General features: G+C 43.5%; 4 protein-coding genes and 3 long non-coding RNA genes across 7 annotated transcripts in view; 1 reads left to right on the top strand and 6 right to left on the bottom strand.

Annotated features, from left to right (window-relative positions):
* Positions 1-9,842: 9,842 nt before the first annotated feature.
* On the bottom strand, positions 9,843-13,099 carry LOC128821907 (uncharacterized). Its single transcript, XM_054003308.1, has 5 exons — positions 12,213-13,099; positions 11,770-11,957; positions 11,503-11,623; positions 10,303-10,900; positions 9,843-9,954 (listed from the first exon to the last, which is right to left on the bottom strand). The coding sequence occupies exons 1-4, from the start codon at positions 13,054-13,056 to the stop codon at positions 10,890-10,892; spliced, it is 1,164 nt and encodes a 387-aa protein (XP_053859283.1). The 5' UTR covers positions 13,057-13,099; the 3' UTR covers positions 9,843-9,954; positions 10,303-10,889.
* Positions 13,100-25,158: 12,059 nt separating this feature from the next.
* On the bottom strand, positions 25,159-26,258 carry LOC128822167 (uncharacterized). Its single transcript, XR_008441376.1, has 3 exons — positions 26,089-26,258; positions 25,624-25,741; positions 25,159-25,248 (listed from the first exon to the last, which is right to left on the bottom strand). It is a non-coding gene; the product is annotated as an uncharacterized LOC128822167 (long non-coding RNA).
* Positions 26,259-44,052: 17,794 nt separating this feature from the next.
* On the bottom strand, positions 44,053-50,073 carry LOC128821904 (serine/threonine-protein kinase PAK 1-like). The gene is made up of 6 exons (XM_054003305.1): positions 50,005-50,073; positions 49,211-49,328; positions 48,285-48,384; positions 47,647-47,843; positions 45,659-45,796; positions 44,053-44,274 (listed from the first exon to the last, which is right to left on the bottom strand). Exons 1-6 carry the CDS (start codon positions 50,046-50,048, stop codon positions 44,188-44,190), a joined length of 684 nt encoding a protein of 227 aa, XP_053859280.1. The 5' UTR covers positions 50,049-50,073; the 3' UTR covers positions 44,053-44,187.
* Positions 48,391-49,464, top strand: LOC128821905 (uncharacterized). The gene is made up of 2 exons (XR_008441268.1): positions 48,391-49,018; positions 49,243-49,464. It is a non-coding gene; the product is annotated as an uncharacterized LOC128821905 (long non-coding RNA).
* Positions 50,074-61,424: 11,351 nt separating the features above from the next.
* LOC128822324 (coiled-coil domain-containing protein 171-like) lies at positions 61,425-120,771 on the bottom strand. The gene is made up of 27 exons (XM_054004019.1): positions 120,328-120,771; positions 119,460-119,906; positions 103,957-104,131; positions 101,689-101,870; positions 98,810-98,956; positions 97,626-97,718; positions 96,197-96,321; positions 94,616-94,745; positions 91,859-92,026; positions 89,989-90,177; positions 88,293-88,794; positions 87,448-87,564; positions 86,373-86,599; positions 85,485-85,664; positions 84,055-84,228; positions 83,438-83,583; positions 81,873-81,927; positions 80,551-80,667; positions 77,418-77,550; positions 76,685-76,756; positions 76,099-76,179; positions 74,145-74,219; positions 73,510-73,578; positions 64,101-64,163; positions 63,513-63,603; positions 62,672-62,740; positions 61,425-62,138 (listed from the first exon to the last, which is right to left on the bottom strand). Exons 1-25 carry the CDS (start codon positions 120,769-120,771, stop codon positions 63,554-63,556), a joined length of 4,161 nt encoding a protein of 1,386 aa, XP_053859994.1. The 3' UTR covers positions 61,425-62,138; positions 62,672-62,740; positions 63,513-63,553.
* Positions 120,772-126,354: 5,583 nt separating this feature from the next.
* LOC128822212 (uncharacterized) lies at positions 126,355-127,971 on the bottom strand. The gene is made up of 3 exons (XR_008441399.1): positions 127,344-127,971; positions 126,889-127,026; positions 126,355-126,623 (listed from the first exon to the last, which is right to left on the bottom strand). It is a non-coding gene; the product is annotated as an uncharacterized LOC128822212 (long non-coding RNA).
* A 14,130-nt stretch (positions 127,972-142,101) lies between these two features.
* LOC128822606 (heat shock factor protein 5-like) overlaps positions 142,102-143,474 on the bottom strand; it is a 7,157-nt gene continuing 5,784 nt past the window's right edge. Inside the window, exons 6-7 of the mRNA XM_054004370.1 lie at positions 143,420-143,474; positions 142,102-143,087 (exon numbers count right to left, since the gene is read on the bottom strand). The exon at positions 143,420-143,474 is cut by the window's right edge and continues 63 nt beyond it. The gene's annotated coding sequence lies outside the window, so the exon portion shown is untranslated. The remainder of the gene's footprint in view (positions 143,088-143,419) is intronic.

Raw genomic sequence — 143,474 nt, 5'->3', positions numbered from 1 at the left:
AAGAATTGTGCAGATGCAACTAGCATAGAAGACTGTGTAACTAATTATATACAAGTTAACTTTTAGGCCAAGGACAATCTGCAAGGAAGATGAGGAGCCTTCATCCCTACGACCACCAAAGGCAGAAAAAAAAGACCCCCTAGCAACCAATTGCGCAGGTGTAGAGTGCATTGAGAGAAAATACGTCAACTGGAAAGAAGGAAAAAAAAAAAAAGAAAGGACTATAAAACAAAAAGGGCAAAGGGGGAGAGCACGCCGTGGTAGAGCAGAGACTCTCCGGCCGCCCAGCGCTGTCTTTTGCTCACTACCGCTTGCTTAATAAATTCTTGTTAATTGATTTATCTATAATTGAATTTTTCCATAACACCATCCATTAAACAATCCACTTTCCTTCATTGTGTGAAAAATGCATATTTTACGATTGGCTTTTCACAATAGTTACAATGAATATTATATGTGTAATGTTGGAAAGTTATGCTGTATTAATTCTCTCAAGTAGTGTGTTGAATGTATTTTTAGGTTATAACACAACGTTAAAATAGAAACTATACTATGTATGATACTTTTTAACTAGCTCAAGAAAGAGATGAGATAATCAAGGAATTCTTCGCACAAGGATAACAATTACAGAAACCCCTAAATTTTCCAAAGGAGAGGAATTTATGTCTTTCCTTATCAACAGAAACGAACTTCTTCAAGCCTGACTTAGACTCAAAGGCGCCTGGGAATTAACAGAAACTTTTTGACAAGTACCAGACAAAGTTCTTGTTTTAAATAAAATATATGCATAATCATAAAGTGTTTTGTATATGCAACAGGCTGTTGCTTTTAAGGTTATTCCTTTGTTCACAAGGCATGCTTGTCGTGGCTTAAGTGCCCGAGAGCATCCAGACATCCGTAACTCTTTGCTTTTTATTATCTTGTAATTGTCCTAACTCTAAATTTTTATTACTCTAATTGTATTACTATTTTTATAACCATTTTATTATTATTAAACTTTAAAAATTTTAAAAACCAAGTGATTGGCGTTTTTCACATGACAAAAACAAACTTTTCTAAAAAAATAAAATACATGATTTGGTGGCACATTACAGAGGCCTTAAAATATGTAAGTCTAGTTTAAGTAATAGGGTTTTTTAAAAAAACTATCCATAAGCAAAAAAAAAACCACTTCAAAAAGTTTTTATCAGCGCTGAGTGCATTGCAATGCTGAAGCTGTATGCACCTTAACTTTAGAGGCTAAAGTGAATATCTGAGACCTCTCTGATTTTGGATTTGAAGCCAAATTTCAAGAAAACGCCACAAACCACAAATCCTACAAATCTTATTTTCATAAATTCTCACTTCACCACTGATGAGCATTTAAAGAAACGGATGACACCACATAATCAGAAAAACAGACAGATTGCTTAGACAAGTCAAAGCCACATAAAGCCTATAAATTAAGGCACCTAACTGATTCACCATCTTTGTCATTCTTCTGTTTTGATTTGTATTAGGAATGAAGGAAAGAAGGACTCAAAATACAAGGTTTGTAGGCTGACATCAAGAATGTATAGATCATTCTCATGCCTTTTTAACTTTGATAAACAGGCAGGCACCTAAACTTACCTTTTAATCTTCAGGACTTCAATCTTGCCATAAACATTCTAGTTCCCCTTCCTTATTAAATTCCACAATAGGAATATTAGCATACTCATAAATGAACACATCTGAATAATTTGTTAGCCATTAGACTCCACATTATCTAGAAAACTCTGGGCAAACAAATGGACTGAAAACCTGGTATTGCTAAAACAAATGATAACAGAAATTCTGAGACAAGCACATTGAACCACATCCATGTAAGCCTCCCTAAGGATTTGCTGCTGACAGGGGAAGTTCCGAAAAATTTACACTTCTGTCTTTCTCCACTCCTCCTGATTCCACAATTAATCATTAGCATGAAAATAAAATAAGATGTTTTTACAGGAAAAAACACAAACACACAGAAAAACACCAAACTCCACAAAACATGCATGCTACTGTAAGGACTCAGAAAGTCGCTAAAGCTGATTCAGCTTCTACCAAACAAAAACACCTAAAGTGCTCAGCAAATCTAAGTAAAACAAATGAGGACCTCATTTTCCAAGGCAATACATATTGCTCCACCCCACGTGAAAGACCACAGGATGCTCACCACAATAACACGGGTCATGGTGGAGAGGTTGCTGTCTCCTGCCATCAGCGTGCCAAGGAGCATGTCATTAGTGCAGAATGTTACCAGTGTCTTTGGAGAAACCCTATGGAACACATCACAGAGACAGCTCAGGGGGTTTGCACCATTTAAAGGCAGGATCAAAAATTTCCAGGTATCAAAAATTAAAGCAGCTGCTGACCAGAAGAGGAATTACAGTTCTCTCCCCAAAAGACTCCTGCACACCACTTGTTTTTAACCTGTGCCTTTTTCCAGACATTTGCTAAAAATTTGTAGTGCTTGTGCCCCAAAACTTTGGACAACGGATTACTTGAAAAAATAAGATTCAAATTTTAATAAATAAGGAAGTAAAAGAGAAGCGTGAAGAAATTCTGCATGCTCTCACTGCTCTGCTTGAACTGCTGCCTCTGTTGTGCAGGTTTTCCTCCCCCGTTCCCCACTGTCCCAGAGGCACTACCACCATCACAGATGGGCTCAGCCTCAGCCAGAGGCAGGTCTGTCTTGGCTGGCACCGGCTCTGTCACACACGGGAGAGGCTTCTGGCACCTCCTCACAGAAGCCTCCCCACAGCTCCCAAAGCCTTGCCTTGAGGACACAATACATTACAGCTGACCAAATCACAAAGTCATCTGCTTCATCCTCTGCTCCTTCAGAAGATCAAAATACTGAAATGTTACAATTCTATACCTGGGGCAGAGCGAGCTGTCCCAGTAAAAACAGCAATTGTCACTACTCCTCTGGTACTGCCACCCTAAAGGAGCTGAAAAGTTCCTTTGTACTGTACTCTACAGCTCTTCTCTGGAAGACAGTTGAGAAATCCTTAAAAATTATACTTCTGCGTTATTATAAACACCTCTAAACATCTCCACTCCAGATTTTTTTTTTTTTTTCCCACAGCTCAAAATATTGTTATCTCTCCCTTTTGGTGTTTCTCTGGAGTAAATGTATAGACTCTTCTCAAGCTGGATTTTCTGCACTGCCTCCAGAAATTCTTCCATTTTCAACTGACTTTGCACTTCTTCTGCCAGCATAGTACCTCCATATATTAATCATCCAGCTTATTTGTGATACATCTTCACTAGCTCTTCTAATCTCTTAATATCCTTGTGAGCTTTCGTACACACATTTGAATTCTTACTGCGGCTTTGTTGTTCAAGCACATTCATTTTCATCAGCTGTGTGTTATCTTTGTTCACTCAAGCAAAACAACCTTTTGCCATCTTCTGGTCACTCATATCCCAACTGCTGGCCCTTCCCTGAAATGTCATTTGGCTACACGGTGCAAAGATGTAAAAAAACCACACAATCCATTCATGCTCTGCTTTACAGACAAATTCATCAAGTGATACTGAAATCTCTACTTTTACTTCACTTCATGTTTTAAACACAGAAGCTGAGAAGAGTAAATTTAGCCCAAACTAGACTGATAAATAATGCTCAGCTTCATCAGTCGCTTTCCAATTTTGTTGTTTCCCTTTTTATGACTCACATCAACTCACACTACATAACATTTGTTACAGCATGCTGGTCTTCACACCTACCTTCAAAGCTTGCAGAACTTTTGGATCCACACTTGTTAAAAGTAGAGGGGGGGGAAAGAAGAAAGTGTAGACTTGATCTGAAAATCAGACAAGGATTTCCATGCATACACTCCGCAGAAGAAGTCAACAGAAAATACCTGAGATTCAGTTCTACAAGACAACCTACTACATGAAACTGCAAAACACAGCAAGAAAGCCATCCTTTTCCCTCTTACGTATTGCTTACCCGCAGTAACATATCCCACCTGGGAGGCTGCAACCCAAACACACTGCAGTTTACATGTACACAAGATTCACAAGACCAACACAAGATCAACTGGCACTCAGAAATACCATTAGTACCTGCTTTCTAACTGGATCTGGTAACCAATTGTCTGGCCAGTCTTCTCTCTTCTTTCTGCTGCCACTCTTTCAGCCACAGCAACAGCTGCTAAACGTCTGGGCTGAGTACAGAACACACAACAGGGAGTTCCATTCTTGTAGCAGTCATCAAGGATGAATTGAGGGATCTGTAAAGAAGTGGTTCAAATTTACTTTTTGAGAAAGTCACAGCTTTGTTAACACAGGGAAACAATTTAACTGCATCTCAGTATTACACATTGCAAAAGACTTTTCATTAGGATTATCACGGCAAGCATATCTGAATCAGCAGAAAATAAATTTCTAAATATAACCTATTTAGATTTTTTTAAAAGAAAAAACTTGCAGTGCGTCCCTCCTGCTTCAGAAATCTCAAAAAAAAAAAAAAAAAAAAAAAAAAAAAAGCTAATCTCTAATCTGTTAATCTCAATTTAACACAAAAAATATATTACTCTGGGTACTAAGAACAGAACAACCTTAGAGGAAAAAGGGCTATACAAACATCACAGCTCCTTTCCCTTTAATATTTTGCATTATTTTAATGAAAAAATAGTATCTACCAGAAAATTGTGAGGAATCATTTATGCTTTTAGTACCTACCTACTGGCTTAGTGTTCCAAAAGCAAAAAAGTGAATAGGAACAAGATTTGCAATCATACAGGAAAAGAAAAGCCTTAAAATAACATAAAAATATCCCATATCACAAATGTTCCACAATTGGCATTAGTTTAGAACAAATACTGTTATCTTTTTATTTCATTGAAGAAGCATACTTGCATAGTTTTTCCTGATCCAGTCTCTCCTATGATCAAAACAATTTTATTGTCCTTTATTATTTGGACAATTTCTTCCTGTATTTCAAGAACTGGTAGTGACTGCCTGAAGGAATCAAACTCTGATTCCCCTCTTTTCACTGGGACCTGGGGGATACCATCATTAAGTCGAAAAGTTATCTTGTTTACTTCTTTGTTTTCTGTGAAGACAAGGTAAAATTTTATTTATGCAGATACAGAGGAACGTCACAGAAAAACACTGCTCAAAAATTGTACTGAAAAATTAACATTGCTGACTTTTAATACATCCCTGTGGGTAAAGTGACAAACCCATCACACATTTAGAAGTCATATTTATAGCAATATGTCCTCCTGCAGTGCTTGAAATAAATATTTTTCAAAACAGTTATTACTTTCATAGGTATTTTGAACAAAACCAGACTCTTCCAGAGTGTTGCTCCAAGTCAAAAAAGCCTACAAAGAGCAAAAGGAGAAACAGAAACTAAACCAGAGAACACAGCCCGGTGTATTTTGGTGGCCTTTGTATCTGTGCCCACATTTCATACCTGCAGTTCTCCCTAGAAATACACACTTACAGAGGTAAACCTTGAAGCTATTCCACGCCTTTGCCTGAAATCATACTAATGCAAGCATGCTGTATCAAGAGTCCTGGCCCCCACACAGCAGTGTGATGTGTTACAAAGCAGTGCATAAGTAGCCAAAAAACGGGCACATCTTCTGAGGCAGCTACTTCACATCCATCATTGCAAGTGCTACTCTCTAATTCCTTGAGAATTATTTTCCAAATGAAGAAAGAAAGAAAGAATGAATGAAAAGCTTTCTGTAAACTCGGTTATACATATTTAATGTCATTAACAGAGTCATATACTAAATTTCAAGCTCTGTTGTACCAAGACAAACACAGACTAAGAGAGCGGGAGAACTAAAAATACATTCTTGAGATGCAGAGAAAGGCAAATATTAGACTGCTCATTAACTTATCCCTTACATTCCTAAGACATTGCATTTCAGTACTTTCATTATAGCTTTCCTCTGTTCATTAAACAATCCTATTAAACAACTGAAACAATTGGAAAGAACAGCAAAGGAAGCACTTCAAGAACAGACACCATGTATCAGAACCATGCCATTAAACAAGGCATATTGGTACAAGTGTTTTCTGTTCACTACACCCATCTCTGCACACAGAAACACAGTGTAACTCTTCCATTTGTAGCTGCTAAAGCAACAATCTAGATTAAAGCCTTGCTTTAAAAAAAAAAAAAAACAACCCAACATTTTATCAGACGTTTGTCTTTCAGAAAACTCTTCCATATTTGATAAATCAAGAAGTCTGGACAGTAGTCGCTTAAGGAACAAATCTATTTTGTAGAGATGAAGAAATAAAAATTAAAATTCTTGATTTATCAAGGACATTAATTTCTACAAGCAAAACAGACAACTTCATTTTCTCATATGGGTGTTCTTACAGTATCAGGGGAACACTGACTCTTCAATCCCACCTCACAGAACTTTTATGAAGCCACATTTCAAAATGTGCTTCCAAAAAGATTTGGCTGGAACTGGCTCAAAGATTCTAAATTAACACAACACAAGGTGGACATCACCATGTGCATGATATGACCTCCTGTGGAGTTGTGTTTTTTGGTTCCACTGTATATATGTTCAAGATGGTTTATCCCTCTGTACCACCCTTGTGCCTTTTTGGTTCATCCTGGGTTTTCCCATCAGCACCTGTGTGTCCATCAATCCCAAAAACCCTGACTCAGGCCCCTGACCCCTCCCAGGTGACTTGTCCATCCTTCCCCTCTGTCTGGAGGCTCTGCCGGGGTCGCTGGGTGACTGGACAATGGCCTGGGGTCCCTCCCCTCCTCCCTACTAAGTGGATACCCCAGGTGTCCTTCCCTTGGAGGGCCACACCCATGTCTTCTCCCATTGCCTGATCGGGTTTCCGCCCACCCTATATCAGGGCCTGCTCGAGGCCCAGAGCTCACTCTCTTCTGGGACCTCTTTGAGTGCTGTTGGGCTCTGGGGCTGTCCTCGGAGTCACAATAAATCTTGGACCTACCCCCAGAAGAGTGTCGCCTCCTTCCTTGCCGGTGGGATCAGCAGTGTCCTCGGACTCACGAAGGCACTCTCTAAAGCCCAGCTGGGTTCAGCAGGGAGTGCCTCTCGCTGCCTTATCGCCCCAAAAAGAGCTAGCCGGGGCTAGCAAGGGATCTGCTCTTGCGAAGCTGGGACGGGACGCAGCACTGCAGGACAGGTGATTGCACTGTGACTGCAGCACCAGGAGGAGTCACACTGGAGGCTCAGGAGTGGCTCCGCTGTCCATCCGCGATGTGACTGCTCCTCCTGCGTCCTGTGAGTCCTTCCCTCGCAGTGACAGCAGGAGCTGCTCCCTGCTGTTGGCCAGCTCCTCTGCCTGAAGTCCCTTCCCATGCTGGCAGTACAAGCTCCCTCTTGCCTTGAGCCAAATGTGTGCCTGCGCCTTGGGCTGGCTTTGCCAGGTCTGGTTTTCCAGGAGTTTGACTCCCAGGCTTCTGCCTCAGCCCAGGGACATTTATTGTTTCCATCCACAGACAGTTTTACATGGTGAACCATTGTGGTTTTGTCTAAGAGGTGAATCATTAAGATTGTGGTGCTTACCTGTACACCATGTCCTGTTAAGACCAAGAACAAGCTGCTCCTGCAGCTTGGTTTGTGGCAATTCCTACACCTTTTATCCCACACTGCACCGCTAAGGAAAATACATCCCTTTCCTTACTGAGTTCAGACTATAGCTTAGTGCAAATATGTGTTAAAAGAGAATAAATACCATAATCCCCTTACCTTTTTCCCCTCCCTCCCCAGCCAGCATGCGGCCTGAGGGGGTTCGAGAGATGGACCACAACTCTCAGACAAATAACCTCAGACGGATGTTTCACAGACAAGACAGGTTCCATTACCCACAGCTGGACAGACCTCTGAGGAATTGGGTGCCACAGCCTGTCATACACTCGTCAAAGCTTCAGGATCAGTGAAGAAATAGGAACAAATATTGATTTGGTCACTGATCATGGAAATGAGAAGTGCCCCAAAGCCAACATCAGTTTAAAAGGGAAACTTATTACAGATTGCTACAACTATGCTGCTTAGACACAGTGACCAATATCACCTACAGAATGGCACTACTCTGCTGATCCTTGTAAGTGGAGAAATATCCCTTTCAGTTCCCACAATCGAGTATGCTACAGGTTACTAAGTGCTGCCTACATATATCTGTGTGTGTATGTATGTAAAGAACCAAACATGGACTGAATTATCTGCATATCCACAGAGCAGGAGTTTTGCACTCAGTGGAGTCCCGGCGTTTCCTCAGCAGGCCTTTGCAGCGAGTTCTGAGCCAACGTGGGGCTCTGCTGCCATCCCAAATCTGCGCTTCCCTTCCCCAGCCCGAGTGCAAGTCCTGGGCACGGCCGGAGATTTTCATGGCCAAAATCCTCCAGCATTTACATCTGCTCATGGCTTTGGGTAGCACAAATCACAAAACACCCATTGCAGTTGACAAACATAATTGATTAGAAATTGCTACACCTGCACTGGCAATACAGACCTATACAAATCTCAATTAAGGTTAAAACCAGGAATTTATTAGATTATTACAACCAGTCTAGGTAAAAATATACAAATACCAACTTGAGTTAACAAAACTTAATTTATTGCCAACCTCTACAACAGCTCACTATACACAAAGATCAAGTAAGTGTTTAACAACTTAATTTATTACATATTACTACAAGTGTACAGCCCATATAGAAATACAAAAATATGCATTCCTCTCTAAATAGCCCTACACTAAAAATTCAATAGATAGAATTATACAACTACACCCTCCATACATGTTTAAATATAAATACCTACATAACTGTAACAAACTATAGATGTAAATATAGATTAAACATTACATATTACATACAATATATAAGTAGATATATTAACCAAACCTATCTACAAATATACAAAAATCACCAATCTAAATATCCACCCAACTGCATCAATACAAATATACAGCTGTACACCTCGATACATATGTAAATGTCATTAAACAGACAAAAATAGATCAATATACATATAAAAATAGAAATATCTGTCAATACAAATATCAATATACATATTTAAAGAGCCATATACCGACACTGTATAAATACAAATACATACCCACACAACTGTAAACCTAGGAAATAGAACTAAACATAGTTATTATATCTTAGATACATATACACACATATATGTAATTACAAACATATATCTATATATATGCATACATATATACATAGCATACATCCATAAATATAACAACATACATACAGAAATATTCCTAATTTGCAAATACAGAAATATTTGATTTGCAAATCAAAGCCTACATATGTACATGTCCATATAATAATCCCTGTCTACATGCAAGTCCATACATCTTTAAACAGAACTGCAAGCAGAGGGATCTCAGCTGCCCCATCTTCAAAGCCTCTCCCTCGGTCTCTTCCTCCCGTGCAGAGCAGCTCTCCTGGACAGGGACAGCAGATGGCACAGCTGGGAAGCAAAGGGAACACTGAGTCAGTACGGGGACGTTTCCCTTGGCAGCAGCTGCACTTGCATCAGGGAAGAGAAGATCTCGGAGCCTCCCCAGAGGGTTAGAAAGAAAAAGCAGCCGAGCGGGCCAGGCTGCGGGAGCGCGGCCGCGGCGGGACTGTCCCGCAGCCCCGGCAGCCCGGCACAGCCGGCACAGCTGCCGGGCCCTGCCGGCACAGCTGCCTTGCCCAAGGACAGCCCCTGTGCCGGCCGGGGCAGCTGCGCTGAGCAGCCCCAGCACGGGCAGGGCCCGCTCCTGCCCCGCCGGGCAGCGCCCACGGCCACAGCCCACGCCACCCTCAGCCCCACCCTGCCTCCCCGGCCCTGTGGCCTCACCCGGGCTCTGTCCAGCGTGGCAGCGGCAGGTCCCCGTTCCCTGCTCTTGCTGCTGGCCTTCAGCTTCTCCCTGCTGGTTCCCGTCAGTCTCCGGCTGTCCTCTAGGTCTTCACTGCAGCTGTGGCAAAAGCGGAGGCCCTGGAATTGGTTCCAAGGCCTGGCAGAGCTGCAGCCCCGGAGCCCTCTGTGCTCCCTGCTGGCCCCCTCCATCCCCTCAGCCCCGCCATGCTCTCGGCAAACCCCCAGCCCCCTTCAGTTTCTTCAGCCCCTCACAGTCCTCTCACCCCCTCAGTCCTTTCTGAGCCATCCCGTTCCCCTAGACCCGCCACCCCCCTCGGCCTGTGCCACTTCCCTGTCACCTCAGCGCCACCATCGCCCTGGGCTGTCCCACACCCCTCAGCCCCAGCAGCACCTCAGGGTCACCGTCCCTTCAGCGTCACCGCCCCCTCAGCCCCCTCAGTCTCACCGTCCTGCAGCAGCTCCTCAGGGGACAGTGCCTGGGGCCACCGGCAGCTCCCACCGCTCCAGGGACACCCGGGGCTGGAACTGCTGCTCCGCCCGGCCCGGCTGCCAGCTCGGACCCAGCACAGGGAGAGGGGACAGAGGGGGCACAGGGGGAAAAGCAAGAGGTGAGGGAGGAAGCAGAGCAGGGGAAGAGGTTAAAAACAGCCCTATACCTATACAGATATCAATCTATGTAACTAAACCCCCATATATCAATATAAATATGCCTGTCTATAAATGTAACTATATATATATGTAAATGTAACTATACACATGTATAAATGCAACTATGGACATCTATAACTATAACTGCACATCTAAAAATATAAATATATACACCTAAAACTACAAATAAATTAACTGTACAAATCTCTGTCTATATAGATAGATAAATATAACTACATAAATCTATAAACACAACTACATAGATCAATAAATATAACTATACACATCTATAACTAGAGATAGAGGAATTCCACCTGCCCAATGGTCACAGGCTCTCCCTCTGTCTCTTCCTGCCACACAGGGCAGCCCTCCTGGAGAAGCTGATCACACGGGATCTGGGAAGCAAAGGGAATGAACACTGAGTCAATACTGGCCCTTGTGCAAGTGTCCCTTGAGCGCCAATTGTCCTTCTATCAGGGACTTTAAAAGACGGCCTGAAAGGCAGACTCTCACTTGGCAATTTGAAGCCTGCTCTTTAAAGAACAGGGATCCTTCCAAGTGTTCAAAACTGAGCTGTGTAAAGTATTTAAGTATCCTGATAAAGTCTCAGCACCCACAGTGCAAATGGCACCCACGAGAGCTTGAAACACAGACAGTCCCAGTGACAGAGAGACCACAGTCCTCACTGAAATGGCTGAAGGCTGCTGGGGGCTGAGTTATGAACCAAACTGGGACACCCAGCTTGGTGGCACAACCCCCACAAGGTCAGGTTTATTCCCTGCTCTCTTGCCACAGCAGAGGACTCCGTGTCAGAGCCTCTGGAGAAGCATGGAGGGCAGAGCTCAGGGAGGTTGTTCATGTGCCTTTGAACTAAAGGCACCAGGAAGCACCAACCCTGCAGACAAGAACTCAACTCTTCTCATCTCCCTTCCTGCCAGAGGCAGGCTCAGAGCAGCCGTCTCACACCTCTCTAAACCAATGGGGGCTTTGTCCTTACCAAGCTCCTCGGGCTCTGGGGAACTGTTCCCGCAGCTCTCCGTGACAGATGACGTTTCCTCTGCTGCAGCCCGGTTCACACGCTCCCCTCCTGAAGACTCAGGGGCAACATTAATATTGCCCTTAAAGAACAAGAGAAAAAAAGAAAACTAAAGATCATTCAGTATTTTGTTGGAATCACATCAAGGATACAGTTACTCTCCTTCTCCATGTAACAACGTTCAAAAGCTCTCAGCCCAGCCTCTTCCATTCCCCTCCAATAGGTTACCTGAGCAGAGGGAGACCTTTCAGGCAGGGATCTCCTGATCTCCTGGATCATTTGCTCTACAGCAAAGCCAAGATCCACTGGTGGCCATTCCTTTTCCTCAGGTGCATTCCAGGCTGAGCTGGAGGCCATCGATGCTGCACAGCCGGCACTGCCAGATGGAGCGCTGGGGGCTGAAGTGCCTGAGGTGGCTGCAAGAATCCAAACACATTGGTCACGCTCCACAACGTGGCTCTGGGACACAGATCTCTCTTGCTGCCTTGGATCAAACATCACAGGAAGCATGCAGGAAAAGCAGGCAGAGAATCTTTTGGCTTTCTAGGTGCCCCTTCTTAATAGGCTTGACAATTTGGAGCCGAGAATGACAGAGCCTTGTGGAAAAATACTTCAAACGGTCACTTCTCATGACCTTTTGGATTTTCCAAAGGCTACAACTCTTTTCCTACCTCGTGGGTCGTAGGCTGGGGGCTGCTGCTCCCTGTGGAGATGCTGGAAGCTGCAGGGCGGGATCCTGAGCACCTCCCGGTCAATCGGAGGCAGCTGCCCCCCGCAGAGCTCCTGGAAGCGGCTGCGGGGCCCCTCCCGCCCGAGCGGCAGCAGCGGCTCCCCGTGGAAAGCGAGGAACTCGCAGGGCGGGATCCGTAGCACCTCCCGCTCGGCGGGCAGCGGCTGCTCCCCATAGAGCTCCCGGAAGCCGCTCGGCCCCTCCCGCCGGGCCGGCACCGGCCGGTCCCTGTGCAGCAGGTGGAAGCTGCAGGGCGGGCGCCGGGCGAGCAGCGGCCGCTCCCCGGGGGGCTGCTGGAAGCGACTGCGCCCGTCCCGCCCGTCCGGCAGCGGCCGCGCCCCGGGGAGCTGCTGGGAGCCGCAGGGCCGGCGCCTGCGGCCCTCCTGCCCCGCCGCCCGCCGCTGCCTGTTGGCCGCGCTCCGGCGCCTGATGCGGAGCAGGAGGTCGGGGCGGTCGCGGCGAAAGCAGGGGTTGCTGTAGTGGAGCCAGGCCCCGGCATCGCCCGGCGCAGCCGAGCCAACCCAGCCCGGCACCTTGTGGAAGCCGTAGCGGTAGAGCTGGCGCACAAAGCTGCGGAACTGCGTGGCCCTGAAGGTGTGCGGGGCCGGCCCCTGGGCGTCGCCCGGGCTGAGCAGCTCCCGCTCGAAAAGGGAGCGGTCGATGAGCAGTCCTCGGGACTGGCTGTCCCAGCGCACGGAGTGGACGCGGGGGCTGTTCACCAGGCGCCACAGCTTGGCGGGGAAGGTGCTGGCGCTGAGCCCGGCGGGCAGCGGCAGCTCTGCCATGGCGCTGATCGCCGACTGTTGCCACAACGGCCGCAGCTCAACTGCCGGAGCGCAACGGCCGGAGCGCAACGGCCGCGGCTGCGCCGGCGGCGCGCGGCCTGAGGGGGGCGCTGCGCCGGACTTGGCAGGGACGAGCGTGGCAGAGCCGGGGCTGCGGGCACGGCGTGGGCCGGGCGGCTGCCGAGGCTGGCCGGGGTCGGCACGGCAGGGCCAGGTGCAAACCCTCTCTTTCCCTGGCTGCAGTCATCCTACCGCCTTTGCTTTGCAGTACAGCCCCAAACCGCCAAGGCAAGCGCAGGAGCTTTCAGAAAGGTCCAAATTGAGAAATCCCATTGGAAGCTCTTGCTCTTTGTCCAGTGAAAACAAAATCACTCTCATTTCTGCATAGCCGAAGTCAGGAAAAAGGTCTTAGTCTAAATAGCTTCCCTATTTGGTAGGGGTTTCAGAGTTCCTCACTTCCAAGCAGACAGGTCAAATGGGCGAAGGGGAAGTGATGAAGAGACTTGAAGACATTCTTTTGGACACACTCCAGCTCCTCAGTGGAGGAACTGAGGGGCCCAGAACTGAACACAGCACTAGAGGTGTGGCCTCTCCAGTGCCTAATGCAGGGGGACCATCACTGCCCGACCCTGCTGCCACACCACGTCTGGCACAGAACTTTTTGCCCACATTCAGCATCTCCGACACCCTTCCTGCCCCGTCTGGCTGAGACACGGCTCCAGCGGCGGGCAGGGAGGCGGCTGCTCCGCCGGGGCTGTGTGTGGGTGAGGGCAGCTCTGCCCACGCCGCCATCTTTGGTGGGAGTGCTGGTGCCGGCTTTGCCCCCACTGATGGGTGAGGGCGAAAGGGCGGCCGGACGGGGCGGTGGTGGGTCTGTGGGGAAGGCCAGGGCCAGGGAGAGCCGGGAGGTGGCTGTGTGGAGGATGGAGGCAGGTGGGGGCTGGAGGCAGCGCACACCCGCAGAGGGAGGGATGGGCCCGCAGCATGTCCGGCTGGGGCTGTGGGAAGATGCCGGGTTTAGCGGCAGGACCCCTGTGGGATGTGGGAGAGTGGAGGAGGTGTGGGAGCAGCTGGTGTGTGTGGCAAGCTGAATCACAGGATCGGTCAGGTTGAGATTGTAATAAATGGGCCAGGATACCAGCTCCTTTTTAATGCCCTTATTGAGCGATCAGCTCTGGGTGGGGGCCCGAGGGGTTGCACACTCCGCCGCTGCTCCCTTTGGCGACACAAAGGAGGAGGTGATCAGTTCTGCTTCACAGCGGAACTGGGGCTTCCATCCTCATGGGCATACCTAAGAAAATGTCTTCTGGCTCATTGGCTAGGGTCCTCATTCTAGTCCAGTTCTACAGGTGATGGTGACCTTTAAAACCATGTTGGTGGAGTAGAGGGACTTCCTGCCAGTAGGTCCAGTCACTTAGTTCTTCAAATTTTGGGCTGGCTCGTCGTTTCTAGGGTCTTTCATTGGATTTTCTTGAGCTTTTCTTAATTTGCATATTCCCGGGAATGTTTCCAGCTGCCATTTTGGGGCGCAGCAGAGGCAATACCCGAGGGATTCAGTAAGGGTACAGGTAAGGGGGGGGTACAATCAGGGTGCATGTAAGGGAGTTAACAGTGGGGGTACAACAAGGGTTTAACAGTTATCAACACAGTTAGCTTATTACAACTTTAAGTGCCTTAACAGCTCTAACCACATTAACTTATGAACTTGTTCATAACAAGATCACCCTCAGGCAAGGCAGAGACCCTTGGAGCAAGTGACAGAGGAACACAGCCAGGTGAGTTTGGGATGTCTCCAGAGGGGGAAACTCCATGCTTTCCTGGTGTCAGGAAAATCCACAAACGCTAGGGTTTATGTCTGAAAAGGCGACAGATGAGTCCCTTCAACTTTATTCGAATAAAGGGAGAAAAGTCAACTGGGGCACACAACTGTGGGGTTTTCTCTCTCGGGGTTTTGGAGGGTGCAGCCTCCTTTTATCCTAAACTCCAGGCTGCATGTTTTCCTCTGCCTTTCCTCTTTGCCTGAGGTACAGCCATCCCGAACCGCCTACCGCATATCCACCCTCGAACCTCCTGTTCTACCCCAAAGTTCCAAAGTTCAGGCATGTGCAGACCCACTTGTCTATCTCAGGAGCCAAACTGTCTGAGCTCTGCAACAAACCTGCTGCCCAAAGTCAGTAGAGACATTAAGACCCTATTAATGTCTCTACCATTCAATTATTTGTAATCAATATCAACCATTCAATTAGTAAAGATGATAGCACACATCTTTCCTCTTAATCCCTCCTTATCGCGGTTTGGAGTCCCGGGGGTGTGTCTGGCCCCCGGGGCAACAGCCGCTGTAGGTGTCCTGGATAGCACTGTGCTGATGAGGCACAGCCTGTCTGGGCCCCTGGCTAGCTCCGAGCCGCTGGCTACTTTAGCGAGCACTTGTGGAGTGATTTCAGCTCTTAGTGATTTCAGCTCTGTGCTCGCAAAGTGCCTCAGCAGACGTAGGGATGGAGAGAGGTGAAGGCTGTGTGGAGTTCTGCGGAGATGTCTTTATTGGCAGCTTCTGCAAAGGGTTCCAGTGACAGCTCTTCTGCTGAACAGGGCAAAGGTATGGGTTTAAATGGGCTATTGGGAGATCGGGATTTGTTCAGTGGCTGGGGTCAAGGAGAATACGACCTATAGCCTTACAGAGAGATAACAGGGGTCTGATGTGCAGAAGAGGGGCAGCTCTGGTCCACTCATCATGACTGCATTTCTTATCTTAGGCTAGTAACCGCCATGGAGGCCTTGCAGGGCCTCTGACTGCTACACCTCCTCTTTTTACTTCTCAATTTGTCTTCACAAACCCTAGCTATTATTAACCCTTTTTCACAACATGGACCATTTGAAACACCCTCTGCCAACTTCTCCATGTCTCGTCCCTGCATCAGATATGGCAAGTAAATACAGATAATAAAGTAGATAATTACAGTTCATATTAACCCATTAGTCACTAGAAGTCCTTGTCCATGGCTACTGATAGTCGAGGTCTCCCTTGCTTTCATTCCAGCTGAGATGCCCAAATCTTTGGGCCTTTCAAGACCTTGACTCGAGTGTGATGGGTCCATCTGTGTTCAGGTCTCCTGGCTTCTCTCCCTGAAATCCCAGTTGGATGTTATGAACAGCAAAGTCCAAAGGCAGCGACTGTGCTAACTGGGCTTCCTGTCAAAGAGATTTCACAAGACATGGCATACTGGCCACATACTGGTTTAAATATAGATCTTCTCCTCTCTGCCACCTTGAAAATGAACAAGGTAAGAACCTTAAACAATTCAAAGGGAAATAACTGAATATTCTCATGGCTTTGGCTCTCATTCTTGCCAAAGCTAAAGCAAAAGCTGTACCCATGGCATCTTCGTTTCTGTCACCAGCTTCAAAGGGTGTTTATTCCTCCATTCATCCTTTCTGCTTGACCTGAATTCTCAGGGTGCCAGGGGGTATGGAGGTCCCACTGAAACCTCAAAGCAGCCATAATCCCTTGAAGGATCCCCCTGTAAAACGAGTTCCCCCATCCAAGTCCACTGCCTTCACAATCCCATATTCAGAAACCATTTGTTAACTGATTGTTATCAATAATTTATGTAATTATTTGCTTTCGCTATTATTTGCTTTAGTAAATTATTTTGATATAGTACAATTTGTAATCTCTTTTTAACTGCTTTTGATACAGTGTAATTTGTCAGCCTTTCATGGTTAATACCCTAATCCCTGTGTAGATTGTATATTTTATATTATATATAAACTATATATTATAGTTTATGCTTTCACAAAATATTAAAAGAGAGGCTATGTAATGTGTATTATAACTTTTGCAGAAGTAATTGTAGCTGTGAAATAAGAACTAATGCCTTTATTGTTGTAACTAACTGACAAGTAGTGAAATAGCTAATGTTGATTGGAAGTACTTCTAAAAATGGCTAGAACGTCTTGTATGATAAGATAATTTTGAAAAGAACCAAGCAAGTAACACCAAAAGAGCAAGGAGGAATCTACCACTGACCCTTTGGCTATCAGTAATTCTAACCACAGACCAGGGGGCCTCATGAGGAAATAAAATACAAGACTTTCTGTGGGATGTGCCCATGGGGAAGACAGTGTGGGAATGCCATGGGAACCTACAGTCGTTTAGCAGAAGGCATTTCCCCAGAGTCCTCTGCACCCCAGTGCAAATGAGCACATGCCCATCACCTGTCAGTTTGTGGTTGTCATCTCCCCAAGTTCTGGAAAGTTCCCTGTTCTCGTTGTTCCTAATGGTTCCCTCTGTAAACCACTCCTTCCCTTTTCCCTCATTGGCCCAGTTTATGTTACCCCATCCCTGTTCCTCCCTTACACCCTCTTCCGAGGAGGAGGATTCTCGTCGCCCTGTCTGTCCTCTCCCTTGCGCTCTGCCCCCGCGTCCTCCCGCTCCTCAGAGACCCAGGGTAGGGGGAGAGGGGGGGAGGGGGGTGCAACGGAGTCCGGTCCATGAGATCGAGCAGATGATCCACACTCCAGTCCCTTCACCAGGGGAGGGGAAAACCCTACGTGGACAACCCTCTCCTATGATTCAGTCAAAGAGGTCTGCAAAACATTGCAAAAATATGGCAGAAAGAGTCCCTTTTTAAAAGGGATTCTAAAAGCCACTTTAACATCTAGAACTATAGTGCCGGCTGACCTTAAGCTTCTATTTAACTGCCTGCTTCTCCCATCTGAATATGACCTGTGGGAGAGGAGGTGGAAAAGGCTAGCAGCAGACCAGCTTCCTGAAATCCACGAGGGGCCTTATGGCCTGGATTTCGCGGAAGAACAAATCACCCTAGACCATCTTGTGGGCAACGGAGAATGGAGTGAGGGGCAACTGCAAGCTTGGGGAATTCCCACAGCTGTGTTGGACATGTCCAGGAGTGCAGCAGAGCGTGCGTTCCTGGGCATGCCCGCCAGGGATCCGGGGATACCCTACACAGCAGTCAAGCAAGCCGTGGGGGAGCCTATGTTAGATTTTGTAGATTGGATCTGGGCAGCTGTGGAGAGATGCATAGAGGTACCTGAACGCCGGGAAGGAATGGTCCTAGAAGTGGTGCACATGAATGCCAACACCATGTGCAAAAGAGTCATCATGTCAATGCTGGCCTCACCAGCGCCAACCCTCAGCCAGATCAGCGAGGAATGCACGCTGAAGGCGCGCCTAATGGATGAGGAGGAGCCCCAAAGAAGAAAGACAAGCAAGTCGCCTCGGCTGCTGCTCCTTCGAGGAACCCAGCACTGAAGCGACTTCCATCCACATGCCAGTGTTACCATTGCTATCAGGAGGGACACTTCCAGGCTCAATGCCCACTTCTAGGGACTGTACCGCCCAGGGCTGCGGGAGGGGGGAGGGGGGATGGGAACCCCACGGTCCAAAAAAACTGACCCATGAACGCGCACTTGTTGCGAGTTCAGACAAAAATGAGGCAAGTGGTGGTGCTGCAAGAAGAGCCACAATGCACCATCTAGTACCATCAGTAAGCGGCTGCCTCTCAACTATGGACAACCGGGAGCCTTATCGACTCCGACTCACTAACTCTGTTCATTTCCGTTCCCAGGACTGGCAGTTTTTCATGGCAGATGCAGAGCTTCTATTGCACATATGCTGCTGTGAGACCAGGAAAAAGGAAGATCTCTTAAACTGCAGGTACCTCGTTGTCGGGGACACAAAGAGCACTCCGCTAGAGATAGAGGTTCCTCCGGTAATATCCACCCTCAATCCGAGGCTCTTCTATCTCGCGGCACGCTGTGTCCACCCCCCCCTCTTCCTGCCTAAGGGCCAGGTAATTGCACAGGCAATTCCCATTCCTCGTGCTCCGTGCAATGACCTGGAACTCTCAGTGTTTTATGCTGGGAAGTTGGGAGAGGAAAAACCCCTCGTATGGTGCAAACTCAAATGCAAGGGGCGATCTGTACATCTACAGGGGATGTTGGACACAGAGGCAGATGTGACGGTCATCCCACCACACAAGTGGCCGTCACACTGGGAGCTGCAAAGCGTGGCCACACCAGTCTTAGGACTAGGTGGGCCACAGCTGGCAAGACAATCTAAAAACATTGTCCAAATTAAGGGTCCGAATGGGCTGCTGGCCTCAGTGCATCCGTTCGTGATCAACTGCAAATTTACATTATGGAGGAGGGATGCCATGTCGCAGTGGGGAGCCAAATTGGAATTTCCAGTCCCCCAGCATTTTTAGGTGCAGCCACTGAAGAGCGCCCCACACAGAAAGTAACATGGCTCACAGATAAGCCCATCTGGGTGAAGCAGTGGCCGCTGAGTAAGCAAAAGCTGCAGGCGCTCACAAAATTGGTTAACGAGGAGTTAGCCAAAGGACACCTTGTAGAAACAAACAGCCCCTGGAACTCTCCTGTGTTTGTAATTAAAAAACCGGGGAGAGACAGGTGGTGGCTCCTCCATGATTTGAGAAAAATTAATGAGGCAGTGCAAGATATGGGCTCTCTCCAACTGGGTATGCCATCTCCATCAATGCTGCCCCAGAATTACAATTTGGCTGTGATTGACATTAAAGACTGTTTCTTTCAAATCCCACTCCATCCGGATGATGCTCCCCATTTCGCATTCTCTGTGCCTTCCATCAACAGAGAAGCCCCAGTGAAGTGCTACCACTGGACGGTACTACCACAGGGTTTCAAATGTTCCCCTACTATATGCCATTGGTACGTCACCAGGGTTCTATCCCCAATGCGTGCCAAGTGGACATCCTGTATTGTCTATCATTACATGGATGATGTGCTGATTTGTGCCCCTGACAGTGAGATCCTGCAAGTAGCGCTGGAGGACACTGTTAGGGCCTTGTTGGTGGCTGGATTTGAGTTACAGAATGAAAAGGTACAGTTGCTGCCATCCTGAAAGTATCTGGGCCTGGAAATTAACAACCGGATGATCAGGCCCCAACAGATACAGATAAATGATAACCCCAAGACGCTGAATGATCTCCAGCGCCTTTGCGGGTCATTAAATTGGATCAGGCCATGGCTGGGACTCACTACAGGGGAACTATCCCCCCTCTTTGATTTGTTAGCAGAAAGGGAGGGGGATGAGGGTTTAGGTTCCCTGAGAGTCCTGACCCGAGAGGCCAGAGCAACGCTCGAGAAGGTCCAGAAAGCCATCACGAGCAGGCAGGCCCACCGCTGCCAACCAGGGCTGCCTTTCCGATTCATCGTCTTGGGTGAGTTGCCCCATTTGTATGGTGTGATATTTCAGTGGGACAAGGGTCAGCGGGACCCCCTCTTAATAACAGAATGGGTGTTCCTTGGCCACAGGCAGTCCAAGAGTATCACCAGACCACAAGAGCTGATGGCGCAGCGCATAATATGGGCCAGGGCTCGTCTGCAAGTACTAGCTGGCTGTGGCTTTACATGCATCCATCTCCCCATCAAAACATCCATGGGGAGGATGACCAAGGAGGCTTTTGAACACCTGCTAAGGCAGAACGAGAATTTACAGTTCGCTCTAGACAGCTTCTCAGGCCAAATTAAGATCGGACATCCTGGCCACTATTTGTTCAATACCGAATTCAAATTGTTGCCTAAAGAATTACAGAGCAAAAAACCCCTCCGAGCACTAACAGTATTCACGGATGGGTCAGGGAAGTCCCACAAGTCGGTGGTGACTTGGAGGGACCCAGAGACTCAGGTGTGGGAATCAGATATTAAGGTAGTAGAAGGTTCCCCACAGGTGGCTGAGTTGGATGCTGAAGTGACAGCTTTTGAGAGGTTTGAACAATGGTTTAATTTGGTAACAGATTCGGCATATGTAGCTGGAGCAGTGTCTAGAGCTGAACATGCAGTTGTAAAAGAGGTGCCAAATCAGGTCATCTTCGGGTTGCTCTCAAAATTAGTACACCTGGTTTCTAACCGTGAGCATCCCTTTTATGTGGTACATGTGAGATCACACACGGATCTCCCAGGCTTTATTGCCGAGGGAAACCGCAGACCAGACGCCCTGGCAGCCCCTGTACAACTAGGAGGCCAGCCGAGCATAGTCGAGCAGGCCAGGCTGAGCCATCAGCAGTTCCATCAGAATGCCCTGGGGCTGGTACGCCAGTTTAATCTGCGGTGTGACCAAGCCAGGGAAATTGTGGCCTCATGCCCCAACTGTCAGGAGGCAGCCTTACCAACACTGGGAGCAGGTGTAAATCTCAGGGGTCTCTGCAGTTGTGAGGTGTGGCAAATGGATGTCACCAAGGTCCCTGAGTTCGGTAAGCTCAAGAATGTCCATGTAACTGTGGACACCTTCTCGGGGGCAGTTTTTGCTTCAGCACACATAGGGGAAAGGGCCACAGCCGTCAGGAAACATCTTGTCCAGGCCTTTGCCACCTTAGGGGTCCCAGCCACGATTAAAACAGACAATGGTCCAGCCTATACTTCCAAGGTGTTCTGCAGCTTCCTGCAAGATTGGGGGGTTCAACATAAGACCGGGATTCCCCACTCCCCCACCGGCCAGGCCATAATAGAGAGAATCCACCAGACTCTAAAGCAAGTCCTTCAAAAACAGCGAAAGGATGTGTGAGTGCTGTCACCGCACGAGAGGATCTGTAAAGCATTGTTTACCATCAATTTCCTGAACTGTTCTTTTGACAGACCAGAACCGCCAGCCCTGAGACATTTCAAACAACATCAGGAGCTCCAGCCAGAGGAGCGGCCTCCAGTGTTAGTAAGGGATCCAGACTCTAAAGAAATCCAGGGTCCATTTCCACTTTTGACTTGGGGACGGGGATACGCCTGTGTGTCCACGCCTTCAGGAGTCAGGTGGATCCCCAGGAGGCATGTTAAACCCTACAGAGCAGAGCAGTCAGTGAGTCAGAGTGATATGGTGCCAGTGGATGCAACCTGTGATCCCACCAACCTAGGGGTTGCATCCAATCGCAGACGCTGCAAGGAAGGAAAAGATTCTACCTCTCCCTAACCAATACTTCCCTTACAGCTACCTCAGCCCAGTTATACCCACAGTTCCTGTGTATATAATAAAGTTGTTTCCCTGGTTTCCCTATCCCCGAACACCCTGAAAAGAACCAGCCTCAGCACCATCTCCAGGCCCTGTCCACCTGCGTAGCAGTCACCGCAGTTGCAGCAGCAGAAGAAGCTGGGAGAAGAGGCCACCGCGCGAGAGACTGAATCAACACCACTGCTTTCTTTTTATATTTTATTAAGCGGGGAGATGTTGCATCCTGGGGTTCAGGTTTAGATTAGTGTTTATTATTTATGTTAGATAGGTCAGGTTCTGTAATCCCGCACACCCCCCGGGTTTCCCCTCCCTGCGGTTGTTTGCTCCTAGCTGCGTGCTATTGGAGCTTACCCCAATCACTCAGGTGGACACTCCCCATCCTTCCCAGAGAGTTCCCTGCCAATCTCCCTGATCCTGCATCCCTACTAGCCCTGGGACCCAGGAACCGCCCCAGCCCCGTCTTGATTGGTCGCTGTTGCTGGCGTCACCGCCACGGCAGCCGCTCCTATTGGCCGGCAGGCCGTGGATCCTCTCGCCCCGCCCCTCCATAAAACCCTATCCCGCCGGCACCCAGGCGCCATTTTCTCCCATGCGAGTGCTGGGAACGGTTGCGTCTTTCCATCGAACCGTGCCACGTGACCAATTAACCGTTCCTGCCAAGCACAGAGTAAATGGACAAAGTCCTTACTTCTTTACCGGATCCCTAGCGCACGGTAACAGCAGCTGGCCAGCCCACGCGCCCGAGACACAGAGCTGTGTCCAGGAACCCGTGGCAGAAAACCCTGGCAGCACATGGAAGCTACGCCACAGCCAGGCTCCCCGGAGCTGCGTGCAGCTGGGGAGAATGAAAGCTAATGCCGTGCTTACCTGTACACCATGTCCTGTTAAGACCAATAACAAACTGCTCCTGCAGCTTGGTTTGTGGCAATTCCTACACCTTTTATCCCACACTGCACCGCTAAGGAAAATAATCCTTTTCCTTACTGAGTTTAGACTACAGCTTAGTGCAAATATGTGTTAAAAGAGAATAAATACCATAATCCCCTTACATTTTTCCCCTCCTTCCCCAGCCAGCATGCGGCCTGAGGGGGTTCGAGAGATGGACCACAACTCTCAGACAAATAACCTCAGACGGATGTTTCACAGACAAGACAGGTTCCATTACCCACAGCTGGACAGACCTCTGAGGAATTGGGTGCCACAGCCTGTCATACACTCGTCAAAGCTTCAGGATCAGTGAAGAAATAGGAACAAATATTGATTTGGTCACTGATCATGTGTTGTAGATGTCGGCGAACCCAATGGGAAGAATGATGATGTCTAACTCCATTTCAGAAGGCTGAATGATTTCTTTATTATAATTATGTTATAATACATTAATATGCTATATAAAAGAGGATACTAAATACTACATGCTACTTTCTCTAACTATCATATCTAACTAACTCACAACTCGTGACCCTGTTCTCCAGAGCCCAGACACAGGTGGATCCGATTGGCCATCAGGCCCAAACAATCCACCATGATCCAACCAAGCGCTCACTCTGGGTAAACAATTCTCCAAACACATTCCACAAGAGAAAAACAAGGAGCAGAAATAGAAACTGTTTTCTCTTTCATTTCTCTCTGTGCACCTCAATAAAAAATCCTGAGAGAGAGAGAAATGTGCTTGCCACAATCATGGAAATGAGAAGTGCCCCAAAGCCAACATCAGTTTAAAAGGGAAACTTATTACAGATTGCTACAACTATGCTGCTTAGACACAGTGACCAATATCACCTACAGAATGGCACTACTCTGCTGATCCTTGTAAGTGGAGAAATATCCCTTTCAGTTCCCACAATCGAGTATGCTACAGGTTACTAAGTGCTGCCTACATATATCTGTGTGTGTGTGTATGTAAAGAACCAAACATGGACTGAATTATCTGCATATCCACAGAGCAGGAGTTTTGCACTCAGTGGAGTCCCGGCGTTTCCTCAGCAGGCCTTTGCAGCGAGTTCTGAGCCAACGTGGGGCTCTGCTGCCATCCCAAATCTGCGCTTCCCTTCCCCAGCCCGAGTGCAAGTCCTGGGCACGGCCGGAGATTTTCATGGCCAAAATCCTCCAGCATTTACATCTGCTCATGGCTTTGGGTAGCACAAATCACAAAACACCCATTGCAGTTGACAAACATAATTGATTAGAAATTGCTACACCTGCACTGGCAATACAGACCTATACAAATCTCAATTAAGGTTAAAACCAGGAATTTATTAGATTATTACAACCAGTCTAGGTAAAAATATACAAATACCAACTTGAGTTAACAAAACTTAATTTATTGCCAACCTCTACAACAGCTCACTATACACAAAGATCAAGTAAGTGTTTAACAACTTAATTTATTACATATTACTACAAGTGTACAGCCCATATAGAAATACAAAAATATGCATTCCTCTCTAAATAGCCCTACACTAAAAATTCAATAGATAGAATTATACAACTACACCCTCCATACATGTTTAAATATAAATACCTACATAACTGTAACAAACTATAGATGTAAATATAGATTAAACATTACATATTACATACAATATATAAGTAGATATATTAACCAAACCTATCTACAAATATACAAAAATCACCAATCTAAATATCCACCCAACTGCATCAATACAAATATACAGCTGTACACCTCGATACATATGTAAATGTCATTAAACAGACAAAAATAGATCAATATACATATAAAAATAGAAATATCTGTCAATACAAATATCAATATACATATTTAAAGAGCCATATACCGACACTGTATAAATACAAATACATACCCACACAACTGTAAACCTAGGAAATAGAACTAAACATAGTTATTACATCTTAGATACATATACACACATATATGTAATTACAAACATATATCTATATATATGCATACATATATACATAGCATACATCCATAAATATAACAACATACATACAGAAATATTCCTAATTTGCAAATACAGAAATATTTGATTTGCAAATCAAAGCCTACATATGTACATGTCCATATAATAATCCCTGTCTACATGCAAGTCCATACATCTTTAAACAGAACTGCAAGCAGAGGGATCTCAGCTGCCCCATCTTCAAAGCCTCTCCCTCGGTCTCTTCCTCCCGTGCAGAGCAGCTCTCCTGGACAGGGACAGCAGATGGCACAGCTGGGAAGCAAAGGGAACACTGAGTCAGTACGGGGACGTTTCCCTTGGCAGCAGCTGCACTTGCATCAGGGAAGAGAAGATCTCGGAGCCTCCGCAGAGGGTTAGAAAGAAAAAGCAGCCGAGCGGGCCAGGCTGCGGGAGCGCGGCCGCGGCGGGACTGTCCCGCAGCCCCGGCAGCCCGGCACAGCCGGCACAGCTGCCGGGCCCTGCCGGCACAGCTGCCTTGCCCAAGGACAGCCCCTGTGCCGGCCGGGGCAGCTGCGCTGAGCAGCCCCAGCACGGGCAGGGCCCGCTCCTGCCCCGCCGGGCAGCGCCCACGGCCACAGCCCACGCCACCCTCAGCCCCACCCTGCCTCCCCGGCCCTGTGGCCTCACCCGGGCTCTCTCCAGCGTGGCAGCGGCAGGTCCCCGTTCCCTGCTCTTGCTGCTGGCCTTCAGCTTCTCCCTGCTGGTTCCCGTCAGTCTCCAGCTGTCCTCAAGATCTTCACTGCAGCTGTGGCAAAAGCGGAGGCCCTGGAATTGGTTCCAAGGCCTGGCAGAGCTGCAGTCCCGGAGCCCTCTGTGCTCCCTGCTGGCCCCCTCCATCCCCTCAGCCCCGCCATGCTCTCGGCAAACCCCCAGCCCCCTTCAGTTTCTTCAGCCCCTCACAGTCCTCTCACCCCCTCAGTCCCTTCTGAGCCATCCCGTTCCCCTAGACCCGCCACCCCCTCGGCCTGTGCCACTTCCCTGTCACCTCAGCGCCACCATCGCCCTGGGCTGTCCCACACCCCTCAGCCCCAGCAGCACCTCAGGGTCACCGTCCCTTCAGCGTCACCGCCCCCTCAGCCCCCTCAGTCTCACCGTCCTGCAGCAGCTCCTCAGGGGACAGTGCCTGGGGCCACCGGCAGCTCCCACCGCTCCAGGGACACCCGGGGCTGGAACTGCTGCTCCGCCCGGCCCGGCTGCCAGCTCGGACCCAGCACAGGGAGAGGGGACAGAGGGGGCACAGGGGGAAAAGCAAGAGGTGAAAAAGGCAGCCAAAGGGGGAAAGAGATCAAAATGCAGCCTAGACCTACACAGCTCAATCTATGTATCTAAGCATTCATATAACTCTGACGACATAACTGTGCAGATTTGTAAATATTATTCTATATACAAATGTATATAAAATATGTACAAATATTACTCTACATATATAGAAATGTACTCTGCAAATCTATAAATGTAACTAAATATATTTAAATATAGTTCTATCACATCTATATCTATATATTTATATCTATAATTATATACAGATTTAGAAATATAAATATATAGATTGCAGCCTTCTGGTGTTTCTTCCGGATCCGGAGCAGTCCCCGTGCCCAGCAGGGCACCACAGCTCCTCCAGTCCCAGTCCCGCTGCAGCTCCCGGACTCCGTGGCTCCGGGAAGGTGGGTCCACCACTTCTACCACTGTGCACGAGGGACCTCAATAAAGGGGGTGAAGGAAGGACCAAATTCCCCGTGGCAGGAGCTGAGAGCATTTTATTGATGCACTCCCAACCCCTGAGTTGGACAATATGGCTACCCAGCCTCGGCTGCGTGGGGCTTTTATAGGGGGTGGAGCAGGGGTGTCACGTGGTCTGGGGAAGCCAATAGGGACACAGTAGGGGTCGGCACCGGGGCCTGGGGTGGCCACGGCCATGGGGGAGGGGTAACGGCGGGGAAGGACCCACAGGAAGAGACAGGGGGGATGGGAGCTGGGCTGCATGGTCAGGCAGCTCAGGAACCGCGTACTGCAGGGGGGGAAACCGCGGGATACATGGGGGTACACAGAACTTCCTAAGATACATCAGAACCCCGATCTAAACCCAAAGTCTGAGATGCAACAATAGATGTATAAACAGAACTCTATAATCCTATAAATGTAAATATATATATATATATATATATATATATATATATATATATATAAAAAACTATAGACATCTATAAATCTATGTATAAACAGAGGTTTCCACCTGCCCAATGGTCACAGGGTCTCCCTCAGTCTCTTCTTCCCATGCAGGGCAGGCCTCCTGGCAAGGTAGATGAGGTGGATATATGGATAGCAAAGAGAATGCTGAATCAATATTGGCCTCTGTGCATCTTTCCCTTTGGAAGTAACTGTCCTTCTACCAGGGACTGTCACAGATGGCCTGAAAGGCAATTTGAAGCCTCCTCTTTAAAGAACAGGGATCCTTCCAGGAGTTCAAAACTGAGCTGTGTAAAGTATTTAAGTATCCTGATAAAGTCTCAGCACCCACAGTGCAAATGGCACCCACGAGAGCTTGAAACACAGACAGTCCCAGTGACAGAGAGACCACAGTCCTCACTGAAATGGCTGAAGGCTGCTGGGGGCTGAGTTATGAACCAAACTGGGACACCCAGCTTGGTGGCACAACCCCCACAAGGTCAGGTTTATTCCCTGCTCTCTTGCCACAGCAGAGGACTCCGTGTCAGAGCCTCTGGAGAAGCATGGAGGGCAGAGCTCAGGGAGGTTGTTCATGTGCCTTTGAACTAAAGGCACCAGGAAGCACCAACCCTGCAGACAAGAACTCAACTCTTCTCATCTCCCTTCCTGCCAGAGGCAGGCTCAGAGCAGCCGTCTCACACCTCTCTAAACCAATGGGGGCTTTGTCCTTACCAAGCTCTTCGGGCTCTGGGGAACTGTTCCCACAGCTCTCTGTGCCAGATGAAATTTCCTTTGCTGCAGCTCTGTCCACAGGCTCCCCTCCTGAAGACTCAGGGGCAACATTAATATTCCCCTTGAAAGAGAAACAGAAAGAAAGAAACCCTTCTCACCAATTACACAAAACACCTGGTCCAAAAACTCCACGGCTCACACTCTTAATCCCTTCTTCCTAATAAGAAATCTGGGCTCCAAAGCCTTCAAAAGTAAAAAAGATTTCACTTCTCAAACACCATCCAAAAGCTGTCAAAGCTGACAATGTTGAAAGTGGCGGTGACACGGAACACGTGGAGTGGCTGCTAAGGAAGGAGTCCTGCCAGCTCCTGGCACAAGCATGTGCTCCTCCCTGCACAGCCCTGAGCACAGCAGTCTCATCTAGGCTGGAATGGGAACTGCATGGGAACACACACCTCTTCCCACAGAGCTGCCCAAGAGCAAGGTGACTGAGCTCTGCAACATGCACAGCAAGACTGGCCAGTTTGCCCAGCTGAGGATTTCCCAGATGGAAACTGGACTGCAGGCGCCAGGTTGCTGAGAGGGCGAGAAAGCTGCAGCTGCAGCCCAGCCCTGCCCACGGCTCTGGGAGCGCCTACATGCACGGCAGGGCTCTCACAGCAGCAGCAGCTGCAGCCCAGCCCTGCTTTGCCTTGGCCTTCCCACCCAAAAGAGGCACAGTCCGCAGCTGCTGCTGGAACAGAGGCACCTCTCGCATGCCCCTCCCTGCACGGGACACTTGGCCTTCAGTGGCAATTCTCCAAACACTCTTCTTTCCCATCAAACAAAGCCTCTCAGAACCTACAAAACTTCCACTTCCTCACCACAAATGGCCCTGCACGAGGGATCCTTCCCTGGAAAATGAGCACCCAAACTTGGCCAACACAAGGCTCATACCTTTTCATCCTTACTCAGGGGGTAGACTTTTTCATTCCCTCTTCTTTAGGAACTTGCTTTACCAAGCAAATCCTTCCCTGTCTGTTCACAGCTAAACTCAAGAAGCCTTTGCTTCTCAGCCATGCAACAACATTCAAAAGCTCCCAGTCCAGCCTCTTTCATCCCTGTCCATTGCAGTTACCTGAGCAGAGGGAGAAAACATCTCCTCCAGTGTCTCAAGCACCATGTCCAGATCCACTGGTGGCAATTCCTCTTCCCCAGGAGTATTCCACAGCCACTGGGGGCTGTCCATGCTGCATAACCAGCACTGCCAGCTGGACCACTGGGAGCTGAAGTGTCTGGGGTGGCTGCAAGAATCCAAACACATTGGTCAGGCTCCACAATGTGGCTTTGGGACACACAGCTCTAGTGCTGCCTTGGATTGAACATCACAGGAAGCACACAGCAACCTCAGTTCCAGAAATGTATTCAGACTTCCCAGGGAACTAGAATTAAAATGCATATATTCTAATTTATATGTATGTATGTGAAAGGATGGATTTTAAAATTGATCTAAACATACACAAAAACACTTTATAATCACAGCCTTTTCTATCTCCCCAGCAGCTTTTGCATTTGGCAGCTTCTGAGTTTCTCATCACAGGAGACCACAGAAAGTGGATTCACCCAATAAGAGCCCAGATCTGCAGACACACATGCTAAACTTGAACTGTGAGTTTATTCTAAAAGGCAGCCTTGTGGGTGAGGCCATTCTGCAGCTGCAACTGTTCTGGGGCACACAGAGCTCAGTGAATTTTAATAGCACTTTTGGAAGGAGACACAATCTGTAAACTCTGCAATATCCTATCAGGGTCCTGGTCTGGCTTCATTCAAAGAAAAGTGGGCGCTCTCCTGACACTGACCACATGTGGACAAATGGTTTTCAACTTGCCCCTTCACCCCTACAGAGAGGCTGCCTGGAAAATGCCCAGAAAACTCTCCAAATCTGCAGCAAGGACAGGAAAAGCAGCCAGAGATTGTTTTTGTTTTCACAAAAGAATCCTAGTACACTTGACATTCTCTACCTGATTCTCACTTGAGATGTACACATGACAGAGCACCACAGGAAGATACTTCCAACACTCACTTTCCATGATTTTTCTGAAGTGCAAGGGGAGAAATTCTTCCCCTACCTGATGGGCTGTAGGCTGGCGAGTGCTGCTCAGGACATGTGCAGCTGCTGATCTCTGGAGAGGTCACAGAAGGGCTTTGGTGGTCCGCAGGAATGGGTGGAACGATGAACTCAGGCTGGAGATGAAATCTGTGTGCCTGGCTCCTCTGATGAAACCCCAAGAAGTCTGGAGGTGACAAACACTTGCTTGGGAGGTGCTGGGGAAGTGTCACGCTCTTAAGCACCTGGACTTGTCCTGGAAAAGCCTGCAGGCAGCTCTGAATCCTCAGGTGAGGAAGCAGCGAGGTCCTGGTACAAGAGCACTGTGTAGGAGTGAGAGAAGAAGAAAGTAAAGGGAAGGCTGAGACACTATTGGTCTTTAACCCAAGTGCCAGGTCTTTCCCCCTCTGCTCCAAAGGAATACAAAAACATCAAAATCACAGCCTTTCTTATCTCCCAACTACTTTTGGATTTGGCTACTTTGGGTTTCTCATCACAAAAGACCACAGAAGGTGGACTCATCCAGGAAGAGCCCAGATCTCCAGACACACACACTGAAGTTATACACTGAGTTTATTCTGAAAACAACCTTGTGGGTGAGTTCATATTCTGCAGCTCCAATTATTTTGGGGCACACAGAGCTCATTTCAATGGCACAGCTTGATTTGCAGGCCAGACAGTCTTAAACATCTGCAATATCCTATCACCGAAGTTTGGCTTCATTCAGAGGAAGAGAGGAGTTCACCTAACACTTGTTAGGCAGTATTTTTTGCCTTGCCCTTGCACCTCAGTATAGCAGTCAGAGGCCCTGCAAGGCCTCCCTGGTGGTTACTCGCCTAAGATAAGAAATGCCTAGTCATGATGACTGGACCAAAATAGCCCCTCTTCTGCCCTCTGACTCCTCTTATCTCTGTGTAAGGCTATAGGTCGTATTCTCCTCAACCCTGGCCACTGGATGATTTCCAACAGCCCGGTACCCTATATCAACCCCCATCTCTGCCCAGTTAGCCAGAAGACCTGTCCCTGCACCCCTTCACAGGAGCTGAAATTAAAGGACACTGCTGTGGTACCGCATACAGCCTTCTCGTCTCTCTCTATCCCTGCATCTGCCTGGGGCACTTAGCGAGCTCAGAGCTGAAATCACTTGTGAGCTGAATTTACAAGAGCTGAAATCACTCCAGTGTTGCTCGCTAAGTTTGCCTGCGGCTGGAAGCCAAACCTGAGGGACCCAGGCAGGCTGAGCCTATCAGCCCAGCACTATCCGGGTCACCTACGGCAGCGGCAGCTGGGGGTCGGTTGGACCCCTGAGCCCCTGGCCGCATTACCTCAGGAGAGGGGCTGTCTGGAAAATGCCCAGAACATCTTCCAAATCTGACAGAGATTAGACAGAGAATTTTTTTGCATTTAAGGTCCCTCTTCCTAGGCAACTTGACACTTTCTACTTGATTCTCACTTGAAATCCACCCATGACAGAGCACTGCAGGAAAACATTTCAAAGGGTCAGTTTCTAGGACCTGTTTGAAAAGGAAGGGTATAAACTCTTTTCCTACTTGACGGGTTGTTGGCTGGGGTGTGCTGCTCTGAAGCTGCGCAGCTGCTGCTCTCTCGAAGGGCCCTGCAGGCAGCTGCAGGGTCAATTCAAGGTGGTGTTTAAGGTCGATGGGAACCAGTGGGATGGTGAGCTTGTAGAGATGAAATTTCCGCATGATCTCCCTTGATGGCTCGTCTAGTGAAACCCCAACAAGTCTGGAGGTGATAAAGATTTTCTTGGAAGGTGCTGGGAAAGCCTCGGAGTACTGAGCCTGCACTTCCCCTGGAGGGGCCTGGAGGCAGCTCTAAACTCTCAGGTGAGGCATTGTGGACGTGACAGCCTGGTCACAGAGCGAGAAAACCTGAGAAGTTTTCTCACGGCAGACTTGTGAGACTTTTAGAGAGTTGTAGGAAGTGATGATAACTTGTTATTATAAACAACCCGCAGGTGGTGTTTTCCTACTTTCTGTTTTCCTGTTCTTCTCAAGGATTGTTAATAAGAAAGGTGTTTTTGTTAATTGGCCAATCAGGTGAAATGTATTAGAACAGTCTATAAAAGAAAGAGCTTTTTGTATTAAAACTGCTGTTGTGCAAACCAGCCATCTTGCGGGTCTGTGCCACTTTCTTACTCAATAGCAACATCTGGTGACCAATGGCATGTTTTGCATTGGCCAGCCCCTCGTGAGTTGCAGGGTGGACAAACGGATGCTCTGCCGGACCTCTGCTGGGACCTCATGGGGCCCACACGGTCCGCCCGCGTGCAGACACCCTCTGTTCCCCTGGAGAGATAACGACCTTTCCCCGTGTCCTCCTGGAAGGGACTGGGGTCCTGGTTTTGCCCTGATAACTTAGAACAGTGGGTGAGGACGGAGTTTCCCAGTGCAGTGGACAGTCCATGCTTTGATGAGATTGGGTGACGGTGTTTCCACAATGGGAAGCTGCTGTGGTGGCGGGGTGGTGGTAAGGGTGCCGCAGTCTTCCTGAAGAAACATCCTAGGAAGGACACCTCAGGGGCACAGGCACATCCTTCTCCCAGCCCGGAGAGTGATGTTCAGCTTGGCTTCAGCTCTCAGGCAATGTGGAGAAAGAGACTGGAGCTCTGTATGGCGTTCCACAGAGTAACAGCCTTTATTAAGAACAGGGCCCTCTGTGAAGGAAGCCAGGAACAGAAGCTCCCCGAACTGGGGAAAACCAGGGGTTTATATAGGGAAAGCAAGGGGCAGGGTCAAACCTGTGACCCATGGGATACAGTCTCAGGGGCGGAGCATGAGGGGAGGAACCAATGGACAACAATGAATCAACGTAGAACTGCAAAGGCCTCTAGGGCTGAAAGTTGCTCACCTTAACCAAAGAGTCTGTGGCTCAGGGGTTAGCCCTCCAGGGGAGTGATGCAAGCCCTTTGTTGGCTGGCTCTTCAACCCCCACAGGAAGCCACACTTCTAAAGAAGAAGACATGGTTCTTTCTGTGTGGAGGGACATGATTTCCTTTAGGGGACTCTCTCTGTCAGATGATTTGCTCTGTGCTTTGTTAATATAGGGCAAGTCTCATGACTTCCTGGTGGGTATGGACACTGCTTTTAGTCTGATCCCGTGGGAGGCATTGGGCCACCAGCTCACGGAGGAGTGTTCTGGCGGGGATTTCGCCACGCCTTGGCTTATGGCTGTATGGAGATGTCTGTTCCATGCCATCCCGGCCCTGGACAGTGGGTCAGAGGTGGGGAGTTTGGAGGGCGGAGGTGGCAGCAGCACCCTGGGGAGAAGATTGCCAGATCGGGCGGCTGCTAGCTTTTCTCCAGCTCCCTGCAGGCTGGCAAGAGGCATAGGAACTCTCCATGAAACCTATCTCTCATTTGGAGATTATGTTCCACTGACAAGTCCTCGTCCCCATGTCTTTGGAAGGTCGCCGTCTCCTCCTTCCTTAACATCAATGGCACTGAGAGCGATAGCCGCATCTCAGCTGCGTGCCCAGAGACAGTGCTTCTCTGCTCACGCTGCTTTCTGCCCTTCTGTTACTGCTGGCAGCGCCAGAACTATTGTTGCTGCGACCGGCAGATTGCCTCTCCCCTTTCCTGCAAAGAGCGGCCAGCAGGTTGCTGCAGCGACCGGTCCCGCCTTCCCCCCACTGCACGCTGGGGACCGACTCTTTCATGGCCAGCAGGAGCTGCAGTTCCCGGCTCAAGATCCGCCCCTACATCGTAGGTGAGGGCGGAGTCAGCTCCACCATCAGCAGTTGCCACAATGATGCTGGTCACTCCATCAGCTACCCTGTTGTCAGCCACGGAGCCTGCACAGCTGTACCGGCTGCGCCCATTGTCAACACCTGCTGGTGGGTGTCCGTTCAGCCAGCGTCATGCCCCCAGCCGGCTTCCCCCTCCTTTTCCATGGCGCCTGCACAAACAACAGTGACTGCGACCGCCTCTTCAGTGCCATCTCTCCAAACGGTAAATCACACAGTAGGGGCTGTGTTCTCTTTTGCTCGCCCGTCTTTGATTGAGGAAAAACTGCCTTCTTCTCCTCCCGGCACGGTGCCTGGTTTGGTTGACTTAATGTTGTGATAAAAATGACACAACTTTGGGGATTTGAACAAAAATAGAGTGTTTGTTAAAAGGGGAAAAATAATGGGGAGGAAAGGATAAAAGGAAAAGATTGAAAAGGGAAAAAGAAAAAGTAAAAATTCCAGGTCTGAGGATTAAGGAATCCCCTTGCTTAACTGGTGTTTGGCCCCAAGGCAAGAACCTGATGGCATTGCAGTGAATCTGCCTTCAAATCTGTGGAAGATGTCTCTAAAAAGAGAAGTCGACTGAAGCCCGCAGTGTCAGGTCCCTTGCTGTAGGCAGTTCACAGTCTAAAAGCCACAGACAAAAAGGCAGTTCTTCAAGTCGGGCTATTCTTTTTATACTCTTGGTCCCTTCAGACCATGCTTGCAGTTCTGCCCCCATAGTCTCTGGTGATTGGTGCTAGTATACGGTGAGGTAAGATCTCTCCAATAATTCACTCTCACTGGGGTGCAACGATATCCTTAAGGTTTCTGGCGGGAAATCTCTCATTACTATGTGCGTTTGCCATGAAGCCAAGTTACAAGTCTCCTGGAGTAGGTTAGAAATCATCTGTAAAATGCTGCATGCTGTTGGTGAGGGGAAACTGCACTGGGACCTTTGAAAATGAGATACCCAAAGAAGATCATTAAACTTACAAATAATGTATTAACAGTAATTCATCCAAGAACAATGGATCACAAAAACAGTGATCATGCCCATTAAAATTGTTAACTACTTTAACAAGATTATTAAACATTTAATTGGAACACACAGGCCAACTGGTACAACTCTATAATGACCCCCCCCAATATTCATTAACCTGAACACTTCCAATTAATTAAATTTTTAACTTCAAAATACCTACAAATGCAAAAGCCAAACAAGGAGGTTTTATAAATGACAATGTCTTTTACACCTTTGTCATTGCAGCCCATGGCAGTGGCAGTACTGCCGCTGGCCACGGCCGTGCCGCCTACCGCCATGCCTCCCGCCACGCCATCCATGGCTGGGCCCCCAGCGGCAGCCGGCGGCTGGCCTCTGTGCATCTGAGCTTGCAACCCACCCTTCGGCTCCGTGGTCTGCAGTCGGTCATTCAACTTCAGAGCCTTCGGCCAACCCACCCTCCTGCTGCCCACAGGCTGTCCTCCCTATCCCTGGATGGGGACAGCAACAGCAATAAATGCCAGTGGCCAGCCCCCCGACGGGGGCGTGCCCTGATGGTGGAACATCAGCACTGACGGGTGGAATCATTGTCTGTGCAAAATCTCTGGACTTTGCCTCCCTGTCAGGTGACCATGTGCCCCAAGAACCCTCACAGCTTTTGGGACACAGTTAGGATGCGAGCTTCAGAAGCTGGGGATGGGGACCTGTTGGACAGAGCGGGATGGCCATGGTGTAGAGCTGATACTGCACTTGATCCAGGGAAGGGGCCACGGATGTCGGTCAGATAGCTTATCCAGCATCGGCTGGGGGAACAGAGGTGGTTCAGGAGGACCACGTTCTGCCACAGGCGAGGTGCAAGCTCTTCCTGTGTATATAACTATCCCAAATTCAGGACATGCCAACAGCCATGATGTCATTGCCTGGTGAGTGATCCAGGATTTGCAAGAGAAGGTTGCAAAATATGGCCTTGGCTCCATGCAAGTTATGCATGCTCTCAGAGTGATAAACTTTGACCTGCTTGCTCCATTTGATATTAAACATATTGCTCAGGCACTTTCCAGCCTGTGCATTACGAGGTTTTTTTGGATAGCTGGAGGCAGCTGCTGGAAAGGTTGCAGCGAACAACAGGCTTCTGCCTCAGGAAGACCCTAGGTATTGCGTGGGGGTGGACACTCTCCTCAGAGAGCAGGCTTTTTCCAATCCTGATTTTCAGGCTACCTGGGACTCTGCCATTTTTGAGCAGTGCCAAAGGGTAGGATTTAATGCATTGTTGGAAACTATTGAGACGGCCTCCCCCACACCACAGTTTACAACGATAATTCAAGGAGCAGGTGAGCCTTTTTTGCCATTTTCTGAGAAGCTTGCAGCTGCCCTGGAGAAACAGGTTGAGGATGATGCCTTAAGGCAGATTTTATGCAAGCAGTTGGCTCAGCTCAACTCAAACAGTGAGTGCCTAAAGATCATAGATGCTCTTCTAGGCAACCTGATGATAGCAGACATGGTCAATGCATGTGCCAAGACAGGTTCTGTAGACCACAGGGTGTCTGCTCTGGCGGTTGCTTCACAACCAGGCCAGGTACCCTTATGGGACGGACAACAGAAGAAGAGCAAAAAGAAGGGCAAGAGAAAGCAAGGGACACACAAACCAAGAGGGCCGGGTGCCACTTTCTTGTGCTGTAGATGCCTAAGGGCAGGACATTATTCAAACCAATGCAAGTCTAAATTTCATGCCAATGGCCAGCCTTTGGTACGCCTGGGAAACGGGACGATGAGCACACAGGGGAACTGCACCCTGACACAAGTGATTCCTCAGAGTATGGTGCTGGCTCAGGTCTGTCCTGCCGGCTTGGAGGCATCACGCACAGCTCCGCTGGTGCGGATGCATGTACTGCCGGTGCAGACATCTTAGAATCGTGTGATGAACATAAGGTTCCTTTGGACATGTTTGGACCTCTGGGGACAAGGACTGGGTGTGCTGCCTGTGGGGAAATCTAGTGTCACCCACCAAGGAATATTTATTCACCCGGAAATCTTTGACTCTGACTTTTCAGGTCAGATTTGTGCCACAGTTTTCACACCCTCCCCCCGTCACTATTCTGGCAGGGACTCAGATTGCCCAACTTTTGCCTTTTCAGTCATATCTCACCAGGACTGAGCAGCAGACTCATGGGAGTGATGGCATCAAATATGCAGTACTGCCACAAGCCCTCTGGTCTGTGGACATTTCTGCTCAGCAACCCCAGATGATGTGTACCCTGACCCTACCGGATGCCTGCCCACCAATGATCAAGCTTCAAGGTTTGATTGACACAGAGGTGGATGTGACAATCATCTCCCTCTCTGCATGGCCTCCTCCATGGCCTTTGGCTCCCATGGGGTCAGCCATCATAGAGGTGGGGGTGCAGTACAGACCTTGTGCTGATCAGTGACGTGAATGGGCAAACGGCTGCAGTTTGGCCCTATGTCATCCCATCTCTGGTCAGTCTGTGGGGGTGGGATGTATTGGCTGCCTGGGGAGTGCAAATTGGGACAGACTTTTAACTGAGGCTACTGCATTGAAGGACGAAAGATATCCTACACTGCCTTTATGGTGGCTGGTGGACAAACCCATTTGGATTCATCAGTGGCTCCTGACAGAAGAAATTGGTCGCCCTTTGTCAACAGGGACACATTGAGCCTTCTGCTAGTCCCTGGAATACTCCCATATCTGTGATGAAATCTGGGAAATGGAGACTCTCACAGAACCTCCGGAATATCAATGTGGTGATGGAAAACATGGGGGCGTTGCAGCCTGGTATGCCCTTACCCACCATGATCCGTGTGAGATGGGAGATTTTGATCATTGACTTGAAGGATTGTTTTTTCACAATTTCTTTGCATCCTGATGACGAGCCAAAGTTTGCCTTCACAGTGCCTTAAATGTGCAAACCAAAAAAAAAACAAAACCCCCCCCCCCAAAAAAACAAAAAAAAAAAAAAAAACACCAAAAAAAAACCAAAAAAAAAAACCAACATAAAAATAGACCCAACCTCACAGTGCCACAGAATTCAGAGAATCTTATCATTTTAAATCATTCTTTCCCATTGCATTCTTCAGATGAGACGCACCTGCCTCAAGAAAAAGTCTGGAGACAGGACCTAGTGGCTAATAAGTGGGAGGGCCTGTGCGACCTTATCACTTGAGGCCACGGGTATGCATCCGTTTCCACAGATTTTGGAGTACAGTGGGTACCTGCGAGGTGTGTCTGCCCTGACTTGCAACACCAAAACTGGAATTTGACCAACAGGAAACCTTTGAATGATGATCATGATGATGACCATCAATCAGATGGCCCCTCCATGAGTGAGAAGTGAACATTCTATCCTTTCTTTGCTTCTGAAAAAGGACAGTTGACAGGCTAAGATTGTCAGTTCTTTGGACAAATTAATGGTAAGTTGTTATTATATTATTAGACTTAGTATTGAGATTGTATTAGAATAAGTAAATGATTTTAGGATTGATGGTACATTTCTTGTAAGAGGGATCACAAGATCCAATCTCTCTGACCATTTTAAATCAGCGTCCGATTGAGGAACGTCTGGAGCTGTGTTTGTTCTCCTTCCTGCAAGGGGCCCTGCAGAGGATTACAAACACGGCCTCCTTCTTTAAACAAAAAAGGGGACCTGTGGATGTGACAGCCTGGTCAAAGAGCAAGAAAACCTGAGAAGTTTTCTCATGGCAGACTTGTGAGACTTTAGAGAGTTGTAGAGAAGCAATGAAAACTTATTATTATAAACAACCTGCAGGTGGTGTTTTCCTACTTTCTGTTTTTCTGTTCTTCTCAAGGATTGTTAATAAGAAAGGTGTTTTTGTTAATTGGCCAATCAGGTGAAATGTATTAGAACAGTCTATAAAAGAAAGCTTTTCGTATTAAAACTGCTGTTGTGCAAACCAGCCATCTTGCGGGTCTGTGCCGCTTTCTTACTCAACCGTGACAAGGCATCAGCAAGGTTCTGTCTCAAGGGAGCTGTGCAGCAGAGAGGGAAGAAGAAAGGAAGCAAAGGGAAGGATGGGTCACTGTTGGTCTTCAGGTGTGTTTCCTTTGGAATCAACTGTACTTCTGTCAGAGAACACAAAAGCTCCCATCCTCCCAAGCAGGGTGAGAAGGAAGAAAAAAAACCCAACATGTTCTGGGGCTATTTAACTAGCAGTTCCTTGTCTACTGAGCTCTCCCCTATTCGTTCAGCTGTCCTGCTGCTCTTCCCTAGCAGGGGGCAACTGCCAGAAATCCAAGAGTAAGAGTAGCCCAGCTTTGATAGCGCTGGACGATCAATGTGACAGAGCTTCTGCTCTGGGGACATCTGATTTCATTCTCCTCTTGGTTTTCGCCCCAAGCCTGCCCAGGGCTCAAGGAGGAACCAAGGCCAGAGGTGGTCTTATCCGGTTTCCTAATGCCAGAAGGTGAAGACATGTTTCACCAATGAATGGATGCATCGATCCTTCTGATAGCAACACTTGGTTAAGGAGCAGATACATAGAACATTTGGCTGGAAAGGTCATCTAGAGGGCAGCTTTGGCTCAGGTCCTGTTGTTGAGGCTTCAGTCAGGGCCTGTTGTTCAGGCCTTAGTCCTTCAGTATTTGGTGGTGCAAATCAATGCTGTGCAGAGCTGGAAACAAGCAAGTCTGTCTTTAGCACATTTGAGACAGGGAACAGGATTAGCCCTGCAAGGCCGGGCTAGGGCCAAGAGCAGAAGGCCAGCACCCTGCATTTGCCCACAGGCAGCTGTCCAGACCAAGCAGTCACTCCTGCCCAGGGGCTGAGGTGCCCGAAGCTGCCTCCCTGCAGTGCAGCTCTGCAGAGCCCGTGGAGCGCAGAGGGCCCTGGGCAGCCAGGGCAGCCCGGCTGCCCTGGAGCAAAGGAGTGTCCCGGAGAGAACCTGCTGTCCTTTGCTTTGGAACTGTTGTTCAGAGTCTTGTCATTAACCCACAGGGTCTGACAGGTTTTCCTTTCCACTCACAAATTTAACACAGCTTTTTGAGAAAATTGACTGATGTAGCTTGTGCTGGTGGTGGTGCTTTTGTCTGCAGGTCAGGGCTGGTGATTTGAACCAAGGACGGAATCCACTGTTAACCCAATTTTGCCAAGTCAAGAAAACCACTCACAATTGGGCTACTGGGGCTGAGCAGTTTTCCTAGTTTTTGGAAAGCTACAACCTTAAGAAACCCAATAGATTTTCCTCCATGAGGATACCAGCACTAGCATGGTGCCAATTTTTTCCACCTCTTTTCTGTGTCTTTGGTGCTTTTAGGAGTTCCTCAGTGCCCAGCAGGAATGAAAGGACCTGTGATAATGTGATTTGAGAGCTCTGTGTTGTGCCTTGCCACATGAGTGTTCATGACAAGCTGGACACCCCACTCGTGGGTCTGTCGAGTTAAATTCATCCCAATTCTGTGCAAACAGCAGCCCTGAGATGCTGAGAAGAGCACGGACAGTGGGTGGGTGTGCATGCACACACCCGGGGCTGACTGCTGTGTGGGCAGAAGGTTTTGGACTGCTGTACATCTTCACTCTCCCAAGTTGGAGGAATATATCAAATCTATATGAAATGAAAATATATAAATCTAGATGAAATCAAAATGTATGAAATAATACATATTAATTTATCATATATGTAATTGAACATCTATATACTATTGCCATCTGGGGCTCTATGTACAAATCACGAACGGGACGGGACTGCTGAGGAACGCGTCTCGAGCTGTTTATTTTCTAGCATCGGTCTCATTACATGGTTACATGGACAATGGGAGACACCAGCAGCTCGCATCCCTGGCAGCAGACAAAGAACTTAATGTTACAACTTACTTTAAAAGTTTTTTGACCAATCACACAAAGCAAAAGCATTGACATATTGACAGTAGTTCCACCCAACCACTGTAAACTCACGTATCTTTTGTTAGAACAATGCTTGTTTATTTTTAATACTGTACCTGCTTGTAAGCCTTAAAACACAATGCACAGAGCTCCATTATTAAGCTTAGAACTTCCTAATATCTTGCTAGATATTTTTCTGTAGCTTAGGGAGTTAATTCTAGCCAAGTGTTAATACACAGACCATTGTTTGATTTGCCCTTACTTTTCTACTTCTTATATGACTTTTCTGCCGACAAATCTTATGGCTACTGCTCAGCTCTAACCACAGTTCTGCTGTCTCTGAGGCCTGCCTTTTGCAGCTTTCCTAAAACCCTCTGATTTTTCGAATTCCCACAGACGCTGCGGGGGTGAGGGCAATAGGTACACTTGTCCATTCTTTGCACAGTACAAGCTTTTAAACTTTTTTAACTTAATGTGAACATGATACTTTTCTAATCTTCATATTGCAACATATTTCTAATTACATGATTATGTAAGCCCTTGTAGCACATGTGCAGTTCCTACAGGAGGTGGTTGTCAGCCTCTGGTGGTCGTTTCGGATAAAGGCTCAGAAGGCTTCCTCGGGCTTCAACTTTTTTACCTCTGTTTTTGCACATGCTCTACAAGACTGTCTGCTCAAATAGCCAGTGGTTAATTAGCCTTTTGCAGTTAGCTTGTTCTGCTAAATTTGCTGACTTCTAGAAAGTGCTTCATTCCCATCCCCTGGTACAAAGTAACTACTTCTTTCCACATAGCTACAGCTTTTAGCATAGCTCAAGCATAATCTCATTGCCTCGGCATCAAAAAGAAGGAAGGGAGGAGGGGGCAAACCAGTGAGGGTGATGGGTCATTATCTTGTTGCCCAGGTATCAATTATTAAGTTAACTAAGGGGTATTCTTGTCCATCAAGTACGTGTGGGGATACCATAGGGACAGAGCCAACGCGTGGATTTGGAGCCTTGGGTGTTGGCACCAAAGTCCTGCTCTTGAGAGGGCTGCAGGGACACAGGTGCTGTCAGAGGACAATGAGAGACAGAGGACATGAGGCCATAATGAGCCAAGCAAGATCCTGCACAGCATGGCAGCAAAGGCATTTCCTCACCGTGGCCTTGGCACTCCAGGGCAGCCCAAAAAGGGCCGAGGAGTCCTGTGTGTAACCAGGAGGGATGACTGACATCACTGTGGGTCCCAGCATTCCCCAGTCCCTTGCTGGCCATTCAGTGCACACTGGGGATGTTGGGCATGTGTGGAACATGGGGATGGGGTGCACAAAATTCAAGGGGGCCCCAAAGTGGAAGGAGTGGAAGCCAAAATCGCTGGGTAGAGACCCCCAAAATGGAGGTGCAATATCCCAAAATGGAGGGAGGAACCCACAAAACTGGGGTAATGCCCCAAAAAACCACATGAAGCTGTTCTCTCCCTCCATTGTTTACCAACAAGAACTATCTACCAACTCTAATTTCAGCAAATAATTTCAAGTGTTCTAGCTGAAACTTATTCTGAGCAAACTTTGTAGAAGTGATCACAGAATCACAGAGTGTTCTGTGTTGGAAGGGATCCACCGAGTCCAATTCTGAAGGGAATGGCTTGCTGGCAGGGTCAGCACCAAAGACACCCACACCAACTTAAGGAAGAAGTGTCATTTCCTGTAGGGCAAAGCAGCAGAGAAGTACAGAAGGATAAGCTAAGCAATGCACTTGATTATTGCTACAAAAGATTGCCTGTAGGGATTAAGAAAGATACATCACCAGTTACCCTAATACTTGACCATTGTCCTGACACACACGTCAGCTGGGGATGCCCTGTCACCAAAGGATTGGAGAAGCACTCCCAGTAACGGGGAATTCCTATGTGGTTCGCCCACCCTCAGGCCAGGCTGCCAACTTTGCTGTGAGAGGGCCCAGATTTTATACTGTTGAATAAACAAGCTACCATAACTTCTAGTGTGGGAACACCTGGTTTCATCCTCCTCTTGGGCAGGGCTCAGGGAGGAACCAAGGGAGTTTGCTTTGACCCTATACCTTCAAACACAGCCAGATAGAGATGTGATAAATTAAGATGATTTGTGCTAATAACTGTAACTATATTGATATTTTAGAAAATATTTGTTAAAAAGTAACAGAGGAAAGTGATATATAATTAGCATCACAAAACAGATGTTCGCAGATGTTCATAAGATCCAGGATGGAGTATTGAGCTATTTTAGCACAAACAGCCTTGGGAAGGACAAAGTTGGGAAAACCTCCAAGAGTGGAATCGACATTGAGACAAATAAATGTCCAGGCAACTTCTTCTTAGGCAAGAACAGCCTTGAAGACAAATAAATTGATATAATTCCAGACAGAGAACCCAAAACAGGAACATAATGCCTACTTATATAACACCAAGCTCCATGTGCATGCGCAACCTGCCAGGTTATTCAGAGGACAGCCAGGAAGACCATCGGCCTTCATCCAAGAAGACCCCTGAAGAGTCCAGAAGACCCCCCAGCAACAACGGGAACATGCGCTGTGTAATATAGTGACGTAGACTTCAAGAATCAAAACTGGGAGGAGATTTACAGGAACTATTGATGAATATGTATTAGCACACAGTATAGAAGTTGTGCTTGGATTCTTTTGCCTTTTGTACGTGCGGCAGGCTGAGGGGTCCTCCCCGTACCCCGCTTGGTTTTGCTTATGCTTTATCAGAACCACTGCCAAATTTCTATTTCTAACTACTTCATTATATTTGATTTTATTATTATTATTTAATTTTTTTATACCTCAATTAAAACTGCTGCTAAATTTTAAATCTTGCAGTTTATTAAACTTGACATATGGCGCCTCATTCATGACACCAGGAAGAGGCACGCAGGGCGGGGCTGCTGCCTCCTGCAGCTACAAGGGCCTCCTGGCAGCCTGCCTCTGCCGAGGCTCAGGCTGCTCCGGGCTCTGCCGGGGCTCTGCTGCGGCTCCAGCCCGAGCAGGGCTGGGCCCGCTCTCACCTCACAGTCGCTGACAGCTCTGCACTGCAGGAGACCTTTCAGAGCACCCTCTCTGATCTTTCTGCTTTCTCAGCTGAGCAAGGCTCTCCTCCAGCCAAAGACATTGCACTTACAGATACAAATCCAAGTGCAGGCACCCAAGTGCTCTGGAGTCACAGCTGAAGGCCTGCATCAGCACAGGATGGTTTGGCTTCCCCACTCCCACTTTATTTTTTCCTGTTAATGCCATTGCCATTTCTGCCTCAACTAGAAGTGCCCCAGATGTGCCAAAAGGGACCAGTGGGCTGTATTCCAAAGGCAGTGTGGTCTGGAGAGGATGAATGAAGAAGAGCCTTCTCCACTTACAAACCATACTAAAGAAGCCATAAGCGTTTCTTAGCACCAATAAAAAGCAACTGGCAATTCAGAAGGAAATGTTGAGTTTTCTGAAGGGGTCAGAACGAGGGGAATTTTCCAAATGAGTTGATGCTTCAGAAACTTTATTTAATTCCAATCCTACTCTATAAACCTATACTACAAAACTACTCAACAATCCTACTCTAGAGTCCTACTCTACAACCCTACTCTAACTTGGTTATGGAGATAATATCTTGATTGTTACATTCTTGTCTTCTTCTCCTTCTTCACCGAGTTGATGAGTGGTACCAGGGTGGACGCTGGCTTGGCTGATGTTACAAATGGATGCTGTCCACAGGAAAAAAAAAAAAAAAACAAACAACAAAGAACAGTGAATCATGACTTTCCAAGCTCAGTGCTTCACAGACTCAATCAGGATTCCTCTGGTACTTAGAAAGACCCAGAAAGAGGAGTGACGGGGACATCTGCTCCCCTGTCATCCTGTGCAGGACCTTGCCATCACAGGCAAACCTGGCCCAGAATCCCACTTATCCCTTTACTCTGGTTTCTCCATCTAGCTGGGATTTTTGCCCTGCCAGTGCTCTAGAAATGGTGCTTTCTGTCCCTGGGGTTTCTTCCTTTCAGGAAACTCCAATGACCCACATAGGTCCCTGTCTTTGAGAGACAGCTACCGTGCTAATTTCCACAGGGAGACAGAGCAGTGTCTACCTTTGCATGCCCTGCCCCTCCTGTGCTGGATGGCACCTTCCTTCCCAGCAGGGCCAGCCGAGTGGCGCTGGCTGCTGCAGTTCCCTCTCTGCCACACAACCTGGCAGTAAGCCTGGGCCAGTTCCCCTCTGCCTGAACGTGCCAGGCAGCAGATGGGGCTGGGACAAGTGCCTCTCAGCTGCCACTGTCTGCGTGCCAGAAACCTCTAAGGGTGTGGTGGGGGGCACAAACCAGGGCCCCTCAGAGGCTCACAGTGAGTCCCCCACAGCCCCTCCTGCCCACAGCCAAATCTCTCCAGACTGCTCTGCCAGGACTGGCTTCCTTGGGTTCCTCCACCACCATTTCATGGCTCTGTACCCTGCATTGCTGTACTTCAGTTCTTTTGCCATTAGATAAAACAGAACACCCCACCAAATTACAAAACAGGGTGACAGAAACAGAGGACAGAGCACCTCTCCTCTGAGGACAGGCTGAGAGACCTGGAGCTATTCCGCCTGGAGGAGAACTGGCCCCAGGGAGACTTCATTGCTGAGTTCCAGTACTTCAAAGGGGATTCTCAGGAAGTAGGAAATACCTTTTTTAACAGGCTCTGTTGCAATAGGACGTGGGATAATATTTATAATATAAAATGGGGATTGAGTCAGATTAGATCTAAGGAAGAACTTGTTTACTTGGAGCATGGTGCCACACTGGCACAGGTTGTCCTTAGAGCTTGTAGGTGCCCCATCCTGGGGAGGGATAGGGCAAACATTCCAGGTCAGGTGGGAAGGGGCTCTGAACAACCTGATCTCTCCCTGCTCTTTGCAGGACACTTGGACCAGATGACCTTCACAGGGCCCTCCCAACCCGGCCCAGCCCAGACTAGAACTCCTCACCGTTTTCATTTGAACAGCACCAGGAGTGGAGGTCGGGAGGAAGGAGGCTCATCTGATGCCTTGGACCTCAGTGGAGGAGGAGCCCATCCCTCAGACACTCTTTCACCTGCAGCCCCTTTGCATTTTACCTGCAGGAGCTCCTTGGCAGACCAGCGCCGTGCCTCATCTGTCTGCAGGCAGCAGCTCAGGAAGTCACGCAGGCAAGGCGAGAATCGGTTGGGCTGCTGCAGCTTTGGTGTCCCTCGTATGGCTATCAGGAGTTGAGGCTGGGGAAAAAGGAAACATAAGGCTCCAGCTGCTTCTTTCCCATCTGTAACTGCTCTCTCAGATCCCATTGTTTAAGCTCCACTCTGCAGAAACTGCCATGGCAGAGACCCAGAGATGACTTTCCTTTACCAACCAAAAACCCAAACCCCGATGCAGCCACAGCTTTTCCAACATTCAGCAGATCTTGCCTTGGCAGCTGATTTCATTGACTGACCTAGTTAGTGGGAACTACATCAGCAAAAGCACGTTTTGCTTCTCTGAGGATTCACACCAGCCTGACAGGCTATTTGGAAGGGGGAGTTTGTTCTATCCATACTATTTCCAAGGATTATTACATGAAAGGAATCTTTGCAGTGCTTGTTGGTCCCTTTAGCACAGCTTCCATGAAACAAAAATCATCAAGTTTTTTTTTTTTCTTCTCTTGAAAAAAAAATGCAGATGCAGAATCCATCTAAAATATACAGAAATAACAATGGAAGGAGGCCTGGGAGTCTCCATGAAAATGCCCACCACAATAGTCACAGCTCTGTGCTGGTGGCACTGAAAAAGATGGTGACCAAAGAGACTTTGTTACTTTCTTCTTCAACCCAGAGGAAAAATTCCTTCACTTTTCCCACACCCCCAGAAGTCACAAAGAGGGTTTTATCCTGTCTCTCTGCAGCTGTGCTCAGCCACTGGACATGGTGGGGAGCTGGAGTCCTCACTGTCCTTAGAACTGTGCAAGCCAGGGATGGCCCTGCTCCTGTGGTAAAGGAACACAGCACCGGTGTCAACCGCCCACGTTGGATCCCAGCCCCGGGCACCTGGCTGCGAGCTCATCAACTTGTTAAAGTACCCAGAAACAGCCAAGAGTTTAGTGTACAATTCTAACTGCAGTCGGAGAAAAACACATCCTAAACTTATCCAGGCCACCCACACGCATGACTGAACAATGTACAGATGATTTGAAAGCCTGAAAATTTTGAAGACCCACAGGATTGGGAAAAGATGCTATAGTTTGGAGGAAAATTGATGTGCTTTGGTTAATGAAGGAAAAAGCAAGCAGAACTGCTTGGGCATTGCTTTGGTGGTTTTTTCTCCTTTTTCTTTTTTCTTTTTCTTTTTCTTTTTCTTTTTCTTTTTCTTTTTCTTTTTCTTTTTCTTTTTCTTTTTCTTTTTCTTTTTCTTTTTCTTTCTCTTTCTCTTTTTCTTTTTCTTTTTCTTTTTCTTTTTCTTTTTCTTTTTCTTTTTCTTTTTCTTTTTCTTTTTCTTTTTCTTTTTCTTTTTCTTTTTCTTTTTCTTTTTCTTTTTCTTTCTTTTTTTCCTTTTTCCTTTTCCTTTTTCTTTCTTTTTTTCCCTTTTCCTTTTTTTTTCATTTTATTTTCTCTTCCTTTTCCTCTTCCTTTCCCTTTTCCCCTTACTTTTTCTTTTTTTCTTTTCCCTTTTCTCTTCCTCTTCCTTTTCCATTTTCTTTTTTTCTTTTTTTGTTTTTCTATAAAATTGAAACTAGGAAGATTCAATCTCCATTTTGAAGGATATTTATCACACATCCAACCATTCCAATGAAAAACTCGTTTTCTTCAGAGACAGAGCTCCAACATTGTTCAAAAAGCAAATGAGAAATGTCAGGCATGGCTGGAGGCCAAAATGGCAGGTTTCTGAACTGGTTACGTTTCTGAACTGGTTACCTTCCTCTTCCCTTCTGATGCAACCAAATCGACAGCAGATGCTGATGTGCTGCAGGGACATTTTCAGAAGGGGACCTTGGTGGAAGTGGTGCCAGCAGATGGCAATGGGATTTTGTCCAGTGGCACACTGACCATGGGGCAGGTGAGAAAGACAGCGGGATCAGTGAGTATTTGCACCTTACCAAAACAGGAGTTTCATTCTGGTAAGGAACTTCTCGTTCCACCATTTCGATGCCCACGATTCCAACAGACCATATGTCCACTTTGGGGCCACATGGTTGACCTCTCACCACTTCAGGCGCCATCCACCCAGAAGTGCTGGCCACTGAGCTCCGTTGACTCTGCTCAGGGGTGAGCTGAGCAAAGAGGCCAGAGTCAGCTGTGGAGAAAACAACATACCATGAAAGCCAGCTCAAGTTAGGAAATCAAGCAAAAGAATTTCCCACTCTCAGTCTAAGAATGTGCTGTTGAGTCTCCTGAAAATCTGTCCCTGCTCTGTTTCCTCAGGGCTTTAGACAAGGAAATATGGAATTGGCCACTTCACAAAAAGCCCTCATTTTTTAGACTACCTCCAGCCTTTTATTTTTCTGATGCTTTAGATTTGTAGCTCCCTCCCTCTGGAAGGGACACACACCAACCAACACCACTCTTGACTCCTTATTCCTTGTCATACTTCTGTGCATGTTGCAACTGTGCCCACAATTTGTGGCAGGGTTCCCTGCACTGCCACCAGCACCATTTTTGGGGAGCTGGCAGTCACTCAAAGCAGCCCCACAGCCCACATCCCTGGAATGCTGCACCTGACCAAGAATATACTGACCCAGCTTGACAGAGCCGTCGGTTCTGAGAAGGATGTTGCTGCTCTTCACATCTCGGTGGATCACGAGGTTCGAGTGAAGAAATTCCAGGCCTTGCAGGCACTGAGAGAGAAAACAGAAACAGGAGGGCAAAAATTAGTGATGTGATTTCACCACACAAGAAAGGAAACAGCTCTAAAGATTGCCTCTGCAGGGGAATGGCGAGTAATGGCAGAACACAGTGCCATTGAGAGGAAGAGCTTGCTGCTCCACCACTTGCAGAGCAGGATCTTTCTAAGGAAAGGCATGTCAGCTTTTGAAAAAGCAACAGCACTGTTGTAGACTGTCCCCTGCAAACCAGCCAGGATGGCTGCTGCTGCTGTGGATGTGCTCTCTCCAAACTAGGGTTTGCCAAGAAAGAAAAAGTCCCTCCCTTTGGTGTGAAGTGGATCACTTTGGGGTGGGAGGCTGCATGACAAAGGTTTTGTTGCTGGCCTCAGCACAGGCTTGGAAGTATCATATCAGTTCCCTGCCTGAAGCAAACACTGTGTTGTGTGACTACTGTCCTTTTCAGCTAAGGACTGTGTGAAATGAGTCTCTTTTTCTTTGCCATTAGTTTCAAATGCTGCCACCAGCACCTTTGCTTTTACAGGCAAGGAATGCAGTGCAGACAGGCTCGAGGCAAATGTTTAGAGAGGCAAGGTGGAGAACAGCAAATACAAATACGCAAGAGAGAGTGAGAATACAACAGCAGAAGGTAAGAGTACAGGAACAGAGTACAGTGAGTGCAGGGGCACTGGCAGGCATTTCACTTGAGATGCTTTTGCTTGCCCATAGCATACCAGCAACACAGAAACAAAGCTTGGCACATGAAATCTCTCCAGGTCTGAGCCCCTGTTTCCCAGACAATCCTGCCCAAGCCCTGGGCAGCACAGGTGGGATTGCTGACCTCCTGACTGATGGCTGCCATCTCTCTTTCAGACATGTGAGTCTCGCTGATGACATCACTCAGAGTGCCTCTGTCCATGTACTCCATGACCAGCCAGAGCTGCTCATCCATAAGGTAGCTGAAAGAAGGAAACAAGGGGTGGAGATGAACGTGCATGTTTGAAAACAACAACGTTGCTGTTGGAAAACACCAAGGGTTGTTTCCGGGTGCCTTTGTGACAAGGACAGAATAAAAGGAATAGACATTCCCTCTCAGCTGTGCCTTGTTTGCAATCTGTGCAGTCTCAAGAAGAAAGGTACAGCTGTGAAAAAGGAGATGTCTTAGATGGTCAGCAAGTGAAAAGTGCAGTTTAGTAACAGCCTAGATAAAAAACCTGTCACACATGCTATTTCTGGAAATAAACAGCTTATCTTCCTGGCATGCACAGCAATGGAAAAGGGACAACAATCCAAGGGATATCCTCTCTAGGATGGTTTATCAGAACTTAAAAGGTGCTGAGAAAAATTTGAAAAACTCAAGCCTCAAAACAATGTGGAGGCAGTGAACTTACAGGGTATTGAATTAGTAAAATAGGGCTGATTCAGGTTTTTGAAAAATTTTCAAACTGCATTTGCCAGGGTAGTTTAATGCAGACCAAATGCACTCTCTTCCCATCCACTGGAGAGAAGTAGAGAAATAATAATTAACCAATAATTACCAGCTCTATTTTCTGCTAATGACCAAAGTGGGTTTTTAACTTTGCATGCTTGCAGTATGTAAACAAACATTGCTGGGATAAAACAACAACCACTCACCTCTTTAAATAATTCACAATGTTTGGGTGCTTATTCATTTTCATGACCAGGAGTTCATTAAAGGTTACTTCCTTCCTGATCAGTCCTTGAAAATTTATTTTCTTTATGGCCACTTAAAATGATGTTGTAACATTAAAAGCTGGTGGCGTGAGAACAACTTCTCACATGGAGTGAGTGATTTTGGAATAACGCAGCCAAACTGTGCCAAACTGCCTTGTGATTAGACATCGGAATGGGAACAGAGTTCCAACAGCCCATTTCTCTGCTCCTTGGGGCCAGTTACAGGACATGTGGCCGCTGACATTTTGCCTTGACCTTTTGGTAACAGTGATGTCTCAACTACCACCCACAAACCTCTGAGCACACTCCTTGCTGCTTTGTATGGGATTCAGAAGAAGTAATCCATGCCTTAATACTCTGTGGATACATCTTGGGCTATGGGCAGGGCTTAGGGCTTTTAGGGACGCCGTGCAGATCTCTCCCTACATGCAGTTCCCAAGTGCAGCACTGCAGGTGGCTAAGGAACTACCAGTAACTTTCAGATGTATTTTCTGGCAACCAGAAGTGAGAATTCTGAAGCTGTAGCCCCAAAGAGCAGTGAGATGCTCAAAGGCACCACCTTTGTTTTAGCAATGGAGGGCGAGTGAGCGCGTCCTTCTCTGAAAGGAACCGCTGCCCTCTGTGCCTTCCTTCTGGCAGCTGAGAAGGACAAAGACTGTCCCAGCTGCAATTTGCACACTGGCACCAGTCTGTGCTTCTTGTGCCTTTTCAGCACAGCTCTACACAAAGCTCCAGCCCCAGCTTATCAAAACACAGGAGAGAGCCCTTGAGTGCAGCAGAGTCTGTGGCAGCTGTTGACATTTACCTCTCCTCCTGTGGCAGTGTCAAGCACTCTACAAACATCTCCAAAAGTCCTAGAAACAAAATAGTAGCAAAGGAAGGAGAAGCCATTTAGATCTTGCAGTGAAAGCCAGCCCACAGAGATCTCTGCTGTAAATGCCTAAGACCTGCAGGACACTGGAAGCATAGACATGTCTTTGGCAATGCCTTCTGACCACACTTACAAATTCTGATCAGCACTGACAATCTAACCCCAGCGTCTGAATATGTTTGCAGCTTGTCTGACTTCACACTTGATGGATATTCCACCAGCAAGACACCTGGTGCATAGTTTTCTAAAATTAACATTGGTTGGACTCACACACTGCCAATATTTTCCAGTTCAATGTATTTTATAATGGGATTTTCCATCTTCACCATTCTCCCTGAGGGAAAGAAAATGCAAGATGCTCACTTTAATGCAGAGATCCCAGCTTCCAGGAGATACAAAAGGCAGCCCCACTGTCTGGAGCGCTGAGCCCTTTGTGGTCAGCTGGCTGACGACAAGAACAACAACAGGAATAGGAACAACAACAAGAAGACAGGCAGCTCCGCAGCACAAGTGGCCAGCACAGAGACTGATTTTCTAGAGTCCTTTGAAGAGAGAGAGCTCTTGAGAGCAGATACACAGGGAAGTACAGGGAGATACATTCAGAGAAGACAGAGACCAGAAGAGAACAGCTACTAAGGTAAGTAAGTTTGTCATCTAAAAACATTAAGGAGAGCTGGAAATAAGAGAGCCTTTGCTTTCTTGGGAATAAACACTGTGAGATTCAACAAAAGGTTTCCTACTTGCTAAGATTAAATGCACCTTGATATCTAGAATCAATTCCTCTGAACAGATGCCAAGTTCAGAACAGGAGGAATATTGCCAAGTGTTCCCATCTTCTCCACCTTGCAGCAGTTTGCCAGAAGAATGCCTCTGTGTTTGTAAACCAGAGCAGCTCATGCTCTAACCAATCCCAATGGGGCTTTCAGGATCAGGACCCTCACTCTTTATGAGCAGGGTGAGTTCAAAGATGCCCTTGCCTGTGCCCCACATGAAGAACCACACTGCTTCTCTTCACCCTGACAGCGGGCATCAGTCACTCCCATTGGACTCGCCCTCTCGGCACCACACACGTCCCCATCTTCCCAACTCGGCACGGCAGGCAAGGGCAGAGAGGACAGCAGTGCTCCTCAGGCGCCAGCGTGACACAGACAGCTGCCCAGAGGAGATGCTGACCCTCTCGTGGGCCCAGGCCATGCGACGCAGAAGGCGGCCCAGACAAAGGGCTGCTGGCTCAGGCAGCTCCGCGCTGCAGCGGCTGGGCGGCATCGGGACTCTCCCGGCTAAGGAAGGCTCCAGCCTCTGCAGTCCCACCAGCCCTCAGGGCCAGGGCAGCTACCACAACAAGGCTGGCAAAGCCCAAGCATGAGCACTGACAGGCACTGATGGGAAGAAGCCAGAGCGAGCCTTTTTGTCCCTACAGGTGATGACAGACACAGCATCAACTAGGCTGTGTTCTCAACCCTACCAGGTCTTATCTGAGAGCACAGCACTGGTAGCTGTTATGGGCAAGAAGCAGAATAAGTGCCCTGTGCTGCAGAATCACAAAGGGCTTGATGTCTTCTCCTAGAGACTGCTCTGAGCAGGGGTTGTGCCAATGGCTAGGACTCAAGCGGTCGCATCCTTCTGCTGATCCAGGAGCAATCCCTGTTTCTGCCTTCGGCACAGAGAAGCCCAGGCAAACTCCAGCCAGTCCAAGCTGCCCTCAGAGGTAGGAGGAACACCCAGAGTGCTCTCTCACTGCCTCAGAGCACTGCCAGCACTTCCTGCAGGGAGTCCTAAATGTCCCTGTGACACCAAACTGAGGAGGACCATCTGGTACAGCTGTGCTGACACGTGCACACATGACACTGTCCCTCAGGTAAGAAAGGCACCAGACGTACTCTGTTGCTCCAGGGAGGCATCGTCGATCTCCTGTTGCTGAGCAGCAGCTGGGTCAGCGCGGGAGGTGAACCAAGTGCCCCGGCTCCACTTCTCCGGCTGGGGAGCAAAGGCTCCTTGGGACGGCGCCGCTGCTGCTGCAGCAGGTTCAGTGACAGAGCCTGTGTAAATCCGGGACAAGAAACGAGTTTGTGTCAGGAAGGTGGCTGGCAGAGATTGCCCTGAGATCCCATTTCAAATGCAAGCCCTTAGGAAGCTGCTGTCAGCCACATGCTCTTCAACTGGACCGGTTTGGGTGTCCACTTGTGAAACCACATGGTCAAAACCAAAGGCTGATTTTACTCGAGTTCATAGCCAGTTTCCTGTTCTGAAGGATGACTGCAGCAATGACCGCTCCACTTCCTCCCAAGGACTCCTTCCCTGCTTCTAGGCGTGCAGATACATTGCAGGTTCTTGTTCTAATGTTCTACCTCCCGTGGAATTCTCTTTTCCTGCACCATCCTTGGGATGTGCTTATCCTGCAGCATCTCTGGTTGGTACAGCTCCTGTGCCTCACGCCAGTCTCGGGGCTCTTGGTCGCCCGTCATTTCCTGGAAGTCTTCGCAGGCTGCCAGGTAGGATGGTGACACTTCCACCTCAAGTCAAAGAGAACAAAGCAGTCAGAGACTACATCCCATTCCTCAAATTCTCCTTCCATGTTAAGAGCCTACTAAAACCACTTTCTTCTGCTTGAATGCATTGCAGCTCCGTCCTCAGTAGGCCCACTCTCTTTATTCTCAAGGCTAGGATATCCACTTGTACCCATTAATCACTGGTGTGAGGGAATGCAGGACTCAGCATTGTCTGTTAAAGCTTAAGGAATTCACAATTTGTTGCAGGTAAACTCGTCCCCAACATCTTTCATTCCTTCCCTGGAAATCAAACACAAGCATTTTGTGATCACACAGCCCAAGGCCGCCTCCAACCCTCCTGTCACCCACCAGCCCTTCTCTCTTCACAAACAGCAGGTCCAGCGGTGCTTTCCCTCACTGGCTCAGTCACCAGCTGTGTCAGAAGTTCTCTGTCACACACTCCAGGAACATCCTGGACTCTTTGCTCTCTGCTGCACTCTATTGCCAGCAGACATCCCCACCCTGTTCCATACCCCTTGCAGAACCCTGCACCTCCTATCCATGGGCACCTGGGAAGGGGGGACACTCACAGAAGAGCTGCACCTGCTGCTCTGGGCAGCAACCAAAACCCCCTCAAATCACAGCTGCAGGCCTGTATCTCCACAGGATGCTCTGGCTGCCCCACTCCTCATAGACTTTTGGCTGGAAATGCAATTGCACTTTCTGCCTCGTGTAGAAATACCACTGCTGTGCAAACAACGACCAGTGGCCCGTATCCCAAAGGCACTGCAGCGTGGAGCTGATGAAGGAAGAAGACCGTTCCTCAATTCCTAACCATACCAAAACCACCATAAATGGAACTTTTCATCTTCAGAAAGTGAATGCAGAGCTCATTCACAGGGTGACAAGGAGTGGAGTTGAGGTTTGGTAGAGTTTTTACTCTGAGTCCTACTCAGGCTGTTGATTTGAACATTTATTTTAAAATGGTTTTTAAAAGGCTGTGCAGTCTTACAGTTTTGTTCTAATACTGAAATGGCTATATGAAATGTACTGGCATTTTAATTACATCCAAACTGATTAGTCTGCAAAAGCTTTCCTGCAGAATAGCCACTAAATAAGAAAGGAAAAGGTAATCTGTCGTCTGCTGACTTTGCAAATTTCTACTAAACTTATCAGACAATGAGGCATTTTTAGTTAGATCATAGAGCAAATTAATTCCTGGGATAACTTGATTTCTATAGACCTGTTGATTTCAAAGTAAAACTGCAGCACGTACTAAGTGGAAATCTGAATACTCAGTTCCATGAGGTCTAATATTAGATACTTGTTGTTCACCATATTAAAAAAAAATTAACATTCTGGCTATTTTTTTACTTATAGTCAGCTCTTCTACACTCGTTGTAACACCAGAAAGAGAGTTTATACCAATGTGAATCACGGGTTGGTAGGGCATTGCAGAAGGCTCCTGTGTCAGCACTAAATGTTCACATTTACTGTGGCATCACTTCTTGCCTTTAATCCCAAGCTACAGCTCAGTTCCTGCAGTAGAGATTCACACTTGTAGTCTCTATTTGCAGCTGGTTCTTACTTCCCTGTCCAGAAAAAAATCATGCTTGGATCTCAAATACAAATAAAAAGAGGGGAGAATCAGGTTCTGGATAGGTATAGCAAGAACTAAGAGGTTTTTTTGCAAATATGTTGTAAAGTTGTCTGTACATACTGCAAAAACAGCAGATGAAAGGCTTGCACTCAGACTATTCTTTCTGGACTGATTTCTTGAGGGCAGACACTGAACCTAGTCAGTAAGAAAATCAAAACCACAGGGGTAGTTTGGAGAATATTGTAAATTATTCTGTCATGGTGCTTTTTGCCTAAAAGTTCTAGCCATCATCTTATCAGAGTAATTAGAGGAGATAGAAGCAATCATACTGTGCCTATGCAGACAATTCCTTCCCAGGAGTAACCCATGAAGCAATGCTGATAAACCCACAGCATCAGTTGTAGCCACACAGTCAGAGCCCCATTGGTTTAGAGAGGTGTGAGACGGCTGCTCTGAGCCTGCCTCTGGCAGGAAGGGAGATGAGAAGAGTTGAGTTCTTGTCTGCAGGGTTGGTGCTTCCTGGTGCCTTTAGTTCAAAGGCACATGAACAACCTCCCTGAGCTCTGCCCTCCATGCTTCTCCAGAGGCTCTGACACGGAGTCCTCTGCTGTGGCAAGAGAGCAGGGAATAAACCTGACCTTGTGGGGGTTGTGCCACCAAGCTGGGTGTCCCAGTTTGGTTCATAACTCAGCCCCCAGCAGCCTTCAGCCATTTCAGTGAGGACTGTGGTCTCTCTGTCACTGGGACTGTCTGTGTTTCAAGCTCTCGTGGGTGCCATTTGCACTGTGGGTGCTGAGACTTTATCAGGATACTTAAATACTTTACACAGCTCAGTTTTGAACACTTGGAAGGATCCCTGTTCTTTAAAGAGCAGGCTTCAAATTGCCAAGTGAGAGTCTGCCTTTCAGGCCGTCTTTTAAAGTCCCTGATAGAAGGACAATTGGCGCTCAAGGGACACTTGCACAAGGGCCAGTATTGACTCAGTGTTCATTCCCTTTGCTTCCCAGATCCCGTGTGATCAGCTTCTCCAGGAGGGCTGCCCTGTGTGGCAGGAAGAGACAGAGGGAGAGCCTGTGACCATTGGGCAGGTGGAATTCCTCTATCTCTAGTTATAGATGTGTATAGTTATATTTATTGATCTATGTAGTTGTGTTTATAGATTTATGTAGTTATATTTATCTATCTATATAGACAGAGATTTGTACAGTTAATTTATTTGTAGTTTTAGGTGTATATATTTATATTTTTAGATGTGCAGTTATAGTTATAGATGTCCATAGTTGCATTTATACATGTGTATAGTTACATTTACATATATATATAGTTACATTTATAGACAGGCATATTTATATTGATATATGGGGGTTTAGTTACATAGATTGATATCTGTATAGGTATAGGGCTGTTTTTAACCACTTCCCCTGCTCTGCTTCCTCCCTCACCTCTTGCTTTTCCCCCTGTGCCCCCTCTGTCCCCTCTCCCTGTGCTGGGTCCGAGCTGGCAGCCGGGCCGGGCGGAGCAGCAGTTCCAGCCCCGGGTGTCCCTGGAGCGGTGGGAGCTGCCGGTGGCCCCAGGCACTGTCCCCTGAGGAGCTGCTGCAGGACGGTGAGACTGAGGGGGCTGAGGGGGCGGTGACGCTGAAGGGACGGTGACCCTGAGGTGCTGCTGGGGCTGAGGGGTGTGGGACAGCCCAGGGCGATGGTGGCGCTGAGGTGACAGGGAAGTGGCACAGGCCGAGGGAGTGGCGGGTCTAGGGGAACGGGATGGCTCAGAAGGGACTGAGGGGGTGAGAGGACTGTGAGGGGCTGAAGAAACTGAAGGGGGCTGGGGGTTTGCCGAGAGCATGGCGGGGCTGAGGGGACGGAGGGGGCCAGCAGGGAGCACAGAGGGCTCCGGGACTGCAGCTCTGCCAGGCCTTGGAACCAATTCCAGGGCCTCCGCTTTTGCCACAGCTGCAGTGAAGACCTAGAGGACAGCCGGAGACTGACGGGAGCCAGCAGGGAGAAGCTGAAGGCCAGCAGCAAGAGCAGGGAACGGGGACCTGCCGCTGCCACGCTGGACAGAGCCCGGGTGAGGCCACAGGGCCGGGGAGGCAGGGTGGGGCTGAGGGTGGCGTGGGCTGTGGCCGTGGGCGCTGCCCGGCGGGGCAGGAGCGGGCCCTGCCCGTGCTGGGGCTGCTCAGCGCAGCTGCCCCGGCCGGCACAGGGGCTGTCCTTGGGCAAGGCAGCTGTGCCGGCAGGGCCCGGGAGCTGTGCCGGCTGTGCCGGGCTGCCGGGGCTGCGGGACAGTCCCGCCGCGGCCGCGCTCCCGCAGCCTGGCCCGCTCGGCTGCTTTTTCTTTCTAACCCTCTGGGGAGGCTCCGAGATCTTCTCTTCCCTGATGCAAGTGCAGCTGCTGCCAAGGGAAACGTCCCCGTACTGACTCAGTGTTCCCTTTGCTTCCCAGCTGTGCCATCTGCTGTCCCTGTCCAGGAGAGCTGCTCTGCACGGGAGGAAGAGACCGAGGGAGAGGCTTTGAAGATGGGGCAGCTGAGATCCCTCTTCTTGCAGTTCTGTTTAAAGATGTATGGACTTGTACGTAGAGAGGGATTATTATATAGATACTGTTATGAACAGTTTCCACGTGTTCCCCAGAGACGTGGGCAGGGCCTTCCTAGTTCCCATGGCAACACTAAAAAAACTACTAACTCTAGCTAAGTACCCATATTGAAATGCTAATTAGCTAATTGCTCTGTTTGTTTTCTCTAAACTGCCTGGAGATAACTGGCCTCCCACCCCTCCACGCTGCCATTCTGGGACTAACATGCAAATAAAAACCCCTTAGGGTCATGGGAGTATTTTTAGGAGATAAAAAGGACTATAAATCAAAAACTGAACACAATAGAGAAGTCTAGACAAATGCCCTAGCTGAGGAAGAGGGAAACACATCCCCTGATTGACTTTTAACCGTCGCCATCACCTAAGAAAGAACAGACTATATTAGGCTCTGAGAAGCAGGGAGATAGAGACAGAGAGCCCTGGTGCTGCCACCACAGAAGGAGCAGGGACAGCTGTTGTTCTGGACTTCAGCAACAGACTCTGCACGCCACGCCTCCTCATCCTCGGGCCACTGGTGTGCCACAAGGAAAGAAGAAAGGACAGCTGCTGCTCTGGACTCCAGTGACAGACTCTGCATGCCTCCTTCCTTCTGGCTGCCTGGGAAAGCTACGACCGCGGGGGCGAGCTCTGCGTCAAGCCCCCTGCCCAGCTGATCTTTTTAATAAAGAGCTGAACATTAATAAATGCATTAGCCCTGTTCATTTCAGATACGTACATATGTAGGCTGCTATTTGTATAGGAATATTTCTATATGTCTGTTATATTTATGGATGTATACTATGTATATATACATATATGTTTCATGTGTATATATGTATCTAAGTGTACATGTAAGTTGTTGTATCTGTTTCCTATGTATATTTCCTATGTATACAGTTGTGTTGCTATCTGTCTATTGATGCAGTCATACATATATGGCTCTTTAAATAGGTATTTTGTTATTTGTCTTGGTAGATGTGTTTATTTATATATATATATAATATATATATTATAATATTCTATAATATTATAAATATTTATAATATTATAAATATTTTACATATTTTTATATGTATATTGATCCATTTCTGTGTGTAATTATTTTTACCTACATATCCAGATGTATAGCTGTATATTTGTATTGATGCATTCGTATGGATATTTAGCTTGGCAGTGATATTTGTATATTTATAGATAGGTTTGTGTTATATATGTGTTTATATCTATACGGGTATTCTCAGTTCAGTCAGAGAGAAAAGGAGAGATTTCTACCAGGCTAAGCCTGGGAAAAAGTTCGAGAGGAATGTAAACAATTTATTAGCTCTCCTTCTATTCATATTGTTTATAGATGCGTTCTACCACCGTGTGCTATTCATAGTGCACCAATGGTGTGAGATGTTTTTACTCTAGGACCAATGAAGTTGGTCCTCATAATGTTCTCTATAAAAGAGCGATGTACTTGTTAATAAACAGTTATTCTTTGCCTTCTGGTCTTGGAGTCTCATTATTCCTATCCTGCATCAACAGTGACATATCTATATTGTATACAATATGTAATATTTAATTTATATTTACATCTGTAGATTCTTATATATGTATTTATAGATATTTTTCTGTATATATGTAGTTCTATTTAAACATGTATGGAGATGTATAATTCTATTGGTTGAGTTCTTGGTACAAGGTTACTTGGGGAGGAATGCATATTTTTGTGTTTCTATATGGGCTGTACACTTGTAGCAATATGTAATAAATTAAGTTGTTAAGCCTATTTGATCTTTGTGTATAGCGAGTTGTTGTAGAAGTTGGCAATAAATTAAGTTTTATTAACTGAAGTTGCTATTTGTATATTTTTACCTAGACTGGTTGTAATAATCTAATAAATTCCTGGTTTTAACATTAATTGAGATTTGTATAGTTCTGTATTGTCAGTGTGGGTGTAGCAATTTGTAATAAATCACATTTTCCAACTGAAACGGATTTTCATGTGTTTGTTGATCAGCAGTGCGGCTGTAGCAATCTGCAGGAAATGCCATTTGTCAACTGCAGTGGGTATTTTGTGATTTGTGCTACCCAAAGCCATGAGCACATGTAAATGCTGGAGGATTTTGGCCATGAAAATCTCCAGCCATGCCCAGGACTTGCACTCGGGCTGGGCAAGGGAAGTGCAGATTTGTCATTCGTAAGAAAACTTCTGATTCCTGGAGATTGCTCCATGACCTGAGGAAGATCAACGAGGTCATAGAGGACATTCAGCCTCTGCAACCTGGTCTTCCCTCTCTTTCAGTGATTCTAAGACACTAGCCTCTTGTCATCTGTGGATGCTGACAGAGAGAGAAACAGATAACTTTCCCAGGCATCGTCCTAGGGAAGTTGTGAGAATGCTCAGAGAAAGAATTAAAACAATTCTTAATTGCTGCACCTGGTGTTTGTGAACATGTGGAATGTTTGTATGTGATGTTTGTGGAAAGATATTTTACCAGAAGATGTCGTTCCTAATTAACCTAATTTAAGAACCAATCAGGTTCTGGGTGAACTATCCTGCCTATAAATACATAAATCTTGCTTTATGCCTTCTGATCATAGGAGTCAATGTCACCTTTCTTCAGCCGTTCCTAACTCAATGGCAATAGTGTACCACAGGGAAACCTGGTCTTCAGTAAGAGCTGTATGTAAGCTTTCATGGTGTCAGTTTATTGATTTGAGCATAATGCAAATACACAATGCAGAAAGAGAATAAGGGGTGGATAATGTCTTAGGTTGCAAAATGTGTCTGGGAGTATCTGCTAGAGGTAGGGCAATTATCTTCTGCTAATTAGGCCACTTGTTAAAACCAGGTGGGGCAGTTTCTTTTATCTCTTCCACAACCAATCCTCCCTCTGGAAAACATCTTCTCTTAGTGGGCTATTGAATCTCACTGCATGACTGATAAAATTACATAATCTCATTGTGAGATGCTCTTCCCAGGGGGAAGAGCCAAGCATTCCTGCTTAGATATAATCTGATATTTGGAACACCACAGCAGCCTTTTCCAACTAGATTCCCAGAAGAGCAGCTTTCTTTTCCACTGGATTTCCAGAAGAAGACCAAGCCCATCTACACCACCACTGGACCTTCAGAGGAAGACTACACCCTTCTGCAGGATCACTGCTTCAACAGAACCACAGCTGTCACACCAAGAAGACTACAGCCACCATGTAATCGGACTGCTACCAACACCCCGACCAACAGAGTGTCAGGTCATATTCTGAGTCTGTCAGTAGATTTTTTGTGTACTATTGCATTTGTATTTTAATTTTCCTAATAAAGAACTACTTTTCCTACTCCCATATCTTTTCCTGAGAGCCCCCGAATTTCAAAATTATAATAATTCAGAGAGAGGGAGTTTGCATTTTCCATTTCAGGGGAGGCTTCTGCCTTCCTCAGCAGACACCTGTCTTTTCAAACCAAAACACAGGGCCATGACATTCCACAAGAGGAATCACTGGTGTGCATTTCATGGACCTCTCTCAATCCTATTAAAGTACTGTAGTCCTGGTTTAAGATAGACAGGTATGAAACAACTTTGAGAGACAGAGACTAAAATGGCTTGGGGATTTTTTTTTTCTTTAAAGAATGGAGAAAACTACCCAAAAGGTGTTGTTTTATAACATTTTAAAATATACTACATAAACATTAAAAACTGCAGTAAAAAATAGTTAAATAAATGAGTGCTTTGATATAAGAATAATTAGAAACACAGAAATGTGAAGATATGAATGCACATTTTCATAAAAATATGAAATTACAAACAAAAAATATATATACTGAACTACAATACAAAGGTAGGTAAGACTGTACTTTATTTAGATCTTTTTGCATTGCTGAGGTATTTTCTTTCTGAAGAGAAGCTAGTTTTTTGGTGAAGAAATCTGTCACATCTGATAATTAAATTTCCTGATTTCTTCTGGTGCTGGGTAAGACATCCTGGCTGGAAGGTCTGACTTAAGGCAAAGAACTGCTTCTTCGTGGTTTGAAACGGAAGGATGTGTTGACTGAAGACCCAGTACCAGCTCTATTCCCTGTCAGACTGGAGGACATGTTGCCTGAAGGCATGGTAAGAGCTCTGTTTTGTCTCATATGGGAGAATGCATCCACTGCTGACCCAGTATTGGTTCTGGTTGGTGTCAGGTTGATGACTCTGCCCATTGATGACCCAAAACCTGTTCTGCCTGGTGTCACACTGGAGGGTGTGTTGGTTTCAGACACACTGTAGAATCTGCCTGGTGTCACACTGGAGGGTATGTTGGTTTCAGACACACTGTAGAATCTGCCTGGTGTCACACTGGAGGGTATGTTGGTTTCAGACACACTGTAGAATCTGCCTGGTGTCACACTGGAGGGTATGTTGGTTTCAGACACACTGTAGAATCTGCCTGGTGTCACACTGGAGGGTGTGTTGGTTTCAGACACACTGTAGGTCCTGCCTGCTACCACAATGGAAGGTACGTGGGTTCCAGATACACTACGGGCTCTGTGGCTAGGCACTCTCCAGTGTGCTGGAATAAACCAAACAATAAAAAATCAAGAGAGAATCTACGTTTGCTATTAAATACCCCTAACAAGGGTGTGTATGTGAAGTACTTCTAAATGTTTGCTCCTGAAGTGCTTATTTGAAACACACAACACCTGATTATTATACATAAATCTTTAAGAGACAAAGGGCATTAGAACAAGCATCCTTCCCTAGGAAGTGTTGGTATAGCACTTTATTTGAAGTGCTACAAGTACGTACTTACAGACATCTTTTACCTCTCATCATATTAATTCCAAAGTTGTGTTTTTTAATCAAGGAAATAAACTTATTCTGCAGTCTCCCTGACAAATATTTTAATGCCTTTTTTAGTTACCCTACACCTTTTTCTTCTGAAAAAATGTCTCAAAACATTTCTGTTTTCACCAATATTAATGATCCCATATGTCTACAATTAAGTGTTGTTGTATTTGCCTACAGCAGCTGTGCAGCATGCAGGGAGATGCTGCCTAGGAACCCACATCCCAGGGAATACAATTGCTTGAAAAACAGACTTACCTTCAGGGGCAGGAATAGGAGCTGGAGGTCTACCAGCTGCTTGGGGTGAAATATAAGGCTGAAAAATATCTATTGAGTAAAAGTAAGAGTTAAAAACTAAGAAATGCACAGATTGGAAATGGTTATGGTTGACAGGAAAGGCTATGACAAAATGTTAATGGTTTATAACAGAAAGAAAGGAAAAAGCCTTTGGCCATAAGAAAGAAAGAAAGAAAGAAAGAAAGAAAGAAAGAAAGAAAGAAAGAAAGAAAGAAAGAAAGAAAGAAAGAAAGAAAGAAAGAAAGAAAGAAAGAAAGAAAGAAAGAAAGAAAGAAAGAAAGAAAGAAAGAAAGAAAGAAAGAAAGAAAGAAAGAAAGAAAGAAAGAAAGAAAGAAAGAAAGAAAGAAAGAAAGAAAGAAAGAAAGAAAGAAAGAAAGAAAGAAAGAAAGAAAGAAAGAAAGAAAGAAAGAAAGAAATGCAATTAAAAGAAGTAATAAAATAAAAAATTCAAAAATCAAACACCCATCCACCCACCTCAACCGCTCCCGAAAACAAAAAAAGTCCAAGCAACCAAGCATCCAAACCTAAACTAAAACCACAAAGACATCCAAACCCACAAGAACATGGGAAGCAACAGAAAAAAACATTCCAGTGATAATTTTAAACCCTGTGTAAGCTTTCTCCATCCCCTTTCTCTTCCTTAAAAAGTATCACAACATTTCTGTTTGCACTATTTTAATGCTCCATTATGTTTTCAATTAATTATTGTTGTATTTGCCTACAGAAGCTGCACAGCGTGAAGGGAGATGCTGGCTAGGAACCCACATCCCTGTGACAATAATTGCCTAAAAAGCAGACTTACCAGCAGGAGCAGGAACAGGAGTAGCAGGTGTACGGGGTGCTTTAGGTGCAAAGCCAACCTGAAAAATATCGGTTCAGAGATAGCAAATTTACTTCAGAGGAGGTAAATTTTGAAAAGCAAGGAAATGCACAGAACTGAAATGGTTATGTTTGCAAGAGAAGATGAATAAAAAAAGTTAATGCTTTATAACATAATGAAAGGAAAAAGCCTTTTGGGGGGAAAAAAGGAGAAAATAAGAAAAAAAATTAAAATTCAAAAACTAAACACCCATCTACTATTGCTGCTCTGGAAAACCAAAAATATTCAACAAACCAAGCAAACAAACAAAAAAAAAACCTCAAAAAAGCAAATGGGGACCAATTGAAAAAAACCAGAGCAGTAACTTTAATCCCTGTGTTAGCATTCAGCACCCCTTTTCCCTTCTGATAGGTGTCTCAGAATATTTCTGTTTAGCACTAATTTTAATGCTCCAATATATTGACAATTAAGGATTGTTGTATTTGCCTACAGAAGCTGTGCAGCATGAAGGGAGATGCTGGCTGGGGACCCACATCCAAGTGACTGCAATTGTTTGAGAAGCAGACTTACCAACAGGAACAGGACCAGAAGGTGCAGCAGCTCCTTTGGGCACGAAGAGAGGTAGAAAAGAGTCTGTTCAGGGAAAGTAAATTTACTTCAGAGAGTTTATTTTTTCAAAAGTAAAATTGAAAAAAGCAAGGAAAAGCTCAGAACTGAAGGGGTTATGGTTGCAAGGAAAGGCTATAAGAGAAATGTCAGTGGCTTATAACAGAAAGAAGTGAAAAAGCCATTGGAAAAAAAAGGGAAGGGAAGGGAAGTTCAGGGAAGGGAAGGGAAGTTCAGGGAAGTTCAGGGAAGGGAAGTTCAGGGAAGGGAAGGGAAGTTCAGGGAAGGGAAGTTCAGGGAAGGGAAGTTCAGGGAAGGGAAGTTCAGGGAAGTTCAGGGAAGTTCAGGGAAGGGAAGTTCAGGGAAGGGAAGTTCAGGGAAGGGAAGGGAAGTTCAGGGAAGGGAAGTTCAGGGAAGTTCAGGGAAGTTCAGGGAAGGGAAGTTCAGGGAAGGGAAGTTCAGGGAAGGGAAGGGAAGTTCAGGGAAGGGAAGTTCAGGGAAGTTCAGGGAAGGGAAGTTCAGGGAAGGGAAGTTCAGGGAAGTTCAGGGAAGTTCAGGGAAGTTCAGGGAAGGGAAGTTCAGGGAAGGGAAGGGAAGTTCAGGGAAGGGAAGTTCAGGGAAGGGAAGGGAAGTTCAGGGAAGGGAAGGGAAGGGAAGTTCAGGGAAGGGAAGGGAAGGGAAGGGAAGTTCAGGGAAGGGAAGGGAAGTTCAGGGAAGGGAAGTTCAGGGAAAGGAAGGGAAGTTCAGGGAAGGGAAGGGAAGTTCAGGGAAGGGAAGGGAAGGGAAGGGAAGTTCAGGGAAGGGAAGGGAAGTTCAGGGAAAGGAAGGGAAGGGAAGGGAAGGGAAGGGAAGGGAAGGGAAGGGAAGGGAAGGGAAGGGAAGGGAAGGGAAGGGAAGGGAAGGGAAGGGAAGGGAAGGGAAGGGAAGGGAAGGGAAGGGAAGGGAAGGGAAGGGAAGGGAAGGGAAGGGAAGGGAAGGGAAGGGAAGGGAAGGGAAGGGAAGGGAAGGGAAGGGAAGGGAAGGGAAGGGAAGGGAAGGGAAGGGAAGGGAAGGGAAGGGAAGGGAAGGGGAAAGGAAGGGAAGGGAAGAGGAAAGGGAATGAAGGAGGGACGGAGGGACAGAGGGAGGGAGGGAGGGAGGGAGGGAGGGAATAAGAAATGACAATCAAGAATAATCAAAAACGAAACACATACCCACCCACCACCAACACACCCAAAACAAAAAAACAAACAAAAAAAAAAAAAAAAAATCCAATGTACCAAGCAACCAAAGCCAAACTAAAACCTAGTGTATCTATGCAAATAGGCACTTATATTAACACCATTACAGCATTCATTTTAATCCTTGTGTTTTAATCCCTGTGTTAGCTTTCACCATCCCCTTTCTCTTCTGAAAAATGGCTCAGAATGCTTCTGTTTGCACTGATTGTATTGCTCCATTATGCTGACCTGTAAGTATTGCTGTATTTGCCTACAGAAGCTGTGCAGCATGAAGGGAGATGCTGGCTAGGAAAAACCCACATCCAAGTGACTGCAATTGCTTGAAGAGGAGACTTACCATCACTGTCACGAGCATGTGCAGGAGGTGTTCTGGCTAGCTGGAGTCCAATTCGACCCCAAAAAGATCCTATGCAGAGAAAGTAATTTTCAATCTAAAACATGTTTTCATTTTAAGAAACAAGGAAATGCACAGCACTGAAATGGTTGTGGTGGCAAGGAAAGGCCATTACAAATATTGGTTTGTAACATAAAGGAAGGAAAAATCTTTGGTTAAAAAAAAAAACAAAGTAAGAAAGAAATTTGAAATAGGAAAAAAAAAGAAACAAAACAAAAAACAACCATAAACAAAACACACACCCACTATCACTCCCCAAAACCAAGACTCCAACCAACCAAGCTACCAAACCCAAACTAAAACCAAATATGTCCAAGCAAATGGAGACCATTAGGAAAAAAGAAGCTTTTAGCTGTAATTTTAATCCCTGTGTTAGCTTTCACCATCCTCTTCTGAGAAAATCTCACAATTTGCTGTTAGTACCAGTTTTACTGTTTCGTAATGTTTGCAATTAAGTGTTGCTGTGTTTGCCTACAGAAGCTGTGCAGCATGAAGGGAGATGCTGCCTAGGAACCCACATCCAAGTGACTGCAATTGCTTGAGAAGCAGACTTACCATCATGAGCATGAGCCGGTGCAGGAGGTGCACGAGCTGCTTCGGATGAAACAGGAAGCCAAAAAGAGTCTGATCAGAGAAAGTAAAATTACTTCAGAGGAGGTAAATTTTAAAAAGCAAGGAAAGGCAGAGAACTGAAAGGTTAATGGTTGCAAGAAATGGCTATTTCAAAATATTAGCAGTAGTGTTACTGCTCCATTATGTTTACAATGAAGTACTGTTTTATTTTTCTGCAGAAGCTGTGCAGCATGAAGGGAGAAGCTGGCTCTGAACCCACATCCAAATGCCTGAGATTGCTTGAAAAGGAGACTTACCATCAGGAGCAGGAGTATGAGGTGTACCAGTTTCTTGGGGTTCAATGCGACGCTGAAATGAGTCTGTTCAGAGAAAAGTTAATTTACTTCAATGTCTTAGGGTATCATGTAAGATGTAACCCAGAGATATGTATTCTATTGCCATCAATGTCAGCTGTTAAGAGAAATGGGGCAGTATTCTTTATCCTCTCCATGACTCATGCCTGACAACTCCCTCCAGGGGCCTGTGTCAGCCAATGGGCCATCTAGGCCTCACTGCATCACCCATAAAATTACATCATCCCATTGTGAGATGCTCTGCCCAATGGGGAGAACCAAGCATTCTACCTGGAAATAATCTGAGAATTGGAACACCAGAACAACCTTACTGACTGGATTTCCAGAGGACAAGAGCTACATAACCACCACTGGATTGTCAGAGGAAGACCAGACCCTTCTACAGGATCACTACTTCAACAGAACCACATCTATCACTTCAGCGGGACTGCAGCCACCATTTAATCAGACTGCTACCACTACCCTGACCAACAGGGTGTCAGGTTGTATCCTGACTCTTTAGGCCAGTGTTTCATGCCTTTATTTTAATTGTCCTATTAAAGCGTAGTTCTGACTTGGAATCTCGTGCTGGTTAGTTTTCAAACTAGTACATAGTACAAGGTACCAGCTGATTGGGGTTCAAAGTGACGCCAAAAAGATTCTGTTCAGAGAAAGTAAATTTACTTCAGAGGAAGTAATTTTTTTAAAAATGGAATGCAAGGAAATGCATTAAGTATTGTTGTATTTGCCTACAGAAGCTGTGCATCATGAAGGGAGATGCTGGCTCTGAACTCACGTCCGAGTGACTGCAATTGCATGAAAAGCAGACTTACCATCATAAGGAGAAGGAGGAGCAGTGGGTTTACCGGCTGCTCGGAGTGAAAAAAGAGGCTGAAAAGTACCTGTTCCCAGAAAGGAAATGTACTTCAGAGAAGGTAAATTTAAAAAAACCAGGGAAATGCACAGAACTGAAATGGTTACGGTTGAAAGGAAAGACAATTTTAAAAAGTTAATGGTTTATAACATAATGAAAGGAAAAAGTCTTCACTTAAAAAAATTAAAGAAATAGAAAGATGAAATAAAAGAAAAAAATTAAAAACCAAACACCCACCAACCCCCACCACTCCCCAAAACCAAAAGATTCAACCAGCCAAGCAACCAAACCCAAAATAAAATCAAGAGCATCAATAAAAGCAAATAGGGACCAATAGAAAAAAAAAATTACAGTAGTAATTTTAATCCCTGTGTTAGCTTTCACCATCCCTTTTCTCTTCTGAAAAAAAGTATTACAACATTTCTGTTTGCACTAGTTTTTTTGCTCCATTATGTTGAAAATCAAGTATTGTTCCATTTGCCTACAGAAGCTGTTCAGCAGGAAGGGAGATGCTGCTTAGGGACCCCCATCCAAGAGACTATGATTTCTTGAAAAGCAGACCTACCATCAGGAGCAGGAGTAGGAGCAGGAGGTGCACTGGCTGCTTGCGGTGAAATGAGAGGCTGAAAAATATCTGCTCAGAAAAGTAAGTTTTAAAAACCAAGGAAATACATAGAACTGAAATGATTATTCTTGAAAGGAAAGTGTATTACAAAAATGTTAATGATTTATAACAGAAAGAAAGGAAAAACCCTTTGATTATTAAAAGAAAAATCTAAAAAACCCCAAAGCTATTAAAAGAAGTAGTGAAAGACAAAAACCAATAATCAAACACCCACCCACTCACCACCATCATCCTGCAAAACCAAAAATAATCCAACCAAACAAGCAGCTAAACCCAGACTAATACCAAAAATATCTAAGCAAATGAAGGACCCATTATAAAAAAAAAAAAAAGTCCAGCAGTAATTTTAATCCCTGTGTTAGCTTCCACCATCCCCTTTCTCTTCTGAAGAGTATCTTCTAATATTGCTCTTTGTGTTAATTGTATTGCTCCATTATTGTTACAATTAAGTGTTGTCACCTTTGCCTACAGCAGCTGTGCAGCATGCAGGGAGATGCTGCATAGGAACCCACATCCCAGGGACTATAATGTCTTGAAAAGCAGACTTACCAACAGGAGCAGGAGCAGCAGCAGGAGCTGGCAGTGTACCAGCTGCTTGGGGTGAAATGTAAGGCTGAAAAATACCTGTTGAGTAAAAGTAAGATTTAAAAACCAAGGAAATGCACAGATTGGAAATGGTTATGGTTGAAAAGGAAAGGCTGTTACCAGCTGTTAATAGTTTATAACAGAAATAAATGAAAAACCCTTTTGTTATTAAAAACAAAGGAAAGAAAACAATGAAGAGTTGAAATAAAAGGAAAAAATCAAACACCCACACACCCACCTCAACCACTCCCAAAAACCAAAATAGTACAAGCAACCAAGCATCCAAACCTAAACAAAAACCAAAAAAACCACTCTCAAGGAAATAGGGGCCAATAGAAAAAACATTCCAGTAATAATTTAAATCCCTGTCTTAGATTTCACCATCCCCTTTCACTCCTTTAAAAAGTATCACAACATTTCTGTTTGCACTATTTTAATGCTCCATTATGTTTTCAATTAATTGTTGTATTTGCCTACAGAAGCTGCACAGCGTGAAGGGAGATGCTGGCTAGGAACCCACATCCCTGTGACAATAATTGCCTAAAAAGCAGACTTACCAGCAGGAGCAGGAACAGGAGTAGCAGGTGTACGGGGTGCTTTGGGTGCAACGCTATCCCGAAAAATATCTGTTCAGAGATAGCAAATTTACTTCAGAGGAGGTAAATTTTAAATGCAGGGAAATGCACAGACCTGAAATGGTTATGTTTACAAGAAAATATGAATAAAATAAGTTAATGCTTTACAACATAATTAAAGGAAGACGACTTTGGAAGAAAAAAAAAGGTAGAAAATAAGAAAAAAAAAATTTGAAAGTCAAAAACCAAAAACCCACCCACCCACTACCTACTCTGCAAAACAAAAAAAAATCCAACCAACCAAAGCAAAACTCAAAAATAACCTTGTAAATGGGGCTAATGAAAGAACCCCACAGAATTCCAATGAAAGAATTCACAGTATTTTTTTTTTATTCCTAAGCTTCTCCAAAACTTCCTTGCCCATCCAGGCTGGATGTTTGCCCTGTTAACTCATCTTTTGGCACACAAAGACAGTCTGTTCCTGTGCCCTCAAGATCTCTGTTTTGAAGCACACCCACCCTTCCTGAACTCCTAAGTTTTTAAGGACTGCTTCCCAAGGAACTCTCTGAATAAGTCTCCTGAATAGGCTGAAGTCTGCCCTCTGGAAGTCCAATGTGAAAGTCTTATTAATGTTCCTCCTGATTTCACCAAATAGTGAGAATTCTGTAATTTCATGATAACTGTGCCCTAAGTGGTCTCCAACCACCACATTTCCCACCAGCCTATCTCTATTTGCAAATAACAGATCTAACACAGTCCCTCCCCTGGTGGGCTCATCCAGCAGCTGTGACAAAAAGTTGTCCTCCACAAACTGAAAATTTCCTGGACTGCCTTTTTTCAGCTGTATTGAGTTCCCAACAAATGTCCGGCAGGTTGAAATTGCCAGCAAGAACAAGGGCTGATGGTCCAGAAACATGCTCAGGCTGCTTATAGAATGAGTTGTCCACCACTTCTTCCTGGTTGGGTGGACGATAGCAGACTGCCGGTAGGATGTCAGCCTTGTTGGCCTTCCCCTTAATTCTTACCCATAGGCAACTTCCCCGTCTTTAGTTTCAATACCTATGACATCCAAAGCCTTGCTAATATCAAGGGTCACCCCTCTGCCTCTTCTCCCTTTTCTGTCTCTTCTGGATAGCTTGTAGCCATCCAGTGCAGTGCTCCAGCCACATGAGTCATCCCACCACACTTCCGTGATGGCAATTACATCATAGCTCTGCTGTTGCACCATGGCCTCCAGCTCTTCCTGTTTGTTACCCATGCTGCGTGCATTGGTACACATGCACCTCCGCTGGGCTGCTGATTTCACTCCTATCTCAGGCTTACCATCCTTGGGCCTGCTTCCAGACAGCCCAACTGCATGCCCTTCCCCCTTCAAACCTTGTTCAAAGCCGTCTCAACAAGTTTTGCCAGATCACCTTCTAGCCTTAACAGAGAGATGGAGCCCATGTGGTTCCAGTAGGCCAGGTGCTGTAAAAGTTGCCCCATGATCAAAGAATCCAAATTTCTGCTGATGGCAGCAACCCTTGAGCCACTTATTGATAATGTGGGTTCTCCTATTTCTTTCACTGTTTCTCACAGCCACCAAAGGGACTGAGGAAAAGACTACCTGTACCCCTGTACAACTACTTGTCCCAGTGCCCTAAAGTTTCTTTCAATTGCCCTGACACTCCTCCTTTCAATCTCATCACTGCCAGCCTGGAGTATCAGCAGCAGGTAATAACCAGAGGGCTGAATCAGCCCGGGAAGTCTCTCAGTGATATCCTGTACCAGGCCCCAGGGAGGCAGCAGATCTCTCTATGGGGTGGATCTGGTTGACATACGGGGACCTCTGTTCCCCTCAGAAGGGAATCACCCACCACGATTACCCTTCTTTTCTTTTTGATGTTAGAGGTGGTAATCCTTCTCACAGATTGGGAGGCTCACTGGGCAGATAATTTTCTTTTAAGTCATCTGGCTGACTCTCCAGATCCAGGGTTCATACCTATTCTGAAGTGGCACCTGGCTTGGGAGTGAGGGTCAGGAGGAATTTTTATTATTACCTCCTCGAGTAGGGACCCATTTCCACTGCCCTTCATCTACCAGGTGTCCTTCTACTGCCTAACAGTGAGAGGCATAGGAGTCCTCTGATTCTTGGTGGACCTCCCTCAAGGATGGAAGGGCTGAACTCTGTCGGAACCCAAGGTGTCCCTCAGACACTCTTGGATGTTCCGGGTCCAGGTCAGAAGCCTCTGAGACCCTGGCAAGCAGCTGTAAACCCCTGTGGTTTTGAATTTGACCCATGGAACAATTTACCAACTTTGCAGGAAGAACAAGAATTCACAAAAGTTTAGATATTATAATAGAAGTAGTCACAAAGTGAAAGGTAGGATTTTTGAGTGCTGTACAGGGGGGTTTTAGGCCCTGTACAGAGGGATCTGAGTTTTGTACATGGGGGTCAGAAGTTCTAAGATGGAGGGATTTGGGCGTGCCCTGTCCTCCTTCTTTCTTCTTCCTATCCTTCATGTTCTTGGTGATGTTGGCACTCACAGATTGGTTTAGAGTAGAAAGTCACTGTTCAATATAGGTGATAGGCATTGGGGAAAAAACTATAAACATTTAATACGTAATGTGTGATATAAAAGATGGCACCAGCCCCTTGGGCAAGAGAGACAGAGAGAGACGCAGAGGGAGAAGGAGTCAGAGAGAATGTCAGGGAGTCTGTGTGCCTTGAGATAACATGCAATAAACTACCTTGAGACCAGATGACTGAAGACTACTGAGTCTTTCTTTGAAGGCACGGGTTGGAGGAGAGACTTTACCACCACCCGGGGTCACCCCAATCTGGGGGTGCTTCCGACAGAACTCCACCAATCTATTTCCCTTTCACTTTCCCAGATACTCCTTAGTCTTTTAACTTCCTCTCTAAGCTCGGCCACCAGTGAAAGGAAATGATTCACCTGTTCACACTGCAGGCAGGTTTCCTCTGCAATGCAGAGGAAATGTATGTAACCTACATCTGGTTACATACACTTGTACTAACTACAGTCTTTGATTGCGTAAAAACCATTGCTACCAGAAACCCCAAACCAACCAACCAACAGAAACACTGCACACAACACACAATAAACCTTACTAGCAAGAAAAGCTGCAACACTGCCTGCTTGCCCTGCCTGTGCGATCTGCCACGCAAACTGCTGTGCCACTCCCTTGGAGCCGTGCCACGCCCCAGTTTGCCTGCTCCGGGTCGCCACGCTCTCAAGCGGCCTCTTTTAATCAGCCTGCTACTCAGCAACGGAAGAAGCAGTAATTTTAATCCCTGTGTTAGGTTCCACCACCCCTTTTCTCTTCTGATAAATGTCTCAGAATACTTCTGTTAGCACTAGTTTTAATGCTCCAGTATGTTTGCAATTAAGGATTGTTGTATTTGCTGACAGAAGCTGTGCAGCATGAAGGGAGATGCTGGCTGGGGACCCACATCCAAGTGACTGCAATTGTTTGAGAAGCAGACTTACCAACAGGAACAGGACCAGGAGATGCAGCAGCTCCTTTGGGCACAAAGCGATGTCCAAAAGAGTCTGTTCAGGGAAAGTAAATTTACTTTAGAGAATACAAATTAGAAAAAAGCAAGGAAATGCACAGAACTGAAGTGGTTGCAAGGAAAGGCTATTACAGAAATGTCAGTGGTTTATAACAGGAAGAAAAGAAAAAGCCTTTGGTTTAAAAAAAAAAAAAAGGAAAGAAAGGGAAGTTCCAGGAAGTTGAGGGAAGGGAAGAGAATGGTTGGGAAGGGAAGGGAGGAAGGGAAGAAGGCAGGAACAGAGGAAGGGAGGAAATTAAAAACAGCAGTAAAAAAAATCAAAAATGAAACTCACACCCACCCACCATCAATGCTCCCCCCCCAAAAAAAATCCAACCTACCAAGCAACCAAAGCCAAACTAAAACCTAGAGTATCTATGCAAATAGGCACTAATATTAACACCATTACAGCATTCATTTTAATCCTTGTGTTTTAATCCCTGTGTTAGCTTTCACCATCCCCTTTCTCTTCTGAAAAATGGCTCAGAATGCTTCTGTTTGCACTGATTGTATTGCTCCATTATGCTGACCTGTAAGTATTGCTGTATTTGCCTACAGAAGCTGTGCAGCATGAAGGGAGATGCTGGCTAGGAAAAACCCACATCCAAGTGACTGCAATTGCTTGAAGAGGAGACTTACCATCACTGTCACGAGCATGTGCAGGAGGTGTTCTGGCTAGCTGGGGTCCAATTCGACCCCAAAAAGATCCTATGCAGAGAAAGTAATTTTCAATCTAAAACATGTTTTCATTTTAAGAAACAAGGAAATGCACAGCACTGAAATGGTTGTGGTGGCAAGGAAAGGCCGTTACAAATATTGGTTTGTGACATAAAGGAAGGAAAAATCTTTGGTTAAAAAAAAAACAAAAAAACCAAAAAAAACAAAGAATGAAATATGAAATAGTAAAACTAAAAAAAAACCAATAAACAATCACGAACCAAACATGCACCCCCACCAACACCATCACTCCCCAAAACAAAAAGAATTCAACCAACCAAGCTACCAAACCCAAACTAAAACCAAATATATCCACGGAAATAGCATCCATTGGAAAAAGCCATAACAGTAGTATTTTTAATCCCTGTGTTAGCTTTCACCATTGCCTTTCTCTTCTGAAAAAAGTCTCAGAAAACTTTTCTCTTAGCACTAGTTTTAATGTTCCCTTATGTTTATATTTAAGTATTGTTTGAATACAGAAGCTGTGCAGCATGAAGGGAGATGCTGGCTAGGAACCCACATCCAAGTCTCTGCCATTGCTTGGAAAGCAGACTTACCATCAGGAGCAGGAACAGGAGCTGGAGCAGGTGGTGTATCACCAGTCTTGGGTTCGAAGAGAGCTTGCAAAGATTCTGTTTGGAGAAATTAACAATTAAAAAGCAAGGAAATGCAGAATACTGGAATGGTTATGGTTGCAAGGAAAGGCTATTACAAAAGGTTAATTGTTTCTAATAGAAAGAATGGAAAAAGCCTTTGTTAAAAAAGGAAGGAAAGAAAGAGAGAAAAGAGAGAAAAAAGAGAGAGAGAGAGAGGAAGGAAGGAAGGAAGGAAGGAAGGAAGTTCGGTAGGAAGGAATTTTGGACGGAAGGAATTAAAGAAGGAAGGAATTTTGGAAGGAACTTCGGAAAGAACTTCAGAAGGAATTTCGGAAGGAATTTCGGAAGGAAGGTATATCGGAAGGAAAGAAAGAATTTCGGAAGGAAGGAATTTCACCAAGAATGAATTTCGGAATTTCAGAAGGAATTTTGGAAGGAAGGAATTTCGGAAGGAAGGAAGGAATTTCAGAAGGAAGGAATTTCGGAAGGAAGGATAGAATTTCGGAAGGAAGGAAGGAATTTCGGAAGGAATTTCGGAAGGAAGGAATTTCGGAAGGAGGGAATTTCGGAAGGAAGGAAGGAATTTCGGAAGGAAGGTAGGAATTTTGGAAGGAAGGTAGGAATTTCAGAAGGAATTTCGGAAGGCATTTCGGAAGGAAGTAATTTCGGAAGGACGGAAAGAACTTTGGAAGGAAGGAAGGAATGAATTTCGGAAGGAAGGAAGGAGGGAAGGAGGAAAGGAAGGAGGGAAGGAAGGAAGGAGGGAAGGAGGGAAGGAGGGAAGGAGGGAAGGAGGGAAGGAATTTTGGAAGGAATTTCGGAAGGAAGGAAGGCAGTTCGGAAGGAAGGCAGTTCGGAAGGCAGGAAGGCAGGCAGGCAGGCAGGCAGGAAGGAAGGAAGGAAGGAAGGAAGGAAGGAAGGAAGGAAGGAAGGAAGGAAGGAAGGAAGAATTTCAGGAATTTCAGAAGGAAGGGATTTCAGAAGTAAGGATGGAATTTTGGAAGGAAGGAGGGAAGGAATATCGGAAGGCAGGTAGGAATTTCGGAAGGAAGGAATTTCGGAAGGAAGGGAGGAATTTTGGAAGGAATTTCGGAAGGAAGGAATTTCTGAAGGAATTTAGGAAGGAATTTAGGAAGGAATTTCTGGAGGAAGGAAGGAATTTCGGAAGGAATTTCTGGAGGAAGGAAGGAATTTCGGAAGGAAGGAAGGAATTTCGGAAGGAATTTTGGAATGAAGGAATTTCGGAAGGAAGGAAGGAATTTCAGAAGGAAATTCGGAAGGAATTTCGGAAGGAAGGAATTTGGGAAGGAATTTCGGAAGGAATTTTGTAATTTCGGAAGGAAGGAAGGAAGGAATTTCGGAAGGAATTTCGGAAGGAATTTCGGAAGGAAGGAATTTCAGAAGGAAGGAATTTCGGAAGGAAGGAAGGAAGGCAGTTCAGAAGGAAGGCAGTTTGGAAGGCAGTTCGGAAGGCAGGCAGGCAGGCAGGAAGGAAGGAAGGAAGGAAGGAAGGAAGGAAGGAAGGAAGGAAGGAAGGAAGGAAGGAAGGAAGACAAAAATAGTAATACCAAAAAAACCCCCAAAACCAGCCACCCACCTCACAGCAAACACTCCCCATGATCAAAAAAATCCAACTTACCAAGCAACCAATAGCAAAGGAAAATAAAAAAACCCTAACCAAAGGGCTCCAAGAGAAAAAATTAATTACTGTAGTAATTTTAATCCCTATGCTATCGTCCATTCCCTTTCTTTTCTGAAAAGTTACAGAACATTTCCATTAGCACTATTTTTATTGCTACATTACGTATACACTTAAAGTTATTGTATTTTCCTACAGAAGCTGTGCAGCATGAAGGGAGGTGCTGGCTGGGGACCCACATCCCTGTGACAGGAATTGCTTGAAAAGGAGACTTACCAGCAGGAGCAGCAGCAGCAGCAGGAGGAGGAGGAGGTGGCGATCCAGTTGCTTCAGGTTCAAAGTGAACTTGCAAAGATTCTGTTCGGAGGAAGAAAATTTTAAAAAGCAAGGAAAGGCACAGAAATGAAGGGGTTATGGTTGCCAAGAAAGGCCATTACAGAAATGTTAATGGTTTCTAACAGAAAGAAAGGAAAAAAGACTTCATTAAAAAAACGACGGAAATGAAAAACAGTAACAAAAATCAAAAACTGCAAAAGAAAACACCCACTGAATCAACACCACTACTACCCAATTACGAAAGATTCAATCAACCAAACCCAAACCCAAATCAAAAATAACTAAGCAAATAGGGACCAACAGAAAAAAAATAACAGAAGTAATTTTAATCCCTGTGTTATCTTTCACCATCCTCTTTCTCTTCTGAAAAGTCACAGATCATTTCTGTTTGCATTAGTTTTATCACTCCATTATGTTTAAAATCAAGTATTGTTGTATTTCTCTATGGAAGCTGTTCAGCAGGAAGGGTGATGCTGTCTGGAAACCCACATCTAATAAACTATAATTTCTTGAAAAGCAGACTTACCATCAGGAGCAGAAGGAGCAGCAGGAGGAGGTGAACCAGCTGCTTGGGGCACAAAGTGAACTTGCAAGGATTCTGTTCAGAGAAAGTAAATGTTAAAAAGCAAGGAAATGGACAGAACTGAAGGGGTTTATGGTTGCAGGGAAAGGCTATTACAGAAATGTTAATGATTTATATCAGAAAGAAATGAAAATCCTTTGGTAAAAAAAAAGGAAAGAAAGAAAAAGAGAAAGAAAGAGAAAGAAAAATAAAGAAAGAGAAGACAGAAAAAAAGAGAGAGAAAGAGAGAAAGAGAGAAAGAGAGAAAGAGAGAAAGAGAGAAAGAGAGAAAGAAAGAGAGAAAGAGAGAAAGAGAGAAAGAGAGAGAGAAAAGTAATTAAAAAAAATCCCAAAACTAACACCCACCCACCCACCACCACCACTCCCCAAAACCAAAAAACCAATCCAACCAATCAAGGAACAAATCCAAACTAAATCCAAAAAACCCACAATCAAAGAGCGACCAATAGAAAAAAACATACAGTAGTAACTTCAATCCCTGAGTTAGCTTTCACTATCCCCTTTCTCTTCTGAAAAATGTCTCAGAAAGTTTCTCTTTGCACTGATTTTATTGCTCTCCATTATCATTACAAGTAAGTGTTGCTGTATTTTCCTACAGAGGCTGTGCAGCTTGAAGGGAGATTCTGTCTGGGAACCCACATCCCAGTCACTGTAATTGCTTGAAAAGCAGACTTACCATCAGCAGCAGGAGTTAGAGGCTCAGCAGCTAAGGGTTCAAAGTGAATCTGTGAAGATTCTCTTCCTGATGTTAATGCTTTCACTTTGGAAGCTGCCAGTGAGTAGAGATCCATAAAAGGTCTAAGCATGTGCTTTAAATAAAAGTAGAAGGAATCATTAGTGCCAGGCAAGCTACACTTAAATGCCAAATAGCACACATCCAGATTTTTCACAAAAGACAGAACATTTTCTTTAGCAAAGAGATCAAATACAGTTTGTAAGCCAGGCAGAATGTCAGTCCCAGGATTTAAACATCAAAACCATCTAACACTGCATTTTCTATTTTTTCTAGAATTGAATATTAAGATCGTTGAGGAGCAGGGAATGAGTCCACACCCTAGTTAGAAGATGCTTTGATGAGATGTTTTCAAGCATACAGTACAGCATTGAACTCTTGATACAATTTTTTCATTTTATTTAAATACAAGACTCACTGCAGGTTCAATTTCTGTTCACAAAAAATTGCCACACAGTTTCAGGCTAATGTTCACACTTCCAAGATGATTCAATTTACTAATCCTTCCACTCCACAGCAAAAAAAGTAACTTGGCAGTAACAAAAGAAACATCACAAACCTACAGACCTCTGAAAACACATAATCTGATTGCACTATAACTGGAAAAATGTAACTATTTCCATGTATGCAGTGGAAGAATGTCCCAGTTTTGTTATATTGATTGGATTGATGATAAAGTTAGCAGGACAAGAGAGCACAGATGACTTGGCAGTACTGGTAACTTTGTATCTATCCCAAGTAGTCTTAAATGATTGTTGAAATTATTAGTCTCCTTTACAATGGTTAATCACATTTTATTTGTTATAATTTTTCCCTTCAGCTACACTGGTCTTTTGAATGTAAACCTGTGATACAGACAAAAATCAGCTTAGTACCACAAACAGGGATTTACAAAGATTTTTGTAGTTTTTTCCTTTCCTTGGTTTCACATTGCTGATTTTCAGAAAAGATGTTAACACAGCTAAAATCAATCAGGTCATTTCACTGTGGTTTCTAGGAAACAGCAGTGGCAAACTAACCCATATCACATCTTTTGTCATCAGAAAGAATCTCCAAAATGTCTTGGTGCTGTGGTTCTAGTCTTAAAAGGGGATTCCTGCAGATTATAAGGCCTTAAATTGAAATGTGCTCATCACACACTATGGCAGTTCTAGAGGATGTGCCTGCAAACAACTCCACTGCTTTTAATGACAAGTGTTCCTAAAGTGATTCCTAACTCCTTACCTCACTCAAGATTGCAGGATTGCCCTTAATACAGTTTGGCATAGAGTAAAACTAAAATCCATTAGGTGGCCTCTGTCTATAAAAGGCAAATTTTGTAATAAAACCTCAATCATGAGCTTGATAAAGGAATCAAACAGGAACTAGGGATGAGGGCAGAGGAGAGAGAGAGGGAAAAGGGGGAAAGAGAGGTGGGGAAAGGGAGAAAGAGGAAAAGGGATGGAGAAAATGAAGTTCACAGTGACACAGACTGTGAGCCATTGGTGCTGTTTGTATATGTGCTGAGTTACCAAGTGCACCTGAGGCTGCCAGGTGAACAAGAACTTTACAATTCTGCCCCATCAGCGAGCTCCCCAGCACGGACTCTACTATGTTAGTTAAACCGCAAGCACTCTGTGCAAATATGAAATGCAATTTTTTCTGTTTCTGATTCTCTTCCGGAGAGAAAGAGGGAACAGGCTGCAGATACTTCTGCAATCATTGTGAGGTCAAAAAGAATGGGAGTTGGGATGGGATAAAAAGAAGAAAAGAAACAGCATCCACTACCAAATTAGAAAAGCAGGATTTAAAAGCTGGTGATTGCCACAATGCCTCCTGTGAAAAGATGCCACCCATGGAACCTTTTGTGCAGCTCTAAAATGGATCATCACTGTACTGGGGAAACATTTGTAATTCTACCCTTTGATGGAAAAGTTGATCTGTGCTAATTAAGCTTCACAGGAATCTCCAAGCATTACATATTCCATATTTCCATCTTTTAGTGTGGAAACACGATAATGCACATGTAATTTATATCTTTATCAGGCATGTATGCATGCAAGAGAGCAACAGTGAGAATTCTCCAGCTTAGAATCTGCCTTTCTTGAATGTTTGATTTTGTGACCCCAATCCTGCAATTATATACTGCATTAGAACAGAAAATCTACAATAAATTGGAAGGAATTGCTGCAGAAACTTACACGCTGTATGCAATACTTACTTTGTCTAAGATCTTTGCAATTTACTTGATTACCTGCTCTCTCTCTAATTCAGACAGAGAAGTACAATGAAAGAAATATGTTCTCACTCTGCCTTTTGTTCTCTCATTCGGTAAAAAAATCTGTCTTGGCACTAGTATATTCTGCACAGCTATAAAGACTAATGGATAGTTTCTGCAGAAGACATCAAACTTAAAAACAATCAGGAGGCATTGCACTGAATCTATGTTCAGAGCTGAAAATATGGCACATTTTCTGTTAATTTCTCTTTTTTCCCACTCATCGTTTTGTCCTAAGAAAATTAGTATTTTGAAATTTGCAAGTCTTTAAACCTACATGAGCAAAATAGCTTCTGTATTTAAACATTCTGAATAGCAGTTTCTTTTAAATGAGGAATGCTCAAAACCCCACAACTGATTCTAGACCTGTGGGTTGAAAAAAATCTGATACTGACCAAGAAGGAGGATGAAAATCTTGTCTTTTTTGTTTGGTTGGTTTTGTTTGTTTGTGGGGATCTTACTTGGTTTTAGTTTTGTGGTTTTTTTTTTTTTTTAACTAGTCTTGTGTATATTAATGGGAAAAAAGAGAGGGAGGTAGAGGGATATTAATTTTCAGGTACATATACTTCTGTCCATGTTTGTATTCCCATCGGTTATTTAACGCTTTAACTGCAAAATTAAAAGTTACCATCATCTCTGAAATACCATGTGCAAGAGTATACATGGAAATTGTCTTTCAACTGTTGACTGCAATAGTTTTGAAGCTTTTTGCTTTCCACATGCTCAGAGCAGTCCATCTGCCAGTTGTGTCTCAGATGCCAAAAATGAAAAAAAAATTAAAAAGAAAAAAATTAAACAGGATTGGCTTTAGACTCTAACCTGGAATGCCATAGCCTCTGGCCTGTCCCTCACTGCTTCCTCTGAAAGGGTCTCCAGCTGCAGGCTGGGGAGCGGCGTGGCTGCTGCAGCACCTGATGCCATGGCCTGCTCTCTGGCCTAAAGGGAAAAAACCCCAGCATCAGTGGTAATTCTCCTTTAGACACACCAGCTGGGATGAACTGAGTCATCAGTCCATTGAGTGGACTTGCATTGATCATTGGACCTAACATCCATGAATAAAGTAGAACTGACTGAATTTTCATTGCAAATAAATCTCTAATTCACAGTGCTGGGCAAGAATGCTACCAAAAAAGAAAAAAAAAAAAAGCACCTTGCCCTGGTCAGAAAAGAGAAAGGCCAAGGACATAGCACATATGTATTATTGTAAAAACATGGCAGTTGCTGCATGACATTAACTTCCAAAGTTTGAAAGTATGAAGATGGTGGTGGCACAAAGGAAATTGTCTATCAGCACAGTTTGCAGTTTAGGTTCTGTCACTTTCCATGAACATTAAAGGAAAGAGACTTGCAAAAGATATCTGAAAATATAATTAAGAACAGTTTTGGTGAATGCAGAAACTAAAATAAAGAAGAGAATCCCATGTTGCTAGGCATTAAAGATGTAGTAAGGGAAATCGACACTCCAAGGTAATGAAAACCCTTCTTTTGCTCTATGCTGCTCTCAATTAAAAACAGTTATGAAACCATCTGCCATTAGAGCTAAAGTTGAAAATAGTCCTTTCTCCTAAATAATTAATAGGTACATCTTTATTGGACCTTCAAATAGTCCTATACCAGGGCACAATTGTACAAGTCAGAGGGAAAACTTGAGATTACTGTTAAGTTTAAAATATGATTTTAAAGAATACCACAGAAGTTTCTGACCACAGATTATGATTTCCTGCCTTTTCTTTTCCTATTTATGATGTTTCATAGGTTAAAGTAGCAGACACAAAGCCAAATGTTTTACGGCCATCAAGTATGTGAGTTCTCATTATTCAGTAGAGGGTTAACTCCATAACAATTGCAATTTTTTGTGTGTTCCATTAGTCTTCACTTGTCAACCAGAAATAATGCGCAGTGAGGGAAGGAAAGTGAATTTTGTCATAACTTCTACATTTAGAACAAGTTGGGTGTGTACTACAAACCTGCATTTTATTTCACTGTGGTTTTTTAAGATGGAAGAAGTTGAGGGGGGAAACTTCAACACTAAGGAAAGGAAGTTGCTTTGCAGCCACTTCTCTCTTCCCCCGCGAATAAGCAGTTGTAAGGCTTTGGCATGTTTGGAAACACAAATCAGAGGGAATACTTCAAATTCTTACCTCATTCAGGGTGGCCTCCACAGCTTTCATATGATTAATGATCAACTCTTTGTCTCTATATAAAAGAAAAAAACAAAACAAAACAACATAACAATGGAGTAACTTTATGGAACTGAAGCTCTACCAATGTAGAAATTAGTCTTCTGCTATTTTATGGCTGTCATAAATAATTTATGGCTGTAAAATAATTGTTGATTATTATTATAACAGTTATAAACTGTTAGGATTTTCTCTCTTTTTCATATCTTCAATGCAAACCCTAAAAATAGTTAATGTACCACTATTTGGTGCATTGCCATATGAAAGATGCTTCTGTTGAGGATAAGCATAGATGTAATGATAGGCCTATCAATGAACAACTATCATGGCTTGGACATAGAGGTCATAAGAAATCTCTAGCAGGATGGTATTATAGTCTTGCATTGGAAAACACAGACAGATCCTGTTTATTTCATCTGCTTTGTTTATATGGTCCAAAAGGAGCAAAAAACCCTATTTGTTGTGAAGATGAAGAGAATGAAGAGAAGGGTAGCTTTCTTTGTTGATATTCAGCTGCTTTTTACAGGGAAAAAAATGCCAGTTTTAAAGTCACTTCACATTAAAATAACCTTTACTGGATCTATGTATGGCCACAAGGAATGCTCTTTACTGAAATGCCCAAAATAGTCTGGGGCAGGATTAGCTTGTTAAACATTTAATTGAGGACAATAAATAAATAGGAATTGCATTATTTCCCTGGTGCATAAAACCCTTAAAGGTTCTCAGATGTTCTTCAGAGGTTGAATGATCCCAAGTATGATGGGAAATTTTAATTAACTAATTTTTTTTTAGATCCTAGCCATGGAACAACAATATTCATAATACATATTTCATATTATGATAAGTATTAGAAAACAAAGTCTGCAAAGATTTATTTTTTCATATGGTGTAAAAATAGCTTAGTAATAAGCTCCTTCAAGTCAAGGGGGCTCCTTTTGACTACCAATCTTTTCAAGACCAGTGCCTGAGCCTTTCCTTTCACTCTAGGTTGTCTTGTAGTGGTGTGGGGATTAGGGCTAAATCCAAAACTCCCTGAAATCAGCAGGAGGATCTATCTTGTACCACAGGAAAGGCTAGGTCCAAAATGGGTTTCAGTCCCTTTGGTGGCAAAGACCTGTCCCCTAGATGATGCTTTTATATTTACTATAAATAAATTGTATCTGTCTACAAAAAGATGGTGTGGAAACACAGAGAACAAGCAATCATTTCTTAAATAAACAGAACTTTAAGGATCTGCCAAAGAGATGTTATCAGAGCAGTAAGATAGCACAATATTTTGTTCGCCAGTAATTTCAGCACCCAGAATTTGAAGCACTATTATGGGATAACTGCATAAAATATATGACCTAGTATTTTGAACTAACACTTTTGTTCTTAGAAGACTATCCCTGAATTTAAAAATAAAAGAGACAGATGTACTTTTCTCTTCTAACCTTACACTGTCCAGGGCTAAAACACTGCCCATGGAAGTAGGAATTGAAATTTTTATTCATTTTAAGTGACATCCCCCAGGCCCCAGGGCTCACTTTACTCCCTGTTCAAGGGCAGGTTCTGCCTCCTCAAGAGTCTCCCGCAGCCGCTGCTGGTCCTGCTTCGTGTCTTTCAGGAGTCTCTTCTGGTGATCCAGATCTCGGTCTCTGCTCCTCAGCTCCTCCACTGCATTAGAGAGTCTCTGCCAGCAGACAGAGAGCAGAGTTACTCTTTAGCCCAAAGAAGCTTCACTTTATGCCACTGGCTACTGACCAACGTGGAAGACAAACTGATTGCAAAGTAGATTTGGACCACTGCATACTAAGGTTTTATGAATTTCCTAGCAAAAGCATTACTGACTCAGTAGTTTTTAGTATATTTGCTATGTATAAATGTGTTTTAGAAAACAAAATGATCGTAGGCAAAAAAACCCAAAACAAACTTCCATTGCAGACTTTTTCTTAAATTCTTAAAAATAAAACATAGATAGCTTTAAAAAAAAAAAAAAAAAAAAAGTAGTCTTTGAAGTGTTTTCTCAGTAGCCTAAAATTCCAGCAGACTGAGTAGTGTGTGTGTATTTACTCCTGTTATTTTAATTACACAAGGACTGCACTATTTGGCTTATTTAACAAAAAGTAAAACTCGGGTGACTGTTCCAGAAGAATAATCTTACCATCAGAGATACACTGGAGACTTGGCTTCTATCTGTGTCGATAAGTGGGCACGATTCCAGTCTATTACTCAGCTCCTGAAGCCGTCGCTGGTGCTCTTGTAAAAGCAATCTTGCCTCCTGCTCACGCTGCAAAGCATTATTTAACTCCTCCTGCATATTGTCTTGGTTGATTTTCTGGAAAGAGAAACAAGTTGTGCCTGATTCTGTTAACTATATTCAGTGGTTTCCCTACCACTGAGTGAGTTCCACTTGCAAACATACCAAATTCTAAAACAGATGCATGCTTAGGATTAGTCTTGAAGTTTTTTTAACATGAAGACAGGTCACTGAACAGTAAGACGGCAGACCATTTAATTACTGTGTTTCTTGTAAAGAGCATTCATGTAAAGTCTTGGCATACATTATTCTATTCAAATTAGCACCCTAGGGTGCAAAACCTCAATATTTGGAAGGAAAAATATGCAGATCAATGTTCAAAATTTTAGTGGATAGCTTATTAATCCTTGTAAACACCTTTGTGGACTGTTCTTCTCCTCCAAAAACTGTTCCAGAAAGAAGAAATAATTCTTCAAGGAAAGTCGTCATCTGCATTTCGACTACAATCTAAAATGTGATAATTTTCATCTAACTGTCCCAAAACACTAAGGGAATAAGACCTGTTGAGAACAGAACTGAAAATGATTAGATATTTTTGAGTAAAAAAAAAAAAATCTATTTTACTAGCTAGGAACAGGAAGGACAATGGGTGAGACATCATCTAGCAGATATTCTCTGCTTGGAAGTGTTTGGATTGGGACACACTGACAGGTTCTACCAACTAGGCTTCAGGTTAGGGAACCCACAGCACTTCAGTAACTCAATCAGCAACAGCAAAAGACCCAGAGGAATTTTGTGCATTTGTGCTACAGAGAATGTAAGAAAAGGCTTTTTTTCCCCTGCCATAAAGTTACTTCTTCAGGGAAACAGACCCACTAAAATTTGTATTGTATTTATTATAACATTCATCAACATCCATACAGAGTCTAAACTGCTATATTTATATTTCATGAACCTCTCATGAACATTCTTATTGAATACCCTGACTTTACTCCAGCTGACTTTACTCTGTTGAAGTGAAATCTTCTTTTAGGATACATAAACCATCACATCAACATTTCCAGCAAATGGGAGAACCTGGACTGCTGAAGACCAAACTGCAATTTATACAGGATACCTCCTTCTACAAACCAAAAGGAAACTCCAGTGGAAAAGGGGTCTTTCTAAATACATCTGTTTTCTAGTTTAGTGACATTTACAAGGCAAGGTTTCTGTAAAATTCTGTTGAAAGTAAATCAATTTTATGCTTTTTTTCCAAAAGGACACAAATCAAAAAATGTGTAGAAAAGAGAATCTCTTTTAAGGAAGAGAACCTCCAAATCAAATGTACTTACATGCTGAAGTTCATTTAATTGCTCTTGCAGTCTGTGGGCTTTTTCAGCATCTTTTTGCATCTCATTGCAACTCCATTTGCATTCTGCAAGCTGCAGGTGCAGTGAGTGTGACTCTACCTCTGCTGCATGAAGCCTTTGTGAAAATTCAAATATTTCTTGCTGCAAGATTGCTATGTTTCTCTGTCAGCAAACAAAAACAAGTTGATGGGCTATAAAATCTGCTATTTTAGCAATAAAAGAAATAATATTTAAGGCCCAAGAAAATGAAGACAAAACTATCATTTTTTCCTCCACCTCTAAAAGACATACACAAGGGCAAAAGTTTGAACCTGTCACCTACCAACCCTACCAAGGGCTCCTGCAAATTCTGTTTACAAAGTACTTTTTTCACCTAAAGTCTAGTATAAAAGATTATTGGAAAAAGAGTTTATCCTTTCATTTTGGTTAAAGGGAAGAAGGCTATCTTTACTGAAAGAAAGGATGGTAAACATGAGAAAGTAGAAAACCATAATAAAAAGCATAATAATAACCATAATAAAAAGCAAACATTTACATCAAGCCAAAAGCAAATTTGTTCTTATAAGCTAATAAGAACTGATAGAACTTGAAAAAAAATCTTTTACTTGAATACACTAAACCTCCTCCAAAAATTCTTTGTCAATAAAAGACAAGACCTATTCACACCCTAATGTGTGACAAATCAACTTCTGAGTGTCCATATAGTGGTACTTCATTGTCATGGACTCATCACCAGCCTGAAACAAAATAAATGGCGCTATCAAGGGAGCTTCACTGTTGCTGTAAACCTTCTGTTTCCACGAAGGAGGACTGTAAATCTGTTGCTGTAAACCTTCTGTTTCCACGAAGGAGGACTGTAAATCTGCTTACTGTACTGGGCAGTCTGTCATACAATCCAGCTTCCAGGGCCTGGGCATTTACTCTGCGGAGCCCACGAGCCAGCCTCTGTATCAGGGAGTCCCTCTCCAGGAAAGCTCTGCACCCACAAGGTTTCCCTTGAACTGTCTCCATCAGTATGCTCAGGTTGTCCATCAGTTTTGCAAAGCAGTTCCTGGCTGCACTGATAAGGGAGTGTCCAGAAAGCCAGGAGCGTGCATCTTTAAGAAACATCAACAAAAAGGAAACATCAACAAAAAGGAAACATCAACAGGTTATTAGTTCCCATTTCTTGTAATATCATGTTCTTTTTAATTTATACAGGATAGAACCTGTAAATATTCTGAAACACAGAATACTGATTCTGAAACACTATTCAAACTTTGCTTTTAAAGGATATGAATTAAAATTATTGAAAACAGCATGCTCAAAGAAGAAACTGCCTGAAACTGAATCTAAGCACATTTGATTCAATCACAACTTTTATACCAATTTAGTGTTTAGCCTTCTGGGAAATGCATCGCCTCGTCTTTCTCCTGCTATTTCCCTTTATTCACACAAATTATCCCTCTTCTAATATCCTTTTTTTCTGTGACAAAATTGTGGGGATTCTGAAGCTAGAGATTAATAAAGAACCAGGGACGGCAGCAATGCAGATGAACCAAGGAAGCCTGTATCTGTTCTCACTGTAAATAAACTCTAGAAACACTCTCCAGCCTTCTGCTTCCATGGCTATATACACTGAAAGGATAAAATATCCTATCAGTTGTTAAAGAAAATTAATCTGTTCCAACAGTACAGAGATGTGATCATTCAGAGAATGCAGAAGATAAAATGCATTTTACCCTGCAATAAAATTACTCCTTCAGGGAAACAGCCCCACTAAAATTGGTAGACTAGCTCAGGATATAACCTCTCATCAAAGGTGACTACCATAATATTCAGAAATATCTCTTCAGAGCTATGATCCAGAATAGTTGAGATAAAATCATAAAAATGGAAGTGATATGACCACCCTGACTTATTTTTTTATTATATTTCTGCTACAACAATATATTGTTAAAATTACCTTGTTTGCTGAGAACATCCTCCAGTTCAGAGATGGAACTGACTATTGCAGTGTAGAGGTTAGAGCTAGTCAACCAGTCAAGTGCTTCAATACAGTCAACTCCTTCCTCTTCAAAACCTGGGAAACAGAATTGCAGCTAGCAGGATAAGGGTATCACTAAGATATGGCACAATGCTACCTCCAGCTTTTACAGAAGTTAACCAAAAAAAAGCATATAAACAACAAATTAGTCAGGACAATTTAGACCGTTTTAAGCATGCTTCCAGAATTACTAAAAAACAAAAAAAACCTAGATGAACCTTCTAATTTGGAAAACATTTTTGAGGGAAGTATAAACTGGTCTGGCAACAGAAAGGGCAAGTAGCCATAATCTCTAAAGAAAATTTCAAAATCCAATGCTAATATTTTACCTGAATCAGAAAGCAATTTTTGTGGGTTTTAGTAGGAAATAAATATTAAAAATTATTAAAAAAAGAAGAGGAAATACCTTTTCTAGAAAAAAAAAAAAAGGTGACAGTTAATAATTTAGGAACACTGCAAGATATTTACCACAGAGAAGATGCGGTAGCACCTAGTTCTGAAATCCGAAACACAAATATCAAAAATATCAGATAGTGTTGAGTTCATGTGCATAATTGCAATTTTACCTGCAATGCTTAAAATAAGACTAGGCATTTCCTCGTAGAGTGAAATACGTTTGTCAAGCAACATACAAAACACAAATCCATAAATAATATTTGTCCAAATGTCATTAAATATGTCTTTATGACCCAGCAATAATAATAATAATCTTGCTCTTTGTTATTCCCTAACCATGTAATTTGACATAAGAACATTTCACTTACATGACACATGCCTGCCTCTGGATTCTCCCACACAAACTTGAATTCCAGTGCATCCTCTGGAGCCATCTGTCCACACGAAAAAGGTACAAGAATATCGGGCCAGAGCCCTCAGCCTGTTAGCGGCCAGAACTGCAATCACAGCTCTTCGGAAGACATAAACCAGGTGCTTGGCTCTTCTCTGCCTCAGCCTGCCTTCGCCTTGGCTGTTTTCCACATTAGTAGGGAGAGCATAAAGGAGGCTGATGATCCTCTGGTTCAATAATTTGTGGTGGTTCACCTGCTCCTGAAGAATGTCTCTTTGGCAAGACACAGCGCACAGTCTGCCATAGAGAGGACATAGGGCCCCTGACAGCAGTGCACAGGCTGCCAGTAGGGATGAGCGTGCCTTGTGAGCATTTGCTAATGTATCTGTCATGGAATTGTTTTCGTGGGCCAGTTTCTCGCAGATTTGTTCAAGGCCATACAGTTTTTGCCTGGTTTTCTGCGCTGTTTCTTCACATTCCTACGACAGAAACAAACCAAACAAAAACAGAAGAAATATTAACTAGATGGTTCTTACCTAGACAAGAGCAAAAAGAAAATTCTTAGTTTTGCCATTCAAATGATGCATCAAAGGACTCAAAAATTCTTAGTAATGATAGTGATGAAAGTATCTCTTCTAGTAAACAATTACAGAATCAGATATATGAAACCAAAGCAATGGTAGGAGGGAAATTGACATGATCATCAGCTGCAAATTGGACTCCTGATTTCTAACAACAATCCACCAATATGGTGACAGCTCACAGAAGGTCCAACACTGCTTGTCTGCCCACAATACAGTTTTATGAGTTGACTTAACAATAGTAGTAACATCCTCCAGTTTCAGAGAGAGCACTGCTCTACCAAGCAGAAAGCCAGTGTAAGTGAGAGGAAAAAGGTAAGGAAGGCTGGAACATGAAACTAGACAGATTAAATTTTTCAGTATGCAAAGATTTCCAGTCCTGAAATCTGCATCAACTACAGCATTATTCTGTGAAGTAAGTTGCAGCAACTCACAAATAACAAGGGACATCTATTTCCTTTATTCACAATGCTTTTAATTGAAACAGGTGTGAAGGAATGTGATGGTAAAGACCGTAAATGGTGGTTGTGGAATAATGGGTAACATTTTGGATTGCAGGATTGCAAATAACTCATCAAACAAGCAGTGGTAGTTTCACACTTTAAAACCACTTCTCACTGTAGTATCAGTAAAGCAGAGTCACTACCACTGTTCTTAGGATCTGTACATATGTAATTAAATTTATCCACAAGTAACACCACATTATTGTTACTCCATACAATCTCTGCAAATGATGATGCTGAAAAAGTAGCTGCTGCCCTCAGTAATTCTTAAAAAAAAGGAAATTCGATCTTACAGGTTTAGCATTCTCAAAAAAAAAAAAAATACTACCCACTGTAGATGAAATCAGGCTTCTCAGCTGAGGCTGTAAACCAAATTCTCTTCAACAAATGTTTCAACAAAGTCATTTATTTCTTATTGTAAATTATGTTAATATTATCACAGTGATGGGTTGGTTTGTTGTTTGGGTTTTTTTTACTTTAAAAATATACTAACATTCCCAAATGACCTTAAACTGCTAAGGGGCTTAAATTACTGAAAGAATCCATTATATGGTACAAGAAAAAAAATTTGAAGTTCCCAGCACCATACCTGTGCTCTTGCATGAACTTCTGCAAGGATATTTGAGTACTGCTCTTCAAGATATTGCTCTTCTTTCTGCCTGCAATGTTCCTGTGCTTTTAACTGTTCAGACATTTTCTCAAAAGCCTCCTCCTGCTTCTGCTGAAGGTTGTTCATAGTGTCAGTTTTGTGCTTGCAAATATATTCTAGGTGGGATATCTGTGTGACAAGCATTTAAGAAGAAATTATTTACCTTTTCACTTTGAGTCAAGCACAGACTATTCCAGCATAAAACCTAAACTGTAATTTCTTCAAGATTTTCATTAAAACTAAGTAAAACCCTTGCACAGCAGATGAATTACTTGGTTCCCAAAACAAAACTGAAATATATTTTGAAACAAAGTATTTTATTTGGTTTTAGTTCTGCCATCCTTTTACCACCTTGCAGATATTTGTCACCTCCTTTGTAGGAAACCTGAGCCAGACACTTCAAACATTTTTTTTAAACTATTAAATTTTAGTGTATTAGTAAATTAGTAATCCAAGTATATACTTTAGAAATGTGTAATGATTGCAAACAATAATTTAAAACAGCATTTCATTTTTTGTTTTGTTTGGGGTTTCTTGGGGTTTTTTTGGGTTTTTTTTGTGTTGTTGTTTTTTTTTTTTTTGTTGAAAAGCCAAGACATTCCAGATTATTATTCAGTTTTTAAACAATTTCAGGGAAAACACAGAGAATGTTTCCCTTACAAATAGCTCATAAGTTTACGATGTGTTTTCAACAAGCTTGAAGGGATTCACTCTTGTGGTTTAACACTGCACCTCCCATGCAAATTAAATGGAGGAATGAACCAAGCCAACAATGATCTCCAAATGCACACACCTGCACTTTGTTACTAGACAATATCAGCAAGACACTTCCAGATAGATCACGCTGAACTGTAGGAAAAAAGTTTTGTACAACACAGTCTAAAATCCCAGAAAAGCTGCTAAGTACATGAGAAGATCCCTAGAGACCTCACAATCAGTCTCAGTAACAAGGCTTAATCAAAAAGCAAGAACAGTAAGACACAGACCCCACAAACACCGCCAACAATATCCATCTCCTTCCCTTCTCATGTCTTTCCTTCTCCCTTTCCTCTTTTACTACAAAAGAGAAATAAACCAGAAAACAAAGTGGAACCCTGAAGAGTGGCTTAGCCACTCTTAGATTAGTCTCTGGACCCAGCGGATCTATTTAGAAAGGGTTTTGTTGTTTTTTTTTTTCCTAAAAATACAAGGTTTTCTGGGAAGAACGGCCACGTAAGCTTACCTGCATTAATATCACTCAGAAAAGTACAGCTCCTCCTTCACACAAATACTGACATGTTTTAGAATAGGTATTTCTATTGTGTTTCTGAATAAAAATGCCATAATCCGAACGTTACAATTAAACAGAAAACGCCACAATGGCATTCTTTCAAATAGTGCATCTGAGTCATAAACACATCATTTAAAGATGGTATTCCTGGAGAAAGTGTATTTTGCCTATGGATTATGGTAAAATAAAGACTTGCTTTATGACTGGAAATGACTACATTCTGTGAATTTCTTCATCAGTAAGATGCATTTATTATCTTTGAATTAGGTCCCTGTGGCAGGTATCAGACAGTCCTTTCAGAATGTCCTGCACAGAAAGTGGAGCTGAGAGACTTGATGCACACTCCAGTCCCATCTAAATGCTCACAGCAACAGCATTAAACTGAGCAGTGGACCAGCCATAATTAATGGTGTTCATTTGTTAATGTCCAAATCCTCTTGAGGGATGAATACCACTCCTTCTTCTCCTTTGTAACGAGACTGCAGTGTGCACAAATGTCCCTGAGCTCAGCAGAGGCAGCTGATGCCTGGGGACACTCACCCTCTCGTTAGCCTTGTGGAAGTTCAAGATCAGGGCTTCAACATTCTCACGCAAGAGTGCACAAAGCTCTGTCCAAGGTAACTCTTCCAGGGCGACGTCTGAATGTTTGGCGAGCACGTGGGCGTTTGCCATGCTCTGGTATAAGTTTAAGAGGATGGACAGCTCCCTCTGGAACACAAAGAAAAATTAATTGCTGTAGCTGGGCAATGTTAAAATCAAAAGAGATGCATCATATGTGCAGTAGCAGTGCTGCATGCAGCTGAAAACAAGCCCTCAAAGTTCATTCTCATAGATTTACAAAATTCCTCAGTTCATTTCTAATGATTGCAGCCATAATATTGCATAATCTTACAGCAGAGTAAGAAAAGAGATTTCACAAAATTTATCTAGTTAGACACAGTACGTCTATAAAGTATGTGAATAAATCCCAGTGCTGTCGGGGCCACAACCGTGACCTGGCACAGATAAAAATTTCCGTGCTCTTAGTGGATGCAATTCATTCTCCCTTGTTAATACTTTGAGGTGCATTCAAACTGTGCCCCCACACAACTGCACAGCACACCAAAAATGGTCCAGTTGGCTGGGCAGCACAACACACTTTAAATTTGTTTAAAAATTGGTTTTGCATGGATTATATACGATTAAATAGCTGGCCAAAATAGGCCTACAGCTCCGTCAGTCAAACTCCACAAGCCATGCCTCATTGCTTTACAGTGATTTTAATCAGTGGCATAATAAATTGATTCAGGTTATAAATAAATTTTAGCTACAACAGCATGCAGTAGAAATTCAATTCTTCATAATTCTAGAACATACAAGTGACTTAGAAACTTTGATTAAGCTAATAGAAAGCTGTTTCTCAAATGCCATGAGGACAAAGTATGTAAACCACCGTATCAGTACAGTCAGAGATCAAGATAAGATTCTCAGACTGGAGTGGAAAGAACATATTCAGGGAGCATAAAAGTGGTATACAAGATGAAAAAATACTGTATAGGTCAGGAAAGCAGGAAGTGAAAATGAAGGGAAGAGAACACACTGACATTTTCACACAATTTTGGCATGGGTATAGTGAAGACCAACAGCAATATATTAAATGTTATCTATACTTAGTTCCTGCTACAGTCTTCTGCTTTTTCATTTTGGGAAGCAAAATCAAAGCTGTCTCAATGGAGTAAACAGGATCACATACAGGCACTCCTGCTTCCCAAACAAATACAAACAGCTTTGGGAAAAATACAAAGCCAACCAAGGCAATAAATATTTAATCTCATAAGGGAACCACTAATACAACTCTTCCAAAAATTAGTATTTTTATCATCTGCTCAGGACAGTCCTGTGGTTTGAAATCTTTTGAATAAAACAATTAAAACAACCAGCTCTGTGAATATGACAGTGAGACAATACTTTTATTTTTAACCTTTCAGTAATATAACATTAATTTTGAATACACCATTAAATACTGTTTCCATTACCAGAAATCTTGATCCTGGAATCTTGTACTGAATTCTTGTCATGTATAACATATATTTTACTAAGGAATACAGATAAAAAGGAAAACTCTTACCACAGCAACAACTAGCAAGCACTTAAGGTTTCTAGTAGAACATTTTCAGTTTGTAATTGTGTTTCATAGTTATAAATAGCAATCATCAATGCCTGTAGTTAGGCCAGACAGTTGCTTTTATCTCTATGTATTCCTTTTGTGCCTGATGGAAATTACTTTTTCAGGCTAACTAGGCCAGCAAATGTCTTTTAATACATTAATACTTGCATGGAAGAAGCTGTTCTCCCAAAGAGAAAGAAAAAAGAAAGCTCTGACTTTATTTTTCTTCAGTTTATGAATTACAGATCTGCCTGGGCAGTGGACAACACTAAGAAAAAGTGTGGAATAACTCCATCAGCTGAACAAAAGACACCCACAAATCTGAAGACTCTCTTATGCAGGTCTCTGCTCCTGTCAACAGGGAACAGACCTCTGGTACCTTCCATGCTCAGAGCCCTGAGAGAGAAAGAGGAGAAGTTTCCAAGCCACCACCACCAAAAGTTAATATTGCTAAGAGTAGAAACAGAACAAATGTTACCACACAATGAAAGGAGAGATTTTCTAGACATGTTAAGAACTTTCCTTTGCCCCTGCTGCTATGTGAAAAGATGGCACAATTGTTATTCAGGGTGTAGCTGGGTAAAGACAGTAGAAAGGTCCAAAATGGTCATATGAGAGGAGAAAGTTTTCAGAAAATAATCCAGTGAAATACATCCAATGTGCTAAATCCACAGCAAAACAAGCAAAAAACAAAACAACAACAAATCCACTCTGCTCTTCTACCTGAAAGTTTGAAACAATTTTCAAGCAATTTTTACAGTCAAATACTTGCACTAAAACTAAAATGGTGTATGAAATAGAAATAAACATTTCTACAATGGTAGCTAATGAAATTTGACAAAAAAGTTGGGTAGAAAGGCAGAACATTCTTCACATGAAATCATAATCCATATCTACAAAATGCCTTCTTAATTAGGAATGCCAGTACATCCTACCCAGATTTAAAAAATTAGCTTCTCCAAGCACTGGTTACATTTATTCATGTATTAAATTCTTAAAAAGGTAGCATAATAACAAACAGGGTAAGAGAATGGCAGAGTTCTTCCAGAGCTCAGCACAGCAAATGCAGCAAATCCTCAGCACAGTAAATATTTTGACAGTATGTTTAAAAAAAACCGAAACAATGTGTGCCACAGGGTTTTTTTCCTTACTATTGAGCCTTCGTGCAGGGTGAAGCTGGCTGTAGCATCCACTAATGTCCCAGAGGATTCTTCAGCTTCCTTCCTTTCCTCAGCCTCGTCTCTCCATTGCACATTTAAGGACGAATGGTGTCTTTGTAAACTGGAAAGTTTCCACAGTAAGATACTTTAACCAAAATTGCTTTTGTCAAATGCACTGTATTCTTTTAAAGGATAATCAATGGATATAGCAGATACCACATTAGCACATCACATGGCTTCTGAAGGTGCTTGTCTTTTGTAACTGAAGGAAGAAATTTATATTCCTTCTAAGAAAGACTTTTCAAGTGGTTATGTTTTCAGTTACCAAGCCTTGTATCATGCAATTCAATAGATTCATATTTGGATATGGCCTCAAAATTACATATAATAAACAAAATTCTTCATATTTTAATTAACACAAAAGCTCTCATGGTCTCTCTCTCAGAGAAACCACATCACATCTTGCATCATCAACCTTGATTTCATGTACAGTTCTCACTCATAAGGTTTCCACATGCCTGACTCTACTCTGGCATGACTTTTAAAGCAGACTACCCAGAATTTTAACCTGTTCTTGTACTGTGTCAGTCAGGAAAACAAGAGCCTGGCATGACTAAACAGGCAGTTGATGAAGAAACTACAAGGCCAAACAACAGCATAAAGGAGACAGAATCAGAGACAGGAATCCAAAGAAGAAGTTAAAAAGATTGCCTGAGTATTTAGGCATGGTGTCAGGAAAGCCAAAAGCTTGCTTAAAATTTACATTTGCAAAGGATGACAAAGGCTTTTCCAACTCAAGTTTTAAGTATCCTATTAAAAAACATCTCTGTAACCATGAATCTTGAATGAGTTGCTCAGGAAACTTTGTTGTAGGAAAACCAGTTTCTTTCATTCTCTACCACTCCTTGTGTGAGAACATAAACACCTGTGTATACAGACCCATATAGTTCTAGGCTGAAGGAGAGGTCACCCAAGCTCTGTTACCACAGACACAGCAGACTGTTACCACACAGACACTGTGCTGAGCAGGAAACATCCCAAGAGATTTCCTCTGCTCTCACACATTTCGGTATTTTTTAACCATGTAAAGCTTTCTACAGCCATTCAAAAGTTGAAAACAAAGATTATCCACTATAAATGATACACAACTTCTTGACAGGAGTCTTGGGAGATTCAACTGAGTCACTGAAGTGGAAAATAATGTCTTCATAATAAGAATATATATAGAATGTAGATAGAATGTACATCCGTCTTTTCTAGACCTGCTGGCTATGTTTTCCTACACTCACCCCAACCACCACTGGAGGCTGGCCCCTACCATAAGTATGATTTTCAAAATTTTTGGTTTGGCAAATAGTCTGTAACAGGCCAGTTATTATCTGTACCCATTTACTATGCCTTTGGTTATTGACCTGGGCCTATTATTAATGGACTGCAGGGTTCTGAACCTTTCATTTGGTTTGGCACATTGTACTAGATTTTCTGCTGACGGAAAATTGCATGGAATGTAAACTACGAGTTGCACTCAAGCTGTCTGCTGCCATTTTGCAATGACTTCAAAAGGAAACTTACACTTTTTTTCCTCTCTCATGTGCATTTTCTGACTCTCTGAAATCTTTCCTTGCTACCCCTGAAAAAACTTCTCTCCTGCCACGCTGCTCTTCATTCAAAGCATCTTCAAGTTCTTGAATTCTCAACTACCAAGTGATACAAAAGCAGTTAAAAGAAGTTAGGAAAGACTACCATGGTCTTTAGCTGCTTTTTACAGGTGAATATATGCTATTAATTCTGTATGGAATTAGAAAGCATTGAACACATGTAAAAATATATTAATACATACAGTTCAGACCAGAGAGAAATAGATATGCTGACCAAAAGCACATTTTGTTGTCCTTTCATGGAGTTTGGATTTTGCTGTTTTCAATTATTTATATTACTGAAGCTTTCCAAGGGAATTCTATTTTTTTTTTCAGTAGACATCCTTAAGAAAGGATGGGCTTAACAGTAAAAGCTACACTTGCACTCAGAACTAAGCTCATGTTGAGCTTGTTCATGTACATAAACAAAAAGAAAACCTTACCAGTTCTTCACCTATAAAAGATAAATCTCTAACTTCAAGGTATGTTACCCGTACAGCTCCTTTGTATGTTGTAAAAGTAGAGAAGGAATCAAGAAAACTGAATCATCAATACTTAATCATCACTTCAGAAATCTAAGTGCCTGTACTTAGAGATGGTCATAAGAAAATAACTGACTGAAGAAGTGGCAATGCTTGTTTGTGTTCCTCAGAAAACAAGAAAAAAAGATGATATTCCCTTTTGTTTTCTCATTTAGTTTTTCAAAAGTCCAGTATGAAGGCTCTGTTAGTCAGTAGGAGATCACTCAGCAATCATCTTACAGGTTTTTCACACTTGTTTTTTAAAATAAATCCTAATTGCTTTAATAGATCAAACCCTGTGTGATACTGTTTAATAACACAAAAAATTAATATTCAGGTATACATATTACATTTTTTTCATGTATTCAAACTTCTCTGGTAACTGCAGATATAATAGCTTTGAAGCTGAAATGTACTCTGAATAATTACATTTGGACTGCAGTCTCAGGATGCATTAATATCTCACACCTAGAGGAGCTGGATGTATGCACTCTATCCCCAAAATTATCTAAGTACCCATTCCAAAGATATAGGACAGGCTATTTGAACAGTTTAACTATTGTGAAACATTTCCTTTCCCCTCACTGTTTCAATACTACTTTGAATTCCCAAACATAAGAATGTGACATTTTATTTTAATATTTATTCTATTAACTTGATAGTCCCCTGAAAAAAGGAGATATTTTTCTATTACCTTTTACAATTTTGACACCCACTGCAAAAAATCTATTCAGTCTTTTTACTGGAGCAAGGAAGTCTTAGCAATTTTTGAAAATTGTACATTTACAAGTTCATCTTCTGTTTTACTGTAAACTTCTACCAAATATTTAATTAGAAGTTTACCTGCATGGTTTCTGTAGTGTATTTACATTCTATATGTGCTAGTCTTGCTGCTGCAGTGTTTCCCTCCAGTTCCTTTATTTTCAGTGTAGCTGCCTGAAAGTACATTTTGAAAATATTTAAGTCCAGAAAGATGATAACATCATGCAAAGACAACTTTATTTGTTCAGTTTATTAGATCTTCACAAACCAACCTGTGGTATCTGAACTACTTGCACTTTGGAACTGTGAAAACTCGTATCAATAAATAAATAAAAGAAAACAATTACATATCCAGAATATTAAAATAAATTTTTTGCTTAGTTAAAGAAATTGATGTAGGATAATGTTCTTGCTGCATTTTTTATACTCACAGATACCTATCTCCATATAAAGGCCTGGACATGGAATTTTAATTGAAAAAATGCTTTTAGCAAAGGCAGTAACTACAGAGTTGCTATAATAGAAATTCATATGCAATTTTAACTACACTGTTTTCTATCCAAAAAAATCTTCACTTAAGACCGATGACTGATTTCAAAAGAACAATACACCCCAAAATTACTCCTGTATCAAGTGATACAACAAAGATAAAAAAAAAGCCATTAATATTAAAAGTCATTGAAGACACCTAAAGTTACACAGATATACGCAAAGTCATTGATTTTGGATAGGTAAAGCAAAGTAGCAAGTATGTGGGACTGAATCTGACTCTAAGCACTTCAGTTAGGGAAACATTAACTGGAAAATAAATAAATAGAAATACAAGCTGTTGGCAGTAAATTTAAACTCTCTATAATCTCACACATTCACAAAAGGAAATAACTGAGAAACAGAGATCTGTGGAAGGCCTATTAAAGAGAAAGTCACAGCACAGAGCTTACCAAACCTACTCCACAAGAACATCAGACAAAAGGCTTAAGCTTTTCCTCCTCCCAAAAGACCTCTCTGCTTAACATGCTTAAATTAAAAAAAAAAACAAAAAAAACAAAAAAAAACAACCAAAAACAACCACAGACACCATTCTCAGGTCAGGCTCGCAGCATTCACCTGTGAATGCACCTTTCCTGCGAAACTGATGCTCCACATTTTGTTAAACAAACACAAGGCACACAAAGCCTACCTCAGAGGTTCTACCACTCAAAAATTAAACTGCTCAGTTGTGCCAGTGCTTGCTGGGGCTCCCAGCAGCAGGCAGAAAGCTTTACCTCCAGTTCTTTGATGAGCCTCTCCTGCTGTTTATCCTTGAAATCCAGGCGGTCGGCCTGGAGCCTCAGCATCTTGTTGCAGCCATGGTGCTCAACCTCCATATCCTTAAAATTCCTGAGCATGCTTTGCAGGGCAGCATTAGTTTTCTAAAGATAAACAGGTAAATGAATAAATAAATACATCCAGAGGTACTTTTACTAAGATAAAGTATTGCAGTAGAGAGTTCAAACAGAGGAGTGGAGACCGCATCAGAAGATGTTAGAACTTTAAAATCTAAGATGCCAGCGCATGTCAACAGAAGTGTTTACCCAACAGCAGACATGCTTTTAATTCACCACCAAGAAAACTCTATTGGCCCCCAAAATCACTGTGAACATGACCTTCTGTGGTAACACTAAAATCAGAGCCAGATCTCCACAGGAAATCTTTCCCTAAAAGAGTACAGCCTTTCCAATCTCTTCTGTCTCCCAGCTCAGTGGCAATGACAGAAACAGGGTGCATTTGGTGAAAGGGAACATGGGGACAGAAGTTCATTTTTTTCTGATTTTAATTGCTAAAACTTCAAACCAGATGTTTTTAGAAACAGTAACTCCTACAGACTAAATAATTTTAATTTCTGCTATTCTGGAAAGGATTTTCTTCTTTCTAGAAACTGAATTACTTTTAAAACTTATGAAATATGAAGTCCTCAGCAGAATAAAATAAGCTGATCCCCACATCAATTTCTGCATACAGAAATTGAACTAAGCTACAGGTTGGAAGAATTACTGACATTACTGGACTCTGTAGGTCTGTGAAATCACTGCTACAAAATCCCCATAGTCCATATGAATTTGGACTAAATTTAAGCTAATCCTCTAGCTTTGCATGTCCAGCAAGACAGGTTTCTTTCCTTCGGAATTCAAAATCAATAAATAAGTAAACAGATAAACCAAAATTAACAATTTCTATGGAACTATACCTGGAAAGACATAGAAATATTTATTTCTTCAGATTTATCTTCTAGATATTAACAAAAGTGAACTGGGAAATGTGAGACAATTAACAGATAGTTTGCTGTAAAATACTACCAAAAATTTTAGAACTTTTTATACTGGAAATGTGATTAACATTTGCAAACTAAAATTGTCATGAATATATCAAGCTCATTAAACAAGTCAGCATGAGCTGCAGAATTTCAGAGTTGTGAAGAATTTTGGAACTTTTTGGAGGCCGAATGACTGTTTAAAACTATCCCCGTAGCCACCTGCAAATATTTGCTCGTGAAAAACACGGCTGGTTGTTTTAGTTTTGTTTTTTGTTTTTTTTTTTTAACTGTGTGTAAACGATGCAATTTCCCAAGTATTCGGAGGAACAAAACGCGAAGGGATACGGTCTCCTGTCTAACCACGAGGCGATGCTATTGCCCTTCCCATCGAACTCCAACCCCTCCTATCCCGGGCCAGGATACGCCCAACAGAGCTCATCATGAATCTATCACAAAGCAGAGGGTGACTTTTCCTGCGTGTCCCAGAGACACATTTCAATACTCTGTGACTCCACTCCCATGCCTGCCTCAGCATTTTCACAGCCAAGTTCAGAATTACAGTTTGTGAAGTGCAGTTTTCCCAGCCAGGATTTGCCTACATACTCAGAATCCCACTTCTCTGCACATATGAAGACCACAATTAAATCTCCTTAGCTCTCATTTTATAGCTCAGAATAACTAAAGGAGATTTCAACCAGGCCTGTAAATACACAACACAAAAGACTGCAACGCATTCAAAGTCATTATTTATAAACCCACATATTTCTGATGTTTATCTGACATATTTAAATAAATTAGGCTTTCCATGCAGTCAAGCCCAGATGTAAGATTTTTTTATTTCCCAGAATTTTATAACTATACATGACATAACTGTAGGGTGATGGACAGAGGAGCAGCTACAAAAGCAAAGGGGGAAAACGGAACACTTTTACTGCTGAAGATAGGTTAGGGTTTGGCACCTGTTAGTGAATCACATTTGCCTCTCAGAGAGTTTTGAATGTTCTGAAAGACTTCTGAGTTCAGAGATGCCAAGATTCTGAAAGCCTACAGCTCACACTGACCTGTTTAATGAGCTAGATGTATTCATGGCAATCTTAGGCTACTCATGTTAATTACATTTCCTACAATTTTGTAGCTTTAATCCATCTACCAAGAAAGCCCCTTCCTCTACAACCACTGGCACAGAACACTGCCAGGGAACTGACAGAGAACACAATGCCATGAGCCATACACTGCTCCTTTTGTCCTTTCTCGAGGACAAACATCACTTGACAGAGCATAGCATACTTTTTCAACATTGATCTTTTGCTGCAGCATTGAACTCTCTGAAGGCAGCTTCTACAAAACACTGTACACAACAGAAGGCAATACCTTTCCAAAGCCTCCTCAAACCAACTCAGCCACCTACTGTTAGCCAGAACTCAGAGCTTACCCTGCTGCACCTGGCAACTTAAAAAAGAAAACTCTATCTAAATATAGGCTTCTTCACAGCCTGTATCCTGCCCTACCTTATAAGAATCAGCTTTGAATAAAAACTGACTTGTTTTGTGTATTTCTGCTTGTTTTGAGAAGGATCTTAGGTCCTGTCCACAAGCTCCTCTGTTTTTCACTACCACTGTGTACTGGTAACTTGGCTTAGGTGTTTACCATGACCAACAGCCACAACACATCAAAGCCCCAAACCTGCCTTTCACACTAAGTGTAACTTCATAAAGCTGTAACCTTCAGAATTATTCTGCAGTATTTAGCTATTTGGGGAATTTTTTTCCCTCTCCAACCCACCACACACTTTGCACCAAAAAACCTTCAGCCAGCATCTCATGGAACTTTCCATCTTTTAATATATCATACCTGACAAGCCATTTCTGCTTCAGTTTTTTCTTTGAAAAGGAATTCCAGTTCAGCAAGGTGTACTCTGTGGATGTTTTCCCTCTCCACTGCAAAACTTTGTTTCTCCTCTTCCCACTGCCTCTGAGCACTTTGAACAATTTTCTCAGTCTCTGCTGCTTTCTGCTGGTATTCGTCATTGAGTACTGGTGTTCACAAAAAAAAAAAAAAAAAAAAAAAAAAAAGATAAAAAGAAAAAGAAAAATAGTACTGCAAATAAGCATGTTCAGAAAAAAAAAGGTATAATGAACCTAAGTTTGTCTGTGTATTGTGATATCCTGTGACACACTGGAACATTAACACTTCAGTTTCACTACAGAGAAGCAACCACATTTTGTGTTCCTGTAGCATCTTTCACACAAGGACATAGAAATGCTTTGGAGATTTTTACAGATTAAAGCTCTTCTCCCTTTGGAAAGGAATAAAAATTCAACTCTTTCAAGTGAGGCCTCTATAGCATGGGGAACTTAACTGCATTTTTCTGCAACACTTGGCTAGCTTATTTCCAAATATCTATGTGAAACTTCAGTCTGTATCAATTAATTTCAAGCTCAGTTTAAGGAACAGTAAAGACAGATACCTGCCACATGAAAAAGACTCTAGGAAAACCTAAGGCAGGTTGGGCTAATGAGCAAAGGCTTGGCTTTTCTGGGGAAATTTACTGCTGCTCAAGAGATTTAAATCTTCAGCCCAGCAACTGCCCCAAGATAAGGAAATACTGGATCTACTTCTCTGTGAAAGCTTCAATGCCAAGGAAAACTTCTTTTCCTAAAAGCAGTTTTACGAGCAACTTTGCTTCATTTCACAATCTCAGTCAAAATATTTTGTATTAGCTTTTAATGTTACTGAGTACCACTAGCTATGTTGACATTTATGTGATCACCACTTTCAAATAGATTTTTACTTCAAACTCATCCCATTCTTCTGAAATTTCTTCCTAGCTGGAGAAGGGTGAAACAACCAGAAGAGACATGGTGGGAAAACACAGAGAATTAGTGGACACAATGATGGGGAACACCTGTCAGATGTCAGGAAGTCAAGCCTCAAGAAGAACAGCAGAAAAACAGTTTGGAGAAAATACTAAAGATACGGCACAAGTGAGGTGCTCTCTCCAAGAATTTAAGTTGAGATTGTATGAAAAACACAACATGGGGTGAGCAAGGCCCCGAGAGACCAGGAAGAAGAAGCAATAAATTAAAAACTGAAAAAGAAATGAAAAGCAACACCACAACTATTTGGCTTCTTTGACATTTGTCATGATAAAAACAAAACCAGAGAAAAAACCCCAACAAAGAACAAAACAAAAAACCCCAACCAAACAAAAAAAAAAATAGTTTGAGAAATTTAAACCAACCAAGATTTTTGTAATTTGTGTGTTCTCCAAATGAATGAAAGTGCAGATTTTAAAAAAATCTGGCAGTATAAGTGCACTTGCAAGTTTCAGAGTCTCCTTCCATCCTTGCAAGGTTACAAACTCCAGGAGTGCTCCAGTCTTTTCAGTGAAAACCAAAGGTTCACAAATACATCTCCGGTACTAAATTTAAAGAGTATTGCACTTACTCAGGTAACAAAAAAATGCATCTCCCCAGCTTTTAAGTGTGAGAAATATCTCCATGTTGAGAAGGATTAAGAAAATTTGAGTTTCTGAATGCAAAACTTATAGGGGGAAAAATATGTAGGTAAAACCCCTCCTTTCCACATACTACTGTCACAAAAAACATTATTTGTATAAAAACAAAACCAAAGATGACATGAAGAGGCCAGATATGAGCAACGAAAAGCTAGAAATATCTGAAAAGGTGAAAGAAAAAAGCAGCACAATGGAGCTCCTGGGGGGAAAGAAAAAGTTTTTGGAAAGAGTGTAAACAAATAAACAGGATTAGATTTTTTTTTTTTTCCTTGAATGTAGAAGGAAGAAGAGCTGGCACAGTGATAAGCAGCAAGTAAAGAAGGACACCTTAATTATAATTCTGTACACACTGAGGGAAGGAAGAACAGAAGGAGCAAGAGGAAAAAAAAGTGATCGATAGGTTTAGCAGGTTATATTTAATTCATATGAGACAGCAAGGGTTTTGTAAACTCTTATGAGCTTACAGAAGCAGACGAGTAAGACATGGGAAAATAAGAGACTTTCAAAAAAGGTTGTAACCGTATAACCTTGTGCAATCTTGGCTTGTTTTCATGACTTAGGACTGATGTAGCCTCTGGTCTATGATTTTGGTTTTTTATTACCTTGAAGTTCCAAAACTTTGCTTTTTACATCCCACAGCTTTTCCTCTGCAGAATGCATCTGTATATGAGCCTCTTTTCTAGCTAATGACATTTCATTCTCCAGATGTTGATGAAGAGCTTCTCCTCTCTCAAGTTTCAACCTTAATTTCACTATTTCTTTTTCATAGTGAGATATCTAGAAAATAAATAGTTCAGAAATTGCATTCACAGCTGCCATCTTATTCCATCTGAATTTGAAATACAGTCTTGAAACTGCACATTTTAGATACTTTTTTTTTGCAAACTGATCCTGTTTTTAGATCACTTTCACGTACCTTAAACATACCTCTCGGTTTTTTCCAGACATACTCTGCCGTGAGAAAATAAAAACTACAGTTATATTCCACAGGCAATTTTCTGGTAACTGCATTTAATGACTAGAAAAGCAGTTGTGTTGGGGTACTAGATTATCAGACACCTAGTAACTCACTATGTAAACACAAACTTCAGTCCAATGATGTCCAGCAGTCGTAACAGCAGTTAATAGCAGTATGCCATTAAACACAACAAACAGAACAAAGAAAAGGCTTCAAAATGGCTCTTATCTGGTGTAAGAAAGATAGTCAAGTCACTGCTGCCAAAAACTGGACCCAGGAAACCACATTCAAGCCATTTGAATGCAAGAAGGTGGAAAGTAAAACATGCACTTCTTCAGAACATCTACAAAGCAGCAGCATCCTTATTAACAGGAGCTCCATTCATGGGAAATAAGTGAACCCCATTACAAAGATTTTCCCTGATGCTCTTGTGGCAAACTGGTACCTAAATGAAGCAGCAGTGACAAAATACTCCATTAAAATTTTCTTTAGTTTGACTTTTATTACTGCTCTAAGTAACAATTCTGCTCTTAGGAGTTTGTTAGGGGCAACTGGTGTGGGTGCTCATTCATCTCTTTTCTACTAAATACAGCCAATAAACCAAGTTTGTTGTTCCCTATCCTTTTATTTAGAGATTCCTGCTTCTCACACAGTGACTTGCTCTTGTCGTGCTCCCACTGCTCCATCAGTGGTGGGGTGATTCTGTAAAATGGATCCCTGGAATTACTGGGATTAAAACACTCAAACAAACCACGTCTTACATTGAGAATTCCAAAACCGGGGGTGCAAAATATTCTTCTGCATGACTCTGCTGTTGTGAAGTGCTCAAGTTTCTTACACACACCTTCAACTATTAGCAATGACACTAAAAGTGATATCGGTCCTATGGACAGGCGTGAGATGTCTGTACAACGCTACTTTGTTATTGTCCAACTACTGAATGTGATTTTGAGGCACCCGATTATTTGAATTTCTCTGTTAATCCCCAGCTCAATGGTGGCTGAAGGATCTAGTGTGCAGAGTTTGAAGGACCAATTTATAAGTTGACATGACTTACTAATTTCTGCATTTTTGGCTTATGACTATAACTGCTATGTGGGATTTTTTTTTTCCTGCATAAAAACATTTCTGTGCTTGTTCTCTCTAATGAAGCTTATGTGATCTTGTTCATAAAATTACTCTCATGTCAAAAAGCTTGCTGGCATTAATCAATTTTTCTTCCATTAAAATTGCTTCCAAACTTCATTAGAGTGATATTTGTTGTGCACATCAACAGCAAATTATTTTAATAATTCAGTTAAGATTTTGCATTGTCTATTTAAATTCTTCCATACTTCCTCAATATTAAAGAAAGAAGATTCAATGCTGTCACTACTCTGTCTGTCTTGGAATAGCTGGCACTCAAATGCTTTGTCAGCCCAGAGACAGATTTACTGAGTTCAGCTAAACTGGACTCTGTATTCAACAAGGGGTTTTGAATGAAACATAAATACTCTGATTGAAAAATTTGTCTATGGAGTCCAAGTATGACAGAGCATGTCGCAGACCATTAGAGCAGTTATTTAAGAGGCAAAAATCAAAGTTAAATGGTGAAGCTTTATCTGCCTGGGCCCCTGCACAGCACAGAAGCACAGAATGGTTCAGGTTAAGAGAGATGTCCAGTGGTTTCTACAGTAAGGTCCAGCTAGAGCAGACTACCAGGGATTCTGCCCAGTGGATATTCTGCAAGGATGGATATGCAACACCTCTCTGGGGAGCTTGTTCCAGTGTTGATCACCCTTGAGGTGAAAAGAACTTCCAGTGTATTCTGGTGGGATTCCCCATTTTTTGGATGAATGGAAGTTGCCTGTAAGATCCTGGCTCAGTTTTCTCTCTATCATCCCATGTTTGCCTTTTTTAGTCTCAGGAAATTGCTCCAACCTCCAGACATTCCAAAGACCATCCAAGAACATGATGCACCTCTCAGCACTCTCAGGTGGCTGTAACTCAGCCTTACTATCCCTGCATCTCTTGGTAAACCTTCTTGGCTCTCCTCTGGGCAGCAGGCACAGCTGCATTGCCAAAGAGTCTGTGTCCATCCACAGCAGCACTGCGGGCAAGCCAGAGCTCCACATTTTTGTAATCAGAGCTCTGCAACTCTGCACAGGTTCCCAGTTCCCTTTGTTTGCTCCTTGCATTGCATGCATTTCTGTGCAGGTATTGGAGATGTCCTCCTGTCATCACTGCTTCCTCAAGGGAAGCTCCACAAGCTCCCCTCTCAGGCTGTCTCCCAGCTGTGTCTCTTCTCCTATCATGCCAGTGGCATGGCTGACTTTATTCTGGTCTCTAAATCAGAAAGCTTGTTTCCCTTCTCTTTCCAAGGTGTGTAAGGCTTCTAAATTAATAAGTTGTATGAGGTACTCTGGTGGAAAGTGGATTCAGAGTAAAAGTCTGCTGCAGTTCCATATGGAATTAGGAGCATCTATATACCTAATTCAGTCCAAAGGGTGCCCTTTTATTCCAGCTTTCTTCAAGACACTTTCTCACTTTGCTTCTTCCTAATTATCATATGTCTATGAAGTTTAGCTTTCTGCCCAGTTTCTTCTCTTTCTTGCAAGAGGGACAGCTGAGAGAGACAGGATTTTTCTGACAAAGATGAGCTACTTGTCTTGGTTTGAAAAAGACAGGTGCCTGCTAAGGAAGGCAGGAGCCTCCCCTGAAATGGAAAGTGTAAACCCCCTCCCTCCAAATTGTTCTAATTTTGAAATGAAGGGGCTTTCAGGCAAAGATATGGGAGCAGGGATAACAGTTCTTTATTAGGGAAGAAAAGAAAAATAAAATAAACAATGCAATAATACTAAACAATACTGACAGAGTCAGAATACAGCCTGACACCCTGCTGGCCAGGGGGTTGGTAGCAGTCCCATTAAATGTTGGCTGCAGTTCCCCTGGAGTGGCAGGTGTGGTTCTGTTGAAGCAGTGATCCTGTAGAAGGGTGTAGTCTTCCTCTGAAGATCCAGTGGTGGTGTAGATGGGCCTGGTCCTCCTCTGGGAACCCAGTAGAAAAAGCTGTCGTGGTGTCCCAAAAGCTCAGATTATATCCAGGTAGGAATGCTTGGCTCCTCCCTCTGGGCGGAGCATCTCACAACAGGATGATGTAATTTTGTCAGTCCTTGAGCAGAATTTGAGCAGTGAGGCTCAATGGCCCACGAACAGCAGATGTCTCCCCAGAGGGAGGATTGGTTTGTGGAAGAGATAAAGAAAACTGCCCAATTAACAGAAGACAGCTGCCACCCCTCTGACAGATGGCAAATAGAACGCACACATCACCTTGCAATCTAGGACACTACTTCAGTTCATCTCGGTTGTCTGCTATCCTAACCTCTCAATTTCCTTAAATCAGCCACTCAAAGCGAAGAGACTAAAATGCTTACAGATACAGAATAAGGAAGAAAAGAGCCCAGCACACAGAACAACAGTACAAGGAAAATAGATTGCTATGTTAAAAAAAATAAAGCATCAACTGAGCCTATAGAGCCAGGCAGAAATCAGCAAGATGTAAGGAAAATGTATTTCAGAACCGAAAGGACAACAAGGCAGAGCAAGATGTGGTTCTCAATCTGTACATTCAAGGCAGTTTTACTTAAATAAAAGGAAAGTACTTATTAGTACTTTGTCATCATCACTGTGTCAAAATAAACTGATCTTAGCCTTCATGTTCAGCACCACATTAATCTAATTTATTTGCTAATTTCTGTGTAGTACCTAACACATGATACAGTTTTAGATGTCATTGAAATAGAAAACTCAACTGCCACAGTTTTTAATTTAAATTGTCAATGTGACAGTGCATCCTGTTCCTTTCCTGGGAGTCAAACACAGAGATGCACTTTTTTCTTTGCTGTTGATCAGTTAAAATCACCAGCACTGCTGGCAACCTTGGAAGTGTCATTTCTCTTCCTAAGCTTCATGCACTCGATTCACCCATTTGTTTAAAGGTACAACAAGCTAACAATGGGAATGTTTTCAATATAAGTACATAAAAATACTCAAGAAACAGTCCCTGCTCTTGCAAAACTACTGCAAAGAATGATACCTGCTAGAGAGCTACTGCATCAAGCTCTACAAGTAGAAGGGAGCATAAATCCATGTGAAAGTCTTTAATTGCTAGAACAATCTAAACCTGTCAGCTTGCTAATTAGTTCAACTCCTGTCTAAGGCATAACACCTGGGGCTTGTTATAGGCAAATGTTAAAGGTCTATCAAGTCTATACAGGTGTGCAAACAAGCCATAAAGTTGTGCTGCTTTCCCCCACGTGTAGGAAGCAGGGGTTTTTAGCACATTTTGTTGTTATCCACATTTGATCCTTAACTTAAAATGGTTGCCCTTGCTCTTAACTGCAACTTTCCAGTGATGCTGAGGTCATTGCCAGGTGTACAAAGCACTCTGATTCTCAGGTTAGAAAACCCAGTCGTTAACCCAGTCTTCTAAATGATACCGGCAGAACAGGGAGAAGCGCAGTGTGTTGGAGGTCAGACATCAGTGCAGACTGCTGAACCCATAGCCAACCTGCATATTCTCATTTTTGGTATTTATGACAAGAACACATTGGCAATTTAGAAGCCTCACCTTTTTTTCATAAGTGAAGCTCTGATTCTGAATGAATTGTCCATGATTGTGCTCCTTTTTCTTTTCCTAACCTTGCAATAGAAATATAAAAACACTCTTTTAAGGGTATCTTTCAGAAAGTTACAGAAGAATGACTATCCCATTTCCTTATGCCCTGAGATCCTCACTATTATTCAGAATATTTAAGGCAATCATAAAAAAAAAAATTGTTTAAAAGCTCCTAAAAGTTGCTAGAATTGGCAGTCATGGTCTAGCACAGCCAAGCAATATTATCAATTCATTCATACCATACACACGCTCATATGCAACAACCTGTGGCACAGGCATCACAGTTGCTACTTCCCCATTACTCTGGGGAATATTTCTCTGATTTTTGAAATGCAACTTAGTTTTCCAAAATCCTCCGCTGTGTTCCATCATCTTTTGGTAACAGTCCTTTGTCATACACATTGAAACTTTTTAACGGAGCCCATGCTGGCTGTGCATTTGCTGTTTACTGCCAGGTGTTATCTGGAAGCCAGTTCTGCTCCATTCCAAACAGAAAAGCAGGCTCAGCCTAACATCTCCCCTACCATGCACAGCTCTCACTAGAAGCAGTTGTTCAGGCACAGTCAGATCAAACCCGACAGCCTGGCCAGATGAACTTGAACAGCCGTGACCTACACACCAAGTTGCAAATTCTCCTCCTTCATGGGGCTACATCACAGCCATGCTGCCTGTAACAGACCTCCAGTGAGGCACTATAGAGCTGCCAGGATCCCTGTGCCACAGTTGCATGGATGCAGCAGGGAGGACACATGTGCACCCAGAGTCGAGCACATGGTACCTGTCTTTCTCAAAGCTGATTTTCCTGATGTGGTCTGACAGGAGCTCCAGCCAAGCCGTATCCTTTTCAAAGGCTCCCTTGCTGCGTGAAAGTCAACAGTGGAACAGCATTTGGAAGGGCTGAGAAGCCAGGCAGGAAGACTATTCTTCCCCTGCTCTGACACAAACACACAGTAGTCACCAAGTGGAAGCTCCTGTAAGCCCAGTTCTTTGGAGAAAAGAGTTGAGCTGCAGGGAAAGCCAGAAAGGGAGCGGCAGGAATTTATCATTCTGTCTATAAAATAAATTGGGAAAGAAGCACACACCCGTGCCTGTCACTGTTGAGGCAGGATGGGAACGAAGAACTCCAGTTCAGAAGGTGAGATGAAAAATTTTATTTTAAATACACTGCTCTCTTTATAGAGAACATTGTGTAGACTAATTTCATTGGTCTTAAAGTAAAAACATTGCACACTATTGGTGCGCTCTGAATGACGCACGGTGGTAGAACACGTGCCAGCAACCTACCATGAACTAGGTGATGGAAAACAGACACCAGCAGGAAAAGATGACATTTTAAAGACACTTTCAAAGATAATTTACAGTTACAATAGTGATCCAGAGCACTGAGAAATTATACCTGTCAGATGACTAATTGGTAATGAACACCAAATGATGGAGTGAAGCTGTTTGACAATAACTGTCACCATGATCATAAACAAAAAACAGCAGCTACATCCACAACAGTCCCATCCAGCATATTAATCCTTCAAAATATCCTGCAAGACTGAGGTCAAGTGACAAGTGATTTCATTTCAGGCTAAAAATCTTTGTAATAATTTATTAGCAGAGGGCTTTGAACAGTTTAGACAGTTAAACATTGCTGGCTTTGTAACACAACTAACAAGTGTGTATTGGGCTCTGCAAACACTGGATCTTGAGTCTCTAGCAAAAACATTGCAGTTTTTCAAGACTGCAAATTCTTTTAAGACTTTGAGCATCGAATTTGAAGCTTTTCAGGAAGAAGTATTCATAATACCTTGAATATTTATTTGTATTTACTTTAAAATTAATAGACATAGCCTCCTCTAGAGTGTCTATAGGTTCCAGAGGTCATTCTGAGTCACACTACGGAGGAGACGATGTGTCTCCAGATGTATACAGCAATTGTGAATCACACTCTTCATTCAGACAATGAATTTATGTGTCTACAGTTAGGCAGTGTTAACGTTGCCTTCATCCCTTCCCCCTTCTTGCTCCCAGGATGGTGCTGAGCCATGCTGAGTCCACCTTTTGTAAAGCTGGGCTGAAGCTCTTGTGTGTGTTCAGACAATGGAGCACTCCAGTCCACTGATGGCTACAGAAAATTTGCAAGGATCTCCCATTGTTGTCCAAGATTGTCTCTGAAATTGGATTGTTCTCTTTCCTCGACCCCACAGGCTTGAGAAAAATCAATTCAGAAAATAAAAGGCATTCTTCATTTTAGCAAGTCGTTAAAGCACAGGCTGCGTGTGGTGCAAAACCATTAGGCCTACACTTAATCCTATTTACTTGCTTAAATCAGTCTCCTGTCCTGTTCTGTGTGTGGGATCAAGCACCTCCCTGAACACTTGGCTGAATCAGAAAGGATTATTCTTGCATGGTACTTCTGCATGGAACAGGGGGGATATGATGCTAAAGTTCTGCTCAATTACTGCAAATACCTCCTTGCAATCCTATATTGAGTGTGTGAGTCACGCCTGGAATTCCATACACTGTGCCACCAAGTCTCATGAGCTGCTTACATTGCAGTGTACTGGGTTTCAACCTGGCATGGTGAATCACCTTCCCTCTGGGAAATGCGTGCAAAACCTTCTTTATTAGGGAAACAACACGTGCAGATCCCCTGACAAGCATCTTACATTTGGAGCCCTTCCTTCCACACAGGATAACTTAATGTCCTTAAGAGACATGTCAGATGTTCAGGGATTTCACACCTGTGTGACCTTACTCTTCTTTGGGAGCTCAGGGAATACTCTCCATTTATAAGAAGCTAGACCATGTGTAGTGTATTATAACAATTAATTTCTTTTCATATTATGGGGCTGTACAGATGAATCAGGATTAAGGAACAGTCAGAAGATAGATTTCTTGTTATTAATTTTGAGTAATTCTGCAATACTTACTCGGAATGCACTCACACACCCGAGAAATTAAAACAGATGACAATTATTTGACCTGGGCGTTATTCCACAGCAGTTGAAAAGAAAGAGATGGCAGTTTGGAAACAGAGCCAGGCAAGAAGGAGCGCATTTTGTGCATTTTGTGCTTTTCCATTCTCTTTATTCAAACAGCTTGTTACAGTACCCTGGCTTCAAAGGACAAATTTTAGAGATCTTTCTGCTGCTCATGCTGATGAGTCAGATATGGTTTGTTTTGTGACAGAATTAATTGCTTTCTTGATCTCTCATGTCTCTCTTTCCTATCAGAAGTCTAATTATAACATCCAAAGCCCAGCATCTCCAGCTATTCAAGGTTCATCCGCTGTGCAGCTTGTGTTAATGAGCTTGGTTCTTTGAATTCACCCCTGTAACTTTTTACTAGCTGAGAGCCTAAGCCATTATCCATTTCTGGGAGCAGTCATCAACATGAACTTACCTTTAGAGATGATGACAGTTTACCTTTCTCAGAAAAGCTAATGGCAATTTCCTCAGCTCAGCTTGTTGCACTGTTCAAAAACACTACAGACACCTATGAGAAGCATGATCACCACACACCATTCTTGCTGATGGAAGGGTCTGTCTTTGCAGAAACTTTTAAAGGAAGCAGAGGGAAGGAGGGGCCCAACTTTCCTTGTCTTTCAGTGGCGTCTGAGAAGCTAAACCCCTTCGGATATATTTTAAAACCCAGCCAATATTGCACTTCCCTGGAACAAAATATCCATGCATGGATTTCCAACTGCGATTATGCACTGTACAAAGTTGAATGTTATGTTAGCTCAAAGTAAAGGCTCAGCTTCCAAATATCTTGTGTTTGCATCTGCAATGTGTGGAGTCATACAATTATTTTCCCTGTGTATGGGAGTAAGAGTGGAAGAGGAAAAGATTTGATTTACTTCATTGTGTGTAGCATTGCACCTGATGTCTATATCACCTTGCTCTATCATCTCCTCCTCTCCTGAGTCACAAGTGGAGCTCTTCAGCTCAGGCACTTGGTTTTCATCAGCACAATGCTGTCCCTCAGTAATAACTAAATGATGAAAAAGATGAATGGCCTCCTGGGATTTAGACATTTAAAAACAGCAAGGATTTTGCTTCATAGAGGCTGCCCTCAACCCTCTTAGCCTTCACCCTCTGTGAAGGGCATTTTTGGTGGAGTGAAATTAATGACAAAACATTATCTCATACATTTAATTCTCATTGCCATCACTTGGATCTACACATTGATAGCAAGATTTGCAGGTCCCATAACATGTGGGCATATGATGGCTCTCCTGTAGATTCCAAAGCAGACCCCAGACAGTAGCTAACCTGGAAAAAAAAACAAATCCTCAGGACCAGAAAGTTGTAAAACTTTCTGTTTTTAAAAGCTGTTGGATTTGAAACAGAACTACCCAGCCTGAAGGTAGTGGTCATTGTCCTCTAGAATTACCAATAATATACACAAACAAGCATGGATATATCTCTACATCAATCAGTGGAAAATGCACAAAGGTAAGCATCACCAACTGCTCTCTTGAGTAGCATTTATTTTCCTTTGGTAACAATGCTTCACACTTCTTTGTAGACAGCAAATGGAGACCAGAGTGGCAGAGCCCTCCTGTTCCAGCGGCTGTCATGGTTTTTAACTTTTTCCAGCCCACAGGTGGCCAGTAGAAAGACCATAGAATCATAGAATCATGCCGAGTTGGAAGGAGCCCATCAGGATCATGGAGTCCAAGCCCTGGTCCCATGCAGGACATTCCAAGAGTCACGCCATGATCCTGAGAGAGGTCTCCAAATGCTTCCAGAACTCTCAGTCTTGGTGCCATGACCACTGCCCTGGGGCGCCTGTTCTAGGGCCCAACCAATCCCCTGTGAGAAAACCTTTCCTGACATCCAACCTAAACCTCCCCCTGCTCAACTTCAGGCCATTTCCTGGAGTCCTGTCACTGGTGTCAGAGAGAGTGCCTGTCCTCTGCAAGGATGTTGGAGCCCTAATGAGGTCTCCCCTCAGTCTCCTCCAGCTGAACAGACCAATGTCCTCAAAAACTCCTCCTAGGGCTTCACCTTCAGGCTCTTCATCATCCTCATGGCATCCTTTTGTCTCTGACGGTTTAATGTCATTTTTATACTGTCATGCTCAGAACTGCACGCAATATTCCAGGTGAGGCTGCCCCAGCCCAGAGCAGAGCAGGACAATCCCTCCCTGGCCCGGCCAGCCATGCTGGGCCTGGTGCCCTCAGGACAGGGGTGTCTCTCCTGGCTCCAGGGCACTGCTGGCTCATGTCCAACCGGCCATCAAACAGGATCTCCAGGACCATCCCAGGGCAGAATCCAGCACCTTCCCTTGTGGAACCTCACACTGGTGGTGATTGTCCAGCCCTTTAATTTGTCACGGTGGCCTCTGCAGAGCCCCTTTTCTTTTGAGGCAGTCAGCAGCTCCTCCCAGCTTAATGCTGTTGTCAGACTTAGTGTTCCTTCCAGGTCTGCATTCAGGTCATTTGTGAAGATGTTGAAGAGAACCTGCCCTAAGATGTAGCCCTGCAAAACCCCACTAATGACAGGTCACCAGTCTGATGTTACCTGATTCTCTATAACTCTTTCCTCCCAACCCATGAGCCAGCTGCACACTCATCACATGATGTGTTTATCCAGCTGTGGGATGGACATTTTGTCCAGAAGGATCCTGGGAAAGACAGTATGGAAAGCTTTGCTGAAATCCAAAAAGATTACATTAGTTGGTTTCCCTTGATCCACAAGGAGGGTCATCTTGTTGTAAAATGAAATCAGGTTTGGCAAGCAGGACTTTCCCCTCATAAAGCTATGCTGGCATCTTTCTTCAGGTATTTTTCAATACCTCCCAAAATAATCTTCTTCATGGTTTTACCAGTCAGTGAAATGAGACTGACAGGCCTGTTGTTTCTGGGGTTTTCCTTCTTGCCTTTCTTGAAAATCAGGACAATGTTCACCCACTTCCAGACAGCTGGGACCTCTCCAGTTCCTGACTGCTCAAAAATCATTGAGGGAGGCTTTGGGATGACATCAGCAGCTGAAAATTCTCAGGCTCCACAGACCTGTAGGGATCCTGTTGAAGCAGCAGATCCCACAAAAGGGTCAGCCGGGAGTTAATTGTTCTTGCAGCTGTGGGTCGTCCAGCACAGGGCACTGAGACTCCCATGGTCCGTCATCCATTTTGAAGACAGAGGTAAAGAAAGTGTTAAACACCTCTGCCTTGCCTGTGTTCGTGTTTGTGAGGTGACCATCCTCATCCTGGAATGGGGCAATGTTATTTCTACCTTGGCTTTTGTCATTAATATATTGGGAAAAACCTCTTGTTAGATAAGCATTAGCACTCCAGCTAACCAGAAGAATAACACAGGTGGGGCAGGATCTGCTTTTGTTTGCCCCGAAGAGGGGAAGGCTGAGTCCTCTTTCTATACATATCATGTTTAATAGCTTATTGTGCCATCTGTGTGACTGCTGTTCAAAAGCCTTCTGATCTGGGGTAATGCTTGGCATATCCTCAGTAGTGCTGCTGACAAATAGGGTTGTCCAGAAGTCCCTCAGCCAGATTAAAATGTTATTTATGATTTTTTTGGCTTTGGGTAATACATGAATTCCCAGCATTGCTTTCCTCTACTAGACAAAACTTTGGCTTTATCCCAATAAAAACTTCTGGAACAAGATGAAGCTGGCTGCAGGAGACAGCTGGCAGACAAGTTTTGTGTGACAGTGCCTGCACTGAGCAGACCAGAGTTGGAGCAGAATGATGTCGTTGTTGAGGTGGTCATGACAAAAAACAGAGACATTAAGCAGTCTTCTGATGGCAACTCTGTATTACAGAAATGGCTGACCTTTTATACACTTTCTAATTGTTTATACTTCTTCTACCCTAACTATTGGCCACAATAATTCAACATAACACCATTGGTGAAAAGTAACACTGACTTCAGCTAACTTTCTTGTCCAGTTGCAAAGTTCCCTCCTTATCTTTCTTCAGTTCCTCTCTTCTCTTGGTCTCCTTGGTAACAGCCTTGAAGAGAGCTCCTTATCAGCTTCTTGCTTCTCAGCTTCTTCTCGCTCCTTTAGCTAACAGGCCAACTCTTAGCCCCTTCCACAATTCCCCCTTTTTGTTTTTGAACTGTAAATACAGCTGCTATGAATTTTTGCAGGGCCCTTTGCAAAAATCCAAGCAGACAGGGGAAACACAAATAACAATCACAACCATCAACAAAAATTAACATTCCCATTCTTAACATTCCCTCTTCCCATTCCCTCTTCTGTCCTTCATCCATCTATAAGTGCTTTTAAATTTAACTACTCTATCCTATCAAGTTATATGTCTAATAAACTATAACCACCCAAAGTGACAATAATCACCCAAAAGAAGATCCTGATAAGTGCAAACCAAACCCACGTCCTTTAATTACTATGAAAACACATGAAGACTGATGAGATACATGTCCTGATATATGGCCTTAGCCAGTGTCATCCGCATGTTCTGCTTTCAGCTGCGGAACCATCCATTCTATTCCTTCCTGCACGCTCCAGATAAAGTTTAAAACAGCGAGGAGGAACCCATCAAGGACCATTATCTGTCAAAACACAAGCATAACCTCTCCCCGAGGTTATTAGTTCCACTGGACCAGACCACGTACCAGTAAGTAAATCCTTAACCCATACCTTAACATTTTTACGAAAATCTGGTTGCTTAGAATTCAAAGAGGAAAAATGGTAAAAAATTGGAGATAACTGTGAGTCAGGTAGGGGACGCAAAAAATTTAACACATAAACAGCTTTATCTAATCTCACTTGAGGTGACTCCTGTTGCATTCCCCCTTTTTTGGTTTTGAACCTGATGTTTAAGAAGACCATGAGCCCTTTTGATGATCGCTTGGCCCATGGGAACATGTGGAATGCCTGTTGAATGCTCAATGCCCCAAGCACGAAAGAATGCTTGCATTTTCTGTGAAGCGTATGCTGGGCCGTTATCTGTTTTTATGTGACATGGAACACCTAGGATAGAAAAGGCATGATAAAAATGACAAATAGCATCATGAGGTTTTTCTCCTGTGAATGCTGAAGCAACCATTGCATGAGAAAAAGGATCCACTGTAACATGAACATACTTAAAGCGACCAAATTCTGGCATTTTTGTAACATGAGTCTGCCATTCCTCTAAAGCAGATAGACCCCTAGGGTTGGTACCATAATATTGAGAAACATGAGTCATGTGACAGTCAGGGCAAGAAGAAAGAATTTATTTTTGCTTCACCAGGAGACAATTTAAATTGCTGCTGTAAAGCTTGAGCACTCTGAAGAAAAAATTGATGAGACAAAACTGCCTGCTGCAACACATTAGGTACAGTTTTGATTGCAGCAGCAGCTACTAGGGAATCTACATAAGCATTGCCTTCAACAAAAAATCCAGGTAATGATGTGTGGCTACAAATATGCATAATGAAATAAGGATGTTTTCAAGCACAAATAACTGTCCATAACTTCACTAACATGGTAAATAAGGGTTTCTCTTGAATATTATACAACACTGCTTGATCTAAATGTTTAACTAGATTAGCAACATAAATGGAATCAGTAACTATATTTACAGAATCAGAAAATAAAGAAAAAGCCAAAAGAACAGCACAATTCAACCAATTGAGGAGATTCTTGCTGAATCATTGTCTCATACTCCCAGTGATCATCCTTTTTCCAGGCCACAGCGGCCTTTCCAGTTTTCCCTGATCCATCTGTAAAAACTGTTATACCTTCCACTGGAACAGGAGAACAAATTTGCTTACCTTCAAAAGGGATCTCCTTGGTCAGTTTTAGAACAGGATGAGAAGGCAAATGGTATTTTATTTGGCCTGTAAAACCAGATAAGGCAGATTGCAACTCATGATTATTTTGAAAGCACCATTCAAAATACCACTGTTGTACGGTATCACAATGGTCATAGGGTCATATCCCAGAATCTCATGACAACGCCTGTGACCTTTGATGGTAATATCTGCAAAAAGCTCATAAAGTCCTGGAGCTGTTTTCCGAGATCTTGGGGGAGTACTCTTTTATTTGATATCTTTTATTGGATTCAAAATGATTTGTGGAAGGCACAGGAAAAGCAAATTCTTCTTTGTCTTGCTCAGCCAATGAAATAGTAAAGAAATAATCTTTCAAATCAATGACAACTATTTCCCATTCCTGTGGAATCATTGTAGGTGTAGCCTGGTGGTAAAGCTCCCATTGTTGCCATTACAGCATTTATCTGCCGTAAATCATGTAAAAGTCTCCATTTTCCTGATTTCTTTCTTATTACAAATACAGGGGTATTCCAGGGACTGAAAGATTCTTCAATATGTCCCACTTGTAATTGTTCCATAACTAATTCTTGCAGGGCAGTAAGCTTTTCAGTAGTAAGGGACCACTGATCAACCTGGACAGGTCTATTGGTCAACCATGTCAAGGCTACAACTGGATGTTCACTGCCCTGCATCACAGTGGCCCCTATTAAAAATCCGTTGTAATTTTGACACCCCATTGAGATAAGCAATCTCGTCCCCACAAACTTTGAGGAGCCTCGGCAACACAGGGTCTGATGTTAGCTTGTTGGCCATTGAGATGTTTCACATTAATTACAATGGCTGACAAGCCACCTGTTGTAGCACCACCCAACCCCATGAGTCCAAAACTTGCATGAGTGAGAGGCCACGTCTGAGGCCAACAAAGTAGCGAAAGTATTGTAACATCTACTCCAGTGTCAATCAAACCAGTTACCTAAATAGTTCCTGGACGATGTCCACTGGCTGTGAGGATGCATGTCTTTTCTGGACGGTTTTCTGTTACTTTCTCAGTCCAGAACACTTGAGGTACTCCTCTTGATCCAAAACTCTCTGTGCCACGACTTCAGTCCACTGTATTGGGAACAGAACTCACAAAAGGTACGAGATGAGCAATGCAAGTTCCTTTCTGAATGGTGACAGGGGGGTCATCAATTGATACCATAGCATGAATCTGTCCTAAATAATCAGCATGAATAAGTCCTAAATGCACATGAATACCTTTAAGTGTAGTACTTGATCTTCCTATCAAAAATGCACTCAGTCCCCGTCCTATTGGGCCATAAGCATCAAGGGGCACTTTGCATATTTCTTTTGTCAAAATAGTTACTGTGTCGGTGGTAGGTATATCAATCCCTGCGAACCCACTTGTTGCCCCTGTGTATTGTTCACAAATGGGTAGCTTTGCAGTACTGGGAAGGCCCGTAATTGTTGTTGTGGTTGTCAGGGTATTTGTGTCCCCACACGCCCCTTTGCGCTCTTCTTCCTGTTTCCCTGCAACAGTTGACCATTTGCATGATATTTACTCCTACATTGTTTAGCATAGTGCCCAATTTTCGCACAACGATTGCTGCTTGCATTTGACTTAGATGTTGCATTTGACTTAGATGTTATTGCGCTGTGCCCTTACGTGCCCTTGCTGACCACAATTATAACATTTTGATGGAGGCCTTAGAACTGCAGCAAGAGCTGCCATTTTATGCTCTACTGAACCAACCTTTGAGCAAGCAGTAACCATTTCAGGCAATGTAGGTTCCCCAGGTAAGGTATCAATACTCTTTCTGCAGTCTGGGTTTGCATTTTCTTTTGCCAATTGGATACACAATCTATGTCGCAAAGGTTCATCATCTACCTGTTTTTCAATAGCTGCAGCAAGCTTTTCCACAAATTGCAAAAATGGTTCTCTCATTTCTTGTTGTATAGTAATGTATCTCTGTTCACTATCACTGTCAGGCAATGGAGGATACGACTTTACAGGTTGTTCACGCAGTTCAGAGGGAAGTGGGGGGGCAGATGGCTGGGCTAGAGGAGATGGAAACAGGGAGGCAGACGGCTGGGTTTCTCTCTCTGCTAAAGACATATCAGCTAGCTGACGCAACGGTGTAGTGTATACAAGCACCATAACGAGTTGCTGTGCAGGTGTGTGTTGTAGATTTTGGTGAACCTAATGGGAAGAATGATGATGTTTAACTCTATTTCAGAAGGCTGAATGATTTCTTTACTATAATTATGTTATAATACATTAATATGCTATATAAAAGAGGATACTAAATACTACATGCTACTTTCTCTAACTATCATATCTAACTAATTCACAACGCAGGACTTTGTTCTCTAGAGTCTAGACACAGGTGGATCTGATTGGTCATTAGGCCTAAACAATCTACTATGATCTAACTAAGTGCTCACTCTGGGTAAACAATTCTTTAAACACATTCTACAAGAGAAAAACAAGGAGCAGAAATAGAAATTGTTTTCTCTTTCATTTCTCTCTGTGCACCTCAATAAAAAAATCCTGAGAGAGAGAGAAATGTGCTTGCTACAGGTGTGAGATAAAGAGGTTTAGGAGTCTGATAAGAAGATACTTTGGCAGTCAGCCTGGAAGCTTTGGCAGCTTTCCCAGAAGCCTTGGCAGCTTGCCCAGAAGCTTTGGCAGGTGGCCTAGAAGCTCTGGCAGCTTTCCCAGAAGCTTTGGCAGCGTGCCTGTTAGCTTCCATGACACCTGCACCTTCTCCAAAGGTGGATTCAACAAGTTCCCCATCAGAGGCCTCATCTAAATCATCCTCCCCGCCAGTCTGTGTTATCAAGCCTGATTCTTCATCCATGCCACGCTCTGCTTGTTCTCGCTTTGTTTTCCATTCCTTTAATGCCTCAAAAAGCAATCCCCAAGTAACAGCTAAATCGACAACAGTTTTATCTCCCACTCGGATGACTTCCCACAGTCTGTCCCCAACTTTTTTCCATGCTTTAACGCTAAATGCCGTGTCAGGATCAGTGACAAAATCTTGTGATTTAGCCCGCAGCAACATACTATGAAGGGCATAAATCTTGAATACTAATTCCCTTATTTCTTAACAGAACTTTCCATGTAGCCAAAAGAGTCTTTAGGTAAGTCTTTAGATAAGTTATTTCCCATTATTATTAGTTGGTGGCTCACTTGCTTCCAGGGGTGTCTTGATAGGAGAAATTCAGGTCCGGACCTCCCTGTGGCTTCCACACGCCAATCTCAGCTGCACCAACGCCGGCTCCCCCCGCTACTCCCCAGTGGGTCACGGTTGCCAATTGCTAGGACCTCGTTGTGGGTCCAGACCGAGTATGTCGTTCAGGCTGTTGTTCCACTCGGTGGTCACCAGATGTCGTTGTTGAGGCGGTCACGACACAAAACAGAGACATTAAGCCGTCTTCTGATGGCAACTCTGTATTACAGAAATGGCTGACCTTTTATACACTTTCTAATTGTTTATACTTCTTCTACCCTAACTATTGGCCACAATAATTCAACATAACACCACTGGTGAAAAGTAACACTGACTTCAGCTAACTTTCTTGTCCAGTTGCAAAGTTCCCTCCTTATCTTTCTTCAGTTCCTCTCTTCTCTTGGTCTCCTTGGTAACAGCCTTGAAGAGAGCTCCTTATCAGCTTCTTGCTTCTCAGCTTCTTCTCGCTCCTTTAGCTAACAGGCCAACTCTTAGCCCCTTCCACAGAATGAAGCAAGAAGATTGGAAAGGGTGCAAGAGACCTGCATGGATTTAACAAGGAACTCCTGTCATTGTGCAATAGTAAGCAGGACATATACAGGAGACGGAAGCAGGGTCAGGCCACTTGGAATGAACACAAAGAGGTTGTCAGAGTAAGTAGAAATGAGACAAGGAAAGCCAAGGCCCATCTGGAATTCAATCTAGCCAAGGATGTCAGGAACATGCCAAAATTCAACAAAGGAAATGCAAGGTCCTGCACCTGGGCAGGAATAACCCCAAGCACCAGCACAAGCCAGGGAGAACTGGCAAACAGCTCTGCAGAGAAGGACCTGGAAGCCCTGGAGGACAAAGAGCTGTCCTGAGCCAGCAGAGTGTCCTGGGGACGAGGAGGCCAATGGGATCCTGGAGTGCACTTGGAAGGACACTGCTAGCAGGTCACAGGGGGATCCTGCCCCTCTGCCCAGCCCTGGGAGGCACCTCTGGACTGCTGTGCCCAGCTCTGGGCTCCTCAGGGCAGGAGGGACACAGAGCTCCTGGAGCAGAGCCAGCAAAGGCTCTGGAGGTGAGCAAGGGCCTGGAGCATCTCCCTCACCAGGAAAGGCTGGGGAAGCTGGGGCTGTTCAGCCTTGAAAGGAGCCCCAGCTGAGAGGGGCCCTCAGCCCTGGGTGTCCCTGTCTGCAGAGAGGGGCAGAGCAGGGCCCAGGCTCTGCTCCAGGGCCCAGCAATTGGAAGCAGAGCAATGGGCAGGGACTGATCCCAGGAAGTTCCACCTGGACAGAGGCAGAACTTCTTCTCTGTCCAGTGACCGAGCCCTGAACACACTGCCCAGAGAGGCTGTGGAGTTTCTCTCACTGGAGATATTCCAGAGCCTGGACACAACCCTGTGCCATGTGCTCTGGGATGACCCTACTGGAGCAGGGAGGTGGGATCAGATGACCCACTGTGGTCCCTTCCAACCTGACCCATCCTGGGATTCTGTGAATGACTTGCTTTCTTCTGCTCTTAACAGAAAGGCTGCAAGCTGGGAGCTGCCAGAGTTTCCAGAGCTTTCTCCCTGGATGCTGCTCAGCAGCTTCCTTGACATAAGTCTGCTTTCTGCTTAGGACAGAGAAACCCACATCCCACTGCTGCCCAGACATAGAATAATCCTCACTGCCTTTGCTGCTCCTCTGCAACCGCAGTCGGCAGTTTTGAACAGACAGGTCCCTCCACATAGGTTTTCTCTGTCAATACAATTTACTCAGATTGCTCTTATATTCAGAAATGTTGGAATTTCCATGTAGGAGGAGGGCTGGGGAAGGCAGTCTAGGGTTGCCATGGGAAACAGCAGTTGTATGAGTTCTCCACCCCCTTTTGTAAGAGAATTGTACCCTCCCCCTGTCCTGTCAGTTATTGTTCAAGCCTGCCCCTTAGCCTAGAATCTTCTCTGTTCCACGTTTTCCCTTTGGTTCTTCCACTAAGAACACTCCTTTCCCTTTTCCCCACTGGTTAATGTTATATTTCCCCTCCCTTTAGCCTTCTCCCGATTGTACCCTCAAATGCTAAACCCTCCTACCCCTACGCAGTTAAAAGAATCTTCACCCCGCCCTTCAGGGCTCTCGGAATCTGCCTCCCTTCTGCCTCATTGTCTCCCTGTCTGCCCCTTCTGCGACCCTTCAATAAAGGAGCAGGATTTCAGCAGCCCGAGTGTCCCTCCCGTTCTTCTGGTGGACCCTCAGATGTACCAGCTATCCGAGCTTTGTGCCGAGTGGCTACAAGCCCCTACGGCTCGGCGCACTATGGCCCAAATACTTCGGAAAGAGTCCCATCTTCCTTGCTCAGCAGGCAAAGCTGTGGTTCTAGTGTTCTCAGCTGCTTTTTGCTTTCCTATGCCTCCTTCCTCTGTTGGTGATCGTCATGCTTGCCCACCATCTTCTCAAAGCTGTGCCTTTCCCAATCTGTTCTACTGCAGTGAAGTTGCAGCACTTCCAGGCTTTTCCTGGAAATTGAACTACCCAGCTCCTTTCCCACTACTCCCATCTGGATTCCAGCTGCAGCAGGGATGTGCAGGGCAGGGCAGCTGAGCACAATGGTGGGAATTAATTCCCAGTATGGTGCCAGGACCCAGAGGTGTTGGAGCTCCTCGCTGGGCAATGCAGACGTCACTGAAGCATCTTCACAGCACAGCCTGGCTGGTGATAACTTTTCAGCTCTCCTGCTGAGATAACTTCCCATGTTACCCTTTCCTAGGTTTCCTCTTGCTGGATTGATGTTTACTCTGCCTGCAATTCCCCCAGGTTTTTCTTTATTAAATTTTGATTCCACCTGCCTGCTTTGTGCCTTTTGCTTTTCTCTGCCTGTGATTCTGGTGTCTGTTGCTTTGCATTAATTTGCAGCTCTCACCAATTCTAACTAATCCTCCCAAGTATCAAATCTCATTACTCTCTCCTTGTTTCTTCTTCAGAATGATTGATGAGGGTTTTAAATAGAGCAACTCCTGACACCTATCCCTGTGCCATTGTATTATACAAACGCTCCCCAGTTTGCTATATGGTCACCTATCATTTTGTTCTGCTCCTTCAGCCAACTTGGAAATGAGAGTGTTCCTTCCAAGCCTGATTTACATTAATTTATCAGAGAGGAATTTCGTCAGTGTGTCAAGTGCTTCACCGCAGTCCAAATCTGGCTGGTTTTGCTCTCCCACAACTGTGCCCCCTAGTGCTTTCTTTGGCTTGGATTCTTTCAGAATAAAAACAACAGTAATACTGCCAGGCAACGCTTGTTGCTCACTGCTCAGGGGGTTTGGCCTTCTAAATTCCTGGTGGTACAAAACACTGTGAGTAATCTGTGTTTCACTTCTCTGCAAAGACCCAGACAATCTTTTCAAAGTGACAAAGTTCATCTGCTACAGTTATCAGGTATAGGGTATTGTTTCTTAAGCATAACCTACTACAGGAGTAATATTCAGACACCTGTTTGGTTTTCATCTTGTTCAGCTGCAAACCCTTAGAAGTGTTCCTTGCTGTTTCAGGTAACAATGTAAGAAAAGCTGTGGTGGAAATGGAGAAAGGCAGGCTGGAAAGTAGCTGCTAAGCGTAAGAAGCTGATAAATAGAGGTAAATTAAGAAAGGTTTCCTCTTTGCAGCTCACAGCTCAGGTTTGGTTGAAGGGTTTCCTGGTGCTGCTGTTACTTGTCACCTTGTGCATTGCAGCTGGCTGCAGCAAGCCAATCCCTTTCTCATCCTTCTGCTGCTGAACTTGCCAAGCAGCTCATCTGATGGGAGTGCCCATGCTGCCAGCAAATTCTTCCTCCTGCCCTGGGGAAGCACCAGCCCTCTGGGGGGTTGCAATCTTTATCAGGAGAGTCTTTATTTCTGGATAGACACATATGCAGTGCATCGGTGGTACCAGACGTAACACTGCACCCAGAATCATCACATTTTGGTGGCAGCCGTCCCCACTGAGTGACATAGAACTCTTTTAACTCGGCATCATTTTGTCCCCTAGTAGGCACTAATAAATAACATTGTTTTTGAAGTGGAAGGGGAATTGGGTAATGTTTGTTTTGTGTTCTGGTGTAAGAAAATGTGATGTGTTTTTCACAGTCAGCAATAAAAAATACCCTCAGGTCTTATTTTCCTAGTTAGCAAGAAGACTGTATAATAAAAACAGAGAGGTGACTTTGTATTCAGCATGCTGACAGACCATGCAGAGCACTCAGGCTGCCTTGAAACTCATGGAACATGTTAAAACATTAAAAAAAATTATACCAAATAATTGGACAATTTTGAATTACTGAGAACATCCTTCATTTTACCAGCAGAAAATTACACCCTTAACTGCGAAGGTAATTTTGATAAAATCAACACTCTGGGCTATGAGTTTATCAAGCAAGCAAAGGTTGATTACCATTACTTGATAAAAGCATCAAATTGTCAATAATAATGTATTATCAGCATGAAAACCTCCTGCTCTTTCTACTTGCCAAATAATCTTATCTATTCATGCAACAATTGCAGCATACAAGTTAAAACAGTAGTCTTGATTTCACCATCACTTAAATGGAGGAAAAAAACATTACTGTGAAGAGCTGAAAAGCTGTTTTGTAATTTTCGGATTGCCTTGGGACCTTTGGAAGTCACTGCTCTCTTGCAGGAAAAGCACTGCACCTTTTTCTTCAGCTGGTCTAGGCCATGTGTTTCATTTCTAATTAAAGCATGACCTTGAAATGAGGACGGCTGCCACCTCATCATTAGCTGCACGAAGTGTTCCCCTTGACTTCTCTAGGTTCATCAATGCCATGATTTATTCCATCCTTTTGTATTTCTCTATGGCAAACAAGTCTCCCTCCAGCTGAAAACATATTCCCTTGGCCTCTGCTTCCCCATTCCTAAATGGAACTCCCTTCACAAAATAGTAAAATGGATATAATCCATGGTGTTTTACTGGGCAATGTATAATCACAGCCTCGTGGATCACTGAGGTTGGAAAAGCCCCCTAAGATCCTCGACTCAAGCTGTTAAACCAGCACTGCCAAGCCCACCACTAAACCATGTCCCTGATCACCATATTTCCACAGTTTTTAAATCCCTCCAGGAAAGGTGACTCTGCCACTTGGCCGCCTGTCAAAAGGTGAAAGGCAGACACTGAATGAAAAAAACACTCGTAGTAGAGCACAGGCCTTGTGATCAGAGACAATGGCCCATTTTTTATTGACATGTATTTTACTTCCCCCAATTTTAGCTTTGTTTGAGGTGAAGTACTCCCTACGTATGACTCAAACAGGAACAAAACAGATAAGAATCTTCCTCATCATTAGGGAATATGAACTCAGTGACAGCGGGCAAATGCTACTAAAATGCTGACATTTAGGGTAGAGACCACTAGAGCTGGTGCCTTCTGATCCCAAACCCAGCAGGGCCCAGTGTGCTGGCCAGCGGCAAATCACCTCTCCAAACTGATTCCAAAGGGCTGGGATGAGGGGCCCAAAGCCCACCCACAGGGCCTGGGGCCACTGGAGAATCCCTCAGAGCAAATCTGCTTGGGCTGCCAGGACTGAGCCTTGCAGGCAACACAGGGACTGAGAGCACCTGCAGTACAGCCCAGGGAAACACTGCAACTGCAATCTTCCTCTGCACTAAGAAGGATAACTTCTGCCTCTCCTCAGCTGCCATCGGCATGACATCAGCACTGCCTCCCTCTACCTGAGTGGAAAAATAATGAAAAACTTTCCTGAACAAACAATCCCTTGCAAGGGTGGGCAAGGTCATTCTAATGACTCATTTGGTCTCCAGGCTTCTAAATATACTGGGAGCTGTCTGTGCCACGGCTGCAGGAAGGACATTGACCTCCTGGCACAATTACAGGAATGGCTGAATGGCAGCATTACTCCAACATCTTCGGCAAACTCATGGAAATTCTTGGCCATGGCTCTGCCTGGGTCAATCCCCATTCACTGTCAATACCAACCCTCTGAATCCACCAATAATCCCTGCCTCCCACAGCCTTCAGCAGGAAAACAGAGTGAAGCTGGCCTGATGTTCTGTGTTCACAACTGAGCCCCACTCTCTGGTCACACTCGTGGGTTGAGTCTTCACCCAGCAGGGCCTGTGGTGGACAAGAGAGCAAACCAGAAAAGTAAGAGATACAGATGGGAAAGAAAAACCTCACAAACCCACAGCTCCACATTTGTGCAGGAGGGAAGAAGGGAAAAAGGAGTGCAGAGAGCAGGAGGGAATTGTGCACACCCAGCTCATCGCCAGGCTCAGAGCTCCATCTCGTGGGCGCTGGCCACCAGCAGCGGCCACGGCCAAGGTGGCTGGAGACCACCAAACCTCTCGGGGATCTGGAGCTCAGCGGGGCTCTCAGAGCCATGGACACGCTTTCTGATGGCCTTTTACTTATTACTTTTTAATGGCACCCACCTTGCATTTCTCAGCATTGAATCTCTCTTAATGTCCACATCGGAGTCACTGATGGACAAAGCTGCACGTCTGGCAGGGCTGGACCTGGATGGACCTGGATGGTCTTGGTGGGAGAAGTTCAGGCATCAGCCCAAAGCAGGCTCACCTGTAGATGTGCAGGACCAGGTGGAATATTTTGGGGAACAAATTGGAGCCTCTTATTCCCCAGAGATGCTCAGAGCATAACTACAAGACTAAGGAAAGGGACAAGCATCTGGTTAAACCCAAAGTAAAATCAGCTGCGTGGCACCCTGGACAAGGAAGGCAAGAAAGCAGAAGATCATGTATTAGAAACACTCCTGCTCTTTAGAGCTGTGCTTTTATCCTACAGGAGATAGGTATCTCAAGCCAGAGAGAGATTAATTATTTTCTAACAAAAAAACTGATACCATTTGCTTACACCTTAGGAAAACTGCATCTTGAATTTCAGGAGTGGTCAGTGATGTTTAAGCTGCTTTTTTGCAGCTGAAAATCTGGCTGATGAGATCAAACCCAAAGGCATCTTCTCCCATACCAGCACCTGTGACAGCGATGACAGCATGTTGGGCATGTTTTTTTAGCAAAGAAAACAGCTCCTTTCCCCACATGCAGCAGGGAAATTGAAGTCAGGGTTAAATGTCTCTAAAATCCTTGGCTGCAACAGAGTTTTCATCCCCCAAAGAAACAGAGAATAACAGGGTTATTAAGTAAGAGGTTTTGCTCTCAGCAGCAGGATTTAAGGCTATAGCCTCTCCAGCATTTTCTGCTTGGTATAACAACCCCTAAATCTCCAACCTCTCTGTCCCTAGTGTCTCTGCTAGTGGCCTTGATGGTTTTATGATACAGAAGAGGCTAATCTCTGAAGGTCATCAAGTAAAAGGATGTATGGCTAACTATATTCTTTATTCTCTACAGTTTATAGACTTAAAAAACCACAGTTTGGACACCATGAGTTCACCCCCTTCAGACAACATCACTTCCAGGGAAGCTAATCGGTGAGGTCCAGTTCTGGATTTTTAAGTGTAGCAGTTTAATTCCTGCTTTTGTGGCTTATTTATTTTCTAGATGCCTGAAATGATGCAATTAGGGCTGAGTAGGAAGCAGATATGGTGTGATACATGCGAGCTGTCATAGAGCTATCAAGAGGTAGAGATAGTTTCTGCCAGCATGCAGGAGCACTGCCCAGGAGGCACAGGAGGGTTTTCCACATTGATTGAGGTGATAGAGGTTGGCTGTAAGTCTTACCATGACCCCTGTGTTTTATAACTTGATAAGAGTTTGATTTTCAGTACAAATTATTTGTCTCTCTTTAGTCTGTACAAAATTTCCAGTTATATGGGAACAGCAAAATGCCACAAATACAGACTTTGGTTAGAAAATCAGACTGCAGTCTGCTCCCTGAGCTGCAGAAGAGTAGCAAAATTACACTGCTAGGTAGTAAGTGAAAGAACATTTCTCTCAATTGCAAAATTACTCTGCATTTTCTGCCAGCTGTGGAATTGAAGCTAGTGAAAAGCTGTTTTTCTGCAGTGGTCAGTGCTGACTTTAACCAACAGACTTGTGAAGTGAACACTGAGAATTAAGGTTTTGAGCTACAAAATACCTTCTTGCAATGCAGAACTCAAGAGCTATTTCACCTGCTCATGTGCTTTATACAAGATTCTTAAAGTCCTGCTAAAAATGGTGTCATATTAAAAGCTGTAGTTGGTAAAAAAACATATTTTAGCTCAAAACCAAGGGTTGATGAGCTACTAATATATGAAAATGGATGTAGAAAACATTCTCTGAATTTTGTTAGACTGCAATTTGTGCATACTTTGAAACCTTCCAGGGACTTTGTGTGGTTTTGTCTTTGACTGAATCTTCTGAGAGCTTTATGGTTGTAGCACTTCTAGGTGTTATATGAAGATGGAAGGAGAAATCTCCTAGAAGTGGTAGTAGGAAGCTTTCATAAAGTCCTGCATTTGCTGATCATGCTGTGTCAATTAAAGAAAGTATCACAGAAACCAAAATTCTTCAGGCTACTTTCTATTTTATTTGAAAATGTGTATGTAAGTAGACAACCAAAATGAAGTGGGTAACATAAGCAATAGTACAACAGTTCTTGTACTGGTTGGCTGGGGATTTTTTCATTCATTTGTTTGTTTTTGTTGGTTTGGGGCTTTTTTTTTTTTTTTTTTTTTTGCTTTTTTTTTTTTTTTTTTTTGTTCTATACTAAGAAAAAAAATTAGGGTTTTCTGATACATGTTTTTAAGTTTCCATCAATTGTATTGTGACTTCAGAAGGTGTGCATAAGCTATTTCAAAAGGTGTCTAATGCTTTTTTGCCAGTACTTAGTATTATTTCTCTGTTTTAATGCGCTAATACACATTTTTTCATTTCCATAGCATCCTTAATTTGCTAATGCTTGTGGTGTCATATAGTCTGTGCATGGTATGGTTTTGGTTTTTTTTTTATTCTCCCCCACACCCCCCCCCACAGATTCAGTTAAGCAGAATAGTTAATTGCATAGTTAGTTTCTCCTCTGAGTAAGTTTTAATGTGTCTTTCCATTATGATTTTTTGTTGGTGGCTATTTCATAGGAGAGCTGAAAAAAACCAGATTTCTTTAATTCTGACTGCCATACAAACCAATGTAATTTAATTAAAGCCTTAAAGGTTTTTACAAAAAGTGGTTATTCTCTTGCTTTCATTCTGTGTGATCTCCATGAAAATAATGTTAAAATCTCACCAAGTTTAAAAGAGGCAAATGACTCCCCCACTGCCTACAGACCAAATAAGTGGTCCCTTTCCATAACCCTTGTTTCTTGGACCAAGTCTTCCCCAGTTTTCAGTTTGGGCTTCATTTTTCCCCCTTGGTGCTGCCTGGCTTTTATCTGTTTTCAGCTGAGATTGATACTTCATTCATCATCTCCGAATAAAATTACTTGCCCGTATTTCTTCTGTGTTTTCCCCAGAAAGGGAGAAAAAAGGGTCACTCAAAGCTATGACATGATGTCCACAAAGAATATTTTATTCAGCTTACAGATGCTCTGGCTGTTCAGGTTCCACTTATTTCCAAATCTTCTTATTGCAGTAGCTGAGTTGCATTTTAAAAAGTGATTTTAATTGTTGCTGATCTCTTGCTCTTTGAGTCATGTTGCTTGCTCTGAGTATGGCTCTGGTAGTAAGTACTGAAAACCAATAATGAGCTTGTGGTTTTCTTGCAGTGCATGCAGGTTTTAATGATTATTATCTCCCACATTTATTAAATACATAAAATAGGTTAAGAATACGGCACCTTGTGGAACAATTTCTGATCATGTATAGCTGTTCTGATCTGACAGATGAAGTCTGTCTTCTTTTTAAATGGGAATACGCTTAGTATTTATTCAATTATAAAATATTTATGGTCTGCAGCTAAAAAACTGAAACTTCATTCCTTAATAGTAGTAATGTCTTTAAAGACAAGATTTATTCTAAGTTACCAATCCCCTTGTTGATGGCATTTGTGTGTCTTTGGCCAGTCAAAAAAAAAAAAAAAGTGAGAAAATATATGTCATCGGGTAAATTTTTGGTCATGAAAAACATTAATTGTGCCTATACACAAATCTAGGGGTAAAGTGGTCACTTTTTAGTTAGAAAGAGCTATTAATTAAATGCCAGTACAGTGTTATTTCTGTAAAAAATACTTAATCTAGACAAAGGTAAAGTATTTTAGTATTTCTATTTCTGTATTATAGGATGCCAGTTTAGTGCTTAATTTAATCATGTTTCTTTTATCAGCGTATTTCACATTTATTGCCCATAAACTCCTGCACTTTTGTCTGGAGAAAATAATTATTGCAGTCTTACATACTTAAAATAATGTGAAAACGAACATATCAAATAACGTAAGCACTGATTTTCAAGAACTGAAATAACTTAAAAGTTTTCCAGTTTGAAGTTACAATAATTTCACTTAAAAATACTTAACTGGTTAATAAATACTTTTTTTATATACCTATTTATATGTATATATACATATTTATGTGTGAGTATATATATATAAATTTATATATTCTTTGTATAAATTTTTCACTTTATATATAGAAACTTGGTTTTGACTCTTTTGTTATTTTTTGTGGTGCTTGAGGGCTGATTCTGCTAATTGCCAAGTAGATTTTGTTTTAACTGCAATAGTAGTGGAATTATGATAAAGCAGGGTAGTTTGGAGGACTAAACCTTCAATTTGTGTTGTGTTTGTGATCAGTTGCACGTCTGTACTTTGAATGTATGTATGTATCTCTGAAGACAAAGTGTGCAAAAGAGAGGTTTTTTCCCACATCTGTGCATTTGTTTCATGACAGAGATGGTTTTGAGACAGTAACTAATGTTAAAACATGAGAATTATTGTGAAGACAAAAAGCTTGTCAGTTGTTTTACCTTGCATAATTGGAATTATGTTTTTATGCCTCCTGGAAGTTAATTATCAAAAATGATGGAAGTTCATTATCGGAAACAAAGATACTGAAAAATAATAATGGTTATGCTTAAATCAACTTTGTTAAGCCAAAGTGAATCTCTCTTCAAAGTTCCTGCTGCCATAACTCTTACATCTTGCACAATAAGGAATTCTATATAATCCTTTCTTCAAAGAGCAATAGTAAAGTGAAAACAGCACAAAATAATTTTACTTACGTGAAGGTTTAAAACTCTGGACCCATGATTGGGTAATTGAAGTAAAGAAGCATGAAAACTTCAAAGGAATGCTCATGTTTTTTCAAAACACATTTTTCAGCTCAGATAATGATATAGAAGAGTTCCAGTTGTCTCAGGATAGAAATCAACTAGAAATGGACACTGTTGAAGATCTGAGAAGAAAACTCCATAGGCTGGAGAAAAGAAATTTGGAATTACACAATCAACGCAATCAAGAGGTAAGGACTTTTTTTGTTTGATTGCTTTGCTTTATTTTGCCCTTGGAATAAATGTAATTTGTTTCCTTAAATGCAGTTTGTTTCCATGAAATAATGAGGGATCAATTATAGAATGGAGAATAATCACAGCTGAACATATGGCCAACTGTGTTGTGACCATTATTTCAAAATCATTTTGGACAGGATTTTCTATAAACTCACCACCAGAAATATGGGATTAACCAACAGGCAATTCCTCAGTGGTCATTGTGATACATTAAGAGTTCCTTTGTTGACTACAAAGGGTTTAGAATGGAGTATTGTTATTGCGTATATTTCAGAGCGAGAACAAATATATGAGGGTGCAGACCATTTTTACACAAGATGGTGTTTGAAAAGCAGTTGTTTTCCTTTTTGTGATTAACTTTTTTGTCAGTTTATGTGACTTGTTATATATTTGCTTTGGTTGTCTGATGCATAAATGTGGAGTGCAGATGAATATGTTCCCATTGTGGTGATCCAAACTCACACCAATGTAAGGCTTGCATTGGTGTAAAATGAGAGGAAAAGCTATTTTAAATGTTTCTGTGACAGAGCTGTTTTGTTTATTTCTGCAGAGTTTGAATTGCTAGTCTTGGAGACATCAGTGGTTGCTGGATACTGACACTAAATGCTACCTTCAGGAAATGTCTTTTTTTTCTTCAAAGTGTAAGGAAGATGAGTAAGAAATAATAATTACATAGGTCCAAAAGTGTGTATTTTTTTCCCCAATATTAAGCCATGGGAGAACAATAGTTTCATACTCTGCACAGAAAAATCAGCACTCAAATGGGTAGGAAGCTTTGCTATTCTCTCAAATGGTGCAAATCTTACCTAATTTTAAAGGCTTGTTCAACAAACAACATAAGTTCTTTTATTGTCTTATTATCTTAAAATAATTGAGGGGTGTATGAACTTGCTGGATTTAATTCTGAAGTAGCCACACATCCCATCACATTGACTTGGGAATTTCTGAGACAGGGTTTCAAATTCAGACCATCACACCTAATTTTAAAAAATTGGATTCTGGTAGACTTGTAGGAGTTTTGAGTTAAGGAAATACAAAGTCCTGAGCCTCCCAGCACTAGATTTCCTTGATCATTGAAATCAATAGTGTTGGAACCCAGGGCACTGGGAATATTTCTCTGCCTGTCCTGAGAAGTCCTGATCCCTAGCAGAACACTGCTTTTAACCTTTGTCCATGGAGAAAGCTTCCAAGACTTTGGGATGAACTGGAATCTACGAGTGTGTGAAATAGATAGTAGTATAGTTTATCACAGGGTGAAACACTTAGAGTTTTGGGTTTTTAGTATGGAGGTAGATAGAAGACAAGATGGAGGATTTTGGGAATTGTCTGAGCTCCTTCTTGTTCTTCATCTACTCCATTTTCTGCAGTGTTGGTGGCACAGAGTGATTGGTTAGAAAGAGCCACAATGCAGATGTTGTGTGAACAGACAAATAATTAGTTATTGGTAGAAAGGTAGAAATAAAATACCTTCTAAGCATTAATTGGACAAAAGAGTTTTAAAATACCTTGAACCTGTGTGTCTTGGTATTTCTTGGTGCCTTTCTCTTTGTACACTAAGTCTGGTGTGCAGACGGCGTGCTGAACTGTTGAGAAGAGAAAAAATAAACAACAACCTGAAGACCGAAAAAACAAAAAGTCCCGTTTGTCTCTCAATCCTGGCACAGAACTTTTTAGGCATCTCCCCATCAGGGCAAACCTCAGGGGGAGTTCCCACAAACAGTAAGAGTTATGATCTGCAGACTAAGTATATTGTGGTGTTATAAACCTAAAGGCATCTAATTTTGCTGTGTACATATCAAAACTGTAAAAATAAAGGGATCATTCACACAACTGTCAATTGCCTCATAAAATGAGTAGTCGGGAAGCTGCACAGAAGCCAGACAAATATTTCCCAGCACAAAAAAAAAAAAAAGGTTGGATATTGAATCTCTTGAGGCTTGAGGAAAGCAGTTCCCAGACTCTTTCATAATCCTTCCTCACTCCCTGTGACTCTTCTGAAATTCTGCTACAGAAAGAAAATATTATGGTAGTAAGCATGCATTTCCTTACATAGGAGATGCAATTTTACCTGGTCTTTCAGGGACTAAATTATTTTGCATAGTTTAACTTAAAGACACTGCAATTGTGGTAGTTGATCTTGTCAACAGTTGACAGGATTGAATTGGAAGCTCCATAAAATTTCTCTGTACATTGAATTGAAGGTTCAATAGCATGAATGCAATATATCTGCAGAGATTAAATACAACTTTTGTTAGCCACAGGTGCTACAATATCAGCTTTCAGAAGTGTGTGAGTTTTTGCAAAAACCCTTCTTTCCTCAGCCATTTTGCTAATTATGAGCATGCTGACTTAAGCTTATTGCTTTTCTAGAGTTGATGTGGAAGTTTATTTCTTGCTCTGTTTGGACTACCTGTATTTTTATTTCCCAGCTGTTTAGTTCAGGAAATTGATTTACAGTGAGAGGCAGATAAGGGAAAAAATATGTTTTTCTCCATAATGGATGACTCTGAAGCGAAACAGAAATTAGGCATTTCAAGTGATGTAGCTTTAGAAGTTTATGTACTGGATACCTTTGGTTGTCTAAATGTGCCAGCTGTTGACAAGAAACAGGCAATTTCGAAGCAAGCGTGATTTTAAATGTGTACTTGGTTTCCTTTTGTTTCCTTGTGTTCCTCTTGTTTTCCTTTCCCTGTTCTGCCATTTTCCTGGGGTTTTTGCTGTCTCCAGAAGTGTCCGTGGCCAATGAAGCTGAGGGACCCTGCAGTGAGCGGTGCCCAGGCTGGCCTCTGTCCCCGTGCTGTCCCTGCCCTCTGCCCCAGTGCCGGTGCAGCCTCACCCCACACAAAACAACTCCTGGCACCATGAGCTGAAGAGAAGCTGCGCCAAGCCGGGCTGTGCTCTCCTGCTGGTGAGAGAGCTGCCCCAGGGCTGAGCCCAGGGCAGCCTGGAGACGCTGCAGTGTCCGGCCAAAGCAGAAATCGTGTCCCCGGTAGCGTCAGTGTCACATTTCCTGGGCTCAGGGCACAGAAGGTACAGGACAGGGACAGCACGAGGCTGAGGGCACGTGGGACTCACCAACCTGCTGCCGTGAGAGAACCTGCTGTCCCCATGCACTCGGAATAGGTGTGGAGGGTCCGCAAGCCATCCTCAGGATGGGCTTTGCCGTGACCTTTGCTTGTGCTGCTGCAGATTTTGGAGACAGTTGTGCATAAAAACGGGCAGTAGAACCAGACTGGGGCTGGCATGCTCTGCATTTCCAGGATGGCTCATGGACAGGTAAGGTGGGATCAGTGCACTCTGGATCAAGCTGAGATTCTATGGATACTTCAGCAAGAGAGGGCTTTTCCAGGATGATTAAACCTTCATCCTTGCTATACTTTCTGTGACATTTGCATCTCTATTTTGTAAAAGTTCAGAAATCTTAATCATCTTTGCCCCTGTGAAATGTTACGAACATCAGCAAAAGTCATCATATTTTTGCATGCAGAAATACAAAATTTTTTACATTTGGGAACTGGAAGGAACTAATTTCTATTGCTGATGATACACAAAGAGGGCAGGTTGGTGCCTTGGGGCCTATGTCTGCTACTGTTGACCAAAAAATATCTTTTGAAGTAGCACCCTATGGCCCTGGATGGCCAGAACAGAGGTCCAGGAGGCTTGACAGGTGTTCACTACTGAGTCTTTGACCTTTTATGCCAAATAAAAATTATAAATTCTTAGAACTACATATTTAGAGAAGAAAAGTATAAAGGAGAGATGTTGCACGCTCTGTGTGTGTGCGTGTGTGTGTGTGTGACACCTTGAACATACCACATTATAATAACACACTCTCCAAACATCCATTCTTTTTTATGACTATTATCCATTAGGAAATGCCATGTAAAACTTATTTCTTAGTTCAGAAGTACCTCACCTACTGACAACAATTAGAATTGCTTACAGGGCCTCAGTTGTGAATGCAAAATGTTCAAAACTCAAACTAACTGGTTATATTAGAAAACACACTTTGCATTTCTCAGGAGCCTGATTGTGAGCTATTTTATGAGCAATTCATGAAAATATCCTGGGCCTGTTTGCATCAAACACTGGGATTTTGTTAGCAGTAAAAGAGGGAAAGTGCACCATGTGTGGGAAAGTAATTCCCTCACAAAATATGTGCTTGGAGGCTACTTAGATCAAAAGAATTGATTTTTAATTCCATGGGCTGAAGAATTGCCCATCATCTACTTTCTCAGGAAAAGAAGGTTGAGTCTTTGGCCCCTTTCAGAGCCTTAAGTGACTAAAGCTGAAGGGATTTCCCCCAAAAAGCAAGGAGTGTTTTGAGGAGCGTGGCCATACCTGTCTGCAGAACTGACCGTGGGCCAAGGGAAGGTCCTGCTGCCCAGAGCCCAGCCCGAATTGTCCCTGAAGATTTGTCACATCCTCTGCCTCCTCTGGTAGTGCTGCCACAGAGCACAGCAGGAGGGACTCCAGGGATTTGTCAGCACGGAGAGGCAGAGCATGAGCTCCTACTGATATTTCCCCTCCAGGGGTGGCACTTTCAGGCCAGCAATGACAAATTCTGCAGCTCTGGCTGCACAGTTATTGTTGGCAGTGCTGGGACAGCCTCTGCCACCAAGCAAGAGCATCTGCAGGGACAGGATGGTGTAGAGATGCCTCTCAGAGAATGGAGAGAGCACCTTCCAACAGCATCTGGCAGAGTTAATGAAAGGCTGGTAAATCCCTTTGAAGGGGATGGGTTATAAAAACCTCTTTCTGTGAAAATAAGAGACAATAGGAGTGAAGAGGGAATGGGAAATGGGAAAGGGGAAGGGAAAAGGTGAAAAAAAAGAGGCAAAGGAAAAAGAAAGGGAGAGAGGGAGAGGATAGGGTCCTTGGAAATTCAGATTTTATCTAAAGGACATTTTCTGACAACAGAGATGTTTGCTACAATAAATAGGCCTTTCCCACATGCTTTGGTTTTCTAGCTCTTGATATTAAATGAAATCAGTGTTTTAAAAGAAATAGGAAAAAAAGTAGTACAAAGTTTTCCTTCAAGGTCAAATATCTGCCAGAGACTGAGTTCTATGGTTAATGGCTTTTGAACATTCACAGGAATGGTCGAAGCATTAAAGTAATTAAACAGGGCTCTCAGAATCCAGCATAAGTTGTACTGGTAAGGAGATTAAATAGAGATTCACATTGCACTGTGTGTTTTATAGTCTTGAAAACAGAGGCTTAGTAACAGTATTTCATGCACTCACAATAACATAAAGAATGACAGCTCATCCTTTTTGTCCTGATAAGTATTTGCTGCAGCAGCTACCTTTCTTCCAAGTAAAGATGTGTTCAAAGGCTTTTTTCCCCTGTTTTCTGTTGGAAATTATTTCATAACAAAAAAAGGATTAATCCCATATGTAGTCTTTTCTTCTTGTCAAGGAATGAGCTCAAATCTCCAGGCAAATATAAAAGGATACAAGAATTTAGAAGTATAAAAGTTACAGTGTTAATGAACCTGACCTGAATTCAGTTTTGACGTCTGAAGAATTTAAAATCCAGCTGACAGTAACACCTTTCCTTAGTGATAGGTGAAAGGCCAGAACAAGAAAAGAGAATCTGACTTACTCTGATGGTGCCTGCTGAAATCAACATGTACTGAGAAATTGCTGTTGTTATTGAAAGTACAGTTTAAATTATAGGAGGGTCTCTTGCCTTGGTGAGCTCTTAGCCATCTGTGATACACCTCACCTCAATGCAGACTTCAGGTGTTTGTTGTTTTCTTTTTCTTCCTCCAAAACACCAAGAGATCAAAATTCTTGGTAAAAATGGGACTTCTACTTTCAAGCAAAACCAAATAGAAGCTCTGCAGGGCTTCTTCCTAGATACAGATAAAATACTCTGGTGATCTTATCACACCTGCTTCTCAAACTTTTGGCACCAGATTGTATTCTGGAACATCATGACTTCCTTGTAATCTGAAAGAGGGAACAAATCAAACCTCAAGAGCTGGTCCTACCTTTAAAACCAGCATTCCTCCCACCAGAAACTTCTTTTTCTGTGCTCTGCAATCCTCACTCTTTATTACAATAAAATGCTTCTTTTTTGATTAGGTTTACATCAGTTCCATATGCTTTTATGAGCTTTCATGCCTTTTTAGCTATATATGTTTAATACCACTATCTGCTTATTGCAAGATTCCAGGAATCCCTTTTGACTCTTCTCTCCATATTCCTGCAGAAGGTCAGGTCACTCTGGGCTTTACCCCAATAAAAATCCAGGTTGTTCAGATCCTTGGCATGACAGGTAAGCACAAATTTCCCTGCTGACACAGAGATTGAAGACAAACCCCTCTATTGTCACTGAAAACAAGAGAAAGGAGGAAGTTTCTGCCCATTGCAAAGTCTCTGTTTGCCCTGAAGGACTCTGCCTCTTCCTTTCTCAGCAGCAGCTCAGCAGCCGGACAGACGCCAAGAAGGACAAGAGAGGGAGGGGTGGTTGATTTGTGTGCCAATTTAAGAACACTTGTAAACAAGAGCTGAGACTGTCGGTAACACCTCTGCAGAGGCAAGTCCTTGCTGAGGATGAAGGGCTGTGTCACTTGTGTTTAGTTTGCATCGAGTTAATGGCACGGTGGGTTAGGGTGGCCCCTGTGACAGCAGTCTGGTCATCCTTCAGGAGGGTTTGTACCCACAGGGACAGTGCTGCTCTTGCCAGCAGACCACAGCTTGTCCTCATATCAAAAAGTCCAGGCAGAAATTACTTCTTAAAGTAACGTTTTCCTTTTGCTCTCAAACCAAAGATTTAGATGTAATATTTTTCCCTGTTGTCTTTCAGGACAGGAGGAAAATCCTACCACATCCAGATAGCAAGGCACTGATTTCACTTCCACTGTGAAAATGACTTGCAGGAGCAAGAAAAGTAAATTCTCTGCTGGAAGAGTGAACTCCTGTCTCTCTAAATCAGTGGGATGCCTGAAGGGTTTTATAGCAGGTTTGCACCTATGTTGGTGCTAAAGAAGTTTATAACGTCCAATATAGACCTTGCACAGCAGAGTTTAGGCTGACAGCTATGGGAGCATAAATTAAATGGTCTTTCCAACCCAGAAGGCTGATGAGAAATGTTGGTATTTCTGCTGTCCTTCCTTGTTTAAAGCACAACAATGTATTGAATGAGATTTTGGAATTGCAGCTAAAAATCACAGCCAGATGAAGTCATGGAAGTGGTTGTTGTGCATTTATAATTGTGGAGGTCAATATCAGTGTAGCTGCTTCTGGTAAGAAAAAAAGCTCTTTCAAGACACTTCTTGAGAGAAATGTCTTTTTCCTTTTCACTCTTAATGGCAAAGTTTCCTCCAGGATGTACAGCAAACAGGTTATCTAGATTGTCTTTTCACAATAACAGAAAACTTCCACTTTAATCAGCCTGAATTGTACAATTCTCGTCTGTATTAAGGAATTTCACTTCGTCTCTACTGTAAAGAAGTGATTTCAAGGCAACAGGGTTGATAAAGGACAGACCCAAATTAACAAGAGGGATATTTGTTAGAGCTACCATTACTCATCACACACTTTAAACAACCCATACCATCAAGCCCAAAGCTAATATGGCTCCGTGTTAAATATTCCTGATGGATTACACATCCTTGTGTGAAGATGGTATTAGGATTTAAAGCCAGTATTTATGAATATACAAGCATTGTGCAAGAACATTGCATATTCAAAATGGAACCCAAATATCACCTATACAGGGTAAACACTGCAATACCGTGAGTAGACTTCTCTCATCAGGTTCACAGGCAGATTAACCAATTCTGTGCTTGCAAATAATCTCTTCTGGCATCTTTTGGGGCCCTGAACCAGGAAAGTCACACCTAAATACTGTGGGACCATGAAAATTTCTCCAGATACAAACCAGTCTCCAGGTGACACAAGTGACTACAGCAGCCTCCAATAATGTAGCGGGACCCAGGTTTGCTGTGTTCTCTTTGTCATTGTGAGCTTTGTAATTCAGACTCACAGAGGGGCTTGAGTTGGAAGGAACCTTAAAGACCCTCTAGATCCAGCCCCTCTGCCATGGGCAGGGACACCTTCCACTGGAGCAGGTGACTCAGAGCCCATCCAAGCTGTGGCAAATACCTAAAGACCCCTTTTTCTCTGTTTTGCAAGGTCAGATTTCCATGCTCACATTCACAGATGGCTCCAGTCTCACACAGAGCATTGCTGGCTGGTCACTCTTACTTCCACAGCCCAGCAGAGATCCTATTTTGGATGGCTCTCACTGCTCCCAAAGCCCCAGGAAGGAGCCACTGCCTCTCTTCCTTCTGCTTTCCCTCCCAGGATCAGTTATTTCCTGCCGCTTTCTCCATGTCTGAGACAACTGGAAGAGATAAGGGGCTGAGGATGCAGCTTCTGGCAGAGAGATGATAACACTCAGCAGAGTATTTTATTCTCCTGCCACTGAGCTGTCAGGCTGCTTACACAAATTCCTCCTGCTTGGTACCCAGTACCCAGAACACCTTTCAGGCTTTTGGGCTGGCCTCGTCCCTCACTCTGGAGGTTGCTGTTGGAGCTCTCATATCCACAGTTCCTGGCTGGATTGCCGTGTTTTACCACAGACAGCCCTGGAGACAACAGTACAGACAGGCTCCATCTGCAATAAAAGGGGACTTGGTTCCAGCTTTTCCCTTGGACCAGCATGCAGCAAGCACACCTGGGCCTCATTCAGGTCTGTGTGGGCTGGTAGTCAGCTTCTGCTGGGAATTTAAAGCTTTTACCCTACTTTCCACAGCAAATAATGGAGCAAACCCAGCTGCACCAAAACCCAATTTCACTGTAACAATCACAACTCTCATTTTCCTCTATTCAAGCCTTGAAGAAAACAAACTTTACTTGAGTGAGCTGGAGGCACAGTGTCCTCCAAGATCGTTCTTGAGTAGGACAATATTCCAGGGGAAGACTGGCAAAGCCAGAGTTTACTGATGCTCAGGAAGCTTTGCAAAAGCTTCCACCTGCAGTGCTCTTGCACCCTCCTGAGCTCCTGGAGCCCTCAGTCACCTCAGGCACAGTTTGGACAGGAAGGGGATGGTTCCATTTGTGTGATGTGGGGACAGCAGGAGGGAAGACTTTGCAAACACTGTCACGAGGCCAGGGCTGTTTTCATTTATGGTGCCAAGTGGTAGTACATAATCTTTTGGGTTAATGTCAGGTGCTGAAGGGCAAAAATTGTCAGTGATAAGGAGAGAGTGCCTCCACTCACACAGCAAGGTAAGTGAAGGGGAAAGTGCAATCTATCTTTCATGGGAGGTGTTCAGTTTTTAACAAAATATTTTTGCAGAAGACATGCCTAGGCAGCGGTGATTGAGAGCATTCTGTCAGACTCACACACGTTTGCTTTGCCACATTTGCTCTCTTTCTTCATTGTGAATCATTTCTGCTGCCAGGGTGGCTCCTGCTTGGAGTTCTACTCTCAGTGGAGTCCCGGCGTTTCCTCAGCAGGCCTCTGCAGCGAGGTCTGAGCCAACGTGGGGCTCTGCTGCCATCCCAAATCTGCGCTTCCCTTCCCCAGCCCGAGTGCAAGTCCTGGGCACGGCCGGAGATTTTCATGGCCAAAATCCTCCAGCATTTACATCTGCTCATGGCTTTGGGTAGCACAAATCACAAAACACCCACTGCAGTTGACAAATGGCATTTCCTGCAGATTGCTACAGCCGCACTGCTGACCGACAAATACATGAGAATCCATTTCAGTTCGAAAATGTCATTTATTACAAAGTGCTACACCCACCCTGACAATACAGACCTATACAAATCTCAATTAATGTTAAAACCAGGAATTTATTAGATTATTACAACCAGTCTAGGTAAAAATATACAAAATACCAACTTGAGTTAATAAAACTTAATTTATTGCCAACTTCTACAACAACTCACTATACACAAAGATCAATTAAGTGTTTAACAACTTAATTTATTACATGTTGCTACAAATGTACAGCCCATACAGAAATACAAAAATATGCATTCCCTCTCTAAATAGCCCTACACTAAAAATTCAATCGGTAGTTATACAACAATGCCCTCCATACATCTTTAAATAGAATTAAATTCACACGTATATGCACATATATATAAATGCATATACAAGTATAAAAATCTACAGATGTAAATATAAACATCACATACTACATACAACATACATACATACATATATATATATCAATAGATATATAAACCAAACCTGTCTATAAATGTACAAGTATCACTGTGCCAAGGTAAAAAATATCCAACTGCATCAATACAAACATAGAGCTATACATCTGTAAATATCATAAATAGACAGAAATAGATCAATACACATATAAAAATATAAATATCTCCTAACACAAATACCAATATACCTATTTAAAAAGCCATATGCCTATAACTGCATCAATACAAATAGATACCTACACAGCTCTAAACCTAGAGAACTAAACACAGATATAACAACATACATGTCTACTTAGATACATGTAATTACATACATGTAATTACAAACATATATGTACATATGTACACACATGCATACATATATACCTAGCATACATCCATAAATATAAGGACATATAGAAATATTCCTAGACAAATAGCAACCCATATATGTGCATATCCATATAATAATCGCTGTCTACATGCAAGTCCATACGTCTTTAAACGGAACTGCAAGAAGAGGGATCTCAGCTGCCCCATCTTCAAAGCCTCTCCCTCGGTCTCTTCCTCCCGTGCAGAGCAGCTCTCCTGGACAGGGACAGCAGATGGCACAGCTGGGAAGCAAAGGGAACACTGAGTCAGTACGGGGACGTTTCCCTTGGCAGCAGCTGCACTTGCATCAGGGAAGAGAAGATCTCGGAGCCTCCCCAGGAGGGTTAGCGGCGGGACTGTCCCGCAGCCCCGGCAGCCCGGCACAGCCGGCACAGCTCCCGGGCCCTGCCGGCACAGCTGCCTTGCCCAAGGACAGCCCCTGTGCCGGCCGGGGCAGCTGCGCTGAGCAGCCCCAGCACGGGCAGGGCCCGCTCCTGCCCCGCCGGGCAGCGCCCACGGCCACAGCCCACGCCACCCTCAGCCCCACCCTGCCTCCCCGGCCCTGTGGCCTCACCCGGGCTCTCTCCAGCGTGGCAGCGGCAGGTCCCCGTTCCCTGCTCTTGCTGCTG

Source organism: Vidua macroura, chromosome Z (assembly GCF_024509145.1).
Source record: "Vidua macroura isolate BioBank_ID:100142 chromosome Z, ASM2450914v1, whole genome shotgun sequence".
In the NCBI taxonomy this organism is placed as follows: Eukaryota; Metazoa; Chordata; class Aves; order Passeriformes; family Viduidae; genus Vidua; species Vidua macroura.
This window is presented reverse-complemented; position numbering and strand designations above follow the sequence as displayed.

Bases quoted from the DNA above. Each gene is read 5' to 3' on its own strand.
- LOC128821907 (XM_054003308.1), bottom strand. From the start codon at position 13,056: ATGGCAGAGCTGCCGCTGCCCGCCGGGCTCAGCGCCAGCACCTTCCCC. The intron at 11,958-12,212 runs GTAGGAAAAGAG...GGATTCTTGCAG, and splicing joins CCCAGCCTACGACCCACGAG to CCACCTCAGGCACTTCAGCC. The intron at 11,624-11,769 runs GTAACCTATTGG...TTGTTCTTTAAG, and splicing joins AAAGGTCTCCCTCTGCTCAG to GGCAATATTAATGTTGCCCC.
- LOC128821904 (XM_054003305.1), bottom strand. From the start codon at position 50,048: ATGAAAATGAATAAGCACCCAAACATTGTGAATTATTTAAAGAG. The intron at 47,844-48,284 runs GTCAGTATATTC...TTTTCTCCACAG, and splicing joins CGACGGCTCTGTCAAGCTGG to CTGACTCTGGCCTCTTTGCT. The intron at 44,275-45,658 runs GTAAAATGCAAA...TCCTGTGGACAG, and splicing joins CTGCCAAGGAGCTCCTGCAG to CATCCATTTGTAACATCAGC.
- LOC128822324 (XM_054004019.1), bottom strand. From the start codon at position 120,771: ATGTTGCTGCGGGCTAAATCACAAGATTTTGTCACTGATCCTGACACG. The intron at 73,579-74,144 runs GTAAGTCTGCTT...TTCTCTGCATAG, and splicing joins TCCTGTTCCTGCTCCTGATG to GATCTTTTTGGGGTCGAATT. The intron at 63,604-64,100 runs GTAAGTCTGCTT...CCTCCTCTGAAG, and splicing joins TTCTGGTCCTGTTCCTGTTG to TAAATTTGCTATCTCTGAAC.